We start from the raw sequence: 144,179 nt of genomic DNA, 5'->3' as shown, positions 1-144,179 counted from the left end.
CGTAGAACTGTGATCTTGAACCAACAAAAATGTACAAATAGGATATATGGTGATGAATATTTTTTTAAAAATTAGACTGGAGATCTACTCGTCTCTACTCTCTGAGCAGTGGTGAGATTCAGCCGGTTCACACTGCTTCAGGCGAACCAGTTGTTAAATTATCCACCCCCTCCCCCGCTATCAAAGTGGATCCTGGGCGCGGTGCTGCACTGCAATGGAGCAACAGGCAATGGAGCGGCCAGCGCGAGGGAGAGAGAAGGGCACTTTTCCTCTTTCTTGTCCCTGCCCTGCTCCTCCGCCTTTTTTAAAAAAAAATCATGCCAAAGATATTATTATGGTCACAACAGTGAAATTCAAATAAAAAATATTGGATGCTAGCAGTTGAATACCCCAAAAAGGAACAACCATTAGACAAAACTAAAACATATATAAAAGTGTTGTAGGAATGCTTTCTAATAACACATTCTCCATTTCTGTTTATTTCAGTAACTTCTGGCCACAACTGGGATATTTATAGTTTACATTAAACATTAAAGACTATTGCTAGTATCTATTTAAATTCTTTCCTCTGTTATTATTGATTGGTCTCAAAACTTTCTTCCTAAATAACATGTCCAAATGTCTAAATTTATCATTCTGTGTAATGTGTAGTATATTTTGGGAGCCATTTTTACTGAAATTTGGTTAAATTGCTATTTTTGGTTATATATATATTGTCAATTTTGCCATTGTTACATTTTCTTTTCTTTTTTTAACAAATTTTATTCAGTTTTTCACATTAAAAACAAAAATCTCTTTTTAGTGGACAACATATTTCCAGGTCATCACCTTTACATACAAATATGACAGCAATTATATATTCATATATGCATACTTAATTCTATTATTAGCTTTTCCATTCCAAATTTTCAGTAAGGAGAGAAACAAACACATTAATTCTAGCCTCTTTCATTAATCTCAATCGAAACATCTTTTTGTTTCGTTTCAATTATTTCAAATATAATTCTTTAATATTTATTTTAAAAATAAAGATAAACAATATGTGTTTGCCTAATAATAATAATAATAGTAATAGTAATAATAATAATAAAGTTACCAATGTCTCTCCTTGCTTTTAATAGTCTATGTTAACTTATTAATTTAGTTGGTTCTTTAGTCTGTCATATTCCCTTTCCATTACACATTCTTTTTATAAATTCTAGATTAATACAAATTTTAACACTAAAAAAAAAAAAAAGTATAGGTTTCCCCCCTTTTACTGCTTTGAGTGTGACACCTCAATGATTAAAATATACCTTTATTCCCTCATCTTGATTCCCAATAAACCATTATTTTTAAGAAGTTACAATAATAATCATTACATCTTTTCATTTGGATTCCGCAGCATATTTTCCCCCCTTGATTTTTAATAAGAGTTGTCAGTATCTATATTACCCTATTTTCTAAATATTTTAATTGCAGAAATATTCTTATTACCCCTTGTCACCCTGCAGAATCCCCTTTTTAATTCATCAACCATTATCTCTGAAAAAAACAATTTTTCAACATTTTACTATTTCCGTATTTCTTTATTTCATGCACCTGTTTCTTACTGCTTATCCTCCCCCTCTTTTCCCCATATCTTTTCTCATTCCAGTTTATATCCCTCTCTTTCTTAATATCTTCCTTTCCCCTTTTCTGCTGGGTCTTTCTGCCTTTCCCGACTTCACAGGTATTCCCCCTTTTGATTGCCTTCTTAAATTTCAACTTTTTAACCTTCCTTCTTTCCCCACCTCTTTGTAGTGTTCTTTGTGTTAATTGTCTATTTAAAATGTCTTCTCCTTGAATCAACTCCTCTTCCTCTGAAGCTCTTTCTTCTTGTTCTTCAATAGCCATTTCCATTTTTTCTAACACAGAACAAAGTGATTCGCCTCTTTCCTGTAGTAATTCTCTCATATTTTAAAGTTCCATTTTTAATTCCCGAAGAGATATCATCATTACATACTCTTATATTTTATGATCGTTAAAGTCCACAAAAAAAAAAAAACCTTTTACTTTCCTTCTTTCTTCTTTCAATTTTCTAAAGTTCTCAGTTATTCCAGCCGAGGGTCTATACCAAAAACATCAATCAATCCCACAGTCAGTCTTTCCTTGCTTTTTCCTTTATTCTGGTTCTGCTTTCACTTTCTAAGATTCTTACTTTGTTTCAATATTTCTTTAATGTTATATCCACACAAGTTCATTCAGAAACAGGATGCTTTCCGTTTTGTTTGAGCTCAAGTTTTTGTCAAAAGGTGGCACTCTCCATTATACAAAGTCTTCACCTTTTTCCCCTATTTTTTTATTTAGGGTGTTTCGAACCTGAATATTCCAGCACAGTCCAGTCTCCAATTTGTAAACTTTATTATTATTATTATTATTTGACAATCTTAAGTCCAGCTTTATTTTATGCCTGTTTATTCCCAAAATATTTTAGTCCAATTTACTTAAATCTTTAGTTCCAGCTTCTTCCTTTCCCGGTTTGAAGTCCCGCTTAGCTGTCAAAAATATTTTCTTTTCTTTTTTTCCTGTCCCTTTGTAATTTCGCTGCTCACTTTTCTTTTCTTAAAAATTCCATATTACCTTAATCCTGGGGTACTTTTTTTTAGTTGTATTGCCCAGTTGTCCCGGTTCAGATGTTATCCACCTATTTCTTCCCTCCTGCACAAATCTTAATCCAGCTGAGTCCTCCTCTTTGGGGTGGCCATTTTAAACCACCGCTGCAGTCATCTTCGGGGGGAAAAAGACCAAGCCCAGGGAGGGAGATGTGGCTCTCCTCAACCTGGCTTGCAGCTTCCGCTTACTCCGCCGCCCCTCCAAGGCAGCTTCAGCTCCTAATCATAATGATCGGGGCTCTCCAATGAAAGAGCACGGACCATAGCTGCAGAGAGTCACGATCTACGGTCTGTCAGCGAGGAGGATCCGCCTTCTTCCCCCACCATTGCTGCATTTTCTTTATAGTTTTGCACTAGAGAAACCTGGGCATCTGATATCAATGGCAAAGCTTCTCTAGTTTGGTGTTGGGCCAAAGTTCTTGCAGCTCTGCACAAAACTGTGGTATTTTTCATTTATGTTTTCTGGAATTATACCTAATAAGAATCTTTGTGGTTAGTAAACCACACATTTAAATCAGGTACTGATTTAAAGAGAGATTCTGAAATTAATCGGAAAGATCACATTTTTACTTTTATTTTTAGGTGTTTCTGAATATTTGAATATATTTACAGTTTTGGCAATATGTTTGAGGGTTGTTTTTATATAACCTCCACCAATGATGGGATTTAAATTTTTTTTACTGCTGGTTCTGTGGGCGTGGCTTGGTGGGCGTGACAGGGAAAGGATACTGTAAAATCTGCAGTCAGAGGTAGTATTTGCTGGTTCTCCAAACTACTCAAAATTTCCACTACTAGTTCTCCAGAACTGGTCAGAACCTGCTGAATACCACCTCTGACCTCTACCTAGAGTAAAATGCTCCTTCTTTATTGTGGGATTTCCAATATTCATGGTTACATGATTTGTCTATCTTGGTAATGATTGATAGAGTTGTAAAACCTATAGCTTGGAGTGTTGACTTACAAATACAACTGGGATCAGAAGCTAAATAAGGCAGTTATAAAGTGAAACATCACGCAACTGCATCATTTAGCAACCACAATCCTGGCACTCCCGGCTTCTGTTTTTAACTGAGAATCACAGGTTGTTAAGCACAGGGACTTCCAGGTAAGAAGTGTGTGTGGGTGTGTGATAGGTGAAGCCCTGGGAGTCCCAACACTAGCCATATGCATATTGGGGAGGTGTTGCAGTGTAGTATAAAGCCACAGCCTCCCCTGGAATCCTCAGTTGCTCCAGTCCTGTCCAGGAGCAAGGCACAAAACTGCAGTGACCCAAAAGCACCATCCATTATATCCACCCCAACAGTATTTAGAACTGCAGAGCTGCCTCAACTCCCCCCCCCCCACCTACTACCTCCCCCTAATCTATCCCTTTTGGACCACCCTGCATGACAATACTCAATGGTCAAATCAGGGGAGACAGAAAGGAGAACTGCGGCATCCCTACAGTCATAAATGCTGCTGGATGGGTGGAATGGCTGCAGCTTTCTGGGTGGCATCCAGGACTGGGAATGAAATAGAGGCCCAGGGCCTTCAGCACTCTCATCCAGCTGACACGTCCCCAGGCCTCTACTTTGGGCCCAATGCTACTGCTGGCACTAAGAAATGCCATCCATGCCTCACACTGTGGCCAGCCACACCAGCAGGACCAATGGCAATGGCTATTGCTGTATGGGGAAGGTGCAAGGGTGACCCATGCAGCATGGCACAAGTACAGTCACGCTGGGACTGCTAGCTATCAGGTGGGGGAGAGTGCCAGTGATCTACCTGAGTAATTTGCAACCTTTTTTGCTGGCTTTTCCCAGTGACTTGCTTGTGGAAAGCCAGCAGAGAAGGTCATAAATGGTGATCCCATGACCATGGGATTCTGCAACCATTGTAAGTGTGAGCCAGTTGCCAGATTGTGATCATGTGACCACAGGGGCTGCTGGGACAGCTAGAACTTTGAGAACCGGTGATAAATAGCGCTTGTTCAGTCAGTGGCATTGTAAATTCCAACAGTTGCTGAATGAGTGATCACTAAGCAAGGACTTCATCAGAACCACATTTGTTCTGATCTATTTGACTGAGAAACTCAATTGATAGGATTAAACCAGATATTGAGGAGATTGAACTGCTGCTCTATCAAAATCAATAGACAAATCAACAGAGCCAGATCAATTCCCAAGCAAGACTTCTTAAGAGACACACAACAGAAGTGGAAAATAGAATTCCACTGGTTGCCATCTGTAGTTCACAGCTCAAGCCACTTTAATGCGTTATTAATAAGCTACAACCAGTAGTTTTGTTGGTAAATGTTTCACAGCTGGTTCTGCTGGCTCCATTGGCACTACCACACCACTAGATGTCGGAGCTCACTTCTACTCTCAATCAGCTCACAAAATTTCCAAACATTTAACAATTAGCTTTTGCAAGCCAGTACAAGCCAGCTGTAGCACACCATTAACTATAACCCATACTTGGCAATGACATTGCATTTTCTCAGACTCTTGAGTAGAAGCAAAAACACACAAGGAAGCAAAAACACACAAAACACATATTTGTGGACATACATATATTAATAAATTGAAACCATGATTCATTACAATCATCCATGCTCTAGCTATATTAATTAATATTGCAAAGAGCAAATTGCTAAATAGTTGGACTCATACTTACGTTCCAATGCTGAACAATATGTCATTTGCTTTTGTGTTCATTTTGTTTGTCCAAAGTCAATTCCCATGTGATTGAGATAAATCTCAAGCTGAATTAATATATGTAATCGGTTCTTAGCAAAATGGAACAAGATGGAATGTTTAAATGAAGGGATAGTTTCACTGCATCCCCAACAACACAAATGCATTATTATTTCTCGTAGAAAAGGAAGCAATTTAAAAATCTCTTGGTTTTTTTAAAACCTCTCTTCTTTTTTATTGATTAAATATTCAAACATCAAAAGCAAAAAGAAAAAAAAATGTGTACATATAAAAGGATTTGAGGAGAAATTTAAAAAGCAAAACAGACAATAAATATAAAAAGGGCATTCTGGCAGCTTCTTCTCTTTCTCTCCCTACCCACAATTACTACCTAGATAGGGGTAGGAAGAATTGTGATCCAATTTCAAAAGGTTTCTGAAATACAATCAGGAATATGACCCTCATCTCTGTACAGATCAGAACTGTACCGATAACTAGAACATTTGCCAAAGCAACTTTATGAATATTAATTCAGTTCATGTCCTTTTCAGTTGCTGCAACTTCCATTAACAGCTGCATATAAATAGTTAATTTCCGTAGGCATGCAGGGCAATATTTGTAATGAACCAAGGGGAAGTAAAATATGATACCACTGAAGATAAAGAGTATAACATAGAAGAACTCAAGCTGTGGCTGGTCAATGATGGGTGTCAGTACCAGGTAGATCGATATCATCAGAAAAATGATCGGTATGATGATTGGTACCTGGAATAAGAAGATACATGTTTATGGTCACTGTATAAGTTGTTTGGGAAAGTTTTCCAGGAAGACCACGGTGGCATCTGACAAAAGATGTCACCATTGGCATCTCATACCCAGTGAGAAAAGAAGCACAGCTTCATTGTTCAGATGAAATAAGAACTAATCTCGCATCAAAAGTCATATTATCCAGATATTTCATCAACCAACTAGCCATGATATTTTCAAGGATGCTCCTTCAGTTTTCCAATTGTTCTCCAATAATCAGCCTACATGGCATGAGCATCGAAAAAACCCAGTCTCCTTGGAACTAATGTTGGATGTTCTGCCCCTTCCACCATTTTTATTCTTCTCTTTTAAATTTTGTGGCACTCCTGTGAACTTTGGAATGTCCCCAAGCCTGCTAATCAATGGTGGGATTCAAATTGTTTTACTACCGGTTCTGTGGACATGGCTTGGTGGGCATGGCAGGGGAAGGGTACTGTAAAATCTCCAGTCAGAGGTGGTATTTGCCGGTTCTCTGAACTACTCAAAATTTCTACTACTAGTTCTCCAGAACTGGTCACAACCTGCTGAATACCACCTCTGCTGCTCTTGGATATGAATGATGCTATTTCTGCTACATGATATTCAACAATGGGGATAGGAAAAAAAAAAAAAAGCATGATCGCACAGTTTTTGTGAAGTAAAGTTTTAAACCAAGAAGGTTTTTTTTTTAAAAAAAAAAAACACTCCAGTCTGCAAATCCTATAGTTTTCCGCCAGTGGCTGAAGCTGAGAAGAAATCAAAACATTGGATGGCACCAGCTTGTCTATTATAAGTGGCCATTTTTATACTCCCAGTTGTTATGTAAGTAGCTTGGTATACCTTATTACAAAGCTGACATTTCTTATATTTCAATTTCTTGTATTTTATGGGATCTTTGGATTTATGTAGTATAGAACAGCATGTATTATCTGTTTTATTTTTCAATGATCCTACAGACAATTGAATGGGGTGGGGGTGGAAATAAGTTAGATAAGCATTTTTAGCAACTTTTTCAGATCTACTGGAATGCTAAGATGAACAAAAATAACAAGCATCACATTTCCTGGAATTTGTCTTATAGGCTGCATGGTATCCCTAGCTTCAATCAGAATAGAATTGGAAGGGACCTTGGAGATCTTCTAGTCCAGCCTCCTGCCTCAAGCAGAGCCTATACCATTGCAGACAAGTGACTATCCAGTCTCTTCTTAAAAACCTCCAGTGATGAAGCATCTTCAACTTCTGGAGGCAAGCTGTTTTCGTGGTTGATTGTCCTCACTGTTAGTCTTCACTGTTGAAACGAGCTTTGATCTTTTGATCACCCATGGAGGGGAGGTTCATTAGTACCTTACAAGACCATCTTCTGCCTCCCTAGCATCCCATAATAGGAAAAGCACCATAGGTTCTTAAAAAGTGTCCTCCTATTATCCAAATTAGCCCAATTAGAGCAGTATTTTGAGGATATGGAACAGGAAGTGCCTTCAGATAAATTTTGAATAAGAATACAGCACTGGGTCACATGAATGCAAAGCAACTAACAATTAATGATGATTTTATAGAATTACCAAGATAGACCTTGTTTAGTGACTGCCTTGTTTAGCAATCATTCACAGTTACAACAATGCTAAAAAAAAAACTAACGTCATGACCAATTCTCACCAATTTAAAACCGTTGCAGGTTAGTAAAGCAAACGAAAGCTGAAGTAATATCATAAACACAGTTATAGTTTCACTTAGGGACTCCTATGCTTAAAAACTAAGCTGCTACTCCCAAATATGGGCACTAAATGACGACTACCTATATATATTCAAAGTAATGAATCTCACTATCATTAATCCATATAATACTTACAGTGTGTATTTCACCCCGTGAGATAGTTCACAGTTATTCAACAGTTTAATCCAGAGTACGGTATGAGAAAGGGATTAAATTCCTCTTTCCCCCTGCTTTGGTCCTGATCTAAGTTTCCTTAACCACCATCCTCTCCCAGTAAAGGCATTTCTGTTCACAAGACCCACCTAATCCCATCTAATGGTTAATACATCATGGCTATCGGGTCAGGTGGCCAGTCTCTTCTGCTAGAATGCCATGGGACAAAGATCAAGCAAACAGATGGGAGGCTAATTGCTCTTCCAATAGTTTGTCAACATTCTCGGACTGAAGCATTTGGAACAATTGGTTCGTGTGACCAGACAAGGAAGACTGAAAGAGGTATCTCTTAACTCTGCGGTTCCTAAGAGTCGACCCTGAATAAAGAACAGGACAAGAGGTAGCCAGGAAATTATGGACAGGCAGAAAATATAGTAGACTTCCCCCAGTTTTGGCATTCAGATATGTAGAACTACAGCTCCTACATGTTTGTAGAAACTTAATAGAACATTTGTAATCCGACATATTTAGTGGATGCCAGCTTGGGGATGGGGGAAGCAAAATCAGGTTATGACCATTGTCCTGCGCAACTAAAGAAAAGAAAAAGAAGAGAAAAAAAGGAGTTTAATGTTTTTATACAATACTAACCTTGTAAGATCTTGGGAGTTCTGGTTTCTTAATCTTTAAATACAGGAGACTTGCAACACTTACCCCGTGGAAAATCCAAACTGTAAAGCTATATAAAGTAACATTTAGTAGTAGTAGCCGTTCCATGTGTGATCATGCAATTTCTGCTATTAAAAAAATGCACACCCAGATACCTTCCCCCACATAGATACATACTACTTAAATATCAGAAGAATATATATATAATATAGTACTAAAGATCTCATTCACTTTCCAGAGTTTGACAATACATCTCCAATTAACCACAGATGTTGAAATACATTATTATCCCTGTTTTCATCTAGAGCCTAATTTATGGCCATCCATAGAGAAGGGGCAAATAGGGTCACACAAATGACACAGATAACATAATTTTAAGGTGCCCAGAGTCATTGACTGAGATGGGCAGATACAGAAATGGAATAAATAAATTTGTCACACTTGCAATATGAACAGTGACTTCACGTATGCATGGTATTTTTGCACTTATTTGGAATGCCATTGCTTAATCCTGGGCAATAGGTCTCTTCTTTCTTTGTTCTACAATGAGCAATCAGCTGTTGTCCAGGTCTTCATTCTTGCTACCAATGGAGATGCTAATTTAACTGAGCCACATCTGAGAATTTTCAGCCAAGCTGATGTACGGAGCTAAGCCATGAATTGTCTGGAGGTCTGGGATTTCCTTGCCTAAGTCAGGAGACTGGGTATCCATACTTTGATGATACCCAGCTCTGCTTCTCTTTTTTACCTGAATTGGGGAAAGTAATCCCTAGATGTAAGACTCTGAAGCATGTTAAAATGAAGATCCAGTAGGTACATGAGTTCCTTTCTAGGAAATTGGTAACTTGGTTATCCTGGAGAGAATTGCATGGGAGTGGCAGCTACTTAGCCTGGGATATTTTTAAAAAAATATTATGGTCACAAGGCATAAGTGACTGCAGCAATAAAGGACATATTTTAATGATACAAGAGCTGCAAAGAAATTCCAATGCAACAGCTATTCTTAGATGGGAAAAAACGTAGACAGTGTGACACATAAACTGAGAAATGCAGTTTGATTATTAAAAGGCACTCTAAATAGAACTGCCCTTCTGCATGGACTGGAAGCTACAGTTCAAAACATAAATGCTATATAATTAGGTTGGCCATTCATCCTGGTTTATGCCTATTGTTCCAGGGTCTCATCTGATTGACCTCTGTCTGTGTGTGCCACGCCTCCCTTTTGAGATTCACAGGCCCTGATTGACTTCTTCTCCGTGGCAGTCCAGCAGCCAGCTTTTTCCTTTCTTCCTGCCCCCTTTCTCTTGGCTGACCATACATCCTGGTTTGGATGATAAATTATGTAGGCAGTCAGTATACAGTGAACCTGGCCAGTGCAATATATACAGTTATAGCAATTGCATTGCTTATTGATTTACTATGGGACCAAGGTTAATATTTTGCTATTTACTTATACAACTCAAAGCAGACTAGAATACTGAACAAGCACCTTCTTCCACAGAGTTTTCTTCATTGACTATGATCCTGACGGTAGCACATACTGAAGATCACTATTTGAGGTCACCTTAGAAGTGACCTAAGAAGGGAGGACATCTAAGAAGAGAGGTTTTATGGTTTTAAATGGATTTTCTAAAAGGACCTCCCCTTCAAATAAAGTGTGCTAGAATTTAGGTAAATGCTACAAACACAGCTATGTTTGACCAGCCATGAAGATGCTGAAAATTAATTTTACTTCAATTTTTATATTGTTATACAAATAAAATAGTGGTGTTTTTTTTATAATGGTCATTTGAAATCTTTTGTACACCTCCACTGTTGTATTGTCTTTATTTAAAATTCTGTGCCCAGCCTAGAGATGTATTGCATGGCAAGCAGGATGAAAAAGTTTGGATAAATGAAATAATTAGGTAACACAAAGAACCAAAAAAATGCCATGCCCCCTTCCTGTCTCCGAAGTCTAGGCAATATCACTTTAATACATAAAAATAATCAAAAAGAGGCTGAGAGATCAATTTCATTGAGTAATTGTGAGTAGTTAGAAATACCCACCTGAAAATGTTCACTATCTTGTTGAAACTTGCAGGTATTACCATTATTATCGACACCACAGAAGTAAATATAAGAGCAGGAAAAGGTGTAAAATAACGTATATGAACCATAGATAGAAAGTCGGGCTGAAAAGGAAGACATGGAAACAAAAAACCATAATTAACTATGTGGAGAGGTTTTCTTTGCTCCTTCACCCTCTGTCCAGCTCTCCAAAGTTTTCATGAGTAAATGAATGAACAGAAGGTTATGCTGTGAGAAATAATTTCAAAACTCATGTGCCACAGTTAAGTTCTGTTGTACGGCACTCATATCATTTGGAATTTCATAGCTGTAATGGTCTCTATGTCGACAGCCCACCAAACTTATCTCCTGCATATTAATTTCTCTAGAACATTGTATCTTTGAACTAAACCCGTTTGAATTCGAGCCTATTGTTTTTCAGGGGGACATCATGGTAGGATGCCTCTCTATAGTTGTATTCAGGACGGAATAGCCTTCTGCTTTCCTCTTGCTGAATACTTGCACACTAAGTTCCTGTAGTGTTAGGAAGTTCAAAATTCAGTTCTTCTGGCAGAATATAAACCAATCAGGCCTAATTAGACACCTCCGTACTATAGCTCTTTTCGGTGTTCCCAGCCAACTCCAGAGCTAGAATTTTATAAGCTACTCTAGAGAAGGGAGGAGAAGAATAATTGGCAGATTGATAAAATATGGGTATCAATCACAAAATAATTGATTTATAGCTTAGTACTATAACATTAGAGACGCAGTGGCATAGTAGCTAAGATGCTGAGCTTGTTGATCACAAAGGTCGGCAGTTTGGCTATTTGAATCCCTAGCTTCGCGTAACAGAGTGAGCTCGTGTTTCTTGTCCCAGCTTCTGCCAACCTAGCAGTTCGAAAGCATCAGCAGGAAAAGAATGAGGGAATATGTAAATATTAAATATACCATGGAGAAGATTGAGATGTAAGGATAAAAGATATTGATTTATAGTAAGAGTAAGATGCAATGGTAAAGGAATAAGTAAATACATATACTGAAAAATGTGAGGAAATGCAAAAGATGTCTTGATATTGATAACAATGTATAAAGTTTTGTTTTGTATTTTTTTAAAATTTGGAAACTTAATAAAATTTATTTTTAAAAAAAGATTGTGATCAGAAAGTTACAACAAATTCCCAGAAGCCTCACTTGTTTTTCATTGATTCTTTAGTGTTATCTATATACAAATAGATTAAAACTCAAGGCATTAGAGCCAAAATAAATATACTGTTCTCAATTCCCATTAAGATAAAAGATAACCATTGCAGTAACTACCTTGCCCTATTAATTCCAATACGTTTTGCATACAGTTAATGCCCATGCCTGGTCCAAAATAGTTTAATTGGATTTACTTCTGGGTACATAAGTATAGGATAACATTGTAAATCTGGATTCAATTTTACGTATTTCTAAAAATCCAACAGCCCAGTATAGCTGACAGCTAAGTAAACAGTCTTAGTTTTAAATGAGTTCAGGACCATTAGGTTTAGTTGGTTCAAATTACAGAATTTAAATTGTCAAATTGGCTCAAGTGAGTTACAAGTAATTAAAAGCGTCAGACCTTAATAGAGAACCTAAGGTATACAAGCAATTTATGGCATGTGAAGCACTGTGTCTTTCATTCTGCCACCCTGCCAGTGAATTTTATTTTACTTATATATTGTCATATGGGCTGCACATCCTTAACGATATGCAGTCGCTGCCTAGAAGACAGTTTTACAAACTACAAAGGAGTCAAGGGGGAATGAGATCACAGGAAAATATTCTAACATGAAAATGATTGATTAAATAATCCATCCATAAATATAATGGAAAAAACAGTATGTTCACACTCCTTACCATATGGCCTTCTCTTGCTGCAATGTAGCACACCCGGCTTCCGCAGAAGAATGTTCCATTAACAGATCCAAAGCAAGAAAGGGCAACTGCCAGAGACATCAGCCATACCCAGTTGCCCAGGACTTTATTTCTTTAGAGGGAAATAAACAAAATATCAAAAAGTAGCCATAATGGATTGGCTAGAGTGTTGGTTAAGGACCAAGAAGAACTCAACTCAAGTTCAGATTTCACCTTGTAAGTTTACATTTTGACTTGATTTTCATAATATATTGGTTGAAAGAAATCTGTATACCAGATAACTCTTTCTTCATCAATTTTTAGTCAAATTGTATGGCTTTTCCATACTGTAAGTCTCCATGTTCCAAATCAATAGTAACTGTCACTTTCATTAAACACTAATTGAAAATTTTAAAGTATGGTAAAGCATTGATTTCACAGTTAACCAGAATTGGTGGTTATGCCACTTTTGGGAGGAATATATTTAACAGCATAGAACAGGGGTGTCAAACTCGATTTCATTGAGAGCCGCATCAGGGTTGTGTTTGACCTTGGGAGGCTGGGGTGGGCGTGGCCAGCTCGACGACACTCATGTCTGGGGCGCCTGTGGTGGCCCAAGCGCTCTGCCAGAAAAAACAGGCTCCTGAGCGCCATTATCCCTGGCAGAGACATCTTGGGCCGGTCCTTCGTTGTTTCCAGGGTGGCCCCGCAGGCCAGATATAAGCACCCTGCAGGCCAAATCCGGCCGCCAGGCCTTGAATTTGACACCCCTGGTTTAGAAGCTTCAGAGCATAATTAAAACGCTGCTTGAAGTGCAAGAGAGAAATACATGCCCTCTAGATTAGCTTGAAGTATAACTCCAATCAATCCAATCAAGATTTGGAAGGGAAGATTTCAAAAAGGATATCCTTGCCTCAGAATAAGAGGATTTATATGGTTCCATTAGCAAGAACTATCAAATCTCGATTGCATAAACACAAATGACCACTAGTAGCCAAGAGAATTATCTTGCTGTCCTTGATGACGTTTAGTAAATCGCTGGGATTTTTGCAGCTCAGATTGGAAAGCTCTATATTAATTCATTAAACATAGTATATAGAGGTACTTATATACTATGGTCAACTTATGACCACAATTGAGCCCAGAATTTATGTTGTGAGAGATTTGTTAAGTGACTTTTGCCCCATTTCACCACTTTTCTTCCCACCTTTATTAAGTGAATCACTGCAGGTGTTAAATTAGTAACACAGTTATTCAATGAATTCTGGCTTCCCTGTTGACTTTACTTGTCATAAGGTTGTAAAAGGACACTGCAACCGTCATAAATATGAACCAGTTGGCAAATGTCTGTATGTAAATCACGTGACCATGGGGATGTGGCAGCGGTCTTAAGTGTGAAAAATGACCATGAATCACTTTTTTTCAGTGCCACTGTAACTTCGAATGATCACTGAATGAACTTTTGTAAGTCAAGTACAACCTACATATGTTCCAGCTCTCAGCTGAATCTATAATTGGTTAATTTTTTTTCACTCTTCAGGAATAGACAGTGTGCAAGTGCTATTGCCAAATGGTCTGTGTGTCAAACCATCAAAACTGAGACCCAACAGCAAAAGATCTGATTGTCAAACAGCTTCTTGCCTTATGTGTAAAATTAAGTTCTTCTTTGAAAAAGGAAAAAAATGACTTTAAAAAGTCTGCTGGGTTTGTCCTTATATAAGGAAGAATCATATTTGTAATATTATTGTACGTCCAGATGAGTTCTTAATCTCCTATTACCCCATCATTAAAAAACCAAATCTAAACCTTTTTAAAATTCATAACCCAGAAATTTAATACAAATCATACCAAAAGCCTTCTCAATATCAAGCAAAATTAAAACAGATGAGTCCAATGGTCTGTGGCTGTTTCCAAAGTGTACATCACTAATGAATATTATAGATGCCAGTCTGTCTGTTTGTTTTTATTAATCCTGATTGAATTGGATAAAGTGAGTTGGATAAATTAGAGATGACACTATGTTTGTACAATAGTCTCTTTTCCAATGTCATAGTTAATATCTTTGCATCTAAGTTAGGCAATGATACTGGCTCATTACTTACACATCTGGCAGGGTCTTTCCCTGGTTTTAATAATATGGTAATAAGTATCATAAAATGAAGAGTGGAATGTAGTGAGATTGAACTCTGTAGAGTTCTCTAATAATATTAACCAGGGCTCTGGCTAATCATATTTTTCCCCTGGAGAGGACTTCTGCAACATTAGTGTCTGATGTGTAATTGCGGGACACTTCTATCTTTTGTCTCATTCTTCTTGGAGGCTTTATTGGGGTTGGAGGGGGGAAGAGTTAATTTATTTGGTTTATGATTTGGGACAAGTGAAAGATTGAGGGAGACAACAGGGAGAGCCAAGAAGAGGTTGCAATGTTCAAGATAGAGGGATTATCTCTGATCATTGTATATGTATGGATTGTACTGTATATTCTGCTGTGATTTGTATTGGTTGCATTGTCTGCTTTGGGTTTTGTGGGTTCCGATTTGTAGATGGTGGAGGAAGTTTCTCTCCACCTTTACCTGGCAGGGTTGTTGTGAATGGTCTTGGGCAGACTGCTGATCCTTGTAGTATGGCTGAGTGGAGTGAGGAAGGATGGGGGAAGGAGAAGGGATGGGATATTGGACCCTGTGTAGGTCAGATTTAGATCAGGTTAGGGTTAAGAGTTGGGTTGGGAGGAATAAAACTACAGCACCCATTACATTGGTGCACTCCTAGCAGTTGTGCTATCTGGATGTGGGCGATATTATCATTTATTCTTTGTTGTAGTCAGATTAGCCCAATGATGGGATTGGCCCTCTGAAATGGAGAGTTGTTTATATTCACCTGTTTGACCTTCTAGAAAAAGTTTAACAGGTGGGAGCTTTGGGGATCTGCAATCATGTATAGTGTTGTGATTTTTTTAAAATGTATTTTAAGATAACTGTGTTTAATATTATTGTGCTCTGTTACTATTAGGAATTGCTGAGAGTCTTTTGTGCCAAGGTACAAATCTGATAAATAAATTAAAAGTATGAAAGTTCTATTACTATTCAAGTGAAAATCCACCTGCACCTGAGGCTGTCTCCATAGAGAACACTGCCATAGATTTAACTGTATGATTTTTTGTAGCATCAGCGATGGCATCAAATTAGTTTTGTGTTTTGGGGAAAGCCCTTCCATTTCAGTAGCCAAATTAATTTGTTGTTGATTGGTTGTAAAATCTTCTAATTTACAGTACAGTGCAGTATCACTGACCATAATAGTACAAATAAAAACCCCTATAGCTAATATACTCCATATTACATATTAATATACTCCTCGACTTACAAACAGAATTGAGCCCAGAATTTATGTTGCTAACTGAGACATATGTTAAGCGAGTTTTGCCCATTTTACGACCTTTCTTGCCACAGCTCTTAAGTGAATCGCTGCAGTTGTTAAGCTGGTCACATGGTTGTTAAGTCAATCTGGCTTCTCCATTGATTTTGTTGGTCAGAAGTTCACAAAAGGGGATCATTTGACCCCAGGATGTGGCAACCATCATAAACATGAACCAATTAACAAGTATCCACTTGTTTGATCATGTGACCATGGGGCTGCTGCACTCATAAATGTGAAAACGGTCATAAGTTCCTTTTTTTCAGTGCCGTAACTTTGAACAGTCACTAAATGAGCTGTTGTAAGTCAAGGACTAACTGTACTAAATAATTATCTCTGGCCTTAATTTAAGAGAAAACATTCAGTTCTTTTCGTTATTTCATCTGACTGGCAACTAGCTTTTTAGCTGTCTCTCCAAATTCCCAATATTCTGCTTCATATACTGTACTTGTTCAAAGTAAGATTTTCCCAGGTTTACCATAGCTGTCAGTTGGGTTTCCAGCTTAAGGCTATAATAGAGCAGGATTTACCTTTTACATTAAGCTGAGTCCTCTTTAAGTTTTTCTTAGATATAGCAAAGTATCATATATATGCCTTTAGAGTTTGTGAAGCTTCAATTCATTTCATAAAAAAATGCCAGGTTTTTTTCCTTAATGTATTTTACAGAAGAAATATTTCTTATTAATTGAAGCGTTCAAATATTATTGGAGCAGAAATTTTTGAAAATCTGGCAAGGTTATATTCAAATGTAAACACTGGTTGTTGATCATTTAAATATCAATATAATCATGCCCAATTTCAGAAAGATAGGTGGGCACAGTGTTGTGTAAACAGAGCAGACTATTCATAGGGAATAATGATGTGCTTTTCTGAACACAGGGAGTTGATTGCTGACAACGGAAGTAAAGTAATAAGCAATTAATGCATTAGTGCAGGGATGGGGAACTATGGCCCTTTTATGGCCTGTGGACTTCAACTCCCAGAATTCCTGAGCCAGCTATGATGGCTCAGGAATTCTGGGAATTGAAGTCCACAAGTCCTAAAGGGGCTGTAGTTCCCCACTCTGTATTAGTGGAAGACATTCACAGAGGATCATAAGATATATCAATCAGTAAACTAGGCCAGGAAACTAATGTAGCTTACAAAACAGTGCCACTTAGAATGAGATTGTATCATAAAGGGAGAGGACGAAATGATAATACTAAAGATTTTTCTCAAGCTCCATGTCTCATTCAGACAATATGACTGAAGTAACCATTGTTACTTCAATACTTCAATAATTCATTTCCCTTTCTTTTCCTCTCACAAATGGGTTGTACAACAATGCTATTTGTTTTAAATATTTTGCAAGGCTGAAGCTACGACACATGTTGGAGATGGAAAGTGTTTTTGACTGCAGGTGCATGTATGCTAGAGAAAATGTAGCCACCTATGTTGAATTGGTTGGTAAGGCCTTAGTGTTTAGCATTGCTCACCCCCAAGTAATGGCAATAGCACCCGAAGTCAGAAACTCAACAGAAGTCATGGCTGCAAAATAGCTGATGTTTACTAGCAAAAAAAAGCAGGCCACCAGAGGAATAGCAATCATCAATGCCCTTGGCAGAGTCACCTGGAGAGAGAAGAAAATAAAATGCAGTGATGAGCTATGAAAGACATACAGGTGTGGAACTGCATAACTTTTTCATACTGAGTTCTAAATATGTAAACACAATTTCAGATATTTCTCACATTGTCAAAAGGCAAAGGTGGAGGAGAGAAAATACAAAGATTTAATAAAACAGAAACCACAGGAATTCAATATGCAAACACAACACCAAACAACAAATATACGGCTATGAAAACAAAATAAGACTAAAAGGAACTTAGTATATAATATTTCTCATGTTCCTTCATCTGCTGAAAAGTTATAGTTTTGTATTTTAATCTTTAAGTCAGTGTTTCTCACCTCAGCAAACTTTCGGATTGTGAATTTCAATGCCCCAAATTCCCCAGCCAACATGCACACAGGAAGTCCACATATCTGAACATTTCTGAGATGTATTGCTACATTTAAATACTATCTTCTATGAGAGGCATGCATAAGGAAACACCCTCTCCTCCCCAGTTAGTCTGTGAGGTAATCAAGATGAGAGGAAACAAATGGCTCTAAATCAACACATTTGCTTTATAAATCAAAATTTGAAAGTGGTTTCCTCTGGGTGAATTCCAATACCTTAACCATAATATAATATAAAACAACATTTATGTTTTTTATGATGGCTGCAATCCTAAACATATGGAACTCATTGAAGACCTCAGGACATACTACTACTAGTGGTAATATGCTGTCAGGTGAGATGCCTGATAACATAATCTTGAGAGAAAATGAATTTTGTTTGAGATTTAGAGCAAATCCTCTGAGATTCAGGGGATTCTAGTGAAGACATTAGAGAAAAATAAAGCTTTATCAATTTTTTAAGGATAGGATGAAGAACATACAGGTACAGAAATTGACGAAGTTTATAAAATAAATACAGTTGCAAAAGTTCTAAGGACATCTATAAGCTGCCCAGAATTGCCTTATAGGCAGATGGATCACATAAAAATTGAATAAATAAATAAATCCTGGGAAACTTTGTCAGGAAGAAAACAGGAGACCAAGTTCTTCAGCATTTTAATACAAAATTCAAAATTTATAATACAAATGTGATGGTGCTCAAAGTAATTCCAATCAGAATATTGTATAAGAGAAAAGTGTACTTTCTGAATGACTTAAACATAAAAGGAGTGCTTTTTATTTTCAAATAGTAGAGGTTTTGACTGTGTTCTGTGCTGAAACGGAGAAAATTTCTAGAAAAAAAATCAAAGAACTGGACACAATACAAATAGATTAAATGGATGGATGGATGGATGGATGGATAGGTAGATAGACAGACAGACAGACAGAGCCTACCCAAAAGTCTTTACAGATTTAACAGGAAAGCCGCAGCAATAATAATTAGGTATTTGCAGGTATTGACTTCTAAATATGCCGAGTATGAATTATAATTGTGTTAGTGGAATATAAATGGAGCACATGCACTTCAGAAAAAGAATAGTAAATCATTATTTGGAAAAGAAAGATATAATTTACTTACAAAGGTGAAGAATTTATCACAACAGGAACAAATAAAAAGAAAAAGTTGCTTTATATACTGTATATAAAGCTACAACCATAACTCATATTGACTAATGAGCATGGTAGCTATGTTGGGATGGAAGTTAATTTGCGTGGATTTAAGACTCCAAAATTGAGGATTTATGCCCCAAATGAAGATAAAGCAATGTTCTATAAGGAACTTATGGACAGACCAATGAGCTTTCCTTGTGAAAATTAGTGCCTAATTGGAGATAGAAATGGAATGATCTCGCTATAGAGACAAATTCTGAAAAAATAGTACACCAGATAAATTACTAAAAGTTTTTTTTTTAATTTGATGAACAAGTTACAGCTTGTTGATGCATGGAGATATAAAATGACAATTCAAGATAATATACTTATTTTTCTGATTTTTGAAAATACACATGATTTGTATTTCAAAGAACCTGACTACTAATTTGACTACCAAAACCCTTTTCTGATCATAATCCAGTGGGTTTGGTTTTTAAAGGTTTTTAAAGGTTCATTCAACCTTTCCGATGAAGGTTAAATGAAATGCTGTTACGTATAGAAGCAATAGTAGTGGGCTATAAAACAAAATTAAAATAATATTTTGAAAATAAACTTGATCATATAATAAACACCTGCCTGAACTGCTCCAAGGTCTTGGTTTTGTGAAACTTTGCAGGCCCTTTTTACAAGAGCTCCAAAAAGAGGCCCTCAGATCATTATGGAACATTCAGATTTCCAAAGGCAGGCACGGACATTTTACTGATGATTCCTATTACCCTTTATTTTGACTCAGACCAGAAAATACAACTCTCTACTCTTGCAGACTTAGGGATGACAAACAATTTCATAGATGAGACCAGAGTACAAGAGCTTTCTGGGAATTTACTAATTTCTATCAGAAGTTCATCCCTAATTTGGAAGGCCACATATAGCCACCAACTGAACTTTTAAAGAAAGGATGAAAATTCACATGTTCTACTCAGGAGCAAGCAGCATTTCAGGAGTTTAAGCATTGTTTTTCTTCACAGGCACTTCTCAAGCAACCCAGACCTGCCCACCAATTTGTGGTACCAACCAATCAGTGGTGGAATTCAAAGTTTTTTACTACCGGTTCTGTGGGCGTGGCTTGGTGGGTGTGGCAGGGGAAGGATACTGTAAAATCTCCAGTCAGAGGTGGCATTTGTCGGTTCCCCGAACTACTCAAAATTTCCGCTACCGGTTCTCCAGAACTGGTCAGAACCTGCTGAATACCCACCTCTGCAACCAATGCATCCAATGTGGTGGTTGGATCATTTTGCCTCCAGACAGTCAATGGGGAACGTTAGATTTCTCTCCATATGTATTTTATTCTAGGTTGCTTCATCCAGCCAAAGGAAATCATGGCATTTTCATGAAGAGTTATTTATTGTAAAGTTGGCTTTCCAACGATGGAGGCACCATCTAGGAGAGACATCCCAGCTGTTCCAGGATCAAACTGCTCACAGAAACTCTGAAGAAAGCACAGACTCTCTTGCCTTGGCGGGTCCGGTGAGCACATTTTTTTTCACCCATTTTAATTTTTATATTTCTCCTATATATCAAGCTCCCAGAACAAGTTTCCAGACGCCCTATGCCTTCTTTATACTGCTCTCAATGTCACAATTCTGCAGTTAAGCAACTTCATCTCTCCATCAAGGTTAGGCCAGTTAGAAAGGCTGGGGGCAGGGAGACAAACTGTTAATTTTGCTTGCTCAAATTAAAGAGCAGCAACAACAAATTGTTTATTCTGGGACTCATGTGCATGACCTACAGGAAGCCCCATGGGATGAGTTATCATCTTTCATGTCTGAAGAAGGGTAGCTGCTTCACAATGGTTGTTTATATTTTCCCCTTCCTTAAAGGGAATTATTGTTATGACTGTATCAGGGCAATAAACGGCTGGTTATGGGAAACTGCTTAAAATTCAGCATTAAGTCCTTAGAGACTTTGAATGCCTAAGAATAAGGGCAGATATTGGGGATAATGTTTCATCCGGTCATGGGATGATAGGTAAAATCTGTCCGTAAAAAGCCAGCTGCTTGCAGCAAACCAAATTTGCCTTTGTGACTTTGCGACACATTATCAATAGATTTTATTACTGATCTCCACCTGGTATAGAGGTATGCCAGCATGTTTTTAATGTAGTGTTTTAATTGTTGTATCTTTATTTACACAAGATTTTTTGTTGTTTTAACTTTGTAAGCCACTCAAAAATCTTGCAAGTAAAATGGGTGGCTATATACATTTAAGGAAATAAATGAATTCTTGCACTGGTGGATTTGTTTACAATTTGTTTACAAAGATGATCCATTTCATTGCCTGCAAGGGCCTCAGCTCAGGAAATGGCACAGCTTTTTTAGACCACGTTTTCAGGTATGCAGGCCTACACAAACATGTAATCTCAAATTGCAGATCTCAGTTTACCTCCAAGTTTTAGAACGACCTCTCTCCTTTATGAGACATTAACAGTCATTTGTCATCTTCTCACCATCTGGAATCATGTGCAGAAGCCGAGTGATTGAACCAAATATTATAAGAATGTGTCAGAGGGAGATGCTATGTCTCTTAGCAGCAACACAATTAAATTTAGCTTGCATCACTTGTAGAATTTGCCCACAAAACTCAATATATTCCTACATCAGCATGTTTCCTTTTCATGCAAATTATGGCTTCTATGCCTGTTACATTGCCCTCCAGAGCTCTTGCATCTGAGGACTCAAACATCCTGCAAGAGCGGCAAGCTGCCCATTATTTTTTACAGGAACAACTAGATCTGGCAAAACCTGCATACAAGCTGTAGGCACCCACAGACAAGAGGGAGCCAAAATCGCTGAAGAGAATTTGATGTGGCTTTCGACAAAAATGTTGCCTTCTGCCTAACCTTGCTGCAAGTTGGTCTCAAATTTGATTGGCCCTTTTCCAGTAGTTCAGCAAATAAGGTTGATTTCTCAACATGGCTTCAGAGGGGTCTATGATGACTCACGGTGGCCAGCTGGGCGTGGCTGAGTGGTCACAGATGAATCAACGCTAGGTGGGCGGGGCTAGGTAGGCATGGCTGGGTCTGCGCAGTCAGCTTAGCACTGCTCACTCTGCACGGCTGACTCAGCATGGCCAGGTGGCCATAACTGGGTGCCTGCAGCCGGCTTGGCCCCATTGGCTCAACACAGCTGGGTCGGCGCAGAACAAGTTACACTGGCTAATTCAACATGGGGCAACTTGGTGCCCCTCAAGCTTCTCGCCTCCCCAAACTGACGGCAGTCAAGTGCATGCGCGCACACACACACACACACCATTTCAAGCTTGGGGACTTTTATCCACAGAGGAGGAGAGGTCCTTCTCCACAAGCCAGGCATGATTGGAAGCTTGCCAACCCAGATGTGAATAAAAGTCTCCAAACTTGGAATGGCTTGGTGTATGTGTGTAAACGTCGAAAGAGATGTTCTTCTCCCAATCCCAGACATCAGAGCATTGGCATTTCACTATCCGGTGCCGACCTCCCCCCGCCCCCCAGGCAAAGCAGGAGCTGGAGAGCAACACTCCTGTCCATGGAAGCATGGAGGGAAAAGGTTGCAGTTTCCTCTGAGTCCAACATCTGCCTTGACATATCTCTGGAAAGAAGGGCGGGCTGGCAATGGAGTTGCATGGGGAGGGGGGAGGCTGGCCGGGGAAAGCAGGAGGCGGAGGGCAATGCTGCTGTGCCTGAAGGTGTGGAGTCAACCTTCTGCCTTGACAGTTCTCTGGAGCAGGCTGAGGAATTCTGGGAGTTGAAGTCCACAAGTCTTAAAGTTGCCAAGGTTGGAGACCCCTGCTCTGGAGAGCAAGAAGAGGAGGCAGGGGAGCAGTTCCCCCCACCACTCCCTCCATCTCTCCAGAGATCTTTGTAATTCAACCAAGAAAGAAAGAAAGAAAGAAAGGAAGGAAGAAAGGAAGGAAGGAAGGAAGGAAGGAAGGAAGGAAGGAAGGAAGGAAGGAAGGAAGGAAGGAAGGAAGGAAGGAAAGAAAGAAAGAAAGAAAGAAAGAAAGAAAGAAAGAAAGAAAGAAAGAAAGAAAGAAAGAAAGAAAGAAAGAAAGAAAGAAAATCATTAATATATTATAAATGAGTGCCTGAAGACTGCACAATGCTCTGGTGCAGATCAGCAATGACACGTTCAATAGCTCCCCTATAAAATCTCTACATTATGTTTTCTAGCTCCGTAGTTTAAAAATAATCTTCATAGCCAATGACTTTGTAATAAATGCTTTGCTGTTAGATTGGCCTATATAAAATGGATGATTGCTCTGAGAATTAACCACAAGTAAACCAGTGTCAGAATTGACAGTAATGTTTATGACAATTATATATAAAGCAGATCAATGTATGAACTCTATTATACATTCTGCTTCCATGACCTGCAGCAAGCATACTTCTGTTTTGGCATGTACCTACTCTTGCTTTTTCTAAACAGTCAATTATGCAACAATTTGTTAATATCTAATGAAACATTAGCTAAAGAATGAGGAAAAATGGGGAGAAAGTCCACTGAATAACAAACATCAATTTTAGAATTAAGTCAAGAGGTTCTGAAGTGTTCAAACAATTGTAAATGGAATAATTCATTAGATATGGGAACCTGTTTATTTCTTTAAAAATATTTGCTTATTCTTAACAAACGAATGGATTTAGAAATCCAAGATTTCACATATTACTTCTTAAAGATCATTATTTTTTTCCATATTTGAGTTATATAGTAGTAATTAGTGGCATTAAAATATCATAATCTAAATATATGGAACATTATGTGAGCCACAAATATTTTTTTTTATTTTTATTTTTTAGAATATCAATATAGAGTTACTTTTTAAATGTACCATCAAAATGGCTCCACATTAAGGAAAATTACCAAATTAAAACTTGGAACATTGATCTACTATGCATTTGATCAAATCTTTCAGCTCAGATTGATTTGCTCTTTTCAAATTTGTTTCTATGTGGAATTCTTTTGTACTAATAAAGGGGACTATAAACAGGGTTGAAATGAGGGGTTCTTGGTTCTCTCTGAGCTTGGTTATTTTCTTGTAGATGTTTCATTACCCCAATTACCTAGGACTAGAACTGATGACATTACCTAGTTTAAGTAATAAAATGTCTGGAAGAAAACAACCAAGTTCAGACAGTACCAAGAACCCTTAATTATTTAGTTATCTGATAGCAGTAGAGCAAAGAAAAATAATTTATCTATAACTCAAATAATCCCAGGGAAAAACAATTAAAAAAATAACAAACCACTCATTTTTGCATCCATGTGGCACATTATTCAATGCTCAGACTTTTTTTTGCTATTTTTGTATTTAAATATATTATTACATCATAATAATCATATTTAAATATGTTATTAACTTGCTTTCAAAAACATTTTTCTTAATCTTGAATATGTATGCCATGTTTCCCCCAAAATAAGACCCAACCAGAAAATAAGCTCTAACATGATTTTTCAGGAAACTAGTAATATAAGCCTTACTCTGAAAATAAGCCCCAGTTAAGTGTCAGCCAGACAAACACATTTAGTGCCATATTTCCCCAAAAATAAGACCTAACCAGAAAATAAGCCCTAATACGTCTTTTGGAGCAAAAAATTAATATAAGACCCGGTCTTATTTTCGGGAAAACACAGGAAGTTATTTGTTGATTAGCATTTTGAACTCACAACATAATAACTTGGAGGTATTTGGAATCTTTTGGATGATCCATACTAAAGCCATTTCTCCTTACTAGGTTACTACAGGTAGTCCTCAACTTAGATCACAGTTACTCAGTTACTCAGACCACAACTGAGCCCAAAGGTTGTTAAGTGAGAAATCTGTTAAGTGAGTTTTGCCCCATTTTATGATTTTTCTTGCCACGTTTGTTAAGTGAATCACTGCAGTTGTTAAATTAATAACATGGGTTGTTAAGTAAATCTGGTTTCCCCATTAATTGCTTATCAGAAGGTTGCAAAAGGTGATCACGTGACTCCTGAACACCGCAACTGTCATAAATGTGAGTCAGTTGTCAAGCATCTAAATGTAACTCACGTGACCATGGGTATGCTACAATGGTTGCAAGTGTGAAAAATGGTCATAAGTCATTTTTTTCAGTGATGTTGTAACTTTGAACAGTTACCAAAGGAACTGTTGTAAGTTGAGGACTACCTGAACAGGGGTGGGCAACCTGTGGGATACAATGCTTCAGAATATCTTATGTTTCTCCAAAGTTGACAGGGCAAAATCTTTGCTTCCCAAATTCTCAGCTTCCTTCCAGAGACTAAATATTTTTTAATCCAATTATATATTATCCAGAGTTCTCTCACAAAATAACAACCAGATTTTAATTCCATTCAGTTAGTTGTTGTTTCTTGAGTATTTAAAATATTACTACATGTTTGTTTCATAGGATTTTGATTTAGTATAATTATTATCTATTCCTAGGGTCCTTAGTATTTATTTTTAGATGTAATTCAAGCATATATGTCTTGGAACAGAATTGTTCCTTACTATTTCACTTTATTTCATTATCTTATCTACGTTCATAATAGGGTTGTGGAAATTTCAAAAATGCCTCAACAAAAATGCTCCAATCTTTGACCAAATGCATCACCTATTTTTAGTAATTACTAAGGGTTATGTAATTCTATTCATTAAAACAGCACCAGCATTATTTTCATATTTCTAAACAGAGCACACATATAGATATTTCTCACAGCAAGTTTAAGAAAGCAGCCTCCTCATCAGTTCATATATTTTTTAAAAAAAAAAGTCTCTACAGGGTTCTTCACATTACAATGGCAATTGTAACAAGAATGTCTATTGCTAACAATGTGGTCATAAACCATGATGTCACATGAAAGCATTGCTTAGCAATGGCAGTCCCAGTTGTCATTGTAACCCCAGGACCATGTGGGTTGTTAAGCAAGGTCCTCATGTATGAGGAGTAATTTGGGATGAGGTAGAGTCCCAGGCAAATAAGCAGAACTATGGATAGGTGTCACAGATGAGCATTGTGATGAGCACTATGGTGGGTGCTAGGGCCAGACACCGAGGATGAAATGGACTGGCAATAAAACAGCAGGAGTGGCTTGCATCTTCCTGCCAACTTTCCCATTGATGTTTCTTGTGGGAAGAAATCAGAGCAAGTCACAGATAGCAACTTTGGGACCACAGAACAATGGAACCATCATAATTGTAAGCTGGTGCCCAAGCGCCTGAGTCATGATAACATGACCATGGGAACACTGCAATGGCTGCAACTTCACAGGCCAGTCCTAAGTTATTCAGTGCCATCTTAATTCTGAACAGTCATTTAATGAATCATCATAACCCAAGGACTATCTGCATCTTAGCAGTCCCTGAGATAAACCAAACTAAAACCAAGTTATAAAATGTTCCATTCCCCTTCAATGAATTCTATTAAAAGAAACTCTGGGGAATCTTGCTTTCTCTTGTTGTTTTGGCCTGCCAAGACAGTACTTCATAGTGTAGAGCAGGAGTGCCAAACTCGCGGTCTGTGGGCCAGGTGCATCATGTGCTGGCCCCGCCCCCACCCAGTTCAGCGAAGGGGGGGAAAAGCCCCGATACGTCACGTGAAGATGCCGTGATGCCGTGAGTGTGACACCCCTGCTATAGAGCCTTCAGATGCAACCTCACCATTTTCCTAGTCCCTTTTCTGATGTGATTAATTTCATTTGCTAAAACCTAAAGGATTGAGGAAAAAGCTTTTTTTTAAAAAAAAAAAAAAATCCACTATGTTATAGGAATTGCCTAGTAATTTGAGCAAAGAGCAGAAGAGAGAAGTGAATTAACAGTTTGTTCCCATGATTCTGGCCTTAGATTTTCTGCGCAAACAAAAGGAAGATTGAGGCTAATGGAAAAGGTGGTGTATATCACAGGGAGATGGCCTTGAAAGAAATAGGCAAGAGCCAGGATATAGACAAAGAGGGCTGAAACATTCCTTACGTCCTAGAAAGTCCTCACTTAGAAGACTTCATTAGGACTGCAATTTTCTTTGCTAAGCAATGCAGTCGTTAGGCAAAAGAGCATGTGATCCCACTGCTTAGTGACAGCCATTTTGGTAGTCTTGGCTGCCATTGTTATGCCAGAACCAAACTGTTATTAGGTGAGGACTTCACACTTCTTTTGCCCAGCTGTGCTCACCCATGCTTCAACTCACCCCACCTATCTATCTCTCCTATCTCTGCCATTTGGGCTGTCCTGCATTCAACTGCCCCTGCCACTGTGCCTTCCATCGTTGTTGCCCTCAGTCTGCCTTGCATCCCCATACTTTGCCAACCTGCTATACCCTGCTGCCCCTGGTGATTTTTGCCCACTTCTTCCTCCTGCTACTGGTGAGGGGGTGACAGGTTGGGTGCAGCAGGAGTGGTACATAGTAGAGAGGTGGGGAGAAGGGCAGCAAGTGCAGCAAAGATCTGGGCAGTAGGTACAGTGGAGTGCAGGGCAGCCAAAAGGGCAGAGATTGAGAGGAGGTGGGAGGTAGGTGGGGAGGATTAAATCAACCCTGCAGACATAAATGTGGGCAGGTTGCCAAGTGCTCAAATTGTAATCATGTCACTGCAGGGGCACTGCAAGGACTATAACTTAGAGAGGCTCCTCCTTGATTCATGGGATATAAGAGATAAGAAAATAGCTTATAATCAGGCTTGCAAGATTTCATCCTTAATGAAGTATAGTTCATTATACTACATTAGAGTGCATTTCTAGGTTTTGTGTAGCCAAAAGGGCTGGCATCACTCCTTTTTTACAAGTGAAATCATATAATTGACAATTGCATATGCAAAATTGTAGAGTCAACATCTTTCAGGTCTTAAGGCTGCGGAAAAAGTTACAGCAACATCACATATATACAAACAGGCTTCAATTGCTGTCAGGTACAAAGGTTCAGAAAAATATGTTAAGCTGCAGCACAGAAAATGCCTTCAAGCTTATACACAAAAATCTAATCAGCTAATTAAATTGGCATGATATAAGGGTCAAGGGAATTCAAGGCAACTTGGACTTGGATCACTTGTGGCAACATAAGGACTCTAAACTTATGACATGTTTAACTCTGTCCCCAGTTCCACTTGCTCTTCTTCTACAATGACGTGCCATAACTGCCATCTTGAGGGGTTTTTTTTAACCTCCCTATGGATGCTGCTGGATAGCTTATTGATTTGAACAGGACTTTACACTAATTACATTTATATTAATGTAAAAGAAGATTAAAAGGCAACTGTGTGCAACATAACTAGCCATTTTTCTATGTACAGTACCTGATAATACAATTCACAATGTTTAAGCTATTGGCCATTTGATGGCTTCAGCTTTAACAAGTTGCATTTGATTCATTAAAGCAGTTCTGTCTTTTTTTAAATCTCATGCAAGCCTAAAAATGGATGCACTTTTGAAAGAATGCCATGCTTGAATTTTTGCTCTGCCCTAAATACAGAGATACATTTTTTTCCAATTCTAGTTAATAGCCAAAAAAAAAAGCCTCTTTGGAAATTGCAGCATTCTTCAGCATTAAATTGTGCTAATGTAGAAGAGGAAACAGAATTGCCATGTGCCAGTTCCATAAGGCTGGGTGACCTAATCTTACATGCATTGTAATCCATGTGTTCTAATATGATGCAAATATGGTACTTTGATCAATTCATCAAGGAAACATTTATTGGATGCAGAGAGCAGGGTTGCCCATTGAACCTCCACTGATTTTGAATGGTAGTTTATAGAGCTACACTAATATCTAGCTGAAGACTATTCTTTGCATCCAAGAGGACTATTGTTAGGAATGTAAGTCACCTAACAGGTATTTGGGTCAGCAATATATAAACCAGGATAGACATTTTAGTACTATGTCTTTAAGAGATTGCAAAAACTGCAATTGGGTGTGGTTTTGCAAATGGCCATAAGATGGAGCCAGAAACTTGGGTTGTTTTAGTCTTAGTCTCAGAAGAAGTCTCAGTGAGTCTGTTTCCTTCTGTTGGAGAGTTTTGCTGTTCATCCTAATTGACTGATATTCTTGGATTTGATGTAAGTCTGATACTGAACTGTTTTTGACGCTGGACTTTGTTATTGGATTATCCCTGGACTGAAAACTGACTGGTTTAACCTGTGAATGACTTTGGACTGCCTATTTTGAACTTTGCTTAAAAGTTTCTGGAAGTAAAAACCTACATTTACTGTACAGTGTATCTGTGTGCTGTGTATGTATTATTCAAACACTACTTTCAATACGTCTCCCTGTATGCGCTCATTCTCCTAACGGGGAATTACCTCAACACTGGTCATGGGCCCAGGCCATACCAGGCTCAGATAACTGAGAGTTAGGGTGAATACACAATACTGTATACAGACAGCTGTTTACTGTTTAATTGTGGTTTACTATCCTGATAAAGATGGCACAAGTCACTTCAACAAGTCTATCACTGATAATCCGGTTGGATGGAACAAACTATGTTTCCTGGTCTATGAAGTGCAGTCTACTTCTACGTAGAGAAGGTTTATGGAATGTAGTTCAGGACCCACCAGATGTAAATGCTTGGGATCCAGATAATGAGGATGATGCCAAGAAGCTTGCTGACTTTAAACAGAACAACGAACGAGCTCTTTGTATAATTGGTTATGAGTGACCAGCAGCTAGTCCATATTTGTGGAGAAGAGTCTGCTGCTAGGTGTTGGGAGAATTTGAAGAGGGTTTATGTTCGTGACAGTGTAGGTGCACACATACATCTTACACGTAAACTGTTTGGAGCATGTCTTCTGAAAGGTGGAGATATGTTAGCTCATTTGAATTTCACAAAAAGAACTTTTCAAGAGCTACATGAAAAGGAACTGATATTTTCAGAGCTGCATCAAGTTTATATCATTCTTTCCTCATTGGATGAAAGTTATGATGATTATGTATCTTCACTGGAAGTCCTGCCCAGAGACAAACTGACATTGACTGACATAACCGAAAGGTTGTTAGAAGAAGCAAGAAGACAGCTGGATAGGGACCAACTGAGGAAGGAACAACCACAAGAAGAGAATTTGTCTTCAACTGCCTATACTGTTAGGAAATGTTTTTCTTGTGGGGCTAGGGGACATATAGCTAAATTCTGTAAGAAGGGAAAACAACAGAATACTGGTAATGACCAGAAGGCCAAGAAGAATGTTAGTTTAACTATGTATAGCAATTCAACTGTAAACCATGATTTGTGGGTTGTTGATAGTGGAGCATCGCAATGCATTACTAAAGATAGAAACAGGTTTGTAAAGATGTCCACGAGTAAGCAACATGTATCATTGGCAAATGGATGGAAGATGAACGCATCAGGTGAAGGTACTGCATATTGTTCTTGTATAAACGAACGTTTAACTATGTTATATGTACCTAAACTGAAATTTAATTTATGACCAGTAAGGGCTTTAGTTAATATGGGTTATGTAGTAACCTTTAGGGGAGAAAACTGTATAATAGAGAAAGAGGGTAAAAGTGTTACTGCTAATTTAGAGAATGATTTATATGTGATGCATGATGACCACTTGCAGATGGCTAACTCGATTTATAACAATGTTAGGCCGCATGATGAATGTATACATTTACTACATAAACATTTGGGGCACATTAATTTCAAAATGCTCAAACAAACTGTCAACTTGTCAGAGGGTGTAAAATTGAAACCCTGTAGCAAATATTTAAACTGTAATGCTTGTAGCCAGGAGAAAAGTAAGGTTACTCCTGCAAACAGACTTAATGGGTTTAAGACCAAAGAACCTTTAGAGGTTGTGTTTGCTGACATAATTGGTCCTAAGAAACCAAGTTTAGGAGGTGCCTGCTATAGTTTGAGTATTATGGACCATTATTCACGATATGGTTTCTGCTATCTTATGAAAAACAAAACAGAAACATTCCAACATTTCTTTAATTGGCTAAGGTTTGCTGAGAGAAAAATGAGAAGTAAAGTAATTACTTTAGTTACTGATAACGGGAATGAGTTTGTTAACAAAAGATTCCAAACTATGTTGAAATTGGCTGATGTTGAGCATAAACATTCTGCACCTTACAGACCACAACATAACTCATTTGTAGAACGAACAGGGCAAACATTACAAGCCATGGCTTGCACTATGTTATCTGACTCAGGTTTGCCTGAAACACTGTGGGGTGGGGCCATAATGTGTAGTAACCATGTTTTAAACAATGTAGTTAACACAACAACTGGCGAATTGCCACTCACTTGTTGGCATGGCAGAAAACCAAATTTAAGTTATTTACACACATTTGGAGCTCCAGCATGGGTGCATATTCCCTCACAAGTAAGACTGAAAGGGCAACATAGAGCTAAGAAGTTAATTTTTGTAGGTTATGAAGCCAACCATAGATCGTTTAGATTCTTGGATCAAGGCACAGCTCATGCTTATTGTAGTGCTAATGCAAAATTTCTTGAGCATGTTGGGTGGGATAAACTGGAACAGGAATCCAGCAATGATATTATTATTGACACCCAAATAGTCCCTAAAGATAAAATCAGTAAACCACAAATAGCCATTAAAGAGGAAGCACAGGATGAAGTAGTAGAACAGGCACAGGAGGAGGTAGAAGTAAGTCCTGTATTACCAAGACATTCAACCCGAGTAACACAACCACCTGATAGATATCAGGCTAGTGTTGTATGCCAAGTGAACAGAGTTCCAAGTGACTATAGTGAACTAAAACTGTATCCTGCTAAGGATCAGGCTGCTTGGCAGAAAGCAATGGATAAGGAACTGGAATCATTAAAAAAGTTGGAGGTATATGAAAATGTTAAGTTACCACCAGGTAAACATGCCATAGGATGTAAATGGATATATAAGCTTAAGACAGGTGTAGATGGGACTGTTACCCATAAAACCAGATCAGTAGCACAAGGGTTCAATCAGACAGCAAATGACTATGATGAGGTGTTTGCACCTAGTCTGAAGGCTACTACATTAAGGGCAGCATTAGTGTGGGCAGCTAAGGAGAAATACATTGTAAATCATTTGGATGTAGAGACGGCATATCTGCATGCACCATTGCAACACACTATATATTTAAAGAAACCTTTAGGTCTCAAAAATGATAATGCTGATAATAATGATTGCTGGAGATTGAAAAAGAGTCTTTATGGCTTGAAGCAATCAGGATATGAGTGGAACCAATGAATAGTTAAAGAATTAACTAAGATAGGCTTTGTAGCTGGCATGGCTGATCCATGTTTGTTCAAGAGGGAGAGTAATGGTGTAATTTCATTATTGTTATTATTTACTGATGACATAGCATTAATCACTAAAACTGAACAAGAAGCTACTGAAATAATCGCACTGTTAGAGAAGAAATTTAAGATAAAACAGTTAGGAGAAATCAAACAATATCTTGATTTAAAGATAGATAGAACTGGGGGAGGATACAAGATCTCACAGGCAGATAAAATTAACCAATTACTAAAAAGTTTTAAAATGGAACTTTGTAAGCCGGCTAAAACACCAATGAGCCAGGAGTTTAGCCATAGTGATGTTCAAAGTCCTATTTTTGATAAGAACATTTATCAGTCCTTGATTGGTAGTTTATCTTATCTCAGTAATTGGTCAAGGCCAGATATTGCTTACTCTGTTAATCGATTAGCAAGGTTTAACGCTGAGCTGACTGAAAGGCACTGGCAAGCTGCTAAACATGTGTTAAGACAGGGGTCTCAAACTCAATTTACCTGGGGGCCGCTGGAGGCAGAGTCTGGGTGAAGCTGGGCCACATAAGGGATTCCACAAAAATGATGTCATTTCCGCTTCCGCGTGATGTCATTTCCGCTTCTACTTGTCACAACAGCGCGGTGGATGACAAACAGCCCGGTAGCAGTCTCCTTTCTCTGCGTTTGATCATGGCATTTGTTGATGGTAGAAAGTACCGGAATGGTTACCGCAAAAAAAGGCGACTGCTACCGGACTGTTCATCATCCGCCACACTGTTGTTACAAGCGTAGTGTGAAGTCGGTGTAGCTTAGCCTAGCACCAAATGTCAGCCACGACGAGGAACGGTGGGCGGGACTTCCTTCAGAGGTCCATTCCCTCTGCGGGCCGCACTAATATTATACTTTCATATCACGGTGGGGGCCACAGGATATCGTCCTGCGGGCCGCAATTGGCCTGCGGGCCGCGAGAATGAGACCTCTGTGTTAAGATATCTGAAACAAACAATGCATTATGCATTGTATTTGGAGCCAAAAGATGAACTGAGTTTAACTGCATATGCTGATGCAAGTTTTGCTACAGACATAAATACACGAAAATCTACATCGGGTACTGTAGTATTATTGGGAAAAGCATTGATTGGATGGAGGCCTATTAGACAGAAACATCTAAGTTTGTCAACAATGGAGGCTGAATTCTCATGTTTGTCTTTACTATGTACAGATTTAGTTTTGTATAAGCAACTATTGATTGATATGAGAATTAATGTAGCAAATTCTATTGTTATTTATGAAGATAACCAACTATATTATAAGAATTTGCTTATAAATGAAACCTGATACCATGTAATTACTTGGCATTCTTTTACCATTCTATATATGCTCAGGAGCATATTTTCTAACAAGCATTCCTGCTGGACACAAATTTCCAACAGAAAGTAACCTAGAAATTCTCATTTAAGATAGTGACATTGTTAAGTCTCTTCTTTTCCTTCCTATACATGTCTGTCTAGCCTTATTAGAACAACACCATGCCACTAGTTCTACTAGTCAGTTACTTCTTCTTCTTTTTTAGTTTCTGTAATGAAAGCTGGGAACCTAAGCCAAACAGGCAGAAATGACCTGAACAGACAATTTCCAGAAAATTGGGTCATATGATAACCCTGAGTGTCAAATCTGCAGATCTTAACCAACTATCTGTAAAATGTTGAAATAAAATCACAATTCAGGTATCATCCCTATGTTAATCTATAATGTATTAATCTATTAAAAAAATAAATAAAAGCAATCTTCACTCACGTCAGGTTTTTTAATTTCTTCAGTCACCGAGTTCAAGACGTTCCATCCATCAAAAGACCAGAGACCTTGATAAAACGCAATTCCAATAGCTCCAGCCTCCATATTGGTGTTTTGGAAAGCATCTTGGAAACTGTGGGTTTGCCCCTGAGCAAGCAGCACTAGTCCTCCCACTGCGATGACCAACAGCGCCAAGAGCTTGGCAGCAGTAAATATGTTCATCATGGACATTGCTAACCTGACACTGAGGCAGTTGACCAATGTCAAGAAGAGGATGCAGCTTATAGCAGTGCATTTGATCATGACCTGAGGAGGGGAGCAGCCAGAATAAAATGGCACCAGAGCATACTCTGCAAAGCTCAGTGAGACGGCTGCCACACCGGCAGGCCTTACCACAATGATTGAGGTGAATGCAAAAAGGAAAGCTGGAAGGGACCCAAAAGTCCTCAGGATGTAAATGTAGTCACCCCCAGATTCTTTGATTAAAATTCCCAACTCAGCATAGGACAGAGCTCCAAAGATGACCACCAAACCACAGGCTGCCCAAATAATGAGACTACCTCCAGGGCTCCCTATGTTATGCAGTACCCACTCTGGTGACATAAAAATACCTGATCCAATCATAGTTCCAGCTACGAGTGAGATAGCACTGGTTAAGCCAATTTCTCGCTTCAAGGTCAAGTTCTCTGACATCTCACTCGGCTGAGCAGCTGAGTTTTGGAGGTTGCTTCTGCTCTTCTCTATGATAGGACTTGCCATGCTTGTTTCTTCAGCAGAGTGGAGCAGGGCTGTCCATTGCGAGGAATAAATTAGAATCCACACTTTGAGTTAAGTTAATGATTGCAGGTACTGAGTGTCTTCCCACGTTTGGCTAATATACATGAAGTCCTCAAAGCCCTACCTTGTATGAAACGTTAAGGTTATTTTTACTCGTAAGAAGCAATTTAGGATAGGAAATACAATAGTGAATTGTTTGAGCTCTGGTAACTGATCCTTTTGATTTTCTAGATAAGCAGAGAATCTTCCTGCACTGGAGAGCCTTTTTTTGTATCAGTTTGCATCAAGATAAGTAGTTGTTGTACTTAGTCCCTTCTGATGATAAAAGAAAAGCAATTGGGAATATTTTACACTCACCTTCTTACAGAGAAGTCAATGGGCTGGGAAAACATTGAAGAGGAGTTACTTGACCAGCCTACTAATTCGTATGGAGTTGGTTTCAGACTCAAAGAGATCCAGTCATGAATATGCCTAACTTAAAACTCTGCTTAATCTGCCATCTCATGGAACTCAGTGAGCTGCTCTGGTTTGTCTCTGTCTACTACTACTTCTACTACTACTACTACTACTACTATACTGAACAGAAGAAGGTATGGTGAACATTTTCAGTTTCATTGCTGGAGTCCTGGCAGCAACTGAACATGTCTTCTTAATATTCCATAGTTTTCAGAGGCAACAGAACCACATACCCTCATGGGGTGGCGTGCTTTTTTATGGTACAAAGGAACTAAAACACAGGGGTATTTTAGAAGACATCATATACGGGAGTCTCTGTGGTTAAACTGGGAGAAGGTTAAAAGACAATGTTATTTGAAAATTCCAGTCTGGCTATCGACTATTGAAGCATTTTCATATCCTATAATATACAAAAAGGAACAAACAGTTAGATATGGTGAAATACTGAATGAAAAGGGTGAACTTAAATCTATGCAAAAACTAGAGGAACAAGGTGTGAAGATGAATTGGTTTTCATATGCACAAATACATTCAAGGTATGATAAAGATTCTAAAACAGAATGTTTCTATGATAAATTGACTGACTTAGATAAGATTTTGACAGGTACTGATGAAAAGGTGATTAAAAAATTGTATGGATATTTATTAGAAATTAAATTAGAAGAAGAACAAGTTAAAGAAACTATGATTGCTTGGGGGAAGAATTTTGGATATGGGATCGATTTAGAGAAATGGCAAAAATTGCGGTCTCAAAATTATAAAATGACAATGTCAACAGCATATAAAGAAAATTTGTATAAGATGTTTTACAGGTGGCATTTCCCCCCGACAAGAATAGCAAGAATGTTCAAGAATAAATCCGAAAAATGTTGGAAATGTCATCAGACACCTGGCTCATATTACCATATGTGGTGGACTTGTGCGGATGCCAAAAAATACTGGACTAAAATCTACATGTGGTTGGAGAAAATGACAAAAAAGCATATAGACTTGAAACCAGAGATATTTTTATTGGGAATTTTACCTGAAATATATAGCAAAGACTTGAAATACCTGATTGTAAATGTATTAACAGCGACTAGGATTGTATTTGCTAAAAATTGGAAAAATGGGAAGATACCATCACAGGAGGAAATAATTAAGAAAATATTGGAATGTGCTGAAATGAGTAGATTGACATTTGAAATTAGAGAACAAGAGGATAAACAATTTTATAAAATTTGGGATCTTTTCTATCAATGGTTAAATAACAAAGTACAGTAATGAAATATGTAGATTTCTAGAAAATAATAAATATATAAAGATGCACTTTTTTTCTTATTATAACTACAAAATGATTTTAGGATAGATTTGGGATGATAATATGAACTGTTATACAATAAATTAAGTAAATTATGGTTATCTTGTAAAATATGAATGAATAAAAGTATAGTCAAATGATTGATTAATAATGATACTAAGGTATTTAGTTTTCGATTGATAATATGAGATTGTATGTAATGTAATTGTAATGGAAGACTACGAAATAGAAGCACAAAACAATTTGTAAACCAACCGGCACACTGTATGTACACCTATGGAAGACAGCTTGATGTTTTTATGTTTTATTTGTTTATGTTTGTTTTTAAAAACCAATAAAAAGTTTTTTTTAAAAAAAGAACCACATACCCTCAGCACTGTCAACAACAAAATCAATTGGAGGGGAAAAGCCCCAGTGATGCCCTTGAGTCTAAGCTCCTGAAACAGTCTAATTTGCTCCCCCATACACCCAAATGCAAATCAACACTAGTACTCAATCAGAGATATAACCAGACCCCCATAAGAACCAAACCAACTCCTGTATGCTATTGTTATGAATAATACCAGTGGCTACCAAGTTCCTCTAGGAACATCACATTATTCCCATGGCCATCACCACCTTATGGAGCCCCCAAAGTGTGTTTGTGGGGTTTTTTAATCATATACTCATCCTTAAGAAAACAAATACCTATTCCCACCCACCCCACAACACAGGCACACAGAAGAAGCTGTGCCAATGCACAATTCTCACACTGTGTCAAAGCAGTCCATCCTACTTTGGTGTCAGTGCAATAGAACAAAACCTGGCAAAATCAGGTTGTGCAGTCTTTGGGATCATTTGACTATCAATATTCCAGCTAAGGTAAAACCACTGGTGACTTCCATGGATGAGGTTTAGAAATTGCTGAGCAGAAAAGTGTTGTTTTTTGGAAGGTTCCTCACAATATTCAGCCAGATCATCTACAAAATATCCACTTTAGTTCTAACAGCAAGACATCAATATAATCTGGCTGTGTCTGAGTTGCAAATAGCTTTGACCCCGTACAAGATAGCTTTCAATGTTACCTATTTTTACTTGAGTACCATATGTGTTATGGTTAAAAAATTATTATCATTTTCTGTTAGATGGTCTGTGGACTACTTTATGAGCATTATGACTATCATGAAATGGATAACAAAAGGGAATTTTTTTAGGATTTAGAGAGTAAGGATATACCTTGGTGGTAGAAGGGATAGATTCTTCCCACACTTGCTTCCTTGTATCAGGGAAGTGTGCCACCACATTGCAGATAATAGCATAGTGCTTCAGGCTGCGGTGGATAACAATGTGTATTTCAAGGGTGTCTTATACAGAGGATTCCAGTTCTTGTGGTGACACCTTATTTTTGAGATTCCGACTCATACTATGGCTAGAAAAGGTCTTCCTGTGGCACACCCATTGGTTAATGAATGGGGTGTTAGCTGGTTCTGTTGTCCAGGAAGAAAAGGCTAAGCAAACAACTTCAGTTGAGAAAAACGGCAGCTTAGATGCCTCCAATGTTCTTGGCGATGATGGGAAAGACTCTTTTGCTCTCTGCACAGCAAGGAGGCCCTGTTTCTTCCTTTGGATTTAAAGAGGAAACCAGAAATTGACTGGGGTGATCCCTGGATTGTCACTCCTTGCAAGTAAATTGCAGAAACACAATTTTGAGATGTGTGTGTGTGTGTGTGTGTGTGTGTTTGCATGTGTGTATGCGTGTGCAAATGAGTACTTCTGTTTAGAAGACTTTATTAGAGACTTTATTTCCGGAGCTATATTTATAGTGTTATAAATGTTAAGTGTTAAGAATTTTTTTTAAATATTTGTCTGAGTTGCAAAAACTTGGAAACAAAAGAGACTCAGAGCATCTAAACAGAATTAAGTTGATTTTTTTTTATTTTGGAAGACTATTTTTTTGATGAATCTATATTCTTCAGCTTGGAGCATCAAATTGCTCTGCTGGTTTTTTCTATCTACCTTCCTATCGTTGGGTTGGATTCATAAACAAGGACTTCCTCCTTTAATTAAAGGCTGTTAATAAATCTTTTGCCAGCAGTGTATGATATAGACCAGGGGTGTCAAACTCAAGGCTCGGGGGTGGTGGTGTAGATCCAGCCTGTGGGGTGCTTAGATCCGGCTCTCTCCTGACAGAGTTTGCTCAGTAGGGTCTTCACCTCTTTGTTTTCTCTCTCCACGGCTCCTGATGATGTCAGAAAATAGGGCACATGGAGGTTTTGGGTAATGCCCAGGGCCTGGAATGTATGTGTGAGGACTTGTGCTATGAAGTATTTTCCCCTATCCATGTCCAAAATGGTGGGGACCCCGAACCTAGGCACAATGTCTTTGAGGAGATGTCTGGCTGTTTCTAGGGCAGTAGCATGGCGGCATGGGAAGGCCTCTACCCAGTGGGTTAATTGGTCCTTGCAGACACGAGCATATTGATACCCATTTGCCTTAGGTAGCTGTATATAATCCATTTGGATCTTTTCAAATGATTTCTGTGCCCAGGGTCTTCCTCCTTCATGAATTGCTTTTCTGGAGGTGGTATTATTTGCTTGGCAGGTTTGGCATGTAGTGGCTATTCTTGTAGCCTCACTATAGGCTCCAGGTGCATACCATACCCTCCTGATGGCACCTACCATAGCTTGTGTGCCACAATGTCCCTTTGTATGTAGTCTTTGGCAAAATAACCTAAGGAGACGTCGTGGGGCTATGGGTCTGCCATCTGGGACTCTCCAAAATCCTTGCTCAAAAACTGCTGAAATTTTTTTCCCATTGTTCAGATTCCCCTTTATCTAGAAATTGTTAGTATGGTAGTTCTGGTTTAGTTGTTAAGGCTGGTGTCATGATGGTGTGAAGTAGCGGTTTGGTTGCCACCCATTTGGCTGTTGCATCTGCATATTGGTTTCCTTTTGTTATTGTAGAGTCATCTGTTTGGTGGGCTTTACAATGGATGACTGCTAGCGCTTGTGGTAATTGGATGGGTTCTAATAGTTTGGCTACTAATGGTGCATGTACTATCTGTTGTCCCGCTGAAGTTAAAAAACCTAGTTGTTTCCATAGAGCTCCTGTTGCATGGCAGACTCCAAAAGCGTATTTGGAATCTGTATAGATGTTAGTAGATCGGTTCCTTGCAGCTTCGCAAGCTTTAGTTAAAGCTATAAGCTCAGCTGCTTGGGCGCTGTGGGAGGGGGGAAGGGGGGAAGCCCAGATGATTTCTTGTAGGGAGACTACAGCTGCTCCTGTTACTCTTTTGTTCTCATGCATGTAGGAGGAACCATCTGTGAAGAGTTCAATGTCGGGGTTTTGTAGCAGCGTATCTGTTAAATCGGAGCGGGGTAGTTCCACGTCATGCACTAAATGGAGGCAATCATGGAGATTACCTTCCTCCTGTTCTGTGGGGAGCCGGGTAGCTGGGTTTAGAGCAGGGGTCCCCAACCACTGGTCCGTGGACCGGTACCGGTCTGTGGAACAAGTCCTACCGGGCCGCTGGTTTGCTGGGCGCCGCCATCTTGTTTTGATGAAAAAGTGCTTCCGGTGAGCTTTTCCGGGTAGAAAGCTCACCGGAAGCACTTTTTCATCAAAACAAGATGGTGGCGCCCAGCTGATGCCAGTACCGGGCCGCGCCATAAAAAGGTTGGGGATACCGGGCCACGGCATAAAAAGGTTGGGGATCACTGGTTTAGAGTATTACATCTCTCAAACGTAATGTGATCAGGGGTAGAAAGTTCAGCTTCATATTGAGCTAAACACTGCTGAGTGAAAGTTTGTGTCTGGCTCTTTAAGAGAATCGCAAAAACTTCATGGGGGACTTTCAGCAATAGTGGATGTCCTAGTACTAAATCCTTAGATCGTTTCACAAGTTCGACTGTAGCTGCCACGGCTCTTAAGCAGGGGACAGCCCCTTGAGCTACTGGATCTAGGGTTACAGAATAGTAAGCGACTGGTTGATGTGTGTGTCCAAAAGGCTGTGTCAGAACGCCAGAAGCAACACCTAATTTTTCATGGATGAATAAGGTGAAAGGTTTCCTATAGTCAGGTAGCCCCAGTGCTGGGGCTGATGCCAGGGTTTGTTTCATGGTCTGTTTTTTTAAATAGTTTTAATAGTTCATCTTTAGTTAGAAAGACTTGTAGCAGCTGGGTCATATCACCCCAGGATGGATTATGGCTGTCTATGATAGATTTCAGGGTTTGAATTACTGTTTGAGGATCAGCCCTGAAAGCTGGGGTATCCTTTTTCCAGATGACCAAATCTGGAAGTGTGGGTTAAAACGCATTCTAATTGTCCCCTATTTCTGCCTGGCACTGGTTTGCTTAAAAGGGGAGCCATAATCCGTGCCTCAGTCTTTCCTTCCAGGGAATGGGTTTCAGGTTTTTCCTGATCTTTTCCCTCGGTCAGGTCTTTGGTCCTAGCCATTTCAGCCCAGCAGTACCAATAGGGTATTTGGCTGGGTTTAATGCATGTTCTAAGTGCTTTCAGGGTTTTATAATCTAAAGTACTGCTATCAGCCCAAATTTGTCTACCTGTGTCATCCTGCAATAAAGCCCACTTTTTGCAAATTCTTTTTGCTTCTTTTTTTATGCAGGACAGGCACTTGCCTTTCGTCCCAAGCCTCAAGTAATTTATCCAAGGGGGTCTCTTCCATTGCCCTTGAGCTACAACTTCCCATATTCCCTGCTTGATGTGGGGATTACTTTGGTTTAGCCGGGCTGCAGCTGTCAGTTTTCAGACAAAAAAGGTCTGGAAAGGACTCCAGTTTCCCTACACACGGAGTACAGGCCCCTTTCTTTTAGGGAAACTCAGCCATCAGTTTTAAGACCACCCCCCTAAAAAACGGGGATCTTGGAGGACCGTCTGCCCCCTAGCAGCTTCGGTATGGGCCCCTTCCTACACTCAGCTGTCAGTTGTCAGATCTCCCTTAAAGGTGGGGATCTGGAAGGACCTTTTCTGCTTTTTTTAGACAAACTATTTCCAATTTTGTTTGCAGGCAGCTGGTACAGGCCCCTTCTAAATGCACAGGGCTTTGCTTGCGGGATGCACCGGGACTATTTTTCCTCTGCTTTTTATTTATTTCCTAATACCAGTTCCTTTTGCAGCCCTCTCAGTTTTTCTTACGTCCTTCAGAAGGACTCACACTCCGTGATCACCCCTTGCGTTCCCAAATCCAGCCGGTCACGGCTCGTGTTTGAGCTAGCAGCTGGCTAGGGTGCGGTTGGCAATCACGGAGGAGGTGAGGTCCCGCTGTTTCAGCAGAGAAAACCCACAATCACACACCTGGTCCACTCACGCTTCCACTCCCCTCACTAGTAAGATTATAAATTTGAAGTGGTACTCACCTGCTTTCAAGCAGCTGTTGAGCGGAAAAGCCCAAGGACTCCCTTTACTACCCTATACCTTCTGGGCTGGGTCCATGGATGTTGTCCCTGGACAAAGAAGGTTTGGCTGGGTTTGGATCCGCGGGCCCGGTCCGGTGGCAGGGTTGGCTGGGAAACCTTTGTGGTTGCCAATTGTTGAAAGGTGTCAAAATGGCTTTCTTTCGAGGATTCGATTTTCCTGCTGGGAGAGCTCCGGCACAAGGATACGGACAACTGCTTGAAAGCTGGATCTTTTTATTTTTCAGAAAGGCGGAGAACAGCGAGAAGTCTGCGTTCCTGGGCTAGCTAGCTTCTTATGGTAAGTCCCTGGTTTTTTATACCCTTTTCTCCCTTTGTAAGTTGATTTTGTGTGATTGTTTGTATTTGTGCCTAATGTTTCAAATTCTGTTTGAGTTTGTCTTTATTTCCGTCAGAGGGCAAACTCCGCGGGGTGCAGAAGGCAAACTCCGCGGGGTGGCCAGATTGTATTATTGGCTTTCTGTAATCTCTTTCAGATAGTTTTTCATATTTGTTCTGTGGCAATCTCCTGTCTGTCCCTTTTGTAATTTATATTTTGTGTCTTTTGTCTGTTTTGCTTATTTGGTATGTCCTGTGTTTTCTAAATTATCTTTTGTTTCCTTTTCCTATTTGTCTAGTTTTCTTAATTACTTAGACTTTTGTCTATAGGGATTCTTTAATACTTTTTATTTGATTCCTTTTCCTATGTAAGTTTGTTTTCTGGCTGACCTGATGTTCCCCTTGGGCTTTTCCTGTTTTTTTTGTGACACTACTGCCTTCGTGAAATTCCCTTTCCACAATGAAATAAATATTATGGTGGAAATAATAACTGTTAGCAAGCATCTGCATGGAGAGGGCAATAGAGTATAGCATGTTCAATTGATTCAATTATTCCTCCACTACATAGACACAGTCTCTGTTGAATGGGAGTTTTTTGGTATCTTCCTTCAGTAACAGCTGTTGAGAGGGCATTGAATCTGACTAAGGAGAAGGCCCTTCTGAATGTTGGGGTTGTTATGCAATTGAGATGTCCAACTGGTTGGAGAGGATGTTCAGATTGGCTGAAGAAAGTGTTTCTGGGTAGGCTGGAAAGTCTACTTGCAGCTCTAAATCAATTGATCGCTATTTGAGATCTTTCTGGTGGATGTAGATTTTAAAAATCATTTTATTAGATATTCCATATTGAGAATTTGGAACAATTATAAGGCAAAGTTGTTTCTTAACATTTCTTTATGTTTGGCAGCCCCCAAACCCATCTTTGGAAGGGAAATGATAACTAAACAAGAATGACTTGCTAAATTTTTCTCAAAGAGTGCATAACTTAAAAAATGGGAGCAGATTTTGGAAGGCTTTACATGCCATAGATTTCCTTTGGTTCACCTAATGGAGATTTACGGTAAGTTGGATAAGAAGAATTATGAATTTGGAAAGGAAGGGCCATCCAAGGGGCAAGGTGAGTGAATAAGGATTCTAAGTCATCTTTTGAATCGGTGCTTGTAATACTGTTTTTGGTGAGCTTTTCTTAATACTCTCTCTTCTATTTCTCTTTTCATAGCTGCTGCTGCTTGCTTAGCTAACAGAAAGAGATTGGTGATGTCATGAAATTTTGCCAGCATTTTCTTTCGGCAAAAGTTCAAGGGATCCAGGAACCTTCAAACCAGTGCATTCAAACTGGTTATTTTTACACATCCCTGCCAGAAGCACTAAATGCTAATTGGGCCATTTGACTTATACAATAAGATCAAGGAAAATATCAATACCACATAAAGCCAAAATCAGATGAACCACTTTTTGGCTGTGCTTCCTTGCTTGCAAAGATAACCCTGTTACATGTTGGTGGAAGACACCATGATGTGGGTCAAAGGAAATGCTTCACAGCAAAGCTAAAGACCTAGTTTTATTTTGGCATTTACAGGTAATGGATTAGGTCCCACAAGAAGTTATATCAGAGATCCTGGAAAGCTCCTCCAAACAAGCTATCCATAATTGGTGGTTGATCTATATCTTATTTTCCTTACCGAGCCTAATCTTATTAGTTTGTAGAAATATAACATTACAGTGAGTCCCACAGAAAGATAGCCTTGCTATACAGAACTTCAAGATGAAGCTATCTTTTGAAGCTATCTTTTGCAATGATTGGCTAAGAATTATAAAATATTTAATATGGCCAAATGAGAAACTTCTGTGAAAGACCAAGTTTCTCTTCCAGTATTTCTTCAACATCCTGGACGTATTTGCTTGGGCTATATTACAGGAATATAAAGCGGATTAATATTTAAACTCATTTTTTGCATTCCAGGGACCAGCGAAGCAAGTTTACAATATGGTGTGAAGTTATCCAGTGTTCCAGCCAATCAGCCATGTCATCCTCTAAGATATTCTTTTTCTTGGCTATTTTGTTTTCATTTCTCCTGGCAGTCAGCTAGATTTCCAGGGTTGCTGCAAATAAGCAGTCTTACTTGGGCTTTCGGATTTTTAGGTTCTGGGTTTTTGATATTTTCCCTTTAAGCTGATATGCAAAATGTGTGTTGCCTTATGGCTTTTACCTTGTTTGGCTGTAAATAGTCTGGGCAGTGCCACTGAATTATATAATGATGGTTCTCACTTCTAAGCCTGGGTGATAAAGAATATATCTCTATGCTAGCCAGTTAGCTAAAAGGGATTGCTGGGGTTATTTCCTTTTTCCATGAAAACTGCATCCTCCTGATACCCAGGGCTGTTCTACTGCTCCAGAAATCCTGAAAATAAAATGGAAGATTCATCAGAGAAAACCAACTTAATTAGAAACTATGGATATGGAAAGTTCATACAGATCCTCTTATTCTGAACTATACCTCAGAAAACCCTCAGTTGTCATTTTACTTAAGAAAAAAAATGGTTTGAGGACTGGCTAAGTCCTGATTTGTGTAATTTGAAGGGATTAGCCCTGCTGAAATAATGTTTCTCTGCTTTGGGTTTGCCCCAGCTGTTTCATCATGCACTCTACACACATAAGCATTTCTCTATATTTGGCTATGAAAATATGTGTTCTTTTTGCCTAGCCTAATTTCTAGGCCCAAATTGGATTTCAAGTCTTTTTTGCCAGTTTGGCTGAAGTTTATCAACAAGTGAGCATTGAAGATGTTACCTAGTTTGGGTAATGAAACGTCTGCAAGAAAACAATCAAGCTCAGAGAGCACCAAAGACCCCATATTTCAACAACAAATATTCTTCTTTGTTGACTTATCGATCCTTTCAGAGTTAAGAAGCACTTGCAACATTTTGTAGCTGTGCCCATTTGTCATTGCTAATCTACATGGATACAGATTTTTCTTTCTGAATATGTTGAATTCCTTTTAAAAACAAATAAAATAGAAACAAATCTCCAGCTGCTTATATAGACTTTCCATTCTTGTTCATTACTGCACAGAAGCCCTACCTATTTCAGAAAGTTGTTTTTATCAAGATCACTATATTGGCAACTTCAAGCTATAATGTATTAGCTAGCAAGACCATACTCTTGATAAAAGAATTTTCTGAAAAGTGTTGGGTTAACACACTTTGTTATTTTTGTTTTTTATTGGTACTTGAAATATTCTCCAAGTTACAGTAGAGGTCATAGCATTCAGTGCCTGCCCTCTTTTCTATTTTGTTCTTCACTGATTGATGTATATTCTGAAATAAATAGCTTTGTATTTGGAACAAATGAATGTATAATTTTATCCTGCTTAAAAGCTGGAACAACTGGATACAGAAAAGGCAATCAATAAATATATTAACTGGGTTCACATATTATACTAAGCCATGTTTTGCTTAGCCACAGTTTGTTCAATAAATCCCAATTGTTGATTTTGCATTATAAGCTAAATTGCAAGGTTAAAGTTTTATCAACCAAACAAGGCACTTTAGACTTAGCATGAAAGCCTTTTTCTGTAGAGTCACAAGACTCCAATAATTAGCAATAAGAAAAATAAATAATGTAAACAAACAAAAAGATCATGAAGCCTTAATATAAAATTATCTAAGCAAGGAAGAATTTGCTTTAGAAAAGTCTGATTGGTACATTAGAATTGGAATTAGAAGAACTTTATTGTCATTGTACAAGTACAACGAAACTGTGGATGCACCCCAGCAACTGTTTGCAATACAATAAAACCAGAGCACTTAAAAATGAAGATAAGAAAATAGAGTACCCACATCTCCATTTGCAATTTGAGAGTACAATATCTATGAATATACACAAAATATACCTCCAACACTGACTGTAACGCTTAGCCGAGTATAATACACAAGAGATGGATTGTACTGTAATATGTTATTATACATCTGAATGGGGTATTGAGATTTCACGTATCAATGCCATTTTTAGGGACAATTATGAGCAGGCCTATCATCTTTATATAGAGTAGAAGTAAGATGAGCTATGCAGCTATACTTTAGAAGAGAATGGATATATCCCATGACATAACTCTTTAATGAAGACAGTGGGTGGCATCTGACCTTTAGTGATTCTTAATAAAGGCACAACAGAAACACAGGCAGGAGAGTAACTCCCACTTCTAGTACAGCTAATTCTGGAAACCTGATGGGTACATTCTGTAGTGTTTCTGGAACTGGATTTCTACAGCTAACTTCTTATTTGAAATGAACCCCTATTGCCATCTACTGGTCTTTAAATAGTAAGTGCTTTATTTTATGAAATGTCTGCAGGTTGCACACAGCACTCAGAGGCTGCTTCCATATGTTCTTCAGGATTAGTACTTTACAGAGGAGCATAAATCACAAAGGATTGTATTGCATCATCGGGCAGGGCAAGAAATTGTTAACTACTTTTTTTTATAGCTGATTAAGGCAGTCATGGAAAGCTTCTTGTTCAAAGGAGAATTGTACCAATGAAGAACCGTCCCACAAAATTATAAAATCTTTACACAATGAGAGCTATCGTTAGAAGACATGTGGAAATCCCACATTTTACAGAAGTAAAAAATTAAGGAAACAAATCAAAACTAAGCAACCCAAGATAGAAGATCTAGTAAAAAAAAACAGCTCAGTGAAGACTTCAGTTATGGATTCAGGAGAGGAACACTGGAAAAACAGGGGCAGTGAAACTTCCTTGAGTCAAGCTTGATCCCTGTTGATACCATGGACTCATCCCTGTTGTTTTCTTGGCATTCCTCTGGAAGTGGTTTGATTGTTTCAAGGATGTTTTGTCTTTACTTCTTCTCTGCTCAGCACAGTGGTCTCCAATTCAAGTATTAAATGCTGTTTGACATTTTTCAAATCAGCCAGGGATGTTAGATGCTGTCATTATGGAAAACTTAACGAAATAACTTTGAATGGCTGAGGTGACCAGTGGGAACTCCAACAACATGCTGCTGAGGGTCCATTTTGTATCTACGAAAGAGAAATATGGTCCATGCTTATCTTAAATAGTTCTTTAATTCCACTCTTACGCTAAAGATCACAGAGCACATTATATAATTGCTCTTCATTCTGATTTTCACTAGCCCAGGGCTGTCAAACTCACAGCCCATGGGCAGATGCGTCACATGCCGGCCAGTTTAGCGAAGGGGGAAAAAGTCATGATACATCACACGATGCTGCCGTGATGATGCAAGTTTGATGCCCCTGCTCTAGCCATTCCACATTAGTTCACAACGAGACCTATTATATTTCATTTCATTTACATTTATGAATTTACTTACTTTTACTTCATTTTTGTATTGCCATCCAAAGTCATCACTGGAGCCAAGAGAGAGCTGGTTGGATTCTGGGAAAATAGAAACTCAGGCTGCTACAAAGAGGAAGGGGTCAAACTGTTTTCTAAAGCACCCGAAGGCCAGACAAGGAATAATGAATGGAAACTGAACAAGGAGAGATTTAACCTGGAAATAAGGAGACACTTTCTGACAGTGAGAACAATCAACCAGAGTATCTTAACTTACTGCACCTCTGTATGGTTTGCCAATTGCACAATGGCAGATAGCACAGCACTCCAGAGGGTTAACGTAATTGCCCAGAAGATCATTGGTTGCCCTCTCCCCTCTTTGGAAGAGCTTTATAGTTCCTGCTGCCTTAAGAAAGTTCAAAACATTCTTAAAGATCCATCTCATCCTGGGCACCCTTTTTTTTGAACTATTACCATCTGGCAGACGGTACAGAATAATAAAAACAAGGACAAACAGGCTGAAAAACAGCTTCTATCCCAGGGCAGTAGCTCTGTTGAATTCTACTGTATAGTGCAGTGTTGGTGTGGTGTCGGGGTTTTCAATTCAATGTGTGGAGTGTGAAGGATTGTTTGTGTTTATTTTCATGGTTATGATGTGCACTGAAGATGGTGTTTGATTTCGTTGTACGAGGTGCAATGACAATAAACTAAACTAAACCAATGGAACAGCTGGTCCTCAGAAGTTGTGGGAGTGCCATCACTTGAGACTTTCAAGAAAAGATTGGACTCCCATCTGTTAGAAATGGTGTAGGCTCTCCTGCTTGGGCAAGGGGTTGGACTAGATGACCTACAAGGTCCCTTCCAACACTGATTATCTATTATCTGAACTTCATCTTGTTTCTCCATAGGATAATCCTTCAAGTAGCAGGTCAAGGCTTCTCCTGCATCACTGCTCAGCATGTGTTGGAGAGGTATATGAGGGTACCCTCAAAATACTGATAATATCTGATCCCAAACTAAGAGATGATTTTTCCAGGAGACTTCACATAAATGAAACTTGCTGATACATATGCCTAATACCTAAACATTTATTTTATGTTTACTTTCTGTCTTTATCTGAATTGCCATTCTCTACAGATTGATTTTCTCTATAAATTATGCACTAGACTAGAGCATTTATCCTTGCCAACCAGTACAGCATGCCCATACCAGTTGTTGTTGTTGGGGTTATGGACCATACAACCTGGAGGTGTCAGGTTAGGAAGGCTTTTCTACATCTGCAATAACTTTTCTACTTAGAGAAAGCATAGTGACATGTATAAACAGCAGTGAGAGAAATCTCTATTCTGAAAGTTTTTACTTTTTCCTTCTCTGCTTACACATAATCTTTGCAAACCAGGAAGAAAGGAAAGCTTACATTTGCGTAATCAAGCTCAATAATGCCACTCCTAAATAATGGTAGCCATACATGGAATTCTTCCACAGTTCCCTTGATACCAGCCTGTTGGGAGGGAGCCTATGAAATGGTTAGTCACGGTTATACTGCCAAAGGTTTTGGGGGGCAGAGTTCTACATTAAAGCATTTCTAGGATTACAGAGGTTTGTACATATGGTAAAGTTTAATGGGGAACCTACTGTATTAATGCCAGAAAGAAACAGTAGAAGTATATCAAACTGAATTTACAAATAATAAGGCCTTGGAAGACATAGAGAAGTATGAGCCAGACCTCTCAGAACTATAATTAGAACATAACTCTGACAGAGATGCAAGGGACAAGCTAGTATGTGGTATCAGTGATGAAAAATTCATGACTACAGCCTGAACCACAGAATCCATCTTTTGACTTTGCTATAAAGCTTCTCCAGGAGTCAGTATAGAATCAGTAAGTATACATCGTCTTTACTTGCTAGCAAAAAATAAAAATGAAGGGATTATTATTAATAAAGTTGTGAAATTTGCAACTTGGATTGCCTAGGTAGTATTTTATTAAAAGCAGATGTTCCTTGGTGCACATATGGTGATTACCAATATTTATAAATAAGATCTTTCAGCTACAACAATCACTTATTTCCTAAAGTAGAGTTCTTTTACAGTATTAATGTGCTCTATAATTAGGGCAAGGAAAAGCAAAGCAGTTGATTTCATGAGCTTCAACTGCTCAGTTGTAAATCTTTCAACAAATCCAAGACAAAAATAAAAACAGGCTAGTAGAATCCGAGAGCTGGAACAACCCATAGAAATCATTTAGTCCAGGGGTGCCAAACTCACGTCATCACAGCAGTCACATGATGTATTGGGACTTTCCCCCACTCTGCTAAACTGGGCGTGGCCATGGCCAGCACATGACGCATCGGGCCTACTGGCTGGGAGTTTGACAGCCCTGATTGAGACTCTTTGGGCTGGGGTGCAGGATTCACGAGAGTGTCACTTCAGATACTGTAAGAATCCAGCCTCTGATTGAAAATTTTAGTACAACAGAACTCATTCTGTCATATGGAAGCCTCTTTCACTGATAGCTCCCATAGTCAGGAAGCAGCTTGAACTTCCTTCTGTAGTTTTAACTGATCTGATCAAACCATGTAGGGCAATAGAGACTATGTCTACTACTCTTATATGATAATCTTCCAGATATTTAAATATTGCTATTATATTTCTACTTAACTGTCTTTTCAGTAGACCAAACATATCTCGTATGTTCCTTGTTAGGCTTGGTTTCCAGGTTCCTCCTCAGTTGCAGTCCTCTGTACTTGCTCCAATTTGTCACTGCCCTTTTGGTGCCAGGAATAGGACATACTATTAGTGGTTAGAATGCAGTACTGCAGGCTACTTCTGCTTCCTGCCGGCTGCCTGCAATCTGGCAATTGAAATCACACCAGGCTCAAGGTTGACTCATCTTATTTGGACCCCTGGTGGTGTGATGGCTAGAATGCAGTATTGCAGGTCAATTCTGCCGACTGCCGGCAGTTCAAATCTCACCGGGCTCAAGATTGACTCAGCCTTCCATTCTTCCAAAGTGGGTAAAATGAGGACCCAGTTTGTTGGGAGCAATGTGCTGACTCTGTAAACCACTTAGAGAGGGCTGTAAAGCACTGGGAAGTGGTAGATAAGTCTAAGTGCTATTGCTAGTCTCATAACATAACTTGTTAAATCCCTGTTGCAGTCAGCAAGTCCATAGCTACTAATTGCAATTGTTCAAACTAGTAAATGGTAACATTTAAGGAAATGAAATTTCTGTAAAGAGCATAATTTGTAATTAAAGAAAAATTTGAATGCTTTTGCACCAATAATGACATATAAAGTAGGGGTCTGAGTCTTGCACCTATAATAGGGAAATAAAGCCAATTATGATACCAGTAGTTAATAAAATAATCTCATCCAAAAGATGCTAAAGTAGTTATTGCATGTTTTTTTTTTAAAAAAAAGCCTCATTATGGACATTCCTTTAACTTGTTCAAAGTAGCTCTTACAGCACAGACATATGAAGAGACACATATTTATTACATGCTCAAAATAACTGTTGCAAAAACCAGCTTGACAGAGAATTGGTTTTAAGATGCAATGATTCTTTTTCTTAATGAGATGGGAAGACTGTTGGTCTGGAAAATATATTATTTGTATTGCGTATCTTGCCACTTCTGCTACATAATTATTCATGTTTAGACTGGAAAAAATTAGCTGTTATATTTAGAGTGTAAAATTGCATAACAATGCACAGACTAAACATAACACTGGACTCATACTGGCATGCAATGCCCTGACAACTTTGGTTCTGCTTAAATTGAAAGTAATTCCTCTATAGCTGATCTGCACAGCTGGGCATTTGAATGTTTGTTTGGGTATAACCAGGAGAGAGCAATAGGAGACCAAGAGACAACCAACCAACCACCAACCAACATTAAACCAAACTTACTTACTTACTTTCTCCCTTCCCTTCCCTTCCGTTCTTTATTTTGATTTTAATCTAATAAAAAGCAATAAATTGTTTTTCCTACCACTATAAACATTACAATTCGGTTGCCACAACTTCCAAAAATGGTTAATCACAGGCTTTGAGGGGAGTTTCATATGGCAACTCTATAACTTCAGCAAGCAAACAAAAATAAATGATCACGTTGGCTGTGATCAGAATAATTTTTGACACAGGGGCGCTGTGCTTCCCAATTTTGGGGTGCAATTCTTATTTCTCTCCAAAAGCTGCCAGCAGTTTTATTTATTTGTTTTTTTAAAATTCTATGCTTCCAGTTTTTTTTAAAAAAATCACAAAACAGTTTACAATTAACCAAGCAGGTAAGAAATAATGGTAATGTTTAATATGAGAGGAGGATGTCAGCACAAATACAAAGACTTAACTCTATAGGCAAAGTCTATAATAGTCTATAGGAAGACAAGAGAAGAAGAGGACCACTGTCAGCAAGACGGATGGACTCAATTACAAAAGCAATGGTTTCACTTTTAAAAGACCTGAAGGACCACATTGGGAACAGATCCTCCTGGAGAAAATCTATTTTTGTGGTCTCTAAGAGTTTACCTTATTATTACTCTTCCCTTATTATTTTTATAACAACAAACATACTCCTTCCTTCTCCTATTTTACCCAAAACAACCAGGTGAAGTGGGTTGGCCTGAGAATGACTCGCTTCTATGTCTAAGGCAGGACTAGAACCCGCAGTGTTGCTTTCTACATTGGTACCTTAACCAGTAGACCAAACTGGCTTCTTATTCCACTTATTATGTTTATTATTATGCATATAACATATAATTATCTGATAAAATACATTAAATATTTAAATTATTATAATATAAATATATTTATTAAAAATAATAAAACATATCATCATTATAATCATATCATATAATCATAATCATTCACAACATGAGATCACAGCTGCCAGTTCTTTAGCTGGCATGTTGGCTTTCATGCACATTTTCTTCCCAAAAACTTAGGATGTTGTAATGTATTGACATAGTACATGTGCGGCTCCAAGCAACATAGCCTTTTGCAACTGACAGATGGAAATTTTGTCAATTATTATTATAATAATCATCAATTGCCATTATTAATCAATACTACTAATAATTACTTATACCAGTACTCATGTCACATAATTATAAGCAGAATTTTAAAAATGCACCACAGACTAGCACTTGGTAAAGCAGCAATGAAGGCTTTGGAAAAGATATTCAGGTATCATGACATGTCTACACAAAGATCAGAATTGTGCATCGTCATTTTCTTTGGAAGTGTAAATAAGACTTTGAAGAAGCAGGACAAAAAAAATATTGCCAACAAAAAATTGTTGTTGGAGATGATAATACCATGGATACTAAGAAAACAAATAAATGGATCATTGAACAAATCAACCCAGAGTTTTCACCAGGGGAATGAATGACCAGGCTCAAATTATCATATTCTGTATACCTCATGCTGCAAGAACTCTTTTGAGAAGTGTGGAATGCTAAAAAAGATGCAAAGGGAGAGGATGACCTGTAGCAAGGTGGATGGATTTCATTATAGCAGCAATGGTTGTATTGTTGGAAGTCCTGAAGGGCATCCTGGAGAAGATACAGGTAGTCCTCGATGTATAATCAATATTGAACCCAAAATTTCTGTTGCTAAGTGAGTCAATTATTGTGAATTTTGACCCATTTTATGGCTTTTCTTGACAGCATTTAAATGAATCACGGTTAAGTAATTAATAATATGGTTACTAGTGATTAAGTGATTAATAACAGTTAGTAAGTGAACCTGACTTTCCCATTGACTTTGCTTCTCAGAAGCTCGCAAAAATAACCCCAGGACACTGCAACCATCATAAATATGAGTCAGTTGCCAAGCATCTGAATTTTGATCACATGACCATGGGGGTGCTGCAGTGGTCATTAAGTGTGAACAATGGTCATAAGTCACTTTTTTCAGTACCATTGTAATTTGGAATTGTCACTAAATGAACTGCTGTACGTCAAATACTTACAGGTTTACCTAAGTGGTAGCACACAAAATATCGATCAGTTAACGACTGACAAGACTTGAACAATGGACCCTATCCAACAAAATGCAATTTAATGTTTACACTTGGACAGGAAAAACCAAAGGTCCAAGTACAGATTAGGCACAACCTGGCTCAAAAACAGTAACTGTGAGAGGGACCTTGCAGTCTTAGTGGACGATCATTTAAACATGAGCTAGGAGTGTATGGCAGCAGCCAAAAAAGCTAAATACAATCCTTAGTTGTATAAACAGAGGGTTAGAATAAAAATCACATGAAGTATTAGTGACGTTTTATAAAACCTTAGTAAGAGCACACCTGGAATACAGCATCCAGTTTTGAAAAAAAAACATTGAGACTTTGGAAGAAGTGCAAAGAAGAGCAATTAAGTTGATTAAAGGCCTGGAGACAAAAACATATGAAGAATGGTTGCAGGATTTGGGTATGGCTAGTCTAGAGAAAAGAAGGACCTAGGTGGAGCATGATTTCGGTGTTCCAGTATTTGAGAGGCTGCCACAAAGAGGAGGGGGTCAATTTATTTTCCAAAGCACCAGAGGGCAGGACAAGAAACAATGGATGGAAACTAATCAAGGAGAGAAGCAACTTGGAACTAAGGAGAAACTTTCCAACAGTGAGGACAATTAACCAGTGGAACAGCTTTGCCTTCAGAAGTTGTGGGTGCTTCATCACTGGAGGTTTTTAAGAAGAGACTAGACAGTCATTTGTCTAAAATGGTACAGGATCTCCTGCTTGAGCAGAGGGCTGGACTAGAAGACCTCCAAGGTCCCTTCCAGCTCCATTTTGATTCTGATCCTGAATTACTTCTGCATTTTCATTCTTGAAAAGTGCGCCGAGAAAAACGATTGAAGATGCCACGATTCTAAAATGGGCGTGAGAAATAAATGAACACGGCACAAAAACCAAACGGGCGGAGGGAGGGAGAGAGGGGTCATCCGGTGTGCTGCAGGTGACCTTGACTGTGGACTGCTGATGAAGCCTGTCCCTTCGCAGGTGTTCAAGGCAACATAGCAATTTTGCGTGCCTGTTTTCCGAGGAAAGGTCCAATTCATTCAGAACACTCGATTAAAAGGCAGCTTGGCCTTTGCGCGGCTTTGACTTTTGACGCCCTTTCCCTTTGCAGCGGCATCCCACTTTAAAACCGACTGTAATCAAAGGCCGGAAGTCTCCTTAGTACCTTATGACGACTCGCACTCTTCGCTTGAACGGGTATGGGCTTTGTTTGGGTGTATTACCCCCCACCCCACCCCGGCGGCGTGCGTCCGTCCGTCGTACGCACGCGCAAAAGCGGACGCCAAGCGAGCGCTTCACGCTTCGGAGAAACGCGCCGAGACGCACGCACGGCCTCGCTGTCAAGTCAAGCCGTCCTACTGTCCCTCCCTTGTGCCGGCGTTCGCCGATGGGTTGGCGGCGCGCATGCGCACTCGTGGGCAGCTGCCGCCGCCGCTGCCGCCGCCGCGTATGTCCGTCCCTCTCTTTCTGTCTTTCACTCGCCATGTTGTGAGCTTTCTTCCCGTTGACAACGACGGTGGCGGCGGCAGAGGTGGAGGAGGTGGTGGTGGTGGAGGAGGAGGAGGAGGGGGAGGGGCGGTGGCAGGAAGGCAAGGGTGGCAGGGAGGGGGCAATTGGATCGTTGTTGGCAAGAGTCTTCCGGGAGGAAGAGGGAGCCCCCTCCTTTCCGTGTCCGTTACAACAAACAGCGCTGCCCGCTCCCCCCAGCTCGTGAGTATCCGGCCGTGGGAGAGGAGGAGGAGGGGGGGGAGATGGAACGGAGGGGCAGCGCGCGAGGGAGGAGCAAAAGGGTAAACACCCCCCCCCCCGCCCCCACCACCACCACCCGCGCGCGCCTTTCCATTCCCCACACACAGCGCTTCACCCACGTTCTTTTGTTTCGGTCCCGGGGAAAGAGCGGCTGCAGCTGCCCGGGGCCTTGGCGGGTGGTTTCGCGCACGTCGCAGCCTCGCCTCCAACCTTCCTCCCCTCCCCTCTCCTCCCTCCCTCCTTTGTGTTGCGGGGAAGTAGTAGGCCTCGTTAGGCAGGCCCGGGCTGGCCGAAGCGAGGAGGAAGCCGTGTAAAAGGGGAGGTGGAGCGGGGTGGGGGGTGTGCAGCCGCCGAGGAGAGAAGAAAGGAGACGGGTCCGTGTGGGTGTGGTGGTTGGAACGAGCCGCTATGGTGTTAGTAGGAACGTTTGACCGGGTGGGTTTGTTTCCGTTTCTCTCTCTCTTTGTTGTTATGGCTGCGTTTCGGGCGAGGAGGAGTCGGATAGAAGGTGGCTCGGACCGCGGCTTGCTTAGAAACGGGGAGGGGGAGAGAATGGTGGCTGGCGGATCTTTTTTTGGGGGGGGGGAGAAGTGCCGTTTGGGGAGGGAAGTGGGGGCTATTTTCGTTGGGAGGGTGCGCTTCAGCTCTTCCAACCTTTCGGGGTCCTCCCCCCAAAAATCTTGAGGATGTGTGGGGCAAAAGGAGAGGGGGGAGACAGCGTTGGACCGAGCAGACGTCGTTTGCAGAAAGGAGTGCTTGAGGGCCTATTCTTCGGTGAGGGGAATCGAGCGACAGGGAGGGAGGGAGGGATGGGGGGTCTCTGAAGATTTACCCTGGATCGGTCGCGAATAAAGTACTTTATACTGCCTTTGTTTCGGAGACGGGATTTGTCTCTGCGGACTCGCGGCACTTCCCCTCCCCCGCAAGCGTTCACGTTGGGGTGCTAAAATGTCAAGAACCTTAGCACGGGTCTTTTTACCAGGGAATCGGAAAGGTAAACTGATCGCTTGCTTTCATTGTATAAGTAGTCTGTTGTTAATCTTAATTAGGGTGAATGAATGCATGGGGGGGGGGGAAACAGTGCTGGAAGAGGGGAGGCAATAATCAGAATTCGCTTCTGCTTGAAAATCGGTGAAAGTATTTTAAAGGTAATCCGAGTTGCAAATAGAGAATATGGTTTGTTTGCCACTTTGAAATAATAAACTTTCCTTTGGACCTGCTTCTTTCTAGGATAAAATTATTCTTGGGAAGAAAATACAGATCAAATTGAAGGGTTCAAAGAAACAATTTAGCTATTAATTTAGACGTGATTCTACTTAGTTCCATTCTCTGTATGGTACTGTATATTGAAACGGTAAGATGACTTCGTGAGTTAGGTTCGCAGAACTTATTAGGCTACAGTATTGGCTGGTGATTATAGTTCAGTATGTTGTGCTAATATATTGTGTTTGGTGGTGAACACCCCATTCTTCCAGAACTTTTGAAGGCTGAGGTGAAATGAAATGTGTAAGAACAGTTTGTTTTGATGCTTGAAGGGAGAATCTCTGGAAAGTGCAACCAGATATTATACAAGGGTCAACAAACAGGAAATAGTGTGGGGAAATTGTGTACTATGGTTTTTAGGGTGTAACAAGATACTCAGTAAAAAAAAAAAAGTTCTTCAACTATGCCTTGGTTAAAAAAAGATACTCTAATATATTTGTGAAGCATAAAGTCATGATTTAAGCAAGGCAGATAAGCATATATTTCACTGCAATTTTAAATTAAAGTAACTTAAATCTGAGTGATGTGTGAATAAAGCAACTAGCAATTGTTTAAAAGTTTAGATAAATATAGTTCTGAATAGCATTTCCCTTTTTGTGTCTTTAGAATAGTAAATACTTTTGTAGGATATATATAGTTCAAATGACAATAAATTTGGTTTTAATTAATGTTGCAATCAGAAAAAAACTATTTTTTTCAGATTTTTTGATGTACCTTTCACTATATATTGAATAATGTAATTCAGGTTATTTAAAATGGTTAGTTTAAATAGTACACGTTATTGTACATTTTATTGAAGAATCTAGATTATCGTTGCAGGTACAAGCCACTGAGCCAGTGGCATACATTTGTTCACACCCAAACCTATAGGGTTTGTCTATGTCAAAAAACATAGTTTAAGAGATTCTTCATGATCCAGTAAAATTGAATATTCATTAACAAAAACAAACTAAAACACTTTGTAGATTAAATCTAGAAATAACATTGAGAGTCAGCCTCCTCTACTTTCTGTATAGAGTTCTTTGTAGAGTAGCATTTGAAAAGGTATGTCCAATTAATGCCCCTTCCCAAATGTTCTGTTCTGCACTATTCTGGCTCTTATTTTACTTTATTTATGTATCAAATTTATGGACTGTCGTCTTACTCAAAACAACTTCTTGGGGGATGGAACGGAAGGGAGATTTGGGAGGGGAGGTGCTACTCTACATTCAAAGTAATTTTACACTCCAGCGTGTGTTGACAAACTATTTTCAAGAAACACTCCTTAACACAAACTCATGGGAATAAAAGAATGGCCCAGCTTCAATAGCTATATTTTCTGTGTACCAAGTCTAGGACTCAAGGGGAGAAAGCATGTTTAAAAACTTCAACCCACAGCCTATAATGCAACCCACAGCCTATTATAGCTCACATTAATCACATCTTTGCAGTCATTGTTTATATTATTCAAGACCTAGAAAGAGATAGTGTTCTAGTGGCAGTGGAGTCCTTTTTTCCTCATAGTGTGTAACAATGCCTGTGAATCAACAAAGATTGAATTTACTAGTGCTAGTCCAAAACAACATTGGACATTAGATTATGTCCTCTTGTACCATACATATACTTACTAGCTTTGGTTTTTTTAATCATGGTGCACAGATAAAAGGAAGAAGACTCATATAGCTTTTTTAAATTGGAATCCCCACATTGAAAATGCATGTCCCTGCTCAGTTCAGAAGAGAAAAGAAATTGTGAAGTATAGGGGACTTGAGCAAAGAAAACAGCAAATAGACAAGTAACTTTTAGTAGCTTACTTGCTTGATCAATATCATTGAAAAGAAAACTGAACTAATTGATTAAAACCCATACTATAAATATCAGGAGGCAAGTTTCCATGTGGTTGAACATGATGGACATATAAATACCAGGCATATGTTGCTCAGGCTGACAATCTAATCATGTATACTACAATCATGTGAATTGTAGAAGAAGCCCTTCTGAAAATTTCTTAATCACAGAGTGGGGCTTTCAGTTCTGTATGGAACTAAGTGTGATGTAGATCATGAGGAGAGCAGTCTATAAAGAGCAAAATATAAACTGAGGAAAGAACAGTGTTCAGCAGTTGCATGGTTCTAGGATGCACAGTGGATTATTTTTTGGTCAAGAAATTAGAGGTAAATGAAATGAATGAAGTCACCAATATTCGTCAATGGTATTTAAAGCCTGTAAAGGCAATCCTTGATTTACTACCATGTGTTTAGTGGCCATTTGAAATTACAATAGCACTGAAAAAGTGACTTGTGACCGTTTATCACACTTAACAACCTTGCAGTATCCTTGTGGGTCATATGATCAAAATTTGGACACTTGGCAATTGGCATGTATTCATGACAGTTGCAGTATCCCAGGGTCATGTAATCATCTTTGGTGACCTGTTAAGCAAAGTAAATGAGGAAGCTAGATTCACTTAACCACATCACTAGCTTAACAACCACTGTGAATCACTTAACTGTAGCAACAAGGGTCAAAATAGGGCAAAACTCACTTAACAATGAGCTTCTTTAGCAACATAAATTTTGGCTCAATTGTGGTTGTAAGTCAAGAACTACCTGTAATAGATATGGCCATATACCTTTCCTGTTTGTAGAGCTGATAGCGGTATGCAGTTAAATTATAGATTGGTCTGTTTCTTACAGGCCTGGTTTTGGTGCTGTAAGGCAAATAAGGACAATGAGTGTTGAGCCTGCAGCTATAATTATTAGAGCGGAAGACATTACTTTTTTCACCAGAAAGTCCACCTATGTTGAAAGGCATCTTTTATAGTTGAAGGATAATTTCCTCTGATGAGGATAGGAACATTAATGAAGTTGCTTGGAGAAAAGGTGATATCCATAAATGGGTGAAGGGCTTGAGAATAGGGGATAATTACAAGTAGTTCTCAACTTACGATCCTAATTCAGCCCAACATTTATGTTGCTAAGTGAGACATTTGTTAAGTGAGCTTGCCACATTGTATGCCTTTTCTTGCAACAGTTCTTAAGAGAATCACTGCAGTTAAATTAGTAACATGGTTGTTAAGTAAATCTGGCTTCCCCATTGACTCCACTTGTCAGAAGGTCACAAAAGGGATCACATGACTTTGGGACACTGCAACCGTCATAGACGTGAGTCAGTTATCAAGCATCAAATGTAAATCATGTGACCAGGGGATACCGCAAAAATTGCAGTGTGGAAAATGGTCATAAGTCACTTTTTGAGTGTTAGTAACCTCATACAATCACTAAACGAACTCTTGTAAGTTGAGGACTATGTTTAAAGCATTTTAAAAACATTTTCAGCACTGTTTTTTCTAATTTTCTTACTTCCTGACCAGAACATTCTATTCTCACCCCCCACCCAACTTTTACTTATAGAATCTAGATTATTAGTTGAATATACAGGTAGTCCTGAACTTACAACAGTTTATTTAGTGACTGTTCAAAGTTATAATAACACTGAAAAAAGTGACTTATGACCATTTTTCACACTTTATAACCATTGTAGCATCCTCATGGTCACATGATCAAAAATCAGACACTTGGCAACTGACACTTATTTATGATGGTTGCAGTATCCCAGAGTCATATGATGATCACCTTTTGTGATCTTCTGTCAAGCAAAGACAATAGGGAAACCAGATTCACTTAACTGTTTTACTAATTTAACAACTGCATTGATTCACTTAATATCTGTAACAAGAAAGGTTATAAAATGGGGCAAAACTCACTTAGCAACAAAAATTTTGGGCTCAATTGTGGTCATAAGTAGGAGACTAACTATATATAGAGTCTCAAAGATTGGTGGTTAGAATTATAGGAAGAGAGTGCCTCAAAATAGTTCACAGTAGTTCAGTTCCTTCATATGTTTTAAGTTTAGATTTTATCCATTGCAAGGTATATTCCATTGGTTCCATCAGTAGAGTTTTCCTTCATATATGTGACTGTGAATCCAGAATAACAGTCTGTATATTATGTGAATTGAGGATTACATGTCCAGGTTTTAATATGACTGGTGGTATACTGCTCTTGAATGCTGAATTTCACTGTTCCGGATTAATTGGGGCATAGAGTTGTGTGAAACTCATTAATAAAAGAAAACAACATACTCAAAAATTCCGAAATATTCTGTCCCTCCTCTGGATGCTTATTCTAGGTGAAACAATTTTTTGAAGCAAACCTTTCTACTGAAAGCTTGGGATACTTCAGCTCATTTCTGGTTCAAACAATTTACTTTCAGAAATCAACAAACTATATTTAGGAACAGCATGGTCTCTAGAGGAGGATCTGTTATGTTTCAGACTGCTCTATTCTTCAATGACTGAATTTTATATGTTTCTATTGGGCAGTAAGTTCGTCATTATTTTTTCCATATCCATGGAATTCATGAATTTGCCTTGTGCAAATTCATTGGCTTGAAGTTGTCCTACTAAAATGGAAGAATTTGAGAGAATACAGAGAATACCATAACTGTGATACTGCTAATACCTATACTGTAATTCATGTTTCAGCTTTTCATTGGCAGAACGATTCTGAGAATGTATTTTGCCCTCTATACTTTAATACTGTAATTTAACATAGATTTCATCTGGAGTATCTCTGCTGTTTTTATCCATTCCCACATTTTATAAATGCGAAGAATACTTTGAATTTTTCAGATATGCTGACTATGCTAAGAGTTTTAAGAGTTTGTTGAATATCGTTAAAATAGAAGACAGCCCTTCTTTCAAGCAGATTGAACCATGTGCAATCTCACATGAGCCCAAAAATCTGAAGTGTGCAGATAGCCTGAGCCCCAAGTGATGTTTTTGTGAACCTCTGACAAAAATTGATGGAGCAAGTTCTCATTATGCCTTAGGACAGAACACTTTAAATGGTTTATCTTTTATTCTGCTGTGAAAGGATGCAAATCTGAAACTGAAACTGTTTTGTCCTAAGCTTGCACACTCATATAAATTTTTGTAGGACTTGGTGATCTTATGAGATTATAACCATTTCCAATATTTTAAAATTAGAGAACTTTTTTAATGTTAAGTTGTTGCTGACCACTTTTACAGTAGAAATACATTAACAAGATTTATATGTATCATATGTTATTTGGTTCTGTGCCTATTTAGTATAGTATTTGACTCATTGTTACTTTGAACTGGTTAATTCTAAATAGAAGAGAAGCTGGAGATGCATACTAGTTATAGCAGGACACTTAACAAGGTTATAGTGATGAATAGAAACCATTGTTAAATAAAACTCATGAGTTTTTCACTTTAAATTAAAATATTCCCCACCATCTTCATGATAAGGAATTTGGATTAATTATAACTTAATTGTATTGTCTTTACCCTGTAGTTTTATAGAGAGCTGGTCCCAAATCTGGGTTTCCATCTTACTCTTGTATGTTATTTTTTTTCCAAACTGATAACTATAGTTGAATGATAAAAAAATAATGCTCCCCTTTTTATTTCAGTGCTGTCGCTGCACTCTTTTTAAGAATGTGTATGAGTGAAATCACACAATTTCAAATGGAGTACTAATTAGTTGTATAATAATACTACAGAATACTTAAAATTCAATACAGGTAGTCCTCGACTTGTGACCACAATTCAGCCCAAAATTTCTGTTATTAAACGAGACATTTATTGAGAGTTTTTCCCCATTTTATGACCTTTCTTGCCTCAGTTGTTAAGTGAATCATTGCAGTTGATAAATTAGTAACCCTTTTATTAAGTGAATCTAGCTTCCCCATTGACTTTGCTTGTTGAAACATTGAAAAAGATGACCACATGACCTTGGGACACAGCAACAGTCATCAATATGAACCAGTTGCTAAGCATCTGAATTTTGATCACAATTAATGATCCTGTGGATGCTGCAAAGGTTGTGAGTGAAAAATGGTCATAAGTCACTTTTTTTCAGTGCCATTATAACTTTGAACAGTCACTTAATGAAAGGCTGCAAGTTGAGGACTACCTGTACTCAAATTATTTCAAAAAGTACATTCCAATTAAATAATACAGAGAAAAATTCTTTTAAAAGATTCATTTGCAGTTCTCAAGCTTGAAGGTGATAGTGTCATGGAGCTGAATAGCTTGAGGGAAGCATGAATTCTGGCTTATATTAGAGAATTCTAAAGAAAATAAAGCTCTTCTTGTTTACCAGAAGAAGGGGCCAATAGGAAAGATTTAACTTTACCTTTTCTAGTTAGAAGGCAGCGCTTAATGTTCTTTGCCATCTGGTGATAGCTAATTGCTTCCCAATCTTAGTTCTACCTTTTGCAGACTAAGAAAGGTGTTTCCTCTTTGGTACCATTTTCAGGACTAGGGTTTTAAAAAAAAAGATGGAGGAAGGAAAATCCTTTTGAAAGTACAGTGCAAGTGACAAGCAGACAGCCTAGCATCAGTACTCTGCTTCTTTGTCTCCAGTCAGTGGAGTGTCAGTTGATGGAAAGTAGCTGTGTTAGCTGTAGTCAGGCCAAGAGAGTCTTGGAGTAATCTTCTCTGATCCCCAATTCAGCAGCGGGCCGAGAAGTCCCTCATGACTCCTCCCAGTTTTTTTGTATTTAGTCTGCTATCATCTTTGTATACTTCCTGCAAGAGTCAAATATTGACTGGCACTAGCTACAGAAGACCTACTTTCCCTCCCATCAGAAGCAATAGAAACTCATACGGCTCAATACACCTGAGACTGACTTCAGAGAGGCACAGGCCGTTTGAGTAGTTGAGTAACATAGTTGGCTTCAGTTGTGGTGCCCTTTGATAGTCCTCCCCTTTCCAACAGGAGCTGGCAGATAAAGATGCAAATCCAGTTCCCATCCAGTGCTGGCTAATGGCTAGTGGTAGAGATTTCAGTTGTCTGCAATAAAAAGTCACCTGCAGCTTCTAAATTAGAACATGTACCTCTCCCCTCACTGTCTTAAATGTCAAGATGAGAGTACTGAATTAGAGATGCTGCTTGCAGAGTATGTGGGCTCGGCTATAGCTTGGGCTAGTTAGGCCTAATGAACCTAGAATTATGGGAAAGAGCAGTTCCCAGTGGAGTCAATGGCAGACTCTTGGGTGGATACAAACTGCAGTCTACCAAATATCAAGCAGAACAGTAGAGTTCTCGGTGCTGAATCATTTATTGGACTGGTCCAATGCAGTTCAGAGCTCACTTAAGTTTGAGGAGCCATCAACCATCCCTTTTCTTGTCTAAAGATCTTAGGGCAGTCTTTCTTAATATGACCAAATACTCACAGGAGTCCCTCTAGGAAAGGAGAGGTAAGAGAGATAGCAAAGTAACCAACAGAAAAAACTCTTATCCAAACTCAACTTTGAATTCCTTAAATGAAAAAGAAAGCTCCTCACTAATACAGTGTGTGAGTGCAAGGTCTAGGAAATCAAATGGGCCAAAGGCTGCTTTTCAGAAAAGAATAGCTTTGTGATGAGGAAGATGGAAACACACTTTGGCACAAAGGTTCCAGAGGCTGTTCAAGTCAGATGCCTACAATGTGAAAGTCAAAAAGTTGGCAGTGTGCTACTGCTTACATTACTAAAAAGATCAGAGAGGTGCCAGGCACATCCACGCCAGACTGGGATTGCCTCTTCCTGATTTCCCCCCCTGAAATAATTAGTAAGGAATGGGTGGAACCATTGAAGAACAGAATTGTGTCTTCCTTGTTTGACTAGTTTTATTTCCTGTCTGAGGAACATATGGACTGGATAAAAACTTGGAACAGAATTCGGGAGTGTACATGGGGCAGGAGCAAGTCCTTCTGCATAAGGATTTCATCTTTAGTTTAAATACAAAATTTAGTGAAATTGGATGTTTTGTATCAAAATGAGTATGTATCCTTGAAATGTTATTTGTTAGAATGGTTCATTCAGATTTTGGTTGTGCTGTATTTATTTATGTAGAAATTTCTCAATATAAACTCATTTAATGTTCTGTTTTTGTAGTTTGTATTATTTTTTAAATTCCTTAACATTTGAATTTAGCAAATATTTATTCACAAAGTTTAATATTTATTTTGAAGACAAATAATACAATTTATAGGAAATGTTTTCATAAAAATAAGTGATAATGGAAACAATTAGTAAAAACTGTACATCATTGTTTGAAAATAAAATAATTCAGTTGTATCACCTGTACTACAATTCTGTGAAATCTGATATTGCATAACGTTTCATATAAAATCAATCAGTATTCTGTTTTGATTTATTTTTTCCTGTCTCTTTTAGGTTTGCTCTGTGGATGAAATGAATCATGAGTTTCAAGCTCTTGCATTAGAATCTCGGGGAATGGGAGAGGTAAATATTTAAAAATGCAATTTACAGAATATGTATTTATATTTATTTGTTAATTGCAAATTTTAAGGCCTAGAAGTGTTACCCTATTTAGAATATATAATCATTCTCTCAAAACATAATTATTTAAATAATAATATGCACAAAAGAGATCAATTTTAATATAATTCTCATTTTTAAAAACTGTTTTTGCTTGTTCATAAAAGTTTAATTATTTCCTCAAGGATTTTCAACTGATTAAAAAAAATCAGTTTTTAAACATACAAAAAAAGTAATCATCTTAATGTTTATTCTTTAACTGAAAACGCAAGGAAGAGAGGCTTCATGGAAGTATGCAAATAATAGATATATTTATTATAATACAGAGACTGACACTTGTTACATGCAATTTTTTTTTATTCTGCATGAGGTTGCAACGATTTTTTAAAAAACATTTTGGTGTAGTACAGTGTTAATTATTCCCTGCATTTACAAATTCCATATTCATCTAAAAGAAACATTGCTTTGAGTTTAAGGGAATCCCTTTAAAAAAATAAAAAAACAAGGCATAAACTTGCCAAAAATTCAACATTCTTCCAATTTTTCTTGTGCTGCTAACTAGAAGTGTCATCTCTCCCTGAAACTAATCCTGTATGAATCAGTATGAATTCTTCAACAGGTGCATATGTGATTCATTTGGTTTATGCATAAATGGTTTTGTACACTCCAAAAAGAATACATAACAAAATTTAACTGAATTAATAAACATTGACTATTGATTAAAAGTGCTTTAATTTAATTTATTTAATTTACATAAATTAATGCCATCTATGGGAGTGTGTATTTTGTATATATGAACGTACTCATGTACATGTACATGCAAAGAAGAGATGCATACACACACTCAAACCATTCTCTTAATATATAATGCTTCCTTATACAAACACACAATTACATATAGTCATGCAGAATAACTTTAAGCAGGTTAACCTGCTTTGACAGTTAACCCGCTGTCATTGTGGCGGGGGTGGGAGTTGTGGGGGGTGATTTTTTATTTTTTTCCAGATTTTGTTCTACTGTACTTTATTAATTTATTTGATTCTTTTTGTTTTTATTTATTTTATTTTAAGTATGGTTTTACATTCTGTAAGCTGCCTAGAGTCTCCATGGGTGAATAGATGGCAATATATTATGCAAGTTCACTCAGCAATAAATCGCATTGTGTTCAGAGGTCATCAGCTGGGATGCTGGCCTTGCTCCTCTCTCATTCCTATTTCACATTGAGACCAAGAAACTTCAATGAAGAGCCTCTTTATTTACAGAGTTCCCATTCAATAAAGATCCTGATCTTGCTTTCTCATTTACTGGAAAGTCTCTATTGAATAGAAGCATTTCGATGCTGGAAAAGTTGTGCATTGTTTATACATGCAAGAGAACAAGAGAATAGGGTTAGTATGTCTATCTCACGTTCTTCCTCTCCTCAGTTTCAGCCATGATATTCATTATTTGCACTTCTTTTTCATTAGCTTGTTGTAAGCTGCTTCTAAAAATGTTCTCTGCAGAAAGAGAAAGATAGGGCTAGCATATTCATCCCAGTTCCCTACCTGCCATTTCTCCTCTCTCCAGCTTTTATTTCAGTTTCTTTCATTACTTGTTTCTTTTACCAGTTAGCTTTCTATCAACGGTATCTCTGATTATTATCAGTAACGTGATAATAAATACCAATAGCAGGATAAAAACTCCCCCATCCATAAAAATCTTTATTTCAGTGTAAGAACAATAACTTGGAAAAAAAATTGTCCACCCAAGATAATTTGGGAAGTTCTTATGTAAAATAAGATAAATAAAATATTCAAATTGTTGTAAATAACATTTATTAAAGTAGGGTTAAATTATTTTGGAATGAAAAACTGCATACAAACCTATCATTGTTTTCCCAAGTGATGTTACACTGATTCAAGAAAAAGAGTGAATATAAAGCAAAAGATTTGAAATAAATTCTATAAAAGTCTAGTTAAATAAGTTATATTGTCTTGCTTCTAAATTAGTTTTACGAGATGTATCTTGTCTTTGAATTGCTTTATTTATACATGCTACTTATATAGCCATCATCTCACATCAGTTACTTTAGATGGTATAGAGAGGGTTATTTTAAAAAAGGAGCACAATATATAATGTAAACAACCAAAATAATCTGAAATAATAGTAATATATGCCTACAGTCTAGAAAACATTCTATTTTCAATAAATATAGAGCAGTGGTTGCCAACCGGTGGCCCGCGGCCCACTGGTGGGCCTTGAGAAAATTTTGGTCCGAAAAGGCCATCTTTAAAAATTGCTTTTCAAAAGAATAGGCTTGTTCGCCTGGTACCGGTCCGGACCGCGGTTGGGACCCTGGTATAGAGGTTATTTTAAAAAGACAATATATAATGTAAACAACCAAAATAATCTGAAATAATAGTAATATATGCCTACCGGTTGCCAACGGGGCTGGCCACTGGTGGGCCTTGAGAAAAGAGAAATCTCATCCCTAGAGCACCCCCAAAGCAATTAATCCAGGCTGCACAGGAACACAAGGCTGCACCGCCCACATGGCCCACAGGAACCCTCCCCGCCCACTCACTCCTTACCTAGCAAACTTGCCTGCTAAATTACTATTTATCCTTTTTCTGACCATCATCTGTTCTGCTGTGCTGGGAGATTTACATTAGCTAACATGCAGGAAATGGTTGGATTTCTTGCTTTCTAGCTAAGCACCGCCAAACCTCCCTTATGACTGAAGGTTTGCTTGCAAGTAAATTCAGTGCAGACTCATGGCAAGCAAATTTGAGAGATTGAGCTAGCCGATGGCAGATAGATAGATCACTGAATGATTTTGTGAGCAACTCAATCTGCCTGCTTTGCCTGATTTTGGGTAAAAGCTGCTCTTTTTTTAAATAAAAAAAATCAATATTTACATGCATGGTGTGTTGTGAGTTAATTTTATGAGTTTGCTTGCAAGCAAATTTTATGTGACAGACTGAGCTAGCCGATGGCAGATAGATAGATTTCTGAATGAATCTGTGATTTTGTGAGAGACTCAATCTGCCTGCCTGCTTTGCCTGATTTTGAGTTAAAGTTGCTCTTTTTTTATAAAAAAAATCAATATTTATATAAATATTTATAATACTTACATACAAGCCATGCCCAGCCAGTCACATGACCACCAAGCCATACCCACAAATTAGGCCATGCCCACAGGACCAGTTAGTGGTCCCTGGGATCTAAAATTATGGGTTTGGTGGTTCCTGAGGTCCAAAAGGTTGGTGACCCCTGATATAGAGCAAAACAAATAAATCTGCCAGTAGGACTGATTTCATCTCCCAGTCCAAGTGTCTGAGGGAACTGTCCATGTTTTTAATGCCTTATGAAAGATCAAAAGCTTTGGGGGTCTTCTGTGTATCTGGGAGGACACCACTCCATAGTACAGGTCCTAGACAGACAAGGTATAACTTTTTAAGTTCTACAATATGAAATTTCCTAATAGAGTGGATCTGGAGCATCTGTTTCTGCTGGCTGCTGTGAGGTGAACAGAAACATAGATGGTCCCAAAAGAACTCTATACCATGTAAAAGCTTTGTAGGTGGCAACCAGAATCTTGAGTTGCATCCTGAAACCCATTGAAAGCCACTGCAACTCACAGAGCAGAGATGTCATATGGATATTTAGTAGCGCATCCTACACTGCCTGTTCCACTGCATTCTGGACCAGTTGCAGCTTCTGAATGCTCTCTAAATGCAGTCCTATGTAGAATGCATTATAGAAATCCAGCTGGGACTGGAGGGGAGGTCTAATGCTTGAGTTACTACAAGTAAAGCCTCCCAGTAAAAAATGAGCATGTTTGGTGCATAAGGCAGACTACCACAATAGCGGCCTATCTCAATAAAATATAATTTTAGTCTTCCTGTGGAGTTCATTTTCTGGTCTGGTCTTTGTAATGGGGCTAACAGAAAATGGCTCAAAAACTATAGCCATTTGCTTTTACTAGGTTTTGCTAAGGCCTGTTCTTCCCCATTCAGATTCCCAAAGCTCCAGACAGTGGGACAGAACTTTGATAACATGACTTTGTTGGCATGGGACAGAGATGTGTATTTGTTATCATCAACATACTGATGATATTGTACTTTGCCCCATGCCAGAGGGTGACCTCTTCCGGTGGTGTCCAGTAGTTGTTAAATAACAGAAAGGAGAAAGCAAAGCAGGGGCCTCTGGCTTGATCACCCACTTACCAACATTGTTGGAAGTGGCCTGGGGAAAAGGAGGAAAAACACAGTTTGCTGCTTTGCCATTAAATAGTTTGAGTTTGCTAAACTACATACCGTACTTACCGGACTATAAAGCGCATCGGAATATATGCCGCACCCACTAAATTTTAAAAGAAAAAAATATTTTTACATATATTAGCCGCACCAGACTATAAACCGCAGATATATATGCATCAAGTGCACCAAAAACTACTGGTAGCGTCGTCTTCTTTGCATTGACCACTTGCGTCTGACATGTTTTTGCGCCCCCTGATGGCAGTTAGCAAAGAAAAATCTATAGATAAGCCGCATTGTTGTATAAGCTGCGGGGTTCAAAGCATGGGAAAAAAGTAGCGGCTTATAGTCTGGTAAATATGGTAAATAAGGAGAACTAGTAGAATTCTGTTTATAGTTAAATGTATTTAATCTTTCCTAATGAATTTGGGAAATAGTATCGAACATGGCTTAAGAAGGACCCACTTAGGTTATTGGAGGAATGGGATGGGTGCTCAAATGTCAGAAGACTGAAAAGTTGATGGGAAAAGAGGAAAACTGGATGAAAAAGGATGAAACAAGAAAGATGACCTTGGGGGACAAGGGGAAGAGATGCTGCCTGGGAAACAATTGGATAAGAGAGGGAGAATCCTCCCAATGGCTTATGGTCAGGAAAAGAAACTTAGGATCTGATCTAATTGATCAAGCAATTAAAAGTGGTGGCAGAAAGTTTGTACCTTTGGACTTACAAGATTAATGTAGCCTTATAATGAAATAGAATTAGCTCATCTAATTGTGTTGCCTGTCTGGTTTATCTGGGAGGGATTACAGTGAGTGATTGAAGAATTCTTCTGTAGCACTGAAGGGCAGGAGAGAAGACATTGGCATCTGAAAACCTCAGAGGGATTTGACAGCTGATATAGACCAAACTGAAAGAAGAAGAGGCAACAGTCTAGACAGATGGACCATTAGCAATCCCAGCTTCAGAGTGGTTAAGCCCAGATTCGACAGCTGACAACAGGAATTAGACCAACAATAAAACAGGCAAGCAAGAGGTAGTTGGTAGTTTCTGAGATTGGGACCAGAATAAATAGTTACAATAGAACTAAAGCTCAATAGAGAGATTAAAAATCAAGATTTGGATTAAGAGTAGGAATATTAGACAGCTATAAAGGGATAACAACAAAGAGTGGAAGCTAGTTACACATAGTCCTCAATTTATATCTGTCATTGAGTTCAGAATTAGTCGTAATTCTTGCCAGTTGTTAAGTGAGTCATCATATGATTGCCTGATCTTATGAACTTTTTGCAGCAGTAGTTAAGCAAACATGGTCATTAAGCAAATTTTCACAAAAAATAAAGGAAACACAAGTAATTAAAAAGAGTGAAGGGGAGTATAACCCATTATCTGAAATGTCTCTATACTAATAAGTTGAGTTGGATGCCATGAGACACAAAAGCAATTATGATAGAATAGGGATTACAGAAATACAATGAGATGAAATCAATCAGTAAGAGGAATATAAGTGCAAGCGAGGTAATCATGTAATAAGAATACATGTATAGAGGTACTCTAGATTGATACTAGCAAATTTAGAAAGTATCTGGACTCTGCCTTGGATTTTGTCCTTTATAAAAAGGGAATTGGTGAGAATTCTTTTAAGTTCAAGTGATTGCATTGTAAGATTTTTTTTAATATCAAAAGCAAAACACAAAGGTGATATTGATGGGGGTGTATGTATGCATTGTCAAAGAGAAGAGAAATAAAACACATTAAAAGTGCCTTAACAAATAAGTGAAAAAATACAAAGCAAAGTCTATGTCTATAGGCAGTTTACTTATAAATGGCAAGTGCAATCAAGTCTTCAATCCAGGAGCCATATATTTATTTTTTCTTTATTTTTTTCCCTATGCATTTATCTTTACTATGTTGCAAGTCTTTTGACAATGGTATGGGCACAGAGAATACATTTATGTTGTCCATTTTTCAAATTACATGTACTAAGTGTATAGTCAATAGTTTAGTATCCTCTGAAAATTTTAGCTTTTGTTGCATTTACATTATCCACTAGAGATAGTCCTCAATTTATAACAGTTCATTTAGTGACCATTCAAATTTACAACAGCACTGAAAAAGTGACATGATCATTTTTCACATTTATAGCCATTGCAGCGTTCCCATGGTCATGTGATCAAAATTCGGATGCTTGGCAATTTGTTCATATTTATAATGTTTGCAGTGTCCTGTGTCACGTGATCCCCTTTTACAACCTTCTGACAAACAAAAATCAATGGGGAAGCCAGAATCACTTAACAGCCAAGTTACTAAACTACTGTAATGATTCATTTAACAACCGGGTTACTAACATAACAACTGCAACAATTCACTTAACAACTGTGGCAAGAAAAGTAGTAAAATGAGGCAAAACTCACTTAACAAATGTCTCACATAGCAACATAAATTTTGGGTGATTGTGATCATAAGTCGAGGACTACCTGTACTTTTCCCCAAAACTTGGTTTGGTTTGTTCAGATATAACAGTAGAAGGAGGAAAACAAATGAGGCATTGGGGTCATTGCTTACTCCAAATGAAAAATCTTCATAGATCTCAAAAAGAATATAAAGGAACTCATATGCTATTTTGCTTATGTCTGTTCAAGACTAACCTTGTCTCCTTTAACAAGGTAGCTAATGGGAAAGGGTTTGGATATGATTGCCTCAATTTCAGCTTTTTTAAGCAAGCTTTTTACAAGAGTGCATGTGACATTCTCATTGACAAGTTGATTTGGATGGCAGTATGTTAAGGTGGGTCCATAAGTGGCTGACAAAATTACACTCAGCATAAATGGCACTTCATTGAGCTAGAGAGCAGTAACTATTGGGGTCAAGCGGGGATCTATCAAAAGGCAAGTATTGTTCAACATGTTATTAATATTGGGATTGAGTTGCTTGTCCAATTTGCTCAAAATTCAAAGGTCTGGCCAACATCCAGGAAGATTGAATTGAGACTATAACTTAATCTGGAAAGATTAGACATCTCAGCAGAGAAAATATAAAGTATTGCATTTGGAAAAGAGAGATGTATGGCATATATACAAGATGCAAGATTTATAGCTTGAAAGCATTATGTCAGAAAAGGACTTGGGCTTAATCACAGATAGCCAGCTGAATGTGAGGTAGCTACTATCAGTAGCACTAATGCAAGTCTGGACTATGTTATAAAAATGCAGTACTGTCAAATACAGATGGAATTCTTATTCTCTCCCCTACTGATGAAACCACTTCTGCAGACCTGTGTATGATTCTAGACTCAACATTTCCGTAAATATATTAACCTTCCCTTAAGAGGCTGACAAAGATTTGTTGACAAAGGTTCTGTGATAAAAGGCTGGAAGAACCTGAGATGTTCAGCTTGAAACAAACACTGAGGGTAGACATGGCATTGTTCAGGTCCTTAAAAGGGTATCATGAAAAAGATATTTAGAAACTATGTTATTTCTGTTACGGCATAAAACAAAAATCAGAAATAATAAGTGCAAGTTTCAACTACCAAATTCTATTTAAAGAAAACCTTTTTGACAATAAGATCTGCACAGGAGAAGAATAGTCTGTCTAAGGCAGTGTTGGCGGGGGAGTGTCAGAAACTAGAAGTTCAGCTCCTCAATGCGTGCATGCACACTGGGGAACTCTTTTTCTGGTTTCCAGCACTCCCATGCGCACAAAGACCAGCTGGCCAGCGTGCTGGAACCCAGAAAAGCAACGGGCAATAGATAACGTGCTCGGAGAGATGGCTCTGTGTGCCACTTCTGGCACATGCCATGGGTTCACCATCATGTGAGCCTAAGGAGATTATGGATTCTCTCTCTGGAGATTATTTTTAGAGTCCAAGCATTCATTCTTCACAGTTTTGACTTGCCCATCTCTATCAGAGAAGGACTCTGACTGGTGTACAATAAAATGTTAAAATATAAAAACAGTATTTAGAAATTTAGTTACACCTCATGAAGATGGGTTAATTTGTTTTCCTGTAGCCTATAGAGTTCATCATCCCTGTGGTCCCTTCCAACAATTTTACAGCAGGTAGACTCTTGTTAATACTAAAAACATTTTTAAAAAACCAGCTTCCAGAAGTAATTGTTATGAATGTGTGACCTGGTTGAAGTGTATACTATCCTTGAAACTGTAACCCCATAATTTGGTTGGAGAACATTTAGCATCTATTTCAAGTTCACATTTATTTATTAAACCTATATAGATGTTAATCTCCATACAAGACTCTAGGCAGTTCATAAATAAAAAGATAGCAAAGCAATTCAAAAAAAGAGTGACTCTGGGTCATACACACTCATCCCAACCTATATCACAGGACTGTTGTAGGAAAAATAGGAGTGTTAGATTTTCTAATAAAGGCAGGATAAAAAATTACAGATAGTTAAAAACAATAGGAACTATAAAACCATTTAAAGTGAAAGCAAAATTTATAACTGAGATAATCATTTTATATCTAATAGTTAATATAGCCACTGCACCAATATTACCATACCTGTCTATCATCATGCTTATCAAATACAAAAGTATAGCACGTAATAAAGTACATTATTGGTTTATTAAATGCATTATTGTTTAATAAATACATTTATATCAAAAGAGATAAATGCAGAAACTCTAAATTCCTTTCTATAAATATAATTTATGAATATATATCTGGGCATTAGTTTGTTAATAAATGATCATAATTTTGAAATGTTTCTTTTGTAACAGCTGCTACCTGCCAAAAAATTTTGGGAACCAGATGATCCAGCAAAGGATGGACAAAAAGGGATATTTCTTGGTGATGAGTGGAGAGAAACTGCTTGGGCAACACCTCGTAAGTGATACTTGTTTAAGTCATTATGTAAACTGTACAATTTAGGGTGGGAAAAGACTGTTCCTAGGTTCAGTGATAGAAAAATCTGCATTGATTTAAACTGTATTAATTTGCATATTGATTTTAATATCTCTCTTTAAAATTTAAAATAGACCACTCCATGTCACATCCTATTATGGTTCAAAGAAAGCCTGGACATGTTTTTCATGGAACAAGTGAAGTAAACGCTGTCTTATCTCCTCGATCAGAGAGTGGTGGCCTTGGTGTGAGCATGGTCGAATATGTGCTAAGTTCTTCTCCAGCTGATAAATTGGACTCCCGGTTTAGGAAAGGAGCTTTTGTAAGTAACTTGTTTGTATCAAAAGTTATTGTAGGCTATTCTACAATATTACTACCTGTTAGATTTCACTCATGCTGCCATGTAATTTAGCAACAAATATATTAATTATTTTTGTTGTGGTCTCCAGAAAGCAGTGCTTTCTGCTAAACAAGATCTTATATGTATACTCAACTGTTCCATGTTCCTGTTGGGAAAATGGCTTCAAAATCATAATTGTAACATGAAGTGTTGTATATAGATCATCCATATGCCCTGCAAATATTTTTCAAAGGCTTTCTGTTCTTTTAAATAGCTGTATTTATTCCAAAGGTGCTTTCATTATGAGAAAGAGCAAGATGTCTTACAAAAGGACACATCAAGCATAAAATGACATTTTGGTTATATGTTGTTCAGTCATTCAATGGCTTCCAACTCTTCATGATTTGATGAAGATAATTTTACTAGGATTATCTATCTGTAATTGCTTCTTTGAGCTTATGCCATTTTAATTTAATATGTTTTATAGTATTTCACTCTAGACAGTATTACAGGGAAGAAAGGAGTACCAAAAACTGCCTCTTATGTGCAGGGTTAAATTCCTTTGGATTATCAAAACTTCTCACAACCAGAAAAGCCACCCTTAGAAAATTTAACGTCAGCTAATGTTGATTTTTTTTCAGTTTTATCCTGAAAGCTAGCTTTATTTTATATATGTGCAACACATTTTATTTAAGAATGACATCTGACAATCAAGGTAGCTTACAACATTAGTTAGATTTGGTAATTGTGGGTGCTACATTTATTTTCTGCTAGATTCAGACCAAACATGTTTTTTTACTTAGGGCACTAGAGAAGCTGAAACAGATGGACCTGAGAAAGCAGACCAGAAAGGCAAGGTTTCTCCATTTGAGGAGGACAAGAACAGAGATCTTAAACAAGTTGATGATGACGATGTTACCAAAATAAATGGCAGAGGCTTGCCAAATGGAATGGATGCTGATAGCAAAGATTTTAAGTAAGGCTTAGATATTTGGGGGGTGGGGAGGAGGAGATATCTGTTTTCAATAAATAAAATTTATGGATGTACGGGTTCAGGTTAAAAGTTTCATTTAGGTTTTGTGATATTTTGCATAATGCTTGCCATCTTTATACATGTTAAGTTTTATTATGTTTTAATTATGGGATCTATGCAGGCAGTAATACAGATGGGTGTCCTGTTGTTATCACTAAATTTAATTAATTGAAATTGGAGTTCAGCAGCAACTTCTGGGAGGCCGTAAGTTGTTTGTTCTGCTAAAAAAAAAGTACACCCCCTCCCAGATGTTTCCACTCATTTAAATTGTAGGTCAGTCGTCATCTTCAAGTAGAGAGCCTATTCTCAGTCTTTGTCACCACATTAAAGGATATGATAATTTGTACTTTTTCTTTTCAAAAATTTTTTCCATGCTAGGTTCATGGATGATCCATGGTTTTCTGCATTGATCAAGACTCATTGTTCAGATCTACCTATATGAATGTATCCAAATACACATGCTCGTGTTTCCTTTATATCATACAGAGTCTTCACTTAGCAACAGCAATTGGGACTAGAATTTCTATTGCTAAGCAATGTGGTCATAAAGTGCAATATCAGGTGACCTCATTGCTTAGCAATACCAAGCTTACTACAGGTCATTAATTGGGGACCTCCTTGCAACTTCCTTCTATCTTCAGGTGACTGTGGGATGCTGCAGCTGTTGTAAGTGTGAGGCAGTTCCAAGTGCCCATATTGCCATCATGTGACACAAGGGTCAGATGATCAGAACTTTGAATCAGTCATGTGTACCCCTTTGATCAATGTTAGGGACAGTTGATGAATGAATAATGCTGTTTAACCAAGGACTACCCGTACAACAAATGTCCTGGTTAGTTTACTTGTATATCATCTTGGAAAACAGTCTGCCGAACACTTTGTTAAATTCTGACAAAGATATTAGCAGCTTGGTATGAAAGAAGGCCAACTAATGACTATCAGAAATCACAAAGAATGTGTATATTATATTTCATTGGTGCATGGGTACGTAAACAGGGTTAACAAATGTTTTCCTGGGAAGTTCAAAGAGAGAAAAATGACACCCCCCCCACAAATGTATATTTTGAATGATTGTGTACAGAACTGTAAGGGCTAAAAAGGTCATCTCCTGAATTAACTGCTGATCAGAAGGGGTATGTCTGGAGAATTGCTTATTGCCCATTGTATATGATTAGGTGACTGATAAAGGAGAATATTTGTAGCTCAAAGTTGAAATTAGGTTTATGATTGGGTGACTGCTTCCTGCTGAATAACCAGAGAGTACAAAGAACATAAGGTAACTTGGTTCCAACAAGATAAATGGGAACTGAGTGCTACAGAATTTCACTGGGGAATTTAAGTGAAAGTCCAAGTTTGTACTTGGCTAATCCAGAAGCCTGAAGGGGTAAAAAAAGAGAAATAAAAGATTTTCTACTGGTGGTAGTCTAAGAAGTGAAGATTAAATCAGGGATCTGTAACTCTGATCTCCACTGCTTCTGATGAGTTTAATTTCTTTTTTTATCCCACTATTATTACTCTTATAAATAACTTAAGGTGGCAAAAATACCCAATGTTCATTTCTCCTCCTGTTTTCCCAACAACAACCCTGTCTCCTAGCTGGCTTTCATGCCTAAGGTAAGATTAGAACTTAATGTTTCTTAGTTTTTAACCTGGTACCTTAACCATTGGACCAGTCTGTCTGTTCTTCCCTCCCCCCTCTGCCCCCCGAAAACATGTTGTGATAAATTTCCAAAAATATCTACTTATAGCAGTGCCCGAACAAAATGCCCCCAAAATGGTGTGGCAAGTAGCTAAACTCCAGTTGATGAGAAAGGACAAGGCATTATGGTATCAGTTTAAAGAAAGGAAACTCAACAGTAGAAACAGATCCTTAAAGTTGTCCATCATATGATAAACACAATGGATGAGAGTAACATCTAGAAGCAAGAGTAACAATATATACTGCACTGCTGAAATTCCAAAGCAGCTTTCAGGCTCATGCAGATGAACAGCTCTGAGCTTTGGAGGAAACAAGAGAAGAGACTATATGAGAAATGGGAGAGTGGATCCAAAAAGGGCAGGGGCAGTGTAAGCTTATCAAAAGAGAAATACCCCAAAGAGGAAGAGAAGATTCAGAAGTAGTAAAAAAAAATTGAATTTTGGTAATTGGTAAGCCATTACTATGAGGCTTTGAAACAAACATATCACATAGAACCCTTTGCTTGTGAATTGTGCTATTTGTGAGCAAGAATCGGGGATGAGATAGAACAAATATCAAATCTAATAATTACTTCCTGCTGATATGTATGGGAATTAATACTGCACACAACAGTGCAAAGGACAACTGGAAGGTTTCATCATCGATACTGAAAATCACAAAACAAACCCTGAATTGTGTTCTCATATTTCATGCTTTCACAACATGGATGAAGAATAGAAAGGAAAAAGAAAAATACTGCAAATCCATGAATGACTATGCAAGTTAGGTTAATAAGAAAGATTTAATTTCTGAGACTGGGGCTTGTGGTCCAAAGTATTTACATTCAAAACTACTGACATAAGATACATTGTATGTCATAAGGAATGGAAAATGTGTCTGGGCTGCACATGATAAGGTTGATTAGAAGAGCTTTAAATTGAATCAGTGTATGTACACTCCTCGTTAAAGTCTTGTGTACTGTACAGAAGTGTTCTGGAAATGAACTTTTAAGTTTAAAAAAAATAGGCTTGCTTTCATTGCCTTCATTGTCTGTATTTTAATGTTCAGAATGAATAAAATGAGTTTGCTCTTTGGACAGAAGCGTAAATATGATTTAAAGATATCAAAATGACGTGGTGGTCTGATTCCTTTGACTGCATTGTGGCATTTGAAGAGGAAACCATTCTTAAGAAGAAAAGCAGTAGCATTGTCTGTTAAAAAAAATTGATTCCTACCCATAAAGCCAAATCAACAAACCTGGAATTGTTTAGCCTATTATCTTGTTAGATAAGTTCAAAATGAAAAGAATCAATACACCAGCTGATCAATAAAGAAGGAAAAGTTTTTACAGGCGACAAGAAAAAGCAGAAACCACTGAAGCTACATAATTTGTTTCATTTTTCCAACCACAAAGAAGATTGTGAAGCCAGAATAATAGAGTAGGGTTGAAGCTTGTGATTGATGGAAACATAATCAGGGAAAAACTCTTTAGTTTGACTGGGTTTTAATCTTTTGGGGTAAATGAATTGCATCATAGGGTGCTGAAGGAACTAGTTGATTGGCCTGTTATATCCTGGTGAACAGATGAAGTTCCAGATGAGTTGAAGAAAATAAAAAAGGCGGGGGGAGGAAGATCCCTTGTGCTACAGCCCAGTGACTCTGACATCAGTATCTGGGTAGGAGATAAAGAGGTTGGTCTGTAGGCTCTTTCAAAGAACTGTGATAATTGCTAATGTTAGCATGGGTTTATCTCGAATAAATAAATTTTCCTCAATTTTTTTTCATAGGATAACTTCCATAATAGATTGTGGGAGTGCTATATATCTTCAACAAAATAGTGATTAAAGCTGATCAGAAGACATAAACTACATTAAAAATTTTGATAGTTTGGAGAAATGGGTTGAAAAGGGTAGAATGAGTTTAACAGAATCAAAGATAAAGGCCAAACAAAAATCAGATGTACAGTTGTAGATGGCTTAGTATTAATAGTAAATAGTGTGGTTTGGCAATAGTTATGGAAACAATTGGAATTTAGGCAATGCTCTTTTTATGAACAGGTTGCATTCTGAGAGGCTGTTCATAAATCTGTTTTGTTCACAAGTCCAAACAAATATATATGTAACATGCTGTAAATTAACCTCCTCCCAATTTTTGGGACCTTTCCTGTTGGAGTTGCGGACAGGTTTTTTGTATTGGTGAAAGTTCATAACTCAAAAGTTTGTAAGTAGAATAATGTTTTGTAGTTGATTCCAAATTAAATATGAGCTAGCCATGGGATGGGACTTTCCAAAAGGCAAGTATAGTTGTAGGCTGCAGCAACAGACATATCATTTCCTAATTAAAAAAAAGAAATTATTCCACTCTGTTCTGCTTTGGTCAGATCCTGTCTTGAGTGTTACAACCAGTTCTGGGAGTTACAAGAAGTCAGAAAAATTCAAACAAGTTCTAGTAAGAAGAATGAAGCTAATCAAGGGACTAGAAGCTAGATTGTGTGAGGAGAGATTGAAAAAAAATCTGTGTTTAGGTTTGAGAAAAGAAGATTAAGGATGATGTGACAGAAACTCTTCAAATAGTCCTTTTTGAAGAAACTCTTCAAAAATCCTTGGTTAATGACCATCATTCAGAGATTCTTATTAACAATGCTGAACAAGTAGTACTTATGACTGTTTCTCAAAGTTCTAGCTGTCCTAGCACCACCGTGGTCATGTGATTGCGACCCATGGTTTGGCAAATGGCTTGTACTGAGGAGGTTGCAAAGTCCCATATCACATGATTGCCATTTGCAACCTTTCCTGCTGGCTTTCCAACAAACAAAGTCACTGGGAAAGCTGACAAGGAAGGTTGTAAGCCATTCCTGTAAATCATTCTCATTCACACCACTTTCCTGTGTCCTTCCGTATTGCTATGCTTGTACCAGCAACCACTTGGCCTTGCACTGGCTTCTTGTCAGCTTCCCCATTAACATTGCTTAAAAGCTGTCAGGAAAAGGTCCTCAGTTAACAACCGGTAATCCTCAGTTATGATACGAACAGATTGCCAGGATTGCCATGACTAAATGATGTGGTTACATAATGTGCTTTATAATTCCCTAGTTTCTTCATTTTATCTTCAAAATAGGGTCTTGCCTGAAATGTTTTAATAGAAATAGTATTCAATTATGTAAGTTTTTCAGTGTAAAATAGGCTTGCTGTGTAATTGACTCAGAATAGGATTTCCTTAATGCTGCCCTTTTAAGATTCACAATTAAGTTGGCTTTGAAGACATGAACTTAGCTTTGAAGCCTGAGCTTCCCATATCCTGCCAAACATGCTTTCCTATCACCATCACCACCACCACCCTCAAATTGTAGATCTACTCTTTTAAAGTCTGAGCTTTCTACTATAGCATATTTATTAAACATTTATGTTACCTTTACCAGAAAGTACTAAGCACATACTGTGCATGCTGTTTCATGACTTGGCTTGTTCAAGAAAAACAACAATAGCAGCAAATTTTACCAGCAGGTTAATTTTACCAACTGTTTACCCTAGAAAGCAATATCTATACATTTTTATCACAAACATTAACTGTAGTTATATTGATCATAGATAAAAATAAAACAAAAAGTTTAGGAAATTGAGAAAAAAGGGAAATGCATTTTTATAAGATTATCAGGTTTTTTAGCAAAAAGTTGAAAATGTATGTTTTAATGTGTAGGTTTGGGGGCATTAATCATTCAAACATGTTAATTTTCCCATTCGCTGTTAACATTCCACTGCTCCTGAAAGTAATCATTAACATAACAAAATAACAGTTATTTTGTACATCATTATTTGAATTACGTACCAATTAATGTAAAATTATAGATGGATCTAATTTTCAAACAATTTCAACATTAACTATCATATAGAACAATTGGGTGCCATTTTCTTACAAATCAAGGAGCAAAAAATTATTGTGACATCTTTATATGTATAAAGTTTTTCAACATCTTTTTAGCCAGTTGGGTTTTTTTTTTTTATAAAAGCTCATTTTTTTTCTTTTTCTTTTTCTAAGCAGTCGTACTCCTGGAAGCCGACAAGCATCCCCAACTGAAGTAACTGAGCGTTTGGGTCCAAACCCTAACACTGCTGAAGGCTTGTCTTCGCTTTCTAATCCTTCAACTCACAAGCCACTGGTGGAAGAATTTTCAACCTCTGAATCTCAGAATTTGGATGCTATGGAACAAGTGGGTCTTGATTCTCTGCAGTTTGATTATCCTGGAAATCAGGTACAAATGGATTCTTCAGGAACTACTGTGGGACTCTTTGATTACAATTCACAACAACAGGTTAGTATTTCTTTTATAGCCATATTAATGGTTGCAATTATAACATTATATAACTCACCAGTTTCAACTAAAAATGGGAGTTTTCTAAAGTTCTTACATTTCTTTTTACTATTGCTGTTGTCTTTTTAATCTGTAGTAAAAAAAAAATGTTTACATCATGTCGATTCCATATCAAGGGAAGACACTGGATTCATATAATTTCAGTCATAATGTCTTAGCTTTGAATAAACTCACCCATTGTCATTTATGAATCATAATTCATAGCTCAATATTATGCATGGTGTTTGAGACTTCTACCACCAGATAGACAGTACAGTATACTAAAGAAAAAGATGAATTAGAAGTTGCATTTCTGGTAGTAGTTTATTATAATGTGGAATTCTTCCATAACATTATTGAAGAATTATTTCTATTTAAATTTGAAATTCAGTGTTGAACAGTCCTGTGCTTAACACTCCATGGAATAATAATGGGCCAGTCTTATAAATTAAATAGGACTAGAAAGTGTCTTTGTTAGTGTTGTAATACATGTCTCCTTCAAAAATCGAATCCCTTTTGCTTGTTGTCATTTTTGTCTTAGATATTTCAGAGGACTAATCCTCTTACTGTTCAGCAGTTAACAGCAGCACAACAGCAACAATATGCACTGGCAGCAGCTCAGCAACCACATATAGGTGAGACATTTTAAAATTTGTAATAAAAAATTTCTGGATTTTAGTTGGTATAGGGAACTATGATTTTTTTTTATATGTATACACATAGATTTAGTAGAAATATTTCAGGTTTTTTTTAAGCCAGTGGTAATAAGCAGAAATATGTACAATAGATTTTTTTTCCCAACTACCAAAGGGCTCTTGTTTCCTCCTCAAAAGACTATCCATAGGATTGGTAGATCTTAACAAATCATGTTTGGCTGTGTCTTTAGCTGCTGCAGTTGGAGGGAAGGAATTCTTGGGAACCTTAATGAGAAGTGCCAGATTCTTCCACTTGATCTTTAGCGGATGCAGGTCAGACACTGTGTGAATTGCTTTCTACCTGCACTACATTGTATATCATCCTTGGGACCTCAGAGCTTGTCAATGAAGATTGTAAAACTCTGAAGTAGAGTCGTAGTAGTAGTAAAATAAAAATATTTTATTGGAATGTATGTTCTAGTGTGAAATGAGCTTACAAAAAGCTTTATTGCATATTACTTATTACATATTTTACATACTGAATTTTTAATATCGGCAGAAAAATTGAAATTGTTGGTTACAATTAAAGCCTTTTCAATTTTTTACCAATATTCTCTGAAATCACATCAAACTTGTGACATTTAAAAACTTGTGTGGTACAACACTGTGCGATGTCTGTTTTTGGTGAAATTGAACCTTTTGTTACTGTAACAGGTGTATTTTCGGCAGGCTTGGCTCCAGCTGCTTTTGTGCCAAATCCCTATATTATCAGTGCTGCTCCCCCAGGTGCTGACCCATATACAGCAGCAGGCTTGGCTGCCGCAGCTACCTTAGCAGGTAAGGCAATACTGCTTTAAGACAACTCTAGTATTACATATTTTAAAAACATTTGCTTTAAAAAAAGTATACCGTATTTGCCGGCATATAAGACGACTTTTTGCCCTGAAAACATGCCTCCAAGTGGGGGGTCGTCTTATACGGCGAGTATATAACAAAGGTCGTCTTATACACCGGCAAATACATTGTTGTCACCGGTGCAAGAGCGACGGGGCGGAGCTCCGCAACTTGCGAAGCCCCTTCAAGCCCAGCCGGAGTCTCTTCCTCCTCCTCCCCCCACCCACCCACTCCGCTCGTGCGAGCGGACAGGCAGGCTCCAGGCTTTGCCCCATCCCTCACCTCCTTCCATCCCCTCCACCCCCAGTGGCAGAAACTTCGCCGCACGTGGGGACGAGTGGAGGGGTGGGAGAGCAGCGACGCAGCTCAAAGCTGAGAAAGCGCCATCCTTGCTTTTGTGCTTCGGGAAGAGTTCGTGTTTTTGTTTTTTTGTTTTTCTCCCAGGAATGGGATGCTGCTCGTCGATTTTCTTTGGGAATTTTTCTCTTCCGGTTTCAGCCTTTGCTCGAATCCTCCCCCGATTCACTTCTGGAAAGGATGCTTGTGTAACTCTTTTCCTAAGCGTTGCTGGGGTGGAGGGGGCAGTGTGCAGCGTGAGCGAGAGGCTCTTTTTCTTTCTCCCTGAGCGCAAAACCGTCTGCCTTCTTCTCTCTTGGATGGACCGAGCAAGGCTAATAAGATAATAATAAGATAATAAGATAAGATCCTAAGCGCGTTGTGGAAACAGATCTGGATCTCATTGGAGAAAGGTAGCAAATGAATGAACTGGACTTTTGGCAAGTCTCGGGTAGGAACTCGACGCTTTCTGGAAAGTTAGTGAGCAGGAAAATAGACATCCTTTCCGCTTTCTCCCAGCGTGGGTATTTCATTATCCCTCCCTGTAAGAAGTAACAACCACAAAGCCAAGGGAAAAACGATGCGCAGGAAAAAGCCACAGTAGGAAGCAAAGATTTCTCCCCCCACCCTCTCTCTCTGAAATAATGTCGCAATCAGTGTGGTGCACCCTTGGAGACAAATTGGTTGGAGAGGTAGAAAGATATTAAGAAACAACTCGACTGTTTTTCGTCCAGTTTTATTTTTATTTATTTATTTTCCCTGAAAAAGCAGATCGCTCAATGGTGTCACAAAGAAAGGGAGAGGAATTGAGTGCCAGCCTGAGAAAGGCGAAGCTGCCTCTCTAAAGCATTTTGGTGGCTTTGTAAGTTTGGGGGAAAGGGGCGGGGTGTCAATCAAGAATTATATCCAGAATACCCCAAGTGTTACAACTTACCGTATTTGCCGGCGTATGACTTTTTGCCCTGAAAAACATGCCTCCAAGTGGGGGTCGTCTTATACGGCGAGTATATAACAAACTCTATATTTTGAGTGGAAATGTTGGGGCTCGTCTTATACGCCCAGTCGTCTTATACGCCGGCAAATACGGTAAATCATCCAGGTTAGTGATATTGTTCCCCTAGATTTTCAAATACCAAATTTACTATGGACATCATAGCATTCAATCCTGTTCGTTTTCTGTTGAACCCATGTCTATGGAATGAATTCTAACCAAGATTTTAATTTGATTTTTCTACACCTATTGTTCTTAGTCTACCAAGTCCCTTCATTCAACACTCGGCAGCAGAAAAACTAAACCAAATGTTAGCAATTTATTGTCTTCCTTTTGAATGATATCACAAAATTGGGACAGGGCAGGAAAGAGGAGCATATCACTATTTTCAGTATTTTAATTATAAATTGACCATCAGATAAAATGGATCAAACCTGACATTTGAGAACAGAGATGAAGTCGTCCTTGGATTAAAATCCATAATCAAATAGATAGCATCATCTAATTTGCTATCTTAATCTGTACATAGTTAAGTTTTTTTTTCTTGGGCTTAAATGATTTATGTATGGCTATCTAAGGGAGTTTGTTATTTAGGAAGCTGCTGGCTGAAAGCCTGATTCAAATCACAAAACTGAATATGATTTATCCTCAGTTTTATTAATCTATATGATTTGCAGGCATAGAATAAGTTTTCTACATACCAATTCCAGGTGAACCTATGATCACAACCACAGACCGGTCAATTAGGGTTCCTCTAGGTCTAGATGGAGACAAATATTATTTAAGGCTAAAAAAGACAGATTCTACTAGCACCTACCCTCCGATTGTTCATAAGTAAACCCGTTTCTTGTTCTACAATTGTTGTCAGTTGATGCAAATTATTTGGTCACATCTAATTTTATTCTTAATAAATATTTAGTCTGCAACCTTATTTGGATTACTATAGCCAGTGTAATTGATGTAAATCTTTCCAGCCTCGTTATTTGGTTTATGATAGCCTGGTTTCAGCCTTAGACTCTTGCTGGCAGTTCTTACTATCTACACAGTAACCCAAACAAATTTTGCTGATAAGGAGAACCTGGCAAAGTTTCTTATAAAGAAGCTTTCTCATCAGAGGAGGAAGAGCTACTGGGTTGGCCTTAGTGGTGGAATGTTATATTATCAAAAAAAACCTCTAAAATATTGCCTGGAATTGGGATAAAATTTGAAAGAAAGGTACAAAGTGGCTGGCAACTAAAATGAACCTAGACAGCTCTGGTTGTTGAAGATTTATGGTATTAAAGTGGAACTAATATGGTATAATATGGGCTGGTATATAGCTCAATTGGATTTGGCAATGTTTATTAATTCATTGAGAGATCTGGAAAAGACCGCTGAAGAGTTTTGGGCACAATTCAGAAAAGAGTGCTGAATGATTGGGAAGATACATTAGGTGGTGTGGTCTGCTCTGTCCTTCTTGAGGAGGATGGAAAATATAAGGTTTGCCACTTGGAGAAAAGCCAGCTGCCAGCCTAATTAACAGAGGGAAAATTGGTGTCAGTGTCAGTAATTTATAATTCCTTCCTTAATTCTAAATAAGGAAGTAGGTAGGTAGAAATATAATACAGTCAGACAGAGAGACAAGATTATAGAGTGCATTCATACTGTACCTATAGAAAAATCTTATGTTACATAATATTAAATAAGAGAGAAAAGTGCAGTCATTCTACAGTTTAGAATCTCTTCACTTATGTAGAAATAAGTAGAAGAAGGTGGGCGATCAGAACTTGGCACATCAACCATAAATCTATTAGGACTGCTAAAGAAAAGCAGCTGTTGGATTGGAAGGGAAGAAAAGGTTAAACAAATGGAATATACTTCTTTTTTACTTTTGTGTCCATTGTATGCAGCAGTGGGATCTTACCTGTTCAACTACTGGTTTGGTGATTGCGCACGTGTGCACGCACACCTAACCCGCATGCACAACTTTCCCCACACCAGCTGGGGCCTGCAACGCCAATCAGCTGAGAGGATAAAGAAGAGAAAAGCGCAGGGGCAGGTGGGAGGGCGGATCCTGCGCTTTCCTCTTCTCAGCTGATTGTCCTTTTTTCCCTCCTCTTAGCTGATCATGGGGGGCTTTTTTTTTTTTAACTAGCAGTTCGGCCGAACTGGTCTGAAACGGTAGCATACCACCACTGATTGTGTGGTACTAAATAAATGTTTGGAGAGTATGGGAGAAATCCTCCTCCCTATGTTTGGATCTTTTCATATTTTTAGATGGTTAAGATGATGATTCATGTTATTTGTATATCGTTGCCCATCCTCTCTATTTTTTTTAATGTGAAGTTGTTTTCTTTTTTTCTGTAAGTCTGAATTCATTGTATTATTTCAAGACAATGATACTTGTACAGCATTAATTAAAATATATTGACATTGCTTAGATAAATTAAGAACAGTAGAAGTAAAAAAGAAGATAAATATTCTATCAGTATTCATTACAATTTAGGACATTGGTACTGCAAGCATGAAATTATTTGATCTTTTCTTCCAGAACTGAAATAACATTAAAAAAGAGGTTCCTGCAGATCACATTGAAGTCTGTATATAATGTAAATAAGAAGAGGAAATAAATACAGATTTAGCAAGAATTAAAATACCAAATAAATAAATGAGGTGGAAGGGGAGGAAAATGAACTATTGGGTTTCTAACTTTCACTGTTTGGTATATCTGCTGATTTATTATTGTATACTATTGTATTGTAAATGTCTACAGTATTGTAGACATTTAAGCCCTATAGATGCCTGATGGTAAGTGATTATATTTACCTTGTGCCGTGATGTTTGTTTGGGAACTTTTTTTTGCTTAAATTTGGTTAAAATTCATTACATATATCTATACTGTTAGTTTTGCCATAGCTAAATACTCAGTGTCTAAGTTTCCAATCAGATAGAATTGTATCTTTCTTCCAGTGTTAAACACAATTCATTCTCACTGCTGTAAACATATCTTTCATTAAATTCTAATGTTTCTTGTTGATTTTTGCTGACATAATAACTAATAAAAAGCATTCATTTCTACTTAAAATTTCAAAATTTTCTGGGTTGTGGTATGTATAGCTTTCTAATACTTGAGTGGGTTTTTACACGCCCAGTATGTGGTTTTGTGACATTTCCAATATTTATTACTGTCTATCTTAGATATTATTACAGAGTTTTATACCAGTTGTAGAATACCTTTAAATTTTCCTTTAAATTTTTTACTTGGTTTGAGTTTTATAGATTTAGTCTATAATTCTTCCCAATGCGGTGTTGTAACTGTCTCTTTAAAATGCTGCATCATTTTATCATACAGCTTTTGTTTTCTCTCTCTTGGTGCAACATATCTAAGCAAAAATGTATACAGACTCCCTAACAGATGGTGCTGTTTTTGTATGAGTATTTCAAAATTTTGCCTATTTTAAATGTCCATCCGTCCTTGAAATTTGATTTTACTTTCCAGCAATTTGTAAGTACATCAACCAAGATACCTTCCAGCCTTCACCAAGTAGTTCTTGCTGTCTTTTTAGAGTCTGAGTAAACCATATTTGCATATGTAATTACATTTTTCTTGCTACAATTGTCTCCAACATGAAAAACATTTCAGAGAACCACTAGAGATGAGCTTATTATTCCCTTCATTGAATTTCATGTTGTTGTCCCATTTTGTCTAATAATATATCGTTTAAATTTTTATCATCCTTTGTAGTTGGCAACGATTAGCAAAATAAAATTCGCAGGGACTCCTTAACTTTGTTTTTAGCATCTCCGCAACATAATTATGTACAAAATTATTGGCTAAACTGGTTCCTTCCAAAATTGCTGTTCTACAATCAAAGGATTTTATCTACTCTGTTGTCCACTACAGGCAGTTTGCTTTATGATGCTGTTTAGACTTTGGAAAAGCAAGATCATCTCTGTGGAATCATGTAGGATTTTTGTTGTTGTTTGATACTGGGTTTTTTTCCCCAGTGTACATAAACTTACTGACAGTTTCTTACGATTCTCGTAGAGTTCTCTTTGAAATTCTGATTGATCCCATTAGGAATAGATAGTTTATCTTGGGTAGTACATTTATTTTAATCATTGTAACTCATCCTAACTGTTTTAATGAAGTTTTCTACCTTTCAAGGTTTCTCTTAATCTCTTGCCATAATTTAACATACAAATGGTCCTTATTTAGAGAGCTTTCCCAGTTATGAAGGTGGTGAAAAAGTAACTTTATGATGAGTCCTTACATTTACAATTCTTCCCAGGTCTGTAAAATGAAGGAAAGCTGACAATCATGAGCATAATTGTTTCACTGAGCAACCATTTCATTTAACAACCAAGTTGCCAATCCCAGTTGTCACCAAATGAGGACCATGTGTAGTTTGAAATTAAAACAAAGTTTTTCACTAAATGGGCTTCCTGCAGAAGATTGGTTTCTCCTTGTGTTAAAAATATCTTGTAATTATTTTTGGTTTTGAATTCAGAATATACTCCAAAATGATTGTTTTCATGAACTATTTTATTTCCTGTTGTGGTTCTGTAATAAAACCATGTCATCTGGATAACGTTTTTCCACAAATTTTGAAACCTATTATTTGTTTATCAGGCTTTTTCTGCCACTATTTCTAAAGTAATGTTAAATAATAAAATGGACATCCTGGTTTTCTTAATTTATTTGGAAATCTGAAAAGAGCATTCCATTAGCCATAATTGTCACTTTTTTCTAATAGCGTATATGTTTAACCTAAGCTTGAACTTTTTTCTGCAGGATTTATTTTATTCAATACTACCAGCAGGAATTGCCCTGAAAATGATCAGAGGCTCTTTTTGCATACCCTCAAACCAGTTCATTTTTCTTCCTTTTCTTGTTTTTAGGTTCTATTATATTGATTATAACCCTAGTGTTGTTCTTTGTATTTCTCTTTGGGATAAAACCAGTTTAGTCAATATGTATGATATCTGGTACACATTTCTTCAGTCTATCAGGTAATATTGTTGTAAAAAAACTTGTAAGCTACCTTCAGTTCTCCTAGGGGGTAAGCACTATTGTAGAAAAGTTTGTAGAACTTGAATCGTACCTGGAGGTAAGCAGAATCAGTGTAGTTCTCAAAGAAGGGGGGTTACGTGGGCATGTTTATTTAAAAATTTAAGTCATCTAAACATTAGAGAGTTAATTATCTCCAATCAATACTATTTAAACAATATAAGTAGTTCTTGATTTACAACCACAATTGGGGCCAGAATTTCAGTTGTAAATCGCATCAGTTGTAAGTTGAGGCTCCCACATGACCAGACTTTTTTTGATTATTGTTTTTGTGGTGGTCATTAAGCAAATTACATCTTCCGTCCGAATCTATTCGCCCAAATGAGCATTTTTTGGATCACATATCGGGGTCACATGACCGTGGGATGTTGAAACCAGTCGTAATGTAAACTAGTTGCCAGCTGCTTGACATACGGTTTTGACTGCAGGGAGGTAGCACAGCATTTTACAATTGCCAGAAGGGCTTTACAGGCTATATTGTACCCCTTCCAAAGCCTTTGTAACTCCAAACAGTAGGTAAATGATCAGTCATAAGTTGAAGACTACATGTGCTATAATTACTACTTGTATTTTATAATAATACAGTAAAATAATGTTTTTTTTTAAAAGGAGAGGCCAGTTAGGGAATCTTTGTGGGATCATAGTTTGAGAATTATTACTGTTATAAAACAACTTAGGATCCAAATGTCTTTCCCAGTAACTATCTGGTCTGTGCGTTAAAAAAAATAATGGGAGGATTTATTCACAGTCCCACTGGTGGCTTCAGCTCACAGTGAACAAAAGTAGGGCCTTTTCTGTAATGAAACTCCAATTATGAAATTTCTTCTAAGTATATGGCTTTCCCCCAGGGTTATTGTATTTTAAACAACTAAAATATGCCTATTCAGTCAAGTATTTATAAGATAGCTGTTTAGGATCAGACTACCCTGGTTGCTTTTGCAAACTGCTTTAATTTGTTGCATTTTTATTGTTTTGGATTAATAGTGTCATAGTGTTACTCTTTTGTAGGCCACTTTGTCTCCTTTTGGAAAAATTACAGCATGAAACAAAAATAATTATTAATATTAAATGGAATTTTATTTTTCACTCTGTGTTTTCTACACTAATGTTTTAAAAGATTGCTTAGGAAGTGATGTTACCTAATGTGCCTCAGATGATGCATGGGCAGAAAATGAGCAAGAACTTTTTAAAATTACAGAAAAGCTTCACTTGAGTTGTTCTTTTTATATTATGTATTAGTAGATTACACATGAAACATTGATTTGAGTTGGAGGGAAAAACCATAATTGTCTCATTAAAATCAAATGGTAAAAGATTCAATTTGACTGGCTTTCAAGAGGTATTGTTTTATTGACTGTATACTAACCTCCCACATATTTCTTTCAACTGTTAGAGACAAAATATAGCCATCTTTTGGTTGACAGGGAGTTTAAAGGAATTTTGATATCACATATGTAGTGATGTTTGCTTATTTATGATAATATTAGGTATTACCAAGTTACTTTTGTTCCCAAAGCATTAGAAAGTGAAAATATAAATATTCTGATAAAAATCTTTTCTTTGTCAGGGCCAGCAGTTGTTCCTCCTCAGTATTATGGTGTTCCTTGGGGCGTGTATCCAGCCAACTTGTTTCAACAGCAAGCAGCCGCCACAGCAAACAGCACTGCCAATCAGCAGGCTGCATCACAGGCACAACAAGGACAGCAGCAGGTAAACCAGACAGATAGACATGCCAAATATTTCTTTGCTTGTATATTTTGCTATCTAACAATCTATATATTATTTCTCCCTCCCTCCCCTCTGTGTGTGTGTGTGTGTGGTGTGGAAATATTCCTATATGGCTTGACATATTTCTTAGATGTAGCAATCCAAAACCTCTGATTCAAGTATATTTCATTTTCAGGTTGGTCTGCAATTTTTAGTTTCTATGAACCATGATTTTGACTGAACTTGATTTTTGAACCAGAGATACTTACATTCTTTACCCCTGTTCACTAGTTGAATTCACGTAGGCATCATGTTGGCTTTGTGTGTATGTGTGTGTGCAACACCCCACAGCAGCAAAGATCAAATTCAAAAAATAGCAGAAAGCCAGAAATCAACCAACCTGAAGGATCACTTACTCTTAAGTTTTACCTTGGAAATAGTTTGGAAGGCTATTGATTTCTCTCACCTGGTCCCTACTCTAATTTATATCTGAAAGGATCACAAGACATCTGATCCCATTAGCATGCCCTACAAAATATTTGTGGATCGTATTATTTCTCATTTCCATAGTTCCCTGCCAACTACCATACCAAATCCACCAAGCTGATTCCACAAGTAGAGATCATCTTTTTAGGAAGGCTGTTCGTCTAGCTCAAGGGTGTCAAACTGGCAGCCTGCAGGCCAGATGTATCACAAGCAGGCCACGCCCACCCCAGCTCTGCAAAGGGGGAAAACGACACGATACATCATGTGACAGCAAAGTGACACTACAAGTTTGAAACCCGTGGTCTAGCTGATACAGCCACCAATTTTTATTGCATGGCAAGAAAGAGAGAGTGCAGGATTTGCAGAGGGTGAAGGAATTGGCAAAACATGGATTCCTGTCTTAAATAAATAGAAGTGGCTTTTGCTGTTTAAAGCTGGAATCAGAAAATGCCTCTTGACATTAAAAATGGAGTTTATATGAGAATAATTATCCAAGGTATTGATCACAAATTGCTGATGTTGTCTCAGGATTATTTCAAAGGGAATTTTAAAGGGAATCTGATTATCTGTTATCTTATATACAAATGTGTTTGAACAACATAATTTACTGCATTGTTAAAAGAAATGGCCTGTTTTTAATTATTTTAATTCATGTTAATGTCTCTTGTAATTTATATTTGTGCCTGTTATTAGGTGATAAATCTTAGGCTCATACAGATGTAATATTTCCTGGCTCCTAATCATAATTAGATTCCTTTCTTCTTTTACTCCTTTTTTCCCAGCTAACTTTGTTTAATGTTATATCAGTTTGGTAATAGAAGGATAGTTAGAACGTGGCTTTAAAATTAATTTGTAAATGTTGCTAATGATCACTACTATTAACCTATTTACTTCATGATTAATTGGAAAAACACAGGAAATTTGCATGCGATGCTGATTTTGAAGCAAAATGACTACATCAGACTTTGACTGCACTAGGCCTTAGGACAGTATTTTATGAGTGACACTTCTTGTTTCTTCCTATTACATATCAGAACTGAGAAATTTCTTTATTTCTCATGAGGATAATTAATAATAATAATTGGATATATAACTTTAGACAAAATGCTAAATACTTCTTAAAATACCTGTCAATTGAAAAGAATTCTCTGGTAAAAAATAAAAAAATGACTTTGATGAAGAAGACAAAATATTAAATCATGAATAAATGTATATGAAAATATTTTTTTTCAAGAATTGTTGTTGAGGTCACATGTCAGATTTTTGTGATTTATCATATTGTATGTTCAGTTTCATCAGAATAATAGGTGGAAGATGCTTATTATCTATAATTTGAAATGTTTGTAGAGTAAAAATACTAATTCAGTCCTCAGGAGTTCAGTCTGATCTGTACTGACTCTGATTGGCAAACAATTGACCATGGTTAAAAGTACTGAGGTAACTTTCACTAAACAAGATGTACTAAGAAAGAGATCATTATTATCTGTTAAGAATTCTTTCTGTATGATTTTGAGCCAACAAGCATTACATCTGCAATGATCCAAGAAAGTAGATACTTCACTAAACCTAGTAATTCCAATTTTCTGATAACTGCAATTTTAAAAATGTTAAGAAACACAATATCAAGGCTGGTGATGGTTATAAAGATGGAATTCTTACCTGTTTGCCATGCTTACCTACTGCAATGTGTGGAATTCAATTCCTTGCCATTTCTTGAATTATATTTCGCAGTATTGGATTCTACAAAACCTCATGTCTTGAACTTGCACCTCTTATGCTGTATATTTTCTATCAAAATAATTTGCTCCTAATACACATTTATTTTGATTGTACACAAAAAAATACAATGAAAGCCATTGGTCTTTTATAGGTTCTTCGTACTGGCGGTAATCAGCGCCCTCTTACACCCAACCAGAGTCAACAAGGGCAACAGGCAGAGTCACTTGCAGCAGCTGCGGCAGCAAATCCAGCTTTGGCTTTTGGTCAGGGTCTTGCCACTGGCATGCCAGGTATATAACGATGAGTCAAGAAAACTAAAACAAACTCAGTTTAAACATCCTGAAATCTTGATGTTAGCACAATAGCCTATTTAGCTGTAATTTCTTTATTTAGCCTGAGTAAAACTCTGAAATGTGATTTTCGCCATGTTTATATCTATCAGGTTCAGCACAGAAGAATGCATCGGGAGAAAAGCCAAGATTTGGGAATGATATTTAATGTAGTAGCCTGGTTCCAGCCCTCTAGCCTAGCGTGTTGTATCTATACTACCACCACCCCCCAAATTAAAATTCCCTAGTTCTATTCTCCCACTTAATAGGGTTGGAAAACTAGGGAATGAAAATAGAGTAAAAATGGGCCTTGTTTTATTTCTGTAGTTTGTTTTCTGCTGCAGCCTTGGGTACTTTCCAAAATATCCATGCCAGGAACCATCTGAAAGAGAAAGTGAACCATAAATGAAAGACAATTGCTATGTGCATTGTATCCAGCACCATTTTAAGATGTTTATCTTAAAATGTATTTAGTATTTGTTATTATATATAATTTAGAACTCAGTTCAGCAACATTTCAGAAATGTTATTTTTTTAAAAAAATATTCTACCTTAATCCATATTGATTATATAATATATTGATATTAAAGCGTGCATTTAGAGCTTTCTTTTGGTTAACGTTAATTTAGATTTGTAATGTATGCATTTCTAAATTAGAAATTGAGTTTGCATGCATAGCATTTAAGCTTTGCACTGCTGATAATGCAGCTGTGTTTCTCTGCTTTTATGCAAATCACAAAGCTGCAAATGGCTATTAAGGAGTTTCTTTATTGCATAATAGTAAGATTTTGGAAAACAATTTAAACTTGCTGATAATCCACAGCTATGGTTGCTTTGCCTATGAGTGCAAAAGGGTAGCTTGGGGCACTTTTTATTTGGAATATTTCATCTTCCTAGCAAATGGATAATTGATCATATTCCAAATAGAAGGTGAAACTTGGTGGTACTTTTTGTGCAGTGTGTCTGACCAGGTCAGGTGTTCCCTTGGCCAATTGAATAAATCCTGTTCCACCAGGATTGCAGTTTCAGTTTGTAATTCAGTCAACCATTTCAGATTTCTTTCAGTTGCTGCAAAGGAGTCCGAGAGCCTGTCAGTTCCTTCTCTCTCCCCTTCACTCCCTTGGAGCAAATAAAAAATCCAGGGTGCTTTGATCTTGGATAGGTATGGGTTATCCATGCACTCTTTTGCAGTAGGTAAAACATAACAAGAATACAAATAAAATGCTTAATAAGAACCATCTTTGTAGTACCGCTTGGTGGAGATAGTTTGAATTTCTAATTAGTCCTGCCTCTACTATTAACTGGATTATCATCTTCTCAACACACACTAATGCCTCTTCTCTGATCTAATTAAGTCTGTTGTGTGAATATTCTCTATGTCCATCCATCCATCCATCCATCCATCCATCCATCCATCTATCTATCTACTTTGCATTTTCTTGCAAGCACCGGAAACCCTTTTCTCTAGATATAGTAATCTAATTTGTTACAGAGTCCTTACGTGCAAAAGAAGAAGAAGGATTTTTGCCCCACAAACATTTATAGTAGAGTTTTACATATTAGACAAACTTCAGCTGGTATTTACATACACTTCTGTTCCGGCACAAATTTGCTGGTGAAAAATCTGGGCATTGCATAGTATTGCTGTTTTAAAGTTATTTAGAATGTTTTCTTGACTGCATTTAACTGTTAAACTAACAAATAGAAAGTATAAGAACCCTTAGCATTCGGAGAAACAAGTATTCTCATATTATGTTACAATATAAATCATGCTGCATATAGCTTCATTATGTATCAGTGTCACTCGCGTTTAATTCAATTTTAGTTGGCAAAGCCAGACTGTTTATAATTTTAAGCATTAAAGAGAGTCTAAGGGGGACATAACAGCTTTTTTTGCTAAGTAAACATATATAGGTCTACATTATAATGTATACTTGGAACGAAGTCCTATAATATTTCCACCTCACCCTCTTCTCTTTTAAAATTATTTTAGTAAAATAGATACCAGAGCTTGTCCAATAAATTGCAGTTAGATATTTTTGGAGATTTAAAAAGATAAATTTGTTTTTTAAAAAAGAAAAAAAATTAAAAGAAAAAAAAGAAGCAGCATAATTGCTAAAATATAAGGCCAAAGAAATACTATAATGATTAAGTTGATTATGATGTTTACCAATTTAACATTGATTAAGTTTATCCAGCGGTAATTGAAGTGGCTTAGGTAAATCATGGGAAGATTAAATTCAGTGTTATGAAAAGACTTCAGGAGAACACTGTAGATCTCAATTTTGGATATTTCAAGTGTATTTTATACCTGATTCAAGAACTTTTAATAAACAGAATAGAAATAAAAAAATGATTGGTGCTACACCACTAGCATGCTCATACTTGTAGAATAATTAAGTAATGCTTTCTTCATAGAACTCAAAGTCAATATGGAGTACAGATAGTCCTCAACTTATAGCCATTCATTTAGTGATTGTTCAAAGTTTCAGTAGCACTGAAAAAAGTGACATGATTGTTTTTCACATTTACGACCGTTGCAGCATACCTATGGTCATGTGATCAGATTTTGGATGCTTGACCAATGAAATGTTTTTATGGCAGCTGCAGTATTCCAGGGCCATATTGATCAGCTTTTGTAACCTGACAGGCAAAAACAATAGGGAAGCAAGATTTTCACTTAACAACTGTGTTACAAGCTTAACAGTTGCAGTGTGTCACTTAACAATTGTGGCAAGAAAGGCTGTAAAATGGAGCAGTACTTAACAATTGTTTTTGCTTAGGAATGGAAATGGGCTCAGTTGTGGTCATAAGTCAAGGACTACCTGTATATTCCAGATAGTTAAGAATTATGTTGTGAAATTATATCACAGCCATGAATGACAGTCAGAGAGAAGTGTATTCATATATACCTTTTTAAATGAGTAGCTACTCTGCTCTGCTTCCCTCTTGACAAGTATTCTTACTTGGCATAGTTTAGTTTTCATTCTGCCAGCTGAAATTTCTACAGTAACAAGACTGATGTAAATCAACTTTGTGTTAGTAAGATCCTAATTACTACAGCTGTTTCAGCTAGTAGGAGAACTAAATAAGAAAAACTTGACATTGTTCCTTAGAATTTTTGCTTATTTTAAGGGGAAAAAACTAGCTAATTTTCTTCTCTACCTCCAGATCAAACTTCAGGAATGGACAGATATGCATAATGTTAGGGCCAGTGTCACCATACTAATTAGAACACTTTATGATGCTAACGTACTTATTTCTTACATATCTAGTACTGCTTATGACGCACATTCAGTTTTAAGTAAATTGTTATTTTACTTTTAAATATCCTCTAACAGATTATTCTACATTCTTTACAGAGGAGCAGTGAGCAGAAAGCAGTGAAAACCTGATCATTTGCTAGCACGCGAAAATATTAGCGAAGGTAGTAGAACAGAACAGCACAGTTTAGCTTTGTATATGCATCTATAATATGAAACACAGTAATTCCACTTTTCAGAAGCATATTCTGCTGACAATACATGAGAACTGTAGTGATAACTTAACTCTGCACCATCTGTTTTGTTACCTTTTTGTCTGTTTGGTATATTTGCTTATTTCATGCTAAAGAATGATGTATGCCAGACATCAAATAACAATTCTTTCTAGGATTACATCTATAGAATATTATCACTCAGAACATGAGTGCTCTTGAAGGAAGTGATACTGGATCATGTTACTGAAGTTTCTACTTGCTTTCGTTTCTTTGATAGATGTTAGCATTCTTATTAATAGGATAGGTATAGTATCATGAGAAGCATTTTGCTAAAAATAAGAGAGAATTGCCACTATAGCTTGGTTGTAGCATTTTACCTCATGAGAATGATGGATCACCTGGGTTTGTGACTTTTCTAGAAAATATAGCCTTGCTAAGATTTCCTGCTCTTTATTTGGAATTAAAGAAGATTCATGTTAGAATTCACATAATACATTACGAGGCTCGGAGCAGTGAAAGTATCAAGGGTTCTAGCTGAAGCATGAGTGCCAGGAAATTTGTACGTCTGTTTTAGTTCTTACTCTAGCAATGGTGATAACAGGGTGAAGTGGTCACTTTGCCAACACAATTTTGTAGATCCCTTTTGGGTGGGAACCAGCTTTTGGAGTGGACATGCAAAGCAATAGCATGAAATGCTGGAACAGCTTTGCCCTATCTGCAGAATTATGTTGAGTACTCAGACATATTCTGATTCAAATTTACTGTTGGTTTGGAGACAGAAATAACTTCGGACCTCCTGGTACCCCCACAATTATACATCTGTAATCATGCAAAAATTACTAACTATAATTACTGTGCTATATTATTATATTATAGTTACTATATTAGTAACTATAACACCCTTCACAATTGGCCATGCCAGCTGGAGGAGTTAGGAGCTGTAGTACAACAGTATTTAGAAAATCATAAGTTATCATTACTTTGGTGAATTATCAGAAAATAAGTAGGTGGGATAACCTGGAAATTTTGACAGCTTGGAAAAAAATGGATTTGTAAATTATGTTATTTATTATGGTATTTTACTGAATTTCTTAATGGGGAAGGAACACAGGATGCCCAAAATCCTTGGAAAAAATATCTGAGAATGTATTGCCTGCATGTCACTCCTCTGTACCATAGCCTAAGAAATGACCTAAGGAGTCAACATTATCCTTATGTTCTTCATTATGTACATTAATCTGCTAGAGTAAACATTTGTGATTTTAGAATGACAAGCCAATAAAATGTGAATTAGACACGTATCTTTCATTTTTATCTTTTGACTTTGGGGAGTTCTAGAAGCTTTTGAGGTGCTGTGTTCAAATAAAATGGCCAATCTGAATAAAGGAATTACTATTGCTGTAGATTGGTTTTATTTGCCCTGAATGAAGAACTAAACGATCAGTGTAGTGCCATATAATTTGACACTACTTTGGGGAAACTTATGGGGATTGTGACAATTGCTTTTTTACACAGTGGGCATAGTATCCCTGGTCCAGTCCTGCCTGAAAAGAGCTGATTATGTATATTTTGGTGACTTCTGAAATGGACAATTTTAATGTGCTCTGCAGAATAGGGCTGCACAAATAATGGCTGAAACCTGCTGATTATTCATGTGGTACAATATTGCTCCAGCTGCATATGTTCCAATGCATTTTCCAATCCAGTTTAAAGTTAGGGTTTTAACTTTTAAAGCTTGAACTATTTGGGCTCAACCTAAAGACAGTTATTAGCTTGTCCATTTTCAACAAGAAAGTCCCTTTACTTGGCATATGTTGCTACCAGAGTCTCATTAGAATCAGCAATTTGATCTTCTATTGTGGATTTGTCAGGAATCTTTTTTTACAATAACTGCTTTATTACTAATGTAGTTTGCTTTGTTGTGTGGCTAGAAACCGTTTGAGTATTATATAAGACAATTATATACGACAATATTGGCCATAAGAAAATTTGAAAGCTGCCTAGGTTATCCTCCCCTCCCCCCAATAATCTGTGCATCTTGTACAGATCAGAAGTAATTTTGACTGTAATAGCTGTAATATATAAAATACATTTCATAAAGTGGAAATTCTAAAAGCATGTGCTTGCTGTTTCTTTGCAATAAGCTTTAGGAGAGTTCTATCACAAGCTTATACTACTTTATACCTGATAAAATTTAATATATCTGCAGTTTACATTCCATCCAATAATACAATCTGATACAAGAAGACCTTGGTGTGTTCTAAGTTTGATTGTTTATTTGCTGATGTTTCATTATCCAACAAGGTAATACCAATGCAATAGTGAAATTTGTTCACTATTTATACACAAAAACTTGCCCTACCAGTTTTGATGGTGGGGGGGTTTTCTCCTTGATAGTTCCTTGATTAGGGTATGAAACACCCCCACAGGCAACAAAACTAGCAGGGCAAGCTACTATACATAAACAGGGAGCAAACCCCACTCTCTACTGATGATGTTACCTAGTTGGGTAATGAAACATTGGCAAGCAAAAAACGAAGCTCACCAAACACTGAAAATACTTGACACTGAGCTAAATATATGGTTTTCTATTATAATCTGGTAAAGTTAAATCTCCTCCTCCCCTTTTTTTTCTTTCCTTGTTTGATGAAATGATTGAAGCTCAAAAAGACTTCAGCTAGCCCAGTAACTGTGTTGGTACAATGACCAGCATTTCTAATTCTTTTGTAGTTCATCTGTTATTGTTTTACCACACATCTTTTACATATTCTGCTTTGAAATAGTACTATCTTAATGCTTCCTTTAAAAAGTTAATCAATGCTTCTGTAATATCATTTTGCCTGGCTAGGAAAAATGAACTGGATTTATCTTGCATTTTTCTTCTAGTTTGGAAATATCAGGAGAATGTGATGTAATGGCACATGACTGAATAACTAGATGAAAGCAGGAGGGAAGGGCAGGTGCATGGCCTTATTTGTTCAGTCTGGCATTAATCTATCTAGCCTTGAACAAAAACATATTAGCATACTGTACCGAGTAATACTTAAGCACAAAAAGAATAAAGGTTTTCAGTTCTAGAAAACAAATAACATCTACCACTTTGCTCAAAAGTTGATATAGCCAGTTAGTTACAAGATGAAACCTTCACTCTAAAACTTATTAGATTGTGTGTTTTGTATTGATTAGGCTATCAAGTGCTAGCCCCCACTGCCTATTATGATCAGACGGGTGCCTTGGTGGTAGGTCCAGGGGCCAGAACTGGACTTGGAGGACCTGTCAGGTTGGTGGCTTCAGCACCTGTTATCATCAGTTCTGCAGCTGCACAAGCAGGTAAGTAGCTTTTTTGCAATTTTATGTTTAAAATGATCTAATAGTTCTTTTCCCGCTTTGCAATCTTCTAGATACTGTTCAGAATATTTATTTGTTGCCACACTCACACATAGATGCAGGAATGTTCTCATCTCGGATATTTCTCTTGACATTTATTCTGTCATTTGTCCCAGGGGCATAAAAGATTTCAGTTACTGTTTCTCAGGTTAATTCAGAAGTACTCCCCATTCGTTTTATTTGTGGCATAGTGTTAAAAAAAGTCTGGATGAAATAACAGTGAACAGAGTAATGAGCAATACTCAGTGTGCTATAGTTAAAATATATTCTTTCCATCCATTAAGAATAAGGTAGTTCTCAACTTGCAATCACAGTTGGGACCAGAATCTTAGTCACTGAGTAAAGTGGTTATTAAACAAGATGTTACACTCAATGATAGCAATTCAGGCAATCCTGTTTGTGGCCATTAAGCAATTTTGCAGCCCATTAAGTGGACAGAATCCCAGATAAGGAGGATTGGGAGCCTGGGAGGTGTGATGCAGGCCTCACATACCAGTAAGTGTTTTTGAGCTCAGAAGCTGCAAAGCAGAAAGAAAAAGCTACCTGCCTGGTTAGATTCCCAGTCTAAACAGCACAGAGCTAAAATTCTTCCACAGGCAGCTCTTTTAAGAATGCATGAGCTGCCTGCCAAAAGATAACAGTTCTCAGAGACAAAATCGCCACCACCAGCCCAAGAATCAAGAGGAAGTCCTCTTGGCAGGCAGCAGCATCATTCAACCTTCCTTATCAGTTTTTCCATTGACTTTCTGGGAAAGTCAGCAGAGAAGGTTGCAAATAGCAATCGTGATTGCAGGGAACTTGACATGTCATTTGACCGTGATACTTTGCAATGGGCAGAAGTTCTTTACACTGTAAAATACCTTTTCCAAATCTATTGTTAATGCAAACTGTTGTTAAGTAAATGGTTTTAAGTCAAGGACTACCTGTGCATTTGTTATAAAGGTTATCTGTGTAGCCATTTTACATTAAGAAATCTTGATTAGGATGGTGTTGTTGGGACATGGAGAAGTGGTTCATTGGCTGAAATTTCCCCTTTTTTTGACATTAAATAATTGGGCATTGTACAGATGTAAAGGTACATACCAAATTAATAGTAAAATATGAATTTAAGATGCATTAAAAGTGCTGCAATTTTTGTTCATTGTTGGAGATGCAGTTCAGTAGTTGAAGCTTATTTATTGTGTATTAATATTGCTTATTTATTTATTTATTTATTTATTTGTGCATGTCCTGCTTTTGTCATATTGGTATAAAATTCATACAAAAGTTTACTTTTCAAAGAACCATATTCTTCTATCCCCCCCTCCCCAAAATTGGAGTTAATCAAACTCAAGAATTGTGATGTTTTTATGAAGGGGAAAGATCTTGGGATGAATCTATATTTGATCTGCCCACAGAAATTCTTCACCCATTGCATTCAGTTAGCACTTATCTAACAAAGGGGAAAGAAAAGTCAACCTTCTGGCTCTCCTGTCATTTTCATTTAAACATTTTTATAGTCTATACTGACTGATAATTACAATTTTAATACAAACTACATGATTATGTCTTAGTGTTTCTTAATGCTTATGTAGGAAAACAGCTGTCAACCATATTATCAGTATAATACTAAAAGATGAATTAAATATTTGTAAGTTTTCTTATATACAATATAGTATATTGCTGCTATCACAGTAACTGTGTAGGGAATATTAAGTTTTTTTATTTTGAGCCCTGATTAAAACAGCCTTAATAAAAAAACATGTTGTATTCTAAGCTGTTCAAAAGAAACAAAATATGGAATGCTTATAATGTTCCACTATAGGAAATAATGGAGTAAGAAATTTATTCTGCATTCCCCTGATTTTCTTCCAAGAGCCACAAACATAAATAAAATGATAGTTGACTGATACCTATCATCTAGCATAGAAAAAAATGACAAAGGAAAGGATTTTTAAAATAAAATCAAAAGCAGTTATAGAAGCTGAGCATACACACAGTATTAATTGAACAGCAATAGCAGCAAAAATATTTTTCTCTGGCTATTGACTTGAGACCTCTATTTCAAGCATTTGGTACCTGCCAGTGTCGCTCAAGAAACAAACAATGTACCGTGTTTCTCATATAATAAGGCCAGGTCTTTTTTTTTTTTGAGTCCCGAAAAAATGTATAGGCCGTCTTTTCGGGGGTGACTTAATTCCCCCCCCCCCCCTTTTGCATCTTTGGACAGGCGGGAGGTGATGGCTTGGATGTTGACCTCGGCGTTGGTGAGGCACTTAGTATTGGGGTCAACGCAGGCAGCACCATATCCGGGTGTGCAACAAAAGTACTTCCTAACAGCAAGTCCCCCCCTATCCCCCCCCATTTTGCATGTTTTAATATAGGCCTTAATTTGGGGGGAAGGGCTTAATTTCATTTCATGCCTATAAAACATGCTGGGACTTCCTATTGGGGGAGGCCGTATTGTTGGAGAAACAGGGTAGTATTTATATTTAGCTTACAGCATGAACTTTCACTTCATTAAGTGCATATAGTCACACATATTAAAGCTCACAAACAAACCAAAGGGCCATTGAATTTGCATTTTAAAAATTTAGAATTGGAAAATCTCAACACTATTAGCAATATTTAGCAGAACCCAGCACAGATCTTTGCATTCGTCCATCAGAGGATGTGAGACTTTAGGGACATTCAACAGCCCCAGTTATTTAAGGCAGTGTTCTCGGAATACTGATGTACCCCTAATACTTTTTCTTAGGCATTGTAACTTTTTGTATTGAAAATTTGCTATTATGGGAAATTTTAAGTGCCCTATTTCTAAAACTTGAAATGTTCTACATTCCCACTGATTATTGAAACCCGTGGTGTCTTTCAGCTGCCGCAGCTTCAGCTGGAGGAACAGCAAACAATATCACAGGAACCACAAACGGGCTTTTTCGGCCCCTTGGTCCTCAGCCTCAACAGCAGCAACAGCAGACAAACAACAATCTACAGTCTAATTCATTTTATGGCAACAATACTTTAACCAATAATTCTCAGAGCAGTTCACTCTTTTCACATGGTCCTGGTCAACCAGGAAACACATCTCTTGGCTTTGGAAGCAGCAGCTCCTTGGGAGCTGCCATTGGGTCTGCACTTGGTGGATTTGGCTCAACCGGTAAGTTATTACTTTGAAAGAAAGAAAAGAGGGGAAGAGGTTATATGGGTTGATGTGAATCAAATAATTTTTCTTTAAATTATTTGGATGCATTGAATTTCTATCTCTTGATCTGAAAGAAAATCAGTTGGACCAAGCAGATCTTGCATATGAGAAACAACTTACATTAGTGACTATGAAAGATAACTCGCATTTTAAGGTTTTTTTTTTAAATAGCCCATTTTTGTGCTCCTATGATTTTATATTCAAGATTGTTGCATAAGTGTTATAAGGGTTACTTTTGTCACAGAGGTGGGCAAGAAATATCCTTTTGCTTTCCTTCCCCCTCTCTCCAGCTTGGTCAATTATCAGGAGGACTGTTGCTGGAAGTGAACAATAGTTTCCTTTCTCAGTGTTGCATGGATGCTCTCAAGAACACCTGGAGGACTATGTTGAGCATTCTTCACTGTTTAAGCCAGGCATCTTACAGTATGAGAGAGTAGAAGCAAATATCTTCCATTTCCTGCTTGAAGACATTTTGCTTCTATATGGAGGCAAGAGATGTTCTTTTGCAGTTGTCTTGGAAATTCATGTAGCATTTGTCTTTCAAAAACCTTGCAGTAGGTAAACTTTGTTTTAATTGTTTCAGTCCACAGATGCCAAATCTTGTCATTTTCTATAATTTCTATTGTATAATGTTTACTACTTTATTCACAGTGTGATGGTACATGGCCCCCCTTTTAGAATTCATAGAGTTCTTAGATTGTGCAAATTGTTTTCTCACCGGCGAACACGTCAACATATATTGATGCAGATAATGTATGACTTGTTTATTTTGCATAGGCTAAGGCATGAAGAAGCACACACAATTTTGTGCACTGTATATAAGTGAGCTTGCACACCTTGATCTTGGAAAATGTCCCATGTGAAACAATTTTTTTTAAAAAAATAGAGGACTTATTGAAGCTCTTCATATTGATTGTTATAAGCAATTCCTCATCACTTTTTTGTCTTGTAGAATTTGTATTTTGGTTGATGTCCATTGAAATTAATAAATAGAAAGAAAACACTATAAAAAGAAAGGATCTAATAAATGCACAGTCATTCATTACATGTTTTTAATTGAAAATTATTAATGGCAAAATCAAGGATTAAGTTTCTGTGATTTTTTTTACCCAAGGAGAATATCCTTAAAATATTTTTAAAAATTGTAGGCTTTCGGTCTTATTTACAGTTTTTCTGCATTTTTATGAATAATTAATTCTCTGTATGAGTATTCCACTCAAACAAATCCTGGCTTTTATATAAATAAGTTTATTCAAATCCATAATTAGTTTTTTTTAAAAAAAAACTGTATAAGACATAGTCTTTTTGTACCAATCACTCATTTTTCCCTTCATTGCATTTAGAATACAATTATTCTCAACTAGTCTTAAAAGTGTAATTTTCTGAAATACATTTTTAAAAGAATACCTTTGCTTGCTACTCTTATAACATTATCTCAAGAAGACAAGATTAAGTGATTTGTCAAGAGTCATCTAGTGAGCTTGACAGTTGAATCAGGATTTTAAAATATCGATCCATATTTCATTTTAATTTTGAAAGAATTCATCCCCCCATATTTTACTACTCAGTAAATTAATTGGCTCACTGTGCTATCTTAATCTTTAGAAATCACTGAGGTTTCTTTTTTCTGCATTAGACTGAAATTAAGAAATTCTAAATAAAATATACATTTGCTAAATAGGGATGCAAAATTGTTAATTATGGTTAAACAGCTCAAAGTTCATAATAAGTGGTATTTCAAGATTTATATTAGTTAAATTACTCAGATGAAACATTCTGTAAGATCAGTATAGAAGTATAACAAATATTAATGTAAACTCCTAAACCATACTTTTATGAACACATCCAATTTTGTTATTTATATTTGTTCACCCATCCCTATATTCTCTGTCTGTGATCCAAATCATTTTAAGACTTGCTTTCAAAGTATCTTAGATTTTTTTTATTAAATTCCTTTATTTGTTGTTAACCAAGAATGTATAGTGTGGCCACTATATCTTATTTCTGAAGAGTGCAGAATCTAAGGCTAATTTTAGTAACAGCTGTAAAACAGGATGAAGGAGTTTATTATTTAGGCTACCTTTATACAAAAAGCTCTGTTGAATGCCTAGAATATGATTGAGTAGTTTCCCCCTCTTAGACTAGTATTTAAACTGAAAAAAAATTGAAGACATTTGCAGAAATTATTTGCACTTAAGATTCAATTTCATTGGTTTGTATTAACACATTAAGACATGCCTAACTTGGTCCCAAAGCCTGACTCCAGAATGCCAAATACTATGACAATGTAACTAAGTCTTGAGTGAATCAAGATTTGGAGATTGCTCAAAAAATTTTCATATCTAAGGAATGCTTGTACTCATTTGTGATTTATTAAATCATGTGTGGTTATCACAGTAATTGTCTCTAGCATAACTTGATTGTTATAACGAATATGATCATATCATGTATTGCCCAGCTGTAGGTTGGGGCTAGGTTTTCTTTGGTTGACACTGTATGTAATAGGGTCTTTTTATTTCTTCTTCAGTTGGCAGTTCTGCAAGTAGTAGTGCCACAAGGAGAGAGTCTCTATCTACAAGTTCTGACTTGTACAAAAGATCTAGTAGCAGCCTAGCACCCATAGGGCAGCCATTTTACAATAGTCTGGGATTTTCCTCCTCTCCAAGCCCAATAGGCATGCCTCTGCCAAGCCAAACTCCAGGACATTCACTTACGCCACCGCCATCACTTTCATCACATGGATCCTCATCCAGTTTGCATTTAGGTAAAAAAAACAAAGCCCTTTTTTGTTTGTATATGTTTGTGTGTATATGTATTTTTATATGTATATAAATATTTTATGTTGGGTAAAGATGTCAATCTGCCTTTTTGGTAAAACACTGTATAGGGTGTCTAGTCCCAATATGTTGCTAATTGATTGGTCATTGAGAGTGATCAGGTTTGGGAGCAAAGTATTGGCCCATGCCACCCTACAGGTTTTCCACATAAAAATGAAATCCTGATACTTAAGTAAAATAAGAATGGGTTGTGGTGGTGGTGTTGTATGACAGGCAAAGATATATATATATATATATATTCCGTGTAACTAAATCATGCATCTTTTTTAATGGAGTCAGCTTTAGGCTAATGTTTGGTACTTGGTAATGGTACAAGTCTTGCATCTCTGTTTTAAAAAAAAGCTAGGCAAAGTATGCAGTAAAGAAAATTGATTTTAAATCAACAGAGTAATGAATTCACAGTAAATTTTACAAATTCACTTTCAAAACAAAGAAAAGTAATAATGAAAGGCTTTAGGGAAATAGTGGCATTCAATCTGTAATGGTTCCTTTCCATACACCTGTAGTAATTTCATGCTTGAACCAGTAAGGATGTATATAGGCATGGTTTGTATCTAGATTGATGTTGTTGACTAATATATGATAAAATTACATTATTCTGTGGCAGGCTTTGCAGTATGTAGTCATATAATTCCCTATTATTTAATGTAAATTTTGAATAAATCACTTTATATGCTTTATTGTATAGGTATTTTACTAGCGAAAGGTCTCTCACCATAAATGAAATCTCAAACTTGAATACTAAAAATGTTTCAAAAATCACATATCATATAACTTTCTTAAACTAAATTTGCTCAATTATGGCACATTGACCAGATAAATACTCTAAAGTTCAAGTGCCATGCCTACAATGAGGAAAAAATGGACTAAATAATGTTCCAATAACAAAGTAGAATAGGTAGAAGATGAAGTTCTACTTATAAATGGTCATGCATAGAGACTTATTCCAGTTATAATGAAAAGTGTTCTTGAAAGTATCTTTGCAAGTCTCCCAAGTTCTCTTGGAATCCTAAGGCAGATTGGATATTGTTGATCACAACAAAATCTCTCTTTGAGAAACAAAATGAGGACCCTTTGTCCATGGCTACTTAGATTTGGTCGATATAACATTTGACTGTGTTATATTTTACTTTTTCACCTATCCCTAATTTTTCTGTAATACCATTCTCATATTAAATAATGCATCATTTCTCACTGCAATTTCAACCTTATGTCCACTGGAAGGATGTTCCTAAAAATATGGACTTCCAGAGAGCAAGAAGAAAGTGCAATATTCATCCTTCCTATGTCATTTATGCACATGGGTCTCTGAATGAAGTGATCCTAAGATCATTTATTACTTCAAGATCTCATTAATGTACAAACAAAATTAATGTACATTAAGCTTCAAAAGTAAATAACCGATTTCACTTGTCTGATATATAAATGATATACATTCTTCAACAAGTGCAAGAATATACTTTTTGTGAATTATCTATTACTTACTGGACATGATTTATACTATACTGTATAACTTATTCTGCTTCCAACTGGTCATAGAGAAGAGCAAAAGATGAATGCACAAACATTTCAGTTTGCTTATTTCAGTGCTGGACTTGGAACATCCACTGGATTCTTTTGTTCCAGTAACAGCTTTAATTTTGTGTTCTCAGCCATATAGGCATAAACTTTCAAATTAATTTATAGCAAACAATTTTAAATAATTTAAAATGGCAATAGAACTGTTTACTCACTATATCTACTGTAGAATTTTGTGTTTGATCAAAGTTATAAAAAACACCTATGGAGTAAACATCATTTCAGTGCAAAATGATTGATTCTGTGTAAACTTTGAAAAATAGCTGACTTTTAAAATAAGAAATCGATATTTCAAATGTTGGCTAGCCATCAACTGGTGTTATTCTATGTTCATGTAGTTCTAAAATTTACTTTCTTGAGAGAAGTTTAGATAAAGCACACATTCTGAAAAATATTTTTAAGACTTCTCACAAGAACTGTATGTGGGTATCTGTTAATAACTTTGCAAAATGTGCCACATTATAATTTACTAGGTGATACATTGTAAACCAAAAATATTTTAAAGTTTTATTTAAACATTTTAAAACATTTCCCATGAGTATTAAAATACATAGCATATTTAAAATTAATACACGTTTTTATTTATAGTTTGTGGAAAGCAAGCATTATTCAAATCCTTAAAAATTCAGAAGTAAGTTTTTATTGAAAACAAATTTGAATAAAATAATGTCTAAATTGTGAGATAGACCTATCATCTTTTCTATTTCTTCAACAAAAGCATACTCCTTAGCAGAATTCTGCTTCGGATGCTCTTCTAATACAATAAAATCCCCTCCTCCCTCTTTCCATGCAAGATCTGATATTTTTCTGCAAAGCCTGCAGTCCTGCGGAATACATCTTTGCATGGACAGAGATTTGCAATAGGAAGGGAAACTGTTATAGCAGCTGCATGAATCATAGCCAAGAATGTTGCTTCTTTAACACTTTTAGAGATGCCTTGTTCATGCTTCGGAATGCTTTGTACCACCCCTAAAAATTAATATATCTTGGGTCAAAGACTTTGGGTCAGCCTCAGAAATTCTTTAGTAACAGTGAGGAGCTTCAATGGTGGATTTTTCTTGTGGGCATTGGAAGCCTGCCTTGATATTTGAGGGGACAGAATCATATGTTCCAAGGCTCATAGCATTGTTGCCATAATGAGATAAACTCTCAAGTTCCAAATAGGTTAAAGACAAAGATCATTATCTGTTAATTTTATTAATTATCGCCATACAAACAAGTAGAGAGAAATTTCCTGCCATGACTGGTCTTTCTTACAGAAAGAGATTTTTAACTGTGCATTTCTATCATTTTCATTATGCTAGAGAGAATAAGCTAATAGCAATAGCACTTAGACTTATAAAGTGTTCCATAGTGCTTAATAGCACTGTCTAAGCGGTTTACAGAGTCAGCATATTGCCTCCAATAATTTTACTTCATTTGAGGTAAATGAGGTCCTCATTTTACCGACCTCAGAAGGATGGAAGGCTGAGTCAATCTTGAGCTGGTCAGGATTGAACTCCAGGCTGTGGGCAGAGTTAGCTTGCAATACTGCATTCTACCCACTGCACCACCATGGCTCCCAAGGCTTTAACCTGATTAAAAGTATCTCAGAATAACATTAATTTCTTTTCTTGGTGTATTAATCTTTGTTCTACCTGTTTTAAATTAATTGTTATTGCAGCATTTTTGCTCACTCCCTGCTTCTTTGCCTTTCTTTCCTTGCTCCATTTCCACCTGGATCAATAAGCTGTTGCCACCTCTGCCTCCCATTATCATGGTCTTTCCATGTATTATTACTGAGTTTTAATTCTTCTCATAAACTTATCTGTTTATTTGTGTAATTATGAAAATGATGATAAAATGGATTTATTCATGGCTTATTTTATAGAAAGACATAAGTCTGGATATTTTGTAAAAAAATAAAATGAAAGTAACTTGTATCTATTCCATACTTAATAAAAACTGCCAAATATTAATAGAAAAAATTGTTTCCAGGGACAATTTTCCGAATAAGTTTAGTAAGATATTTTTAATAACATTAATTATCATGTGCTAGATGCATATCTAGTCACATGGCATATGTTTTAGTAACCTTGCTTAATGCTGGTATTTTATAATTGCATACATTTTATAAAAAATTACAAATATCTAGTTCATGACCTTTTGCTTAAAAACAAAGCAAATTGTGTGCAAGGTAGTCCTGATTTGTTTATTTTGCCTTGATTGTGTGCGCTGTTTACATCATTAAATCCGTAAGAATTTAGTTCCCATAAAAATCTATTACTGCAGATGCAGACTTTAGATAGTTATCTGAAATATCGGAAATGGTAAAAATGCTTTATTCTATATACTAAATGAACTTTGCTGTCACTTTTGGGCTTTACATTGTGAATGTAATACACTTGACAAGATTGCAACTAGTAATCTTCCTATGCTTGTATTAATAACCTTATGCACATAATATATTTCCTCTCTAGGGTTATCTACAGAACAAGAAACTATTAGCTTTGTTACTCAGTACTTTAAGAAAAGGAGCACAATCAATCTTTGGAATCTAGTTTTAGATACAAAACTATTGCTATATTCTTCCTTTTCAAATAACTAATGCAACGGCAGATTTTTTAAATTTATCAGATAAATATCACTGTCATGTTTCTAAAAAAAACAGAGCATTTTTGTAAAATATAAACCGGCAAGTTTGAGTAGTTTGGATGGTTTAAGTGAAGTCTAGTTGGGCAGATTCAGAAAAAAACAGGTACATACCAGTAGAATTTTCTGACAGAATAGGTGCTTCTAAAGACATTTTCGTGGATTTGGAGTTCCCTCTGCCAACTGTGTGGGTTATGGTATAGAGGAAAAAGAAGGAACAAGTTTAAGCAACTCTCTTGGTGCAAGTAAAAGGGTCTTTTACGAGGAAACTCTTCATATCCCAGTCTGTGAAACTAGAATTTTAGGTTGTAAGTTATTAAATGTTAATGTAACCTTTGGTTTACAGGCATTTAACTTTGTAAATACATTTAATCTTTAGTTTTGAATTTGTTTTCTGTAGCAGAATAGTGTAAATAAGACAATAAATATAATACCTTTCATGATGAAATTGCATATCCAACACAAACCAATATTCCAAATTTTACAAAATACTTGAGTTATTTTAACTGCATTACTATAGGAATGGTCTCTAAACATTTAATATGATGTTTTGGCGCTACATTTAATTAGATAAAATTAACTACTACTACTCTTTTCCTGGGCTGCCTACATCTCCCTCCAAAAGAAAATTTTTGGGAGCTTGCCTGTATTGAATTTTCAGAAGTTTTCAATAGCTATGCCATTTCCCATGCTACTCAGGAAGGCCTTTCACTCCTCAAAGTAACTTTTTTAAGGGACATTTTTAAGCAGGATGTAAAGAAGTCAACTTCTACTAATTTTATGTTACATACATGTTCCTCTTGGTTTGGCTATATTTTAAAAAATCAATTAGAACAAAAGGTTAAACAAGCAGAAAATGTATTGAGCAACTGATTCCCTCCCCCCCAATATTGAGTGATTTTTGTGAGCCTCCTCATGAATTTATAGTTAGACAATTAGACAACCAATTCACAACACACACACACACACACAATGTGTGTGTGTGTGTGTGTATATACATACACACATACATACATATACATATACATATACATATACATATACATATACATACATACATATATATATATATATATAGATTTTCACGGGTACAGGCACGAAGCTGAAAGCACCAGCCTGAGGATGGCGAGCGGGACCTCCCCGAAACTTCGCCAAGATACTCTTTATCTTGCACGGGAAAAGACCCGAACATACCTAAACCTACATACATACATACATACATACATACATACATACATACATACATACATACATTAGTGGTAGTAGTAGTAGTATTACATAATTGATTCTTCTCCCTCACAAAATGTTCTTTTTAATAGTTACATCAAAATGTGCCCATTCCCCTGTATTTCAGTTAGATAAGACACTTTCTGTAATTCCACATCTGATCTGTTAATTCCCATGATTGCTGCCATGGTGGTTCAGTTGGAAGGTTTTGTCATAAGATTTTAAATATGCATTGAATTAGTATGTTTTGAATGCTGGCTATTACACATAGATGAAAACACCTTGTTTGCCAGTATTTCAGATTTAATAACAGTTATTTGATTGAGGACATGATTGAATATATGTAGCTCAGGGTTGAACTGTGAAGTCCTTGGTGGTCTTTGAGCTTGATTGTTTGCCTACTGACATTTTATTGCCCAACTAGGTAATATCAGCAGTGTGAATGAGTATGGGATGATAAAGGAACTATCCTCCCACCAAAACTGACAGAACATACTACTACATATAATAAGCAGGGAGCAATCCTCTCCCCACTTACTTGCACTGATAATGTGACCTAGTTGGGTAATAAAATCTCTGCAAGCAAGTATCCAAACTCAGATATCACCAAAGATTCCACAGTTGTACCTGTTACTATTTATTTATTGAAATGCTTTATTTTGGTGAGTTTTGATATTTTAACTACCTTTGCTCTTTTATATTTTATGTTAACTGCCTTGAGCATATTGGTAAAGATAATAATTTTAATGGGTTGTTTAGGAAGTAACATGGAGGGATGCTTGAGTTATTTTAATCTAAATAATAATAAAGTAGGTAAAAGTAGGATTTAGTTTGAGCAGGTTTTGTAGTTATGATAAAAAGCATTTATACGTTTGTGTGTATATGTTTTAGAATATTCCAAATCTCTAACTTAATTAGTCGATTTGTTAATGCTAATTCCTTAGAAGGGAGTATTATTATCAGGAGAAGGGATTTAGTTATCTAATGTGTTCCACCATGTGAGAAAGTTTAAAAGGGGTAACTTATATTGTTAACTTAATATACATACAACGATCAGTAATTAAAATTATATATTCTTTTATGGAAAAAGCATTAATATCCAGAAGCTTGTTGCTGATTTTGTTATATATTGAAGTTGTATTTTTCAGAGTTGTTTCAGCTGTTTCTTTTTAGACTTCAACTTTTAAAATTATGATACTTGGAACAGGCAAAAGGAACGAAAGTCATTCTTAAGTAACATGGTTACTTGACTGGTTACTGGAAGTTAAGAAAATGTGAATAGAAACTAATTCTAGCTTTTCTTAATTTGAGAATAGTTAAGTAGTACATACTTAAAACGTCATACTAACCAAACTGCTTCATTGTAGGGGGATTGACCAATGGTAGTGGTCGCTATATTTCAGCAGCTCCTGGAGCAGAAGCCAAGTATCGCAGTGCTGCAAATACCTCCAGTCTTTTCAGCTCAAGCAGCCAGTTGTTTCCTCCCTCACGACTACGTTACAGTAGATCTGACATTATGCCCTCTGGGCGGAGTAGGTTATTGGAGGATTTCAGAAATAATCGCTTTCCTAACCTTCAACTAAGAGACCTTGTTGGGCATATAGTTGAATTTTCACGGGATCAACATGGCTCTAGGTAAGCATATATAGCTCTCCTGAATAAATAGAGGAATATATGTTTCTTTTAGTAATGTCTTTGGGCAATATATTGAATGTTTCATATATTAATATTTAATATTCAATATGTGATTAATAATTCTTATTAAACATCTATTCACTCTTGGTGTACCCAGAGACCTAAAGTTGGGGACTCAGTTGGCATTTATTACAAGATGGGATGTACAATATGAGGTCAAAATTTTGTTTTCAAAGTGAATCAGAGCCCATTTAAATTAATTGTACCTCCCTGAAATTGGATTGATGGGATTGTAAATAATAAAAGCTGTACCTAACTTTACTCCAACACAATCTAAAAGTAACTTTTATTTTACTATTTCCCATATTTCATTCACAAAATAATTGAAATAGAATTTCAAATGTGTATATGGAATTCAGTTTCTTGTTGGCTTGATTGATTATAGTCATCAGTATTGTACATGAAAAGCTTTAAAATACTTGCTATATTTATTTATAGTGGCACATACATTTCTGACATTTACAGATTTATACAACAGAAATTAGAGAGAGCTACTCCGGCTGAGCGCCAAATGTTGTTTAGTGAAATTCTGCAAGCAGCATATCAGCTGATGACAGATGTGTTTGGAAACTATGTAATACAGAAATTCTTTGAGGTAAATATGTTAAGAATATTGTTTAAAATTTTAATCATATGAATGTATTTAAATAGATTATTTGGGAAACTTAACAAACCTTAGGGATAGAGTTACTTTAAGAAGCAATGAAAATAAAAGTTAAATATGCACATTTTGGTCTGTCTTGTATAAGTAGCTACAGGACACAGCTCAGTAAATAAGCAGCCGCAATGGATTAACTGGTAACACAACCCACAAACAATGCAACATTTAAAAAATATTTTTCTGGCTGCTGGCTTGAGGTTTTGTAATATACATGCATAATGTATGATTTTTGTGTTTGACATTTTGAAAGCTGAACAGGATAGTAACTATCTATAATCCATATGGACAACTTTATTGACTAAAAAGTAAATGCAACCTATAAAATACATAGAGGCAACAGTATTATAATCCAGGAACTCTTAACTTCTCCATAGCACAAAACTGACAAATATGAAGTACATCTACATGTCAGGTAGGCAAAAATGTTTCTAAGCAGTTAGCTATCACATTTGATGCAGCGTCATGTAGTCTCAGAACTAGCATTCTCTAACATTCACTGGCTGGTCAGTGGGGCTTAGCCATGTTTGTTAGGAGGAAAAAAAGGTAGTGTATGACTGCTGGTTGTCAGAGGGTGAAAGACTATCTTCCAATGGCATGTTGGGAAGTTCAGTAGGAGGAGACTGTTTTCCAGGGAAACCAGCTTCTCCATTAAGGCAATGTTTAAATGCAAGATACGGAATGTCACTTGCCATGGAGAACATAGTGTAGCAATGTGTAACAATCGATGAACCTGCCTAGAATGCATGCCATGATGACTAAAACAGTGTTTTGCCATTTTACTTTTTCTGGCTTATGGAAAAACTACAATGCATACCAGGGAGATTACAGTTAACTCTTATACCCTTGTGCATAAGAAGGCAAGATTCCCTCCTCTTTCTTCATGCACAATTGGATACGTCCTTTTGCTTGCCAAGGGAAACCCACTGTTGGATCTGGTCCTCTGATTGCTACTGATGCCAGAGTTGAAATATGCCTTGATACTTGTGCTATGCCTCCTGGCAACAGCCTAATCTCCAGACCTCTGCGTGGGCCATTTTTAGAACTTTACTGTTTATGATATTTTTCTTCATTTGAATACTCTATCACACAGTTACTTCAGAAAGTAGTTTACATTAGTTCCCAGTCAGCCTTCTTCAGATTCCAACTGAAATTCAAAGAAATTGATACGAACAGAATCTGTATTAATTTAGATGAGCTGATAGACAAGTGTGAAGATGGATTTTTATTATAGTTTGTTAAGAAAGCTTATCTCTGTCTAGTCCTGTTGTGTACCTTCCACCTCAGGAAGTCATTTAAACAAGGTAGGCAGACTTCGGTTGCATGTGCACAGAAAGCAGGAATCAGAATACTGATTTCACCGTTCCTCTTTTTTTACACAGCAATAGAACTACTTTGTAATTTCACTGTACCCCAAGTTTCCAAACAATAATACCAACTTCCACAGGATAACTTTGGAACTAGCCATATTAAGACCTGGACTTCCTGCCAAGTGCGAAAAGAAAAGTTATCCTTTCCGTTGGTGACCCTGAACCCATGATTTACACTAGCTCTCTGACAGCAACCATCATTCAGGTTATGGCCCACTTTATCTCATTTGCCAAGTGGCAACCATTGCCTTGGAGTAAAGTGGCATCTGCCTGTTTCTGATTCCTGCAGCACGAGAGATGCTACTCGATATAGACTTAATGCATTAATGCTGTTTCTATGCTATATTCTGACAATATAACTTAATTCCTCCTAAATAAACAAGCAGGTCTGGGGTGTCGATTAGAGATGTAGAGATATGTAGATGGGATGTAAATTAGACGGAGGTGTTCCCTATCTTTCCCCTTCCGCTGAACTGTCCCCTGTAGTGCTTAGTAAGTAACGTTGAATAAGAAAAATCATTATTAACTATAAGGAATAGAGTTGGAAGGGAATGATAACCTCTGCAAATAACCATTCTTTACCAATTAATTTCTATGATTGTATCTGTGATTGCCAACTCAAGATTGCCTCTATGAGTCAAACAATCACAAATAGATCTTACTATTTAACATGTGCTCAACTGTTTCTCAGCCTTTTTTCTTCCTTCTTTCACCAGCTCCAGTCAATAGCAGCTGCAGTGGAACTTGTGTCTGCTGCTTGTTGACTAAAGCAGTCTATAGTTTTCCTTAGCTTAGATGTTTTTTAAAGTTAATCATTAATATTAGAACAGTTAAACTATTTTTTGTCCCAAACTTAAGACAAAGTTCTAGACTCAAAAACACTCCATAGTTGTTCCAAACCTTTGTGCATCCCTTGTTTGAAGCACTTACATTCTGAATCTCCATTTTTAGAGTAGCTCCTAGATTAATATTAAAAAATTAAATATCTTATACTGTACCTCTAAACCCAGGGGAGCTTAACTTGCAATCCAGGGAACCCTTGGAAAGTTTTTCTCCAGATTCTGAATGGTGTAGATGGTACAAAAAGATTAAGATCCCCTGTTCTTATCTAAGGCAACAATTTCAGGCCATACTAGTTTTCAGTCATCTTTCTTGCTTGCAGCAATCTTCCTTCATTATTCTGTAACCAGAAAACAAATTGAAATCTCCCTTTCATCACTTCCAAAGAATTTGTAAATCCTAGAAGAAAGGGAACAATTTCCCCATCCTAATCAATATCATCCTGAAAGCATCAATTGTATATATCCTGCAATTTTGAAGAATTAGGCTTATTTAAATTGTAACTTTTTTGAGAGGATCAGTATTATTTATATTATATATATATCACTTGTTCTCTATTAGAAAGGCATTCTCTCCAATAATTTAGAAATTCATAAAAATCAAGTTGTATTGCTTTAAAACCATTTTGCTTACCCAAGTCATAAGAAACCTGAAGTATGCTACAAATCTTAGCATTTTCCTCATTTGGTCATACTTCCTGGGACTGCTGAGAGTTATAATTCTACAACAACTTGTATAGATGAAAACTGAAGCTGGAGTTCCTTCACTTGATGATTTATTTCTGAGATTGCAAATTACATGTACAGTTAATTCTCAGGTGGTGAAATACAAATCCTTGAGAAGAGACATAAGGGAGATTCTAGTAATAGCATATGATAAAGTGACTAACAATGCAGATGCTGTTCATGAAGTTTTTAAACTTGTAATTTTCTGCAGATGAACATGTAAAGTTTAAATTTTTTAAACAGTGCTTTCACTTTCATTGTAGTTTGGAAGCATTGACCAGAAGTTAGCACTTGCAACGCGCATTCGTGGACATGTTCTCCCCTTAGCTTTACAGATGTATGGGTGTCGAGTCATTCAGAAAGCTTTAGAGTCTATTTCACCTGACCAGCAGGTAATTGTAAGTTAGATCAATATTTTGTATTTATATTTATAATCAAAATATAATCCCTTTTATTAGTTCTGAAAGATACTCTTTGAATTCTGGTGACTTCATATAGGTTAATTGGTTGATAGGTTGAATCCAGCAATAAGTGGATTGTTATTGCTTTTTTCTGAGTTACTGTTTTGACTTCTTAGTCTAGTCTTCAGTTCTGGGATTTTTTTTAGTGGTCTCTCATCTGAATCTGTGGAGATTCTCAGTCATCCAGGTCATGATTGTCGCAGAGGTGCTTTTTCAGGAGGCAACTGGACTTCCTCATTTTTCTTTGAAACATTCTGATCCAAGAAGCTTCTTCAGCTCTTCTTCAGCTGAAGAAGCTTCTTAGATGAGAAGTGAAATGTCTTCAAAGAAAAACGAGAAAGTCCAGTTGCCTCCTGAAAATGCACCTTTGGGTCTCTCTTCTGAATGCTAACCAGGAGTAACCTACTTCACATTTTGGTACCAGCAAACATTAGCTCACTGCTACTACATATCTAGAAAATTATTTATAGAAGTATTTTGTGAGAGGAACATCAATTAAGAACATTTATAACTTGGATCTCTCATCTCTCTTTGTAGAATGAAATGGTGAAGGAACTAGATGGTCATGTCCTAAAATGTGTTAAGGATCAAAATGGAAATCATGTGGTACAAAAGTGTATTGAATGTGTTCAGCCACAATCACTCCAATTTATTATTGATGCTTTCAAAGGACAGGTAATTTTTCATTTATTATTTTGTGAATGAGGAATGACTCCCATAATTCATAATTAGGCAAATGATAACTGTGAGCATACAACTTCAGTTTTGGATTTGTATTGTACAAGAATAGCCTTTTATTCTATAAGAGATTTTTCCTTGGTGCCTGTATTGTAAATCTTCCTGCATGTACTGAAAGTAGTTTAGTTTATTCAATTTACAGTTATAGAGATTTATGAAATACAAATTTCAAAACTTTCAACCTTCCTGTTTCTTATGACTTATCACTGAAAGATTTTTCTAGGAGGTACTATGAATCATTCGATCCTTTAGCTTTATATGTATTGCACTATGCAGAACAGGGGCTGGAGAATGGAATGTTTCAGAGTTATCTGGAATGTTCCATTCTTGGACTGAGGAGATTTCTAATTACTATTTGTGTAGGTGCATTTAATAATATCTACCTGTTTAGTATGTTGCTTTATCAAGGTGAACTGCAAAATAACTATGCAAAATGAATTGGAGATTAAAGACAGATATTCAGATTGTCACTTTTTCTTATTTTCTTCTTGAAATGAAATAGACTGCCTCAGATATTAAATACATTCCCTGGGAGCTGCAAAATTAAAATATTCCCATAATCTGACATGAATAAGGATGGGAATTATACTAAAGATTTCACGCAGGTTGAGATAATATATTCTTACAATTAAAATCTTGTTATTTTAAGGTGTTTGTGCTTTCAACTCACCCTTATGGCTGCAGAGTAATTCAACGTATTCTTGAGCATTGTACTGCCGAACAGACCTTGCCCATTTTGGAAGAATTGCATCAACACACAGAACAGCTTGTGCAGGTGGTGTATACTAAAATGCCAAAATGAACATAAACAATTGCAAAATCATTATAGGTGGATAATTTTGGGGTAAATGGATATTGGATTATGTTTGGTACAATTTAATTATACTAACTATATTATATGATTTAATTAGGCAGGATTGTGGGTGTAGGCATGTGGCTAGAATGTGATCAGAGCTAAAACTAAGATTCTAAGCCAACAAAAACATGCTGTGATGTTATTTCATGATCAAGCTATGGAGACCACTAGGAAACAAGGGCAATGTGCAGACCACAAAGTAAAACCTCATGTTTAATCTCTTGGTTTGTAAGTCATTAGGTCTCAATGGCTCCAAGGAAGCCATATGCAACATTTCCTGGACCAGAATGCTTGACCACAGTACTCTGCCCTCTAATAACCTCCAAGTTAGACTACCGCAGTAAGCTTTATGTGGGCCCTTTAAGAACACTCAAAAGCAGCAGCCATGGCAAAAATAATTTTTCAGACCATTTTGTACTGATTCTGAATGAATTGTACTAGCTATCTCTTATATTTAAGGATTACAATTTAAAACCCTGTATGTTAATTAATACTTGAAGGAACATTTTCCTAATGTGCACCTGAACAAACATTAAGATTTGCAGAGGCAGGGAGGGGCTCTCTTACTGGTTCATAGCTGTAAAAGGTAATTATAATCTCCCTTATGGTACTCCAGCTTTGGTTTGCCATTTCCTTAAAGACCAAACAAATGCTAACATTGTTTTTAATGTCAGGTGAAGACTTAAGCTTTTTACTGATTTATATGGGCCTTTGCTGCAACCTGCCCATGCCTTATTGCTCCATAATATTATTTAATGCCTCTCCACTAGGAATGTGCAGTTATTTGGATTCCAAGCAGAAAAGTTGCTTTGCAAGCTGGGCATGCTTGCTGAATCTGTCAGTGCTTCCAAGGATGGATGGATGGATGGTGCTTTCTTCATTGAATACATCTATCAGAACTTTCTTAAATACCGTATTTATCGGCGTATAACACGCACAGGCGTATAACACGCATCTTCATTTTAAGAGGGAAATTTCAGGGAAAAAAAATAAAAAAAATTCTGCCTGCCTGCCTTAGTTTCTGGTTGTTTGGGAGCAGCTTCGGCTGAGAATAATAACTATTCGCCTCTTTTACTCAGCCGAAGCTGTTCCAATTCAACCATTAACGAAGGCAGGCAGGCAGGCAGAACGGAGCACTGCGGGCGGGCGGGCGGGCGGATGGGGTGGGGGTGGGGGAGAAACGGGCGCTTCAGGGAAGCTGCGGCGACAGGAAAAGCCCCCCGCTTCTTTGAAGCAGTTTCTTCCTGTGCTGGTGGAGGAGCGAGAGAGCGACTGAGAGAGCTGACCCAGAGAGAAGGACAGGCTTCGGTTGCTTCCTCCCTCCCCTTCTTTCATTTGTGTCCTTGATCCCCGATCCCAGCAGCATTCACCGAAGGCTTCTTAACATTATATCGGCGTATAACACGCATACATCATTTGCCCCCTATTTTCAGGGGGAAAAAAGTGCGTGTTATACGCAGATAAATACGGTATATATTTTGGGGGGGACCATGTGTATAAATACAGGAAAAGAAGCAGTGATTTTAAGGAGGCACTGACAAGTGCGATACAATTCCATCAAAGCAGATTTCGCATTTTGTATCTGGATTACCATATTTTTCTGTCTACAAGATGCAATCCCCCCAAAAAAGTGAGCGGAAATGTCTGTGCATCTTATAGAGCGAATGTTGCTGAAGCCCTGGCCCCCACCCTTCGGCCTCTGTCTCCCAGCAGTTTGCCTCCTTGCAGCAAACAGCCTGGTCAGCTTCAGCATAGTCTTGTCAGCTTCAGCACAGCCTGATTTAGCATGAGAGCTGATTGGAGGTTGGATCAGTCTCCTGGAATACTGCCAATCAGCTGTTCCAGGCTGTGGGGGATCGCTGCCGCCCATCACCGTCTCCGTGTGCCCCATTTTTGGCCTCCACGCATCTCGTTTGCATCCCATTCCAGGTGGCGGCTTTGGTGGTGATGAAACTGTTCCTTCCTTCTTTCCCCCCAAAAAAAAAAAAAAGCAACAATCAGAATGCACTGTTCCAATCTGCCTTTTCCCAGCCTGGGCCCATGGACAAAATGAGCAGAGCCAGGCAACCTGTGTCTGGTGTATCTTGGAGGCTTTCCATGGGAGGAACCAGTCAGGAGAACAGGTTGTTTTTGTTAGGGGAGAATGAGAAAGAGCTTGTTTGGGGCTGTTGTTGGAGCAAATAATGATTTAGAACAACTCAGACTGACATAGCAATTGAAAGATGGATGGGATGGGTAGAAAGACGGCACCTTTTTAACTGTTGACTCTAGTGGCAAATGGCTTGGAACTTTGGTCGGACGCAACTTATAGAAGTAGGAGAATACACGTTTTCCTTCCAAACCTATGTAGCACTCAAGACAATTTGAGTTTTAGAACCCAGATATCTCACCCTGCTTATGCAAAAATTCATTTTTAAAGTAATTAATTGCATTAATATGCAATGTAATGGCATATTGCTTCTTTTTCCATCAAAGTTGACTGGAATATGTGAACTTGGAGGACACAGGAAGTGGAGCAATTTGTATAATAGTTAAAATAGTGACTCATGAGTGACTCATGCTGAGTTGATCTTGTCACTTAGCATATTAGATAGATATGCCCAGTCCAATGAAATATTGTGCCTTCTATTGTTTTATTTTGGCTTAGTATTTGCTTGGACATGGCTATTTGTTCATATATCTTACATTTTTAAATGCTGAAGCATTTTCATGCAGTGAATAATCACCTCTTTGATATGACTGTATTAACTAATTTTAGGATCAGTATGGAAACTACGTTATTCAGCATGTTCTGGAACATGGCCGCCCTGAAGACAAGAGTAAGATTGTTACTGAAATCCGAGGGAAAGTTCTGACTTTAAGTCAGCATAAATTTGCCAGGTATGGTAAATAACAATTTTCTAATAGTACTGGCCTTGACTGGTTGAATGCTTTTTTTAAAAAAAAGGTAGCTGAGTTAATTCTTGAAGAAGAAGAAATACATTTGTAGTTGGTAATATTTGCATTTGGAACAGCCCTAAGCAAAATGGAACACAAAAAGATGAAAACCTTTATAGTCCCCATACCTGTTCTTCTGCTAGGAATATACCAAGCATAAAAAAAAAAAAAACAACCAAGGAATGGAAAGAAGCCAAAAAAATCCAAATGTTTCGCCAGATATTTTAGTTAAAAGTCAGCAACAAGATAGAGATTATAGGCTAAATGCACTTAATAAATGTTGAAGCAAGATAATATATAAGAATATTTGCTGATAGTAGTTTGATTGAAACCAGAAATTAATATACATGACAGCTGGTTTTGAATTTTCCAAGTTAGTCTGTGTACAGCAATGTAATATACATAAATGTATTTATAAATATAATGTGGAAGTAGAATTATATTTGCATAGTAGGAATGTCCCATATTTCCATTCCTCTTCTATTCCCTGTACCACCCCAAATCTGAACAAAACTCAGGGACTGCTCAGAGTACACTTTGTGGAAAAAAGGTCAGAAAGCTAAATTGTTATAGGAGTTCCCAAATACATTGTATATTAATGATGTGTAAAATGCAGCTGATTTTAACACCTTGGCTCCCTCACCTGCCCCACATTGTTTCACATACATGGAAAAAAAGAATGCAAATGGGGGGGGGGGGTGAGAGAGAGAGAGCTGACAGTTTGGTGTAGAGATTAAGGCACCAGGCTAGAAATCAGGAGACTGAATTCCAATCCTGCTTTAGGCATGAAAATTGACTGAATGACCTTGGGCCAGTCACACTCTCAGCCCAGGTCACCTCACAGGGTTGTGGTTGTGGAGAAAATAGGAGGGGTAAGGTGTATTGGATATATCCTCTGCCTTGGATTATGTATAAAAAAGTAAAGTGGGAAGTAAATAAATCAATGAAAAGATTAAATATTTTAAATTTTTAATCAGGAAGTTTCTTCTCTATACAAGGATATGGAGGAAATTATTCATTTTGCTGAGGACAATTCTTCTGCCATTAAAAATACAAAAATAGTCCATTAGAGCTTTTGATCTCCATTCTGTAATTCAGTAGATCCCAACTTTTCCTGATGAAGGGCAGGATTTTTATTTTTCAGATGAAAATGGAGTGTGGTGGTATTATTTGTTCACTTTTGTGCAGGTAGAAAGGAAATGTCAATTTACTTGCATTGCAAAGAAACTCTGTAATACGCACTTCAGTATAGTCTATGGGTGTCAGATGGAACCCCAGCAATTACTCAAGGAAAAGGTTAAAGGAAGCTCATATGAATTGCAGTTAGCACGAGGCAATAATTTTGTTGTGTTGATTGAGAGTTCAGGTAAAATCTGTGTTTGTTTCTATTTTCCAATCTCATAACTTTTACAGCAATGTGGTGGAAAAATGTGTGACTCATGCATCTCGTGCTGAAAGAGCTTTGCTTATTGATGAAGTATGTTGTCAGAACGATGGTCCTCACAGTGCCTTATACACCATGATGAAGGACCAATATGCAAACTATGTTGTTCAGAAGATGATTGACATGGCGGAACCAGCTCAGCGTAAGATTATAATGCACAAAGTAAGAATAAAATCCTTAGATCCTCTGCTTAAGAATTGTTTCCATCAGCAGATCAAGGAAAGAACAATTCCTCATCCCCTTTTGAAGGAAAGGAGTATGTCTTGTCAAAAGTGCTGGCTTTTTCCTGTGAATTTATTGCAAGAGTTTAAAATTAAATATTTTCCAATATTTGTAATTAGATTGATGCAATTATGTCTGCCAATCATCTCCTATAATGCCATTTCTATTTTCTTATTTTGTATAAGTTAATAACCTATATTTTATGAAAAATATTTCAATTTTTAATTTTATTCTTCCAAATTTCTCTCTGCAATCTTTTCTCTTTATATAAAGGTTGACAGAAATAAACTTTGATTACCAATAACTTTCTTTGTAAAATTTCAAACATTACTGTATAGTGTCCAATTAAAAAAAATACAACAAGGAGGAACAATTTAACTACTTTAAAAAACCCTAAATTTTATCTTCACCAAAAGGACAGACCTTTTAGGGATGAAATTTTGAGTCTTTGAGTGACACCCTTATAACGTGTTATCTCCTTTTTAAAAAGGTGAAAAATACTAATGTTGAACATTTTAGAGTGCAATCTTGGGTTCTATGGGAAAAAAGAAGGGTTAAAATTGCATGTAGCCCATTTGTTTCTCAGCCTTCCTGTAGATCCAGTCCATTGTCCATACTCATAGGGCTGCACAAATCTTTAATTCTGTGATTCAGTGCAACATTAGTTTAACTGAATCTCAGAAATCAAATTCAAAAATCAGATTGGCTACCAAATCAATTCAGAAAATCTAACACCCAGTTTCACACACTGAATTGTAAAATCAAGAACTGACTTGGTTTTTTAATCAATTTGAATCAGAGTATAGCTAATGTTCACACCTCTACTGGTTAACTGTTGTCTAAATGTACATTATCAAATCTTTAACCCAAAACATCTCAGTTTAATAATAAAATAAATGAGTACCCAATGTAATGGAATGTATAACTAACTTTGGGATAGCATGATTCATTTGTGGATAAAAATAATTGCCATTCTTTACTGCAAATGTGTTCTTTTCTTGAATTCAGAGTTTAAGTCCATAACGTTTTTTGACTGCACCGACTTTATTTCTTTTGTCAGATATATTGTCATACACCTAAAATGTGGCATTTTCATTTGACTGTGTTCTAGTTTACAATTCCCTATCTGTTAATATAACAAATTGTCATTGGGTTCTCTCTGTGATCCAGAAAAGCTTGATCCATTCTTTTTTCTTCACTTCTATATTTTATATGTAATATCCCTGCTTGAGCGTGGAGTGGTGCGGTGGCCTAGAAGTGGAGCTCTCGCCTCACAATCAGGAGGCTATGAGTTCGATCCTAGGTAGAGGCTGATATTTCTCTCTCTAGGCACACTGAGAATATATCTGCTGAACAGAACTCCGCATTGACAATAAGAAAGGCATCCGGCCATTAAAACATTCTGCTAGCTCCATTCAGTTGGCTAGACTCCACCCCACAAGGGATTATGGGCTCATTAAAAGAAGATGATGATGATCCCTGTTTGAGCATGCTGAACCTGTTCCCATTCAATGCAGAAATAGGAGAAAACTCTAGTTAATAGGCATTACAATGCCTATTGTATCTGTATACATACTAATGTAGCACTTTTACTCACAGTTGGTTCTTCATCGGGGGTCTCAACATTCACAAATATTCATGGTCACAAATATTAACAAAAGACACCTTGAGCATTTAGTGAAAGACGGGTTATATTTGTCTTTATCCTTCTAACTACTCTTCAAAATGGCAAATGGTGTTTAATAGTCTCGATTTCTTCATTCCAGATTCGACCCCATATTACAACCTTGCGTAAATACACATATGGGAAGCATATCCTTGCCAAGCTGGAAAAGTATTACCTGAAGAACAATGCTGATCTGGGGCCAGTTGGAGGACCACCAAATGGGATGCTTTGAAGATAAGTTTAAGAAGCAGTCTAAAAGAGGAATTGTATTGTGAATTATCAAAACACCCAACTTAACTAAAATTTTGTGATTTTTTAAAAATATATTTATTGACTTCATCCATTTGTAAAAATTTTATTCATGTGTATATTTTGGGGGAATGAATTACAACATAATTGCCATTTCTTAACAGAGACCTATCAGATTGCAAGGCTTACAAAGCACAGAATGCCTGTAAATGATGTAACTATCGGAATAGCTCTCCCATTTTGTAAATTTTTACCTTGTAAAGTCACTGAATAAAATAGTTTTTAAAGGGAAAAAGTACAGTATTCTTTTAATATACTGGCTTACAGTCTGGTAGGTCTATCCACCATCATTGCACAACATGTTTATATAATTGTATATAGAATTAGTTTTCATTTTTCCCCTTTGTGTGGAATCTTTTTTATAACAGTTGGAAATAAAGCAATTGCATAATTATTATTTAACATGATACAGAAAGTTAAGTTCTGTATTTTGGTGGTTCACAATTTTATAGTCCCCAAAACAATCAGGATACTGCAAATATCAGTAAAGAAATCGTAAAATGTGAACACTGATGAGTAGTTTCCACCTTTTACTCTGGAAATATTTTTTTAAAAAAAAACAGTGCCCTTTTCTCCAGCAGTGTACAGAAGCCATGTATATAATTTAATATTTAACTAATGGTGCAAGAATAGGGTATAAAATCAAGGTAGTACTTGGATCCAGCAGTGTACTGTCCGGGAAAGAGTAAATTCAATAAATAGGCAGACAGTTGATGTAAGATGTGTGTTTTGCTTTGCATATACAATTATAAGATGGGATTTGAAAATTGAGCATATGCTTGAAGTAGTAGATGAATTTGTAGGCAATTCAAGGAGGAAAGAGCCTACTTAAATTTGATAGTGCAACATCTAAAGCATGATTAAATATTCAGATAGGTTTTTTTGCTTCCTTATAAATATAAGCATTATATAAGTATAGTTAATCGATGTAAGTTTACCGTTTGTAAACCGATTCCTTGTTTTCAATGTTTTAAAAGCCTTGCTAATTAAGTAGTGATGCTTACCTTGGTTGTACAGATGTACATTTGTAAACCTTCATGCTGTAAATGTAATTTGTTTTACCCCTTTTGGGAAGAAAATTTGCATTTTAGTGTATATTCATATCCCTGCCCCTCTACCCTGACATAGTGTTGTATAATGTAAATTTATTTCGGCAAATCAAGACTGGTTTTTTAAAAATTCTATCTTTATATGGTTTCAGAGATATGAATCAGCTTTCTTTGATCTGTTACAAAAATCCTTTGTTTATTACATAGCTATTCTGTTAATATGGACATTTTGGAAACTTAAATCAGTTTAAACATTAATGAGAATAAAGATAATTAATAGACAGAAATACTGATGACAGAAACCAGTGCTTCTTCCATCTTAAATGTGGCACGATTTGTTTTTGTATAGAAGAATGCTGTATTTTTGAACAGCTTGTTTCATCCTTAAAGCAAATATGTATGATACTGTCAATTTAAACACAACACTGTACCAGTAAGATAAAGGTGTACATTTACAAGCGGCCTTATGTACATTTCCCAGTTTCCTTTTTAAGGCAAGAATTGTGACTATATGTGTATAATTAAAATCCTTTTTAATCCTTTGCCTTCGAAGATATTTTGGAAAGACATTTACTTTGTATATTCAGTTTCTGAAAGGTAAAATGCATTGTATTTTGTTCAAGCTGACATTTTGTATAAAAGCGCTTCTTCATTTTTGTGACATAACATAGGTACTTTGCCTCAGAATTGTTGGAGGGAGTGACAGTTACAGCATGTGCAAAAGTTTTGGGGTGGAGGTTCCAGGAAATGGAAGAGAACAGTGCATCTCATTTATGCAGCTTCTTAATAGAAACATGCAAATTCCTGCATACCATAAAAATAGTTTAGTCTAACGTTCATTTTTTTAAAATAATACCAACTAAAATACCTGAAGTGTATAGTAATTTCAATTCATAATAGCTTTCTCTCAATTTACATAATTGTTAAACATGTGATAATTTTATTTGCTGTAGAACAGTTTTCTCATAGAAGTTGCAGCTTGATAGAATTCAGAAATTCCAGTGAAATTTATCTTCTCATCCAAAGAATATATTATTTGAAGAGTTGAAAGAACATAGATCTTTTGTACTCTGCTATACGTTAAATAGCCTACATGTATATAAAGCTTAATTCAAATATAATTTACTGCTCCTCAATATATTGCAAATTTAACCTATAACTTATTGGCTCAATGAAGTGTCATATTTATAATACAGGGAACACTGTTCTGCTATCTGACTGAAATATATTTACACAGTAGAAGTATGGAACAACAGGAATGGCTTTCCTCGGCTAGTAGCTTGGAAACAATCGTACATATGTTGAAACATTCTCTTATCTCCCCCCCACACACACACACACATACACACATACCCTTCTTCGGTATCTCCTTTGATGTAGATTTGTTTAGGTCTGCTCAGCATCTAGGCCGCTATTAGTTCATATTGAATGATGTAATGTTCACTTGTAATATTCTGTATAGAAAAATGAAAATGTGTAAGTTTATGCAGTATGTTGGTCTTACATTCTTCTTTCCAAAAGGGGGTGGTCCACTGACTATAATTACTACTCTACTTTCTTTGGAAACTTTAGCTATACGAGGCTGAAAGAAGGTGCATAATCTTTTTTTCTTTGTGGATTTTTATATTATTATTAGTATTAGTATTGATTGTGCAAACAGCCAGATGCTTAGACTGGATTTGGCATTTTTGTCCACCTGATGAATCCTTTCCAACTGAAACTGGAATAGGTAGATGTTTTTATTTGATAATATTAAAGGTATTGTTGCATTATTACGGTTGATCACACAGCCAGATGGTTAAGACTGGATTTGACATTGTTAATCCACTTGTCAAGTTTTTAATTACCTGTTCACAACATCGCAGCTGCCCTTTCTTTAGCTGCGGTTGGTCTTCATACAAATAAACTTCTTCCCAAGAACCCAGGATGTCATAACGTATCAGCATAGAATATCTGGGAATCTAAGCACTGTGGCCTTTTGCAGTTGATAAATGGAAATGTCAGTGCACTGATTTTCTAAGTGCTTTCTAAGATAACCATTAGGACCACCATGGCTGGTTTATGTCACTTCAATTTCAATTTTCAGATCCTGATATTAATATTATTATTTAGTATTTATATGCCGTCTATCAAAGTACCAGTTATGCTTCAATTATCTGTTAGTTTCCCACTTGTTAGGTCACTTATAAAACAATCCCTTGCAATTGAACTTGGTAGTTGAAGCTAATGGGAGCTGTTTAAGATGAACCTTTGTAGTAATATTTGATCCATGTACTTTCTATAGAAGCTTCTATGTATTCGCCTTGTAAAGTTTCCACTGGAAAATACAGAACACCTGAGATCCCAATGTTTTGTATGTCCAAATTTGTATATCTGTCACATTTATGTATATATTGGATAAAATACATTTTAACATCCATTGTCTAATTACTATTGTATAAATGAAAATGTTCTTAATGATAATTAGATACCATATCTGAACCAGTTATTTACCTATGTACAAGAATTCACTTTTTAAATTAATGTGCTTTTTTATAAATTAGAACTTACCTGAAGGATATCTGTTCTTTGAAATCTGACATGGATGCATGAAACATCTTTTCCTCTATAAAATTGGTGATGAAATATTTCTGAGTGAATCTATTCAAGAGAAGTTATCCTTGGGAAATTTGAGAAACTACGTTTTACACCAATCACAGAGCCCCTTAATCCTTAGAAGTGACTTGGAAGGCTCATGGAGCAGTAAACAAGAAGTCAGAAATACATATTGGATAAACAGAGTTCTCCTGCCTTTATTCTTCACAAGTCAGTTGAGCTGTGGATTTTCATCATCCTAATTTTTCAAAATTATTAGTATTGATTCCAGTTTACCCCTATTTAACAATGAAAAAATGAAAATAGCAGTTACTTAAGTTTAACTGGAATGCATTATTCTTGGCAACTTCTCAAAATGAGGCAGGGAAGTAGTTTATCAGTATCAGTAAATTCCGTGTCTACTTGGTCTCTCTTCACCCCTCAATTTTTCTTTTTTCCATACATATTTTTTCATATAACTTTGTCTTATAACTTCAAGCTGGCTTCATTTTGTCAGAAGTTATATGTTACCTGTGCAGATTGATACCCATTTTCTTATCAGAGAAAGGAACTGTTTGGACTTCCAATTGTTTTGTTTCAGCCAAGTACAGGTAGTTATTGTTTCTGCTTTGCTTTCCTTTTCTAATAATAATTAAGTTAGATCACATTCTTGAATATTATCAATAACATCAATTTTGGTTTAACTTATTTTGAAATAAATTCATGTTATTCTAAGCCAGCACATTAAGGCCTCCCTTGCAAATTGATACTGTCAAAATAAGTGAATGGAAGAACTTGAAAAGGTCTTAAATAATACCTTCCAAATGAAATACCTATCCTGTATGACTCACTAGTTCTGTTCTAGCCCATAACCATCATATTGGCTTTGTTGTGTAATGTAAAAAAGGTTCTCATTTCTAAAACATGGATACATTTACCATTTTGCACTACTGATTGAGAAACTAATGACAACGTAGGCCTGCTTAAAAAGTGGGCATTGGAGTAAAATCCCCAACTCCTTGAGGTCCAAGGCCCCCCAAAAGTCCACTTGGGAATGAAAATGGAGGCAGGAGCAAGCAGCCCAGGTTCAGTAAGTGATGGTCTTTCCTATAAGTTCCTTTCACCATTTTGAAAGTACCCTAAAATCAAAAGGTTTGTCAGCTAGATGTGTTTACAACAGTTCTCATTTTACTTTTTTCAAAATAATCTTTTCTACCATAGATACACAAGTGGTCATAATTTATTTGATTGACTGTTACAAATTGAAACAATTGCAAAAGTCTAGTAGAGGCCATTCTGCCTATTTGCACGTGAAACCACTATGTAATAATAAGCAGGACTTTGAATTGCACTTGGATATTATTTATTTTAAAAAAAAAAAACACTTTCTAGGCAGCAGTGGCCAAATATTTTACTATCAGCAGAAAAACTGCACGGGTGCCTATACAGTTACCACAGATTGAACTTGACTTAAAAGTGACCACCTTTTAATAAATGAACCCAGAAATACTTTTCTCTAGTTTTTAAATTCCAGCTAGCTAATGTTTTACCAATCTCGTGGTGGTAGAAACAGGAAGTCTGAATTTGCTTCTTTGGGGAATGCCTCAGGTAATCTTACCACATTTGTGGCAACAATAGTTTGACAACCTTTAGAATAAAATAGAGTAACAGAGTTGGAAGGGACCTTGGAGGTCTTCTAGTCCAACCCCGTGCTTAGGCAGGAAACCCTACACCACTTCAGACAAATGGTTATCCAATTTCTTAGAAACTTCCAGTGTTGGAGCATTCATAACTTCTGGAGGCAAGTCGTTCCACTGATTAATTGTTCTGTCAGAAAATTTCTCCTTAATTCTAAGTTGCTTCTCTCCTTGATTTACCAGTAGATAATGGTTCATTTAGCTTTCAATTATCATCACTGAACACATATTAACAATTTTCCCAGTGACTTAAACTAAATCAGGGATCTTCAAACTTGGCAAGTTTAAGACTTGTGGACTTCAACTCCCAGAATTCCTCCTCCAGTCATGTTAGCTCAGGAATTCTGGGAGTTGAAGTCCACAAGTCTTAAACTTGCCAAGTTTGAAGACCCTTGAACTAAATCATCAAAATTCCCTTTAACTTGTTTTAGCTGCTGAAAAGTTTTCACTTGTGGGCAGCAGTACGCAGCAGGTTCTGGGCACCAGATTGCAAGCTTGGGGTGAAAAGGGCCATAATACAATTCCAGAGCCCATTTGTGTAAGTGGTTAGGACTAAAATTCTTTTAATCCAACTCCAGGACAAGAGAAAATTCACATAAATGAGGGATTATTTACCTTGTCAGGTGCACACAACCAGATGCACACATGCAGAATTCAACCTGGCTATTATGTTCTGTCTACAATCCATGAATCTCTCCACAATAGCAGCCTTCTCTTGGGAACAAATAGTTCCAAGGAACTTTGGGTCAGTCAATCGGTCCTAGGCCGTTTGCAGTTGGGTAGTGACTCCAGGCTAACTCCAAGCGAGAGCCTTCCCCAAGGCTGACTGCTTCCCAACACATTCTCCTTAGCTAGAAAACAAAACAGAAGTATGAATAAGAAATAAGGTGATATGCTCCCCGATTTCCTTCAGATTTCCTTATTATTGGACAACCTCAAGCTGCTTATACACTTCCTCATTACTCCTGTAAAAGTTACTTACATTTTGCCCAAGAACTTAACAAGAACTTCTTGACTCTTAAATTACACACACACACACCCAGAGCCCAACCCTTTGTGTTTTGCTTTCTCGGCCTTCTGGAACACCCCACCATCCAAGAACATCTGGTCTCCACTCTGGCCATAGTTACAAAAATTCTGAAAACTTGGCTCTTCCCCTAGGCCTCAGGTAAGCACAAGTGCCAGATCCTGGGTATTTCATTGTTTTCAAACCATTGTTCCTTTCCCATATATTTAGAGTTTTACTTCCTTTTATCATATGCCTCCCAAAGTTGTTATAGAGTAAGGTGGCCTTATAAATTTAATTAAGAGCTTGCAAGAAAGCTCAGACTGGATTAGGTCATCAATCTGATACTCTGGTTAAAATGTTAGGTGTGGTCAAGAAAAAGTCTTATAATTAACCGGATTCAATTGTGATTTGGCCAGTTGTCATTTGGCGTAGTCTTTTTTTAGAGGTTTGTTGCACAGATAAAGTGGAAGGATGAATGATATGTGCTCTGCCTTGAGTTCTTGGAGGGTAGGATGAATATAAATAGAACAAACAAAGACAATCCACACCTAATAAAGGACATCACCACCTACCAGTTGCTTTCAATGAGCCTGCAGATTATCTCCTTTCAAAAGACTTCTGTAAGAAATTATCAGAATATAGAGGCAGTTTTCTCCTTTTTGTGGAACACTCAGGTTTCAGCCATTATCTAGAAAACTGCACTTTCAGTTGTTAGTTTACTTGCAGATCTGGATTAAACTGAACATCTCAATGTATCGGAACAGCATCCATTTTTGTCTTTAATTGTCAGAATGAGCTTGCTTTGCATACTTGCATGATTAACAAATGTCTACAAAAGGGAAGAATATATGCTCTGTGTTCTGTACCACTGGACTCTAAATAATTTTTTAAAAAGATCTTACCTTAAAAGTAATAACAATTCTCTGGTATAAATAGTTAATGATATGTAAATATTTTTCCACTGTACTCTAAAAGAATGGGAAGTAGCTCTGCCACTTCCAGAAAAGTTGGTTAAAAGTTCTAGTGATAGAAGAGAAAGTGTGCTTTGTTATCACAATGATAGTAGAGCATTGTTAAAATTTAACTCTTGAAAAGCAGGAAAGTGATAGGATGTGCTTAGACCTCCTATCATGTTTTCTCTGCAACAATTGAGATAATAAAACATTTTGGAATGAAGGTAACTTTTCAGTGATAATAGTGGAATGTCTGCCAGGGTGTTTTTCCCCATAAGCCCAAAGGGATACTTATAACATACTTCTTTCTCTGCAGTTCCAGGAGCACCACTATACTTTCTTCCTCTGCTCCTTAACCCTCCTTTTTATGTCAAGGCCCTGCCTATAAATAAGGCCATTCTTGGTTATGCCTGCATCAGTGGTGAGATTCAAATAATTTAACAACCGGTTCTCTGCCCTCATGATTTCTTCCAACAACCAGTTCACCAAACTGCTCAGAAAGGTAACAACCGGTTCTCCCAAAGTGGTGCAAACTGGCTGAATCCCACCACTGGCTTGCATGTCTAATGTCAGGAGGGGCCGACCAATGCTTTGAAGATATGCATTGCCTATGTTTGGAGGCGTCCCTCAAGGAAATCAAAGATACGTTGGGCCTGTGGAAAGCGACCAAATGACTGCATGAAATTCATGTTTTTAGAGGAGCTGCCCACAAAGAATTGGCTGCATACTATTAGCTTGTATGTCCCTCCCAAGAATATTGATTTTAGCTGATTCATATTATACATATATATTATTTCATATTTCATCACTTAGTGATTTATAGTTATCAGATGCAGGATCAATGTCTGAGATGTTGCATTAAGCTTTTTAGATGATAGAAAATTATGTTGGTAATAATTTGAAGGACTCGTTCAGGCAAGTTAATACTGAAATCATTGTAATGTATGCATACAAAGTAATAAATCAATTACATTAAATCATGGTCAGCTTTTTAGCTTAACACACTCCCTGGAGGGAAAAGAGGCAAGGTTGTAATGATCACTATAACAACAATTATTATATTTTATATCAAGCTATGCTTATTTTCAAGTTGTGGAAATTTTAAAAATATATATTTTTATTGAAAATGTTTCAATAACAATAGTTAAAAAGGACAAACTAGACTCAAAAAGAAGAGATAATAAAAAAAGAATAAGGGGTGTACAGATATATAATGTGTGTGTGTAGGTGTAGGTGTATATGTATACTATATGCTAGCTGGGGATTTGAAGTCCACAAATGTTAAAGTTGCCAAGGTTGGATATCCCTGCACTATAGCATTACAAGCAATTATTTTTTCTTCACATCCCTTATCCATACACAAATCCATAAACCATTAACATTTCACTTCCAGTGTTGCTAAAAAGTACATAAGGGGATCCCAGCTTCATAGAGGTGGAAGTCTCGATGGGCTGCTTTATGTATCACATGAAAAGTTGGTTCTACCTCCAAGCGATGGGCTAAGATCAGGTTTGAGTAGGAGGCTATTTACTCTGGTTCTTGGGGGTAGTTTTGATTTTGCCCATCTTTTTATGGATTGTCTTGAGTGGCCTGGAGTCATTGTATGAGACAGCGGCCATACAAGTCTTCTAAATCAGGGGTCCCCAACCATCGGGCCCCGGACCGGTACCGGTCCGTGGAACATTTTCTACCGGGCCGCCGGTTTGCTGGGCACCGCCATCTTGTTTCGATGAGAAAGTACTTCCGGGTGAGCTTTTCCGGTTGGAAAGTGGCGTTTGGGTCCTGAAGGAATCCTCGCGCCTTAGTTTCATCAAAGGGGGGGCGTCTTCGAACGAAACTAAGGCGCGAGGATTCTTTCAGCACCCAAGGCAAGGCGAGCCGAGCGACCGTCCCAAAGCCCATCGACAAAGGTACAAAGGAGGAGTTGAAGGTGGCGGGGAGAAGCGGGGGATGGCTGACTGGCCGGTCGCTCGGCTTGCCTTGCCATGCGTGCTGATGCCGGTACCGGGCCATGGATCATTTTGTGATGCCAGTACCGGGCCGTGGCACAAAAAAGGTTGGGGGCCACTGTTCTAAATCATTCAATCACACCAATCCAGAGCCCTCCTGGACTATCAAGCTTTGCTTGTTTGTCTGTCTATTTATTAAACTTCTATGCCGCCCATCTTGCAGAGGTATATAACCAGAATACAGGTGGCCCTCATTCAGTGACTGCTCAAATTTACAATGGCATTGAATAAGGAGACTTATCAGACTTCCTCATAGTTGTGGCTGTCACGGTGATCATGATTTGGGTGCTTGGCCACTGGTTCATAACTACGACAGTCGTGGCATCCCATGGTCACATATCCGCCACTTGTGACCTTCCCTGCAATCCAGCAAGAGAATACAGAAGGCAATCATGGGACTGTGTGAGGCACTATGACTGTGCAGGATTCACGTAACAATGGCAACTGGGACTGCAGCAACTGCTGTAAGTGGGCACTGTTGTGAATGAATAAAAGTAACTAAACCTAAATGCAAAGCAGGTTTTGGAAGCCTGCACATTTGATTGGTCCTTAAACAACGAACAAGGATTGGTTCATAACAAGCCCCTGATTGGCCAAACTTAGGACACTTCTTATTGGTTATTAGTTGAACTTGATGCACTTATTATTGGTTAATAGGGTAGCAGCCAACCCTATAAAAGGGTTACTGCTGCCCATAGCCTTGCTCTGTTCTGCACTATCTACTGTTATTAAAGAGTTGAAGTCACTGGTCAGATGTCTGGTCTCCATTATTTCCCAAACGTAACAGGCACAACATGTGACATTGAGCTTTACGACTTTAGTGACGGAGTTGCCGGTCCCAATTACCATTGTTTAGAAAAAGAAAAATCCAAGATGAACATGCATATGTTGAACATCTCTAACACCTGGGGATAAAGCCAGGTCTTCACACAGGTCTCTGGGTCACACAGGGAGTTTGTTTTGCAGGGTGGAGAAGATCAACCCCTCAGAGAAGCAATTAAAAAGACTTTTCAATGGCTAAAGATAACTTGGCTGTGACTACAGGTAGTCCTTGACGTACGACCACAACTGAGCCCAAAATATCTGTTGCTAAAGGAAACATCTGTTAAATGAATTTTGCCCCGTTTTATGACCTTTGTTGCCACATTTGTTAAGTGAATCACTGCAGTTGTTAAGTAAACAAGACGGTTGTTAAGGGAATCTGGCTACCTCATTGACTTTGCTTGTCAGAAGGTTGCAAAACGTGATCACATGACACACACACACCCTGGGACACTGCAAGCATCCTAAACACGAGTCAGTTGCCAAGCATCTGGGTTTTGATCATGTGACCATGGGGAGGCTGCTGTGGTCGTAAGTGTGAAAAACGGTCGTAAGTCACTTTTTTCAGTGGTGTTGTAACTTTGAATGGTCACTAAATGAACTGTTGCAAGTCGAGGACTACCTGTATAGTCCACATCTCGATGAGCGTGGTGGGGTATAGTGAGGGGTGGGAGCTACAAACAACCCCACAACCTTAGGTTGTACCTCCTGGTACACAAAAACCAGCTCTCTTGTACAATGAAAAGTTTACCCATAAAGTTGACATGGAGAACTGTCATTCAGCTGTCCTATGAATCAGAAAACCCACTTCACTGCCCCCCGTGAGTTGATAGGAAACTGTGATGACAAACAGAAAAAAATTCCCCTGGCGAATGCAATTATATGGACAATAGAACAATGATTAATCTTATTGTTTCAATAATGAACATTTAATATTTTCTTACTTAGAACTTGTCCCAAATTTTTGTTTTCCCATTTCTTCCACCAGTCCATTATTCATTAACTACATCCTAGATTCTTTTATACTACAACATTTTCGTTTTGTTTTGAGATTTATTTATTTTTTTGGTAGTTTAAAGCTATTCCCTGCACACTCTTGGTTCTGATAACAAGATCCTTGATTGGGTTAGGTTTTGCTCCCTCTAAGAACAGTTTCTCTATCCTTGCAAATTATTGGGTGTCCTGCGTTCATTAGTGAAAGCTGCAGGTGGCAGCACCTAGCTGTACTTGGTTGATCTTGAAATGCTAAGCAAGGCCCAAGCAGATCCTCAGGGCCCTGCACAGGCCTTAAAAGGATTCAGAAATTCATCTGACCTCAGGAAAACCCAACATGGATGAAGTGGTGCTGAATAGAAAAAACACCAATTGAAATTGAATTTCTGCTGCTCAACATTGTCTGAATGTACAGCCAAGATACTGCAAAGGACTGGACAAATATACCATCCTTACTAACAACAGGAGGAAAATAGCGAATGCTGAAGGAATTAAGATGCCCTATGGAAATAACATCAAGAGTCTGGAGGAAGACAATCAGGACAAATAACTGGGCATCCTTCAGGCTGATACCATCAAACACACTAAAGTTGAGAAAAAGATCAGAAATGAATATATCATGGGAAGGAAGAAAATCTTAAAAGTCCAAAGTCAGTTATCAAGGCAACAAACACCTGAGCAATTCCAGTCACCCAGTAAAACAGAAAGGCCAAAGGAAGAACAGAAAAGATAAATGGAAGGCAAAATATTATATGTCCAGTACATAAAGAAAATAGCAGGAAAAGCAGATAAGAAGATCTAGCAAGGGTTAAGAGCAGGAAATTTAAAGAAAGAAACAGAGGGCATAATTCTGGCTGCGCAAGATTAAGGCTTAAGAACAAATGCATACAAAGCTTAAATTGGGAAGACAGCAACAGACAGCAAGTGCCACCTATGCAAAGAAACCAAAGAAACAGTAGATCACATGGCTAGCTGCTGCAAGATCACATAGACAGATTACAAATAGACAAGATAACAACAATGGTGTATTGGAATACCTGCAAGAAATACGATGTACCTGCAAGAACTGGTGGGACCACAAAATAGACAAAATAATAATAATAATAAAAAAAAGCTAAAGTGCTCTGAGACTGCAATTCAAGCAAATAAGTACCTGCCACAAAACACCTCAGACTTAAAAAGCAGTTTGTAACAACTTACATCCTGTGACAATACCTATAATATTATGAAACAACATCATCTGCCTATTCCAAACCTTTGGTAGGTGGACAAAACCCAGAAATTCAATTCCTTGATAGGTGGACAAAATTCAAAATACCAATCCAGTCTCAACATCAGGCTGATTATTGTGACCAACCATGACAATAATAATATGGCTGCTTAACAGTACTTTCAACAGCATCAATGGATTTCTTAAAGTAGCAGCAACTTTTGGGGGGTTTGCAAGACTAACCCGAAGGCGCCAAAACAACAAAAAAGAATTGGGAAGACTTTTTTGTGGGGGTCTCCTGCTTTGGGCACATGAAACAACACACAGATGTGTGGCTGAAGCTTGACTAAACACCTGGAGCACTAGTTATAGCTGTTTAAAAAGAGTGGTAGGATTGACTGCGATCCTCACAAATGTTCAGTGGGTTATTGACTGTGGAACTCATAAATCTTGTGATGATGTTGGTCACTTCTGGATAATGGAGAAGGGCTTAGAGAAAAAAAGGAAAGGAGTGGCTTTAGCCTGTCCGATTATGATTTCTGCTTGCCTTTCTGAAAATGAGAAGCGGCAGCTCAGAAGTTATTAATGGTTTAAATGGAAAAGTAACCATATCATTACATCTCCAATGAGCTTGCATAGCTCAATATATCTTTTTGATTGGACTTGGCAGTCTGCGTCTTGGGGACCATCGTCAGAGCTTCCTTTCTGCCTCTTTCGCCAGGCTGTGCTTCTCCAGACCCTGCCCTGGCACAGAGAAGAGCTGCCATCCAACTTCACAGGGCACCTCCCGCTCTGGGGACGAGGCCATTATTCAGCGAAGAGTTTCTCCCTTGCCACTCCCTCCTCCTTCTCCTCCGCAGGTGGGAAGGGTGGGAAAAGGAACAAGTCGCCAGGCCTTTCCATGACAAGGAAAGACCAGCTGTTGATAACGGAGGCTTCCTCCCACCTGAGTTGCTGTGCAGGAAGGACAAGGAGAAGCAGCTCCAGGCAAAAGCCCTAACAAATCTTCTGCCGGTTTCCTGGTGTCTGAATCAGCACTTACGCAAAACGATGAGTGAACTGGAACACAAACTGCTGCAGCAGTTGCAATCTCTTTGAAGCTGCTGATCAAGTAGCTTATACCTGGGTTCAATCACAATAGGGTGATATCAGAACAGGGTAGGCCTTGGGGTTGGGGAGAACCAGTTTGGAGGCCAGAGATGCACTTAACAGGAAATGCAAATCATGGCTATCCAGTTTGAGAGCCAGTTTGGTCTAGTGTTAAGGCTCCAAGCTAGAAACCAGGAGTTTATGAGTTCTAGTCTGGCTGGGAAACTTTGGGCCAGTCACTCACTCTCAACCCAAATTACCTCACAGGATGGTTGTTACCAGGAAAATAGGAAGAGGAAGCAGTAGAGTAGAATAGATAGAATATAATTCTTTATTGACCAAGTGTGGTTGGACATACAAAGAATTTGTCTTGGTGCATGTGCTCTCGGTGTACATAAAAAGAAAAGATACCTTCATTAAGAATCATAAGGTACAACACTTAATGATAGTTATAGGGTACAATAAGCAATCAAATCATACTAGGAAACAGTCAATATAAATTGTAAGGATACAAGCGACAAAGCTACAGTCATACAGTCACAAGTGGGAGGGGATGGGTGATAAGGAGGGATGAGAAGTATAAGGTATGTTCACTGCCTTGAGTTATTTATAAAAATAATAAAGGTGGATTTAAAAATAAATAAAGCTTTTCCTTAGTCCCATTTGTGACATTTCAAAGATTGTGAATTATAATCTGAAGCCCGGTATTCCCAGCTTGCAACATCTGATACACGACAGGTTAGCTATCACTTGTCTAGTTTCGGTTCTAGACCACATACTAAGTTGAGAGTACATGCCACAAGCGGGTGGAATTTTTCTGGAGGCAATTTTCCACGAAGATACCTATAGATTTACATTGTAAAAGTAGAGAGATTGAGGGTAAAGGAACCCAGTTCAAGTACACAGCAGGCTACCTCTAACACCACTTCAATTTTAAGACTTCAATCAAAATTCTTGATGAAAATGGTATTGATATGGTCACCCCAAAATAATTATCCATTATATATCTTGCCCAATTATGTTCTCAACAACATTCAAATTCACCAAGTAGTTACACTTACATGCGACTTCAAAACTCTGGTGGTTATTCTGCCTGATTCAGAAATTTTTTTTCCTGGGAAACCAGTTCTGAAGGACAAAACATATTTTAGTTAGTAGTAGTTATAAATCAGTAAAATAATTAAGCAAATTACCTCATGCTCCCCACACAACCATGAAAAACAGGCCATGCATAGCTTGGAGAAGTCAGTGCTAATTTCCTGGCCCAATTTGCTGTCGCCAAGCATTCAGTTTTGTGCAGGAGATCGATTCATAGTTTGGTCCAACATTCCAACTTGCAAAGCATTTTTAAAAGCATGATTATTCTTCATAAGGAAGACTCCCAAAACAGCGTCTATCAATGAGAACAACCATCTCTTACTAAAATAAAAGACAATTTAGATATTTTTTTTCTCCATGTTTAAATCTATCATACTTAGCAGAAAGGTTTTGGGTTCAAGTTTTAAATGTTGTTTTGTTATATTTAAAATCCAATTTCTAATATTTCTCCAAAACTTCTGAGCACATGGGCAAGTCCACCACATGTGAAAATATGTTCCTTGTGCGTAGTTACATTTCCAACAGTTGGGTGGTAGGTTGGGGAACATCTTAGCCAGTCTCGCAGGAGGTAGGTGCCAGCGATGAACCATTTTATATAAGTTTTCTTTATATGAGACTGACATGGTTAATTTGTAATTTGTTTGCCAGATGTGTTCCCACTTATCTAATTCAATACTATGACCCACGTTTTTAGCCCAAATTATCATAGATTCTGTGACTGTTTCTTCTTTTAATTTGTAATCCAAAAGATGTTTTGTTTTACTAATTGTTTTCTTTTCCTCTCCTAGCCATATTTTATCTAATTCTTGTGGGGTCATATTAAAGCCAAATTGTTCTCTATCTTTTTTATAATGGGTTTGTATTTGTGCAAAGGGCCACCATGCTATCTCCTTTCCTTGAATTTGTATTTGGTTCCTATTTTTAAGCTCTCCCGTATCATATAATAAATCTTTATACCTGACAATATTTTCATAATCCAATACATTTGGGATGTGTGACTGCTTCCAATGTAGATAGCCACAATGGAACCTTTGGGTAGTGGTTTTTTTTAATCTTTCCCCAGATATTGAACAACACATTTCTTACATGGTGCCTTTGGAAATATGAATGTTGTTTAGATTTTCCATCCCACATGAAGGCGTGCCAGCCAAGTTGGAGATCAAAACCTTCTAATACTAATAACCTTCTATTTTCTAATTTAACCCAACCCTTAAGCCAGTTTACTATAGCAGCATCATAATATAATTCAAAATCTGGAAGGCCAAATCCTCCTTTTTTCTTGGCATGCTGTAATAATTTATATTTCACTCTGGGTTTTTTCCTCTGCCATATAAATTTAGATATACATTTGTTTAATTCTACAAAAAAATTCTTTTCCAACTTGACTGGCACTGTCTGAAACAAGATCAACAGTTTTGGCAAAATATTCATTTTTACTATCGAAATACGTCCCAATAGCAATAACTGCAATTTGGCCCAATTATCCAAATCTTTAACTATTTGTGTTATTAACTTATCATAGTTATCTTTTTTAATCGACGAACATCTAGAACATCTGATTGACAGTCTGGTGGAATCATTTGGAAGCCTGCACTCACAAACAAAAAAATCTCCACACCACTAGCCAGGCAAACACCTGGGCACAAACAGATCCCCCCTGATACCTCCAGCTCAAACACACCCCAACCAGGCACCCAGATGAAACCTAGCTTCCTAACAAATGATAGCCATCCATTTACCTGGAGCCAAGCTGCACAAAAGGCCTCCAATAAAGTAACACAATGTTGCCAGCCAATCAAGATACAAAAAGAGCCACAAAACAGACAGAAGATATTAGAAACACCAAACAAGCAGAACACAGCAAACTCCAAGACCAATAAACACAGACCAAGATTCCCAACCAATCAGGATGAAGAAAAAACCATTCTGGCACAGCAATAGGCTGCCCCAAATTTAAAACTGAAACAACTGTGCGGGCCTGACTCACAGACGGACACAATACAGAAGCCTGATGATGGCCGAAAGCACCAGCCTGAGGATAGCGAGTGGGACTTTGCTGAAACGTCGCCAAGATAATCTTAATCTTACATGGGAAAAGACCCAAACACACCTAGACCTACATACCTGTACCCGTGAAAATCTACGAAATATATATATATATATATATATATATATATATGTATGTTTAGCTTGTTTATCATAGTTGTTCTTTAAGTTGTATACAACTTTAAAAGAACATAAACCCAACCAAGCCTAATACATACCAAAACTTAAGAAAACATATATATATATATATATATATATATATATATATATATATATATATATATATATATATATATATATATATATATATATATATATATATATATATACATACATACATACATACACACATATATGTTGATTTGTCTGTTTTAAATGTATGTCAAATAAATGTTTTTTCTAGAATTAAAAAAAGACAATTTAGAGAGAAGGCAGTAAAGACAGTTTACAGCTTAATCCCATATAACATACATGGCAGTTTATTTATGAAGGCCATCTTGATGTGATGCCTGTGTAGTATCTTACTGAAACGTTGCTACAACTTTAAAAGCACAACTATAATGACGTGAGAAAATACCCGAACAAAGCTGAATACCATGCACCTAGACCTACATACCTGTACCCGTAACATACATGGCAGTTTATTCTAATAGTCTCTTTGAGGTGAGTAGAGCCTAGGGCCAACTTATTGGAACAAAGCAAGCAGGGGAAAGGGAGCAATATGTTGACCCATTTGTAGGAAAGTACCTTTTCTCAAAGTGGTATCTTCCAGAACTTTGGGCTACATTTCCCATCATTTCTGACCAAACTGGGGACTTGTGAGCTAAACTATAAGGCTAAGGATGCTTGATCTGTTTCACATCTGAATAAATCTGTTTAAAGTTCTTTTTTTAGCCCTCCAATTTTTAGCCCTCCAATTTTGACATGTGGAGCCTCCTCCTCCCTCAAATTTCCCTGTTGCAACAATGACTTTGATACAAATAAGGATCCTGCCCTGTCTTGGCTGCTTGGCTGGCAGAGTTTCTCTGCCTTTCCCCTATGGTCGCTTAACTCACGACTCTGGACAGCTTACAAACAATTAAAAATAATCATAAAAAAACAATACAAATCAAGTCAAACAAAGCAAACGGGCAACCAAGGATGTGCCCAGGGTTAGAATTACTCAAAACGCTGATTTTCTCTCTTAAGCAGAGATCTCACTCTGGGGTGGGATTCAGCAGGTTCTGACCAGTTCTGGAGAACCTGTAGCGGAAATTTTGAGTAGTTCAGAACACCACCACTGACTGGCCCCGCCCCCATCTATTCTCTGCCTCCCGAGTCCCAGCTGATTGGCTGGGTCTTCTTTTGTTGCCCTGCACAGGAGAACAGAGCTGGAAAGCAGGTTAGTGGGCTGGGGAGAGGATGGAGATTTTGCAGTATCCTTCCCCTGGAGTTGGATGGGAATGGAGATGGTACAGTATCCTTCCCCTGCCATGCCCACCAAGCCACGCCCACCAAGCCACACCATGCCACACCCACAGAACCGGTAGTAAAAAAAAAATTGAATCCCACCACTGATCTTACTAGAACCACATATACCCATCTCTATTTATGGAGGAATTATCCAAACTGAATTTGTTGGCTTATATACATTTTCCTGCAAAAGTGTGAACCAGTATTGGCAAGCAGGAAACAGCTAGGTGTGAAATGAAGGATTTTAGGA

General features: G+C 37.3%; 2 protein-coding genes across 30 annotated transcripts; one reads left to right on the top strand and one right to left on the bottom strand.

Moving 5' to 3' along the window:
• Positions 1-5,172: 5,172 nt before the first annotated feature.
• LOC113417276 (b(0,+)-type amino acid transporter 1-like) lies at positions 5,173-34,885 on the bottom strand. Its single transcript, XM_026675585.2, has 6 exons — positions 34,107-34,885; positions 17,441-17,574; positions 12,558-12,687; positions 10,677-10,801; positions 8,610-8,697; positions 5,173-6,073 (listed from the first exon to the last, which is right to left on the bottom strand). Exons 1-6 carry the CDS (start codon positions 34,860-34,862, stop codon positions 5,840-5,842), a joined length of 1,467 nt encoding a protein of 488 aa, XP_026531370.1. The 5' UTR covers positions 34,863-34,885; the 3' UTR covers positions 5,173-5,839.
• Positions 34,886-55,068: 20,183 nt separating this feature from the next.
• Positions 55,069-127,519, top strand: PUM2 (pumilio RNA binding family member 2). 29 transcript variants are annotated; one of them, XM_026675563.2, is made up of 21 exons: positions 55,069-55,402; positions 64,935-65,003; positions 74,019-74,124; positions 74,277-74,464; positions 75,286-75,458; positions 81,232-81,502; positions 82,083-82,176; positions 82,891-83,013; positions 91,015-91,157; positions 93,511-93,649; positions 100,353-100,496; positions 103,408-103,689; positions 106,262-106,498; positions 113,375-113,642; positions 114,168-114,297; positions 117,559-117,693; positions 118,294-118,431; positions 119,144-119,269; positions 122,109-122,230; positions 123,701-123,893; positions 125,720-127,519. In XM_026675563.2, exons 1-21 carry the CDS (start codon positions 55,097-55,099, stop codon positions 125,849-125,851), a joined length of 3,519 nt encoding a protein of 1,172 aa, XP_026531348.2. In that variant the 5' UTR covers positions 55,069-55,096; the 3' UTR covers positions 125,852-127,519. The 29 variants fall into 29 exon arrangements, with proteins under 29 accessions (XP_026531348.2, XP_026531340.2, XP_026531339.2 ...); XM_026675555.2 differs by having other exon boundaries at positions 55,089-55,402; positions 117,559-117,687; XM_026675554.2 differs by having other exon boundaries at positions 55,095-55,402; positions 81,229-81,502; positions 117,559-117,687.
• Positions 127,520-144,179: the final 16,660 nt, after the last annotated feature.

This window comes from Notechis scutatus, chromosome 1 (assembly GCF_049901735.1).
Source record: "Notechis scutatus isolate UNSWTSFEM ecotype Mainland chromosome 1, rNotScu1.2, whole genome shotgun sequence".
In the NCBI taxonomy this organism is placed as follows: Eukaryota; Metazoa; Chordata; class Lepidosauria; order Squamata; family Elapidae; genus Notechis; species Notechis scutatus.
Note: the sequence above shows the minus strand (reverse complement) of the source record. Positions and strands in the feature narration are given on the sequence as shown.

Bases quoted from the DNA above. Each gene is read 5' to 3' on its own strand.
- LOC113417276 (XM_026675585.2), bottom strand. From the start codon at position 34,862: ATGGCAAGTCCTATCATAGAGAAGAGCAGAAGCAACCTCCAAAACTCA. The intron at 17,575-34,106 runs GTGAGTGAAGAT...TTCTCTCTCCAG, and splicing joins AAGAAATTAAAAAACCTGAC to GTGACTCTGCCAAGGGCATT. The intron at 12,688-17,440 runs GTGAGCAATGCT...TTCCCTCTAAAG, and splicing joins GCTATTGCCATTACTTGGGG to AAATAAAGTCCTGGGCAACT.
- PUM2 (XM_026675563.2), top strand. From the start codon at position 55,097: ATGCGCACTCGTGGGCAGCTGCCGCCGCCGCTGCCGCCGCCGCGTATG. The intron at 81,503-82,082 runs GTTAGTATTTCT...TTTTTGTCTTAG, and splicing joins ATTACAATTCACAACAACAG to ATATTTCAGAGGACTAATCC. The intron at 100,497-103,407 runs GTAAGTAGCTTT...GGTGTCTTTCAG, and splicing joins TTCTGCAGCTGCACAAGCAG to CTGCCGCAGCTTCAGCTGGA.